The 129,940-nt window shown below is 41.1% G+C and overlaps 1 protein-coding gene and 1 pseudogene across 7 annotated transcripts; both read right to left on the bottom strand.

The window, feature by feature from the left end:
* Positions 1-25,014: 25,014 nt before the first annotated feature.
* Positions 25,015-26,000, bottom strand: LOC142422511 (glyceraldehyde-3-phosphate dehydrogenase-like; annotated as a pseudogene).
* A 2,695-nt stretch (positions 26,001-28,695) lies between these two features.
* Positions 28,696-104,050, bottom strand: ZBTB44 (zinc finger and BTB domain containing 44). Of its 7 annotated transcripts, XM_075564076.1 has the most exons (7): positions 103,525-104,050; positions 65,071-66,144; positions 47,853-47,937; positions 39,288-39,451; positions 37,936-38,236; positions 35,645-35,781; positions 28,696-29,702 (listed from the first exon to the last, which is right to left on the bottom strand). In XM_075564076.1, the coding sequence occupies exons 2-7, from the start codon at positions 66,086-66,088 to the stop codon at positions 29,671-29,673; spliced, it is 1,737 nt and encodes a 578-aa protein (XP_075420191.1). In that variant the 5' UTR covers positions 66,089-66,144; positions 103,525-104,050; the 3' UTR covers positions 28,696-29,670. The 7 variants fall into 7 exon arrangements, with proteins under 7 accessions (XP_075420191.1, XP_075420188.1, XP_075420189.1 ...); XM_075564073.1 differs by having other exon boundaries at positions 28,696-35,781; XM_075564074.1 differs by having other exon boundaries at positions 28,696-35,781; positions 39,288-39,400.
* Between the last annotated feature and the right edge of the window lie 25,890 nt (positions 104,051-129,940).

Raw genomic sequence — 129,940 nt, 5'->3', positions numbered from 1 at the left:
TCTCCAAAAGTGGAAATCCCAAAGCCAAGAGTACCTATTCTCCATGTGTTCTCATTTCACATAGGACGTCACAAAGACCGTCTGCTTTGCTCCGCTGTGCTCCCTTTTCTGGCGTGCGCCTTCTAGACAAAACTTCTTTCTTCCCTCTTGAGCAGGGAAATGTGCACTGCTCCTGGGAAAATGCTTGCCTTTCAGGTACCCCTCAAACTGCCGACCAGACCAGACCTGAGCTGCTTGGCTCATCAGCATGGGGACCTGCATGTCCACTCACACTGAGGGAAGGGTAGGGGTGTGTGTGTGTGTGTGTGTGTGTGTGTGTGTGCTGGGGCTCAAGCGCCCAGCCTTGAACATGGCCAGATGAAGGCCAGCTGGAATTTGACACGTTGCTGCCCTAAGAGACCTCCTCATCCTCCAGGAGCAGCCGAGACCTGCAGACTAGTTCTAAGCCTCAGCCTTTGTGCAGAAAGCTAGTACTTGACTCTACCACACTTGAAGCCATACATGTGGCACGCCCCTGTGACCACATGTTTGGGAAAGCCAGTGGCCCCAGACATTGTGTGTGTGTGAAGCTGGAGGAAAAACTCTAGGTCCAGTGTCTCTAACGAAGAACTACTGCTCAGGGTTCTGAGTGCTGGATGTGTTATTCGGCATCACATCAACCGCCTGTTCTCTGCTTTATAAACAGGAAGCCATGGTTTCATGAGTCTGGGCAGCCTGTCCAGGGTCATTCGTTCAGAGAGGTCAGATGGGGGCCGTCCAGCTCCCGAACCAGCATCTGGGCCACTGTGCTCCTCCCTTGGGAATGCTGACAAGCCTGCTTCCAGCATGCCCTTGTTGCGGTGTGGACATCTGCACTAGGCGATAATGAATGGGTCTTCCACTTGCTTTCTCAGTCTTTGTGGGAGCAGGATGCCGATACTTTCTTGGGTTTCTGGGCCCACAGAGCCAGAGGGGGAGTGGTTTTCATTAGCTCTCAGGGGTCAGTGGCAGAATTCTCACCCACACGTGTTTTAGGGTAGCTTTCAGATTAAGATGGACTAGAAAAAAAGGTATGGCAGCTCCCCCTACACATCCCCCAAATTCAGCCAATGAAACCCCTGGGACCAAATGTGACTCTTAACCAGTTACAGGGATGGAGCAGGACTGAGTGATGTTTTGTTGCTTTCCCTTGGTCTCGGTGAGTCGGGCTGGCTGGTGACAGCTAACCCCACGATCTGACCATGCATTTCCGGAGGGGCTTGTTGTGACAGAGTGCTGTACAAGGTGAACAGTGGCGACAGGAAGGACACGTTCCTGTGAAGTCAGCCAGGGGAGGTCAAGGGGCTGCAGCTCAGGAGGCAGGAAAGAATAAGCAATGGAGATGCTGGAGAGAGGAGGAACTGAGAAGAGTGCTGTCAGATTTTGAGGAGTACAATTAACACACACACACGCAACCTAAAAACAGGCTTGTTGGGGGAGGAGTCCTGGTGGCACTGTGGTTAAAGCACTGGGTTAAATGACATGTCAGTGGTTCAAATTCATAGCTGTGCTGTAGGGGAAAAGATGTAGAAGATGTGGTAGTTTACTCCCATAAAGATTCTCAAATGATGGCAACATATGTTACAAATGTGCTTGATACAATTGATGTATGAATTGCTATAAAAGATGTAAAAGCCACCAATAAAACAATTTATTGAAAAAAAATTCTCAAACTCACCTGCCAACGCTGATTCATTAGTGACCCCCTGTGGGTTTCAAAGACTAACTGTTTTTAAAAAGTACAAAAGCCCAGTTTTCTTTCTCCCTCGGAGATGCTGCTGGTTTCAAACTACTGACCATAAGAGTTACAACCCATGAAGTACACACTGCCCCACCAGGGTTCCTAGAAAGGTGATCGCCTTGGGAAGGCTCTGGGCAGTTCCCCTCTGTCGGAGGGGGCCATTCCTGTTGGAGTCTGGCTTACAGCAGTAGATTTGGGTTTGCTGGGGAAGGAGAAGAGGAAGTGTGTTAGGTTTTAGTGTTTGCTGAGCAGGGGTGGGAATCCCAGGCTGGAATTCCCCCAGGGTGACCATCAGGAAGGGAGCTTGGGAAGCCACTAAGGGAGGATGTGGCCAAACCCTGACTAGGGTGGTGAATGCTAACCCACCTAGGATTAAGCAAAAGGTGGCTCACCCTTCTCTTAACCGAGCAGCACTGGAATTGATACCTGAGGGAAGATGAATGGACTGTGAGGAGAAATTTCTTTTGAGCCTGTGGCACAAAAGTAGGGTTCCTGCAGGACAGACCAGGCCCCCCTAGGGAGGAGCCTCTGAGCTTGTGGCCAAGGGAACATGTGGGAAACAGAAGGATTTCTCCCAAGCTGTCTCCCCCAAATATATGCCAAACTTAGCTGCTTGCGAATGACTACACACTTGGAGGTCATCAGGAGTAGATCAGGGGTCATTCTCCCTAAGAGCTATCAGCCATCTAGAGCAAACAGTCACCACTGTTTATCCCACAACAAGTAGGGCCCACTCCCTTCTGATAAGGATAGTAGTTGTCTGTTTCCTTGTAGGAGACCCCAGAGAGGTCAAGCCTGCCCCAGGATGACCTAGGCTAGGCTGCCATCCTAAATCTAGGATCCGCCCATCTTGTCACTTATATACCCCCAATCCCTCCTCTTCCTATTGAGAGTATTTCCCTAGACCAGCCCCTCTCGTTGCTCTATTACCTATAGTACAGCCCCTCCCTGTGACGTATGTCCTCACCTGTAATTAGGGGCTTGCATGTCCCCAGAGAAGATAAAAGTCTGGGCTAGCATTAAAGTCTCTCTCTCCCTCCACGTGAACCACCAAGCCGGGCTGAGGTGAGCATGCTACCATGAATCGTGTCTGACTCCATTTATTTCAATATTTCTCTTCTCTCTATAATCTTTACTTATTATTGCTGTACAGTTGTGCCTACCGGACCAATAATGATGTGTTAGGGGCTGGCTTCCCCTGACAGGAGCACACACAAGGACGTGCCCAGCAGGGGAAGCAGGATGAGCAGCTCCTGGCTTGGTTTGTGTATGGAAGCAATTGCTGTGTGCAGTGGGTAACTTCTGCTCATACTACTCCTTGCCCCTGGGTGCTGGTGAAAGAACGGCTTTGATTCTCAGATTAATGTTTAAATAAGTCGCTTAAAAATTTAGAGGGTAAGTGGGTTGGAAAGGGGGAACCGATTACAAGGATCTACAAGTGACCTCCTCCCTGGTGGGCGGACAACAGAGAAGGGCGTGAAGGGAGATGCCGGATAGGGCAAGATATGACAAAATAATAATCTATAAATTATCAAGGGCTCATGAGGGAGGGGAGAGCGGGGAGGGAGGGGGAAAAAAGACCTGATGCAACGGGCTTAAGTGGAGAGCAAATGCTTTGAAAATGATTAGGGCAAAGAATGTACAGATGTGCTTTATACAATTGATGTATGTATATGTATGAATTGTGATAAGAGTTGTATGAGCCCCTAATAAAATGTTAAAAAAAATTTTTTTGGTGGGGATGGTAAAACTACACAACAAAGTATTTGCCAATTCAATCTTTACATGTGTATTCAATGTCATTGGTCGTGTTTGTCATACTGTGCCATCATTACCACTGTCCTTTTCCAAGTTTTCCCACAAACTACCAGCATCTCACCCTGGTAACCAGTAATGAGCTTTGGTCTCTGTACTGTTGTCACTGTTATTGCTTGTGTGGTCTGATAGAGTGATGACATTGCATTAAAATATACACACACATTTTACTGGGTTTTCGGTGAAGTATTAGCCAGACGGTTAGGCATCTAGTGCTGTCCAAGTGGATAGCTTTAACACATCCATTCCTCGCAGTTTAGGAGGCAAGCTCCAAATACAGGACACCTGCTGTGGGAGCATGTTTCCCTCTCTGATGGCTCTGGGGAAGGTCCCTGTGGGCTCCAGTGCGCTTTGGAGATTTCTATATGCCTTGGCATCAATTGCTTGCCTGATCACATCAGATGACGGTATGGAGGATGATTGTATCATGACATAAAACTGCCACATCACATAGCTGCCAAACTAAGAATCAAGGCTCAGCCAAATTGACATATTTGTGAGGGATACAATTCAATCCATGACATTCTACCATTTGGTCCCTCTAATTCCATGTCCTTATCACACGCAAAACATTTTCACCCATCATATTATCCCACACATCTTAAGCCAACTTTCAGTACAAATTCCATCCTGGGACAAAATTCTTCTTCATCTGTGAATCTAGAATGCAAGTTTTCTATTTCCAAAATACAATGGTGAAGCTTCAGCTTCCCTTTCTAGGCCCATTGGGACAGTGATTCTGGGAAGGCTCATTCGCTTAGTATAATTGAGTGGTGATCCTGACTTCTTGGCTGTGGAGGCTCAGTCCTGCATTTTGGGCATGACAACTCTGCCCCCTCAGTTTGGGGCTCTGCGCTCATCTTCCTGCAACCCCTCACTCCCAAATCAAGTTGGGGAGAAGCTGACTCTCTGAAACCTATGATGCTACAACCCAACCCTTTGCCAGAGGCTGGTTTACTCTGGCCCAACCGACGGGGGTTCTACCCTTTGAGGATCCAGAGTGGCCCAACCGGCGGGGGTTCCACCCTTTGAGGATCCAGAGTGGCCCAACCGACGGGGGTTCCACCCTTTGAGGATCCAGAGTGGCCCAACCTGTGCTCCTTGTTTCTTCCGCTTCTGCTTTCTTGGCCTCTCAGTCCTTTGTCCCCTCAGGCCTTTTCGGCTGGCTCAACCTCTGCCTCGCTTGGGCAAGGCTTAAGATGTGTTCTAACTCTAGTGATACGTCCTTGGGGGAAACCTTACTCTGTCAGGTAGCTTCTGCCCTAAGGCTTCTGGTTCTGTGGGTGGACAAGCTTAGCTTCACTGACAAATGCTCAGAGGGACCCGATTCCTACAGGAAGTTCCCCAAGGGAAGGCACTTGGCTCTCTTGCTCCCATGGATTAGCGCCATCTCACATCCTTCTCCTGGTCCTGCCAGGTCTCAGCCCCTGCTTCTCAACATTGTACCTTTTTTGGTGTGATAGCTCTTCTTACTTCCTCTGGGCCCTCCTCAGAATTGCCTTTAACATTCGTATTTCCACCAATAGTCTTTTACTATTCGGCACCTCAAAACTCCCCCAGCCTCTACTCCTTACCTAATCTGAAACCATTCCACATATTAGGTATCTACTAGAGCAGCACCTTGCTCTTTAGGTATCAATTTAGAAATAACAAGTGCCATAAATGGATAGCTTTAACAAACAGACATTTATTGTACCATTTATGAGGCTAGAAATCTAAATTCAGGGTATGCTCTAGGGAAAAGCTTTCTCTGGGTCAGCTCTGGAGAAAGGTCCGTATATCCCTTCATTGTTTGTGGGCTCAGCACTCCTGAGTGGTCTCACGTGTCTTGGAATCAGTCTGCCTTTGGGTTCAGGAGGTTCTCAAGTCTGGGCCTCTGGATCCAAAGGACATGCTGTGCCCCTAGTGCTGCTCTCCTGGTGGTCATCGGTCCCTCTCTCTGCTCACCTCTCCTTTGATCTTTCAGAGAAGAGGCGATATCACACCAGCTGCACCCCAGGGGAATTTCCTTTGCATCGTGTCAGGACTATGACTTGGTAAGAGTGTTGCATCGCACCCCAATTTCCTTACAGTAAGTTGGCTGATCATCGTGTGCGGTGATTATATAACTGCCAAATGATATCAATGCACAGCTGCCAAATAATGAGAATCACGGTCCAACCAAGTGGACACACATTTGTGGGGGACACAATTCAATCCAGGATGATCCCCATTCAATAATCTCTCCATAAACGGTTCAGTGACATCAGTTAGTGTTCACACTGTGGGGACATTCTCATGGGTTTTGTTCTGCTTGTTCTAGTTCCATTAATCTCACTTCCCTACCTGCTGGCATTCTCATTTTTGTTTGAAAGTAATCAACGGCTGTTTGGTCTCAGATAGATTTTTTTTTAATTAACATGGGTAATATTCACTGATTCATTTAGGAAATTTGTTATTTAGTTTCAAGGTGACCTCAGGGGTTAGTTTTTGCTCAGGTTTTGAGGAGTCCTTTAGGGCAGTCATCTCGGGAATTCTCCATTCTCAATCAGTCCAGTAAGAGAATGTTTTAAGAATCCGAGACTCCACTTTTTCTCCCATTCTCCTAGGATACATCTATTGTGGCCTGATTAATAGAGCCAGTCGTGGCAGTCAGGCACAGTTAGTTTATGACACTGCACTTTGATAAACCTTAACTCCTGAGGTTTCAGTAATCATCACGATCCTTTCCTGCTCCCAGGTCCACCATCCGACCACCCTAAGACAGCCCGCATAGTCAGCCTTGTCTTTCTCCTACCAACAGCTTGGTTTTTCCCTAAAAGGCCCTCCCTGCCCAGTGTCATAACCACCCACTGTGGGCTTGTTCCGTGTCTCAGAGTCTCCATGAGGAACACATGTGCTTCCTTGGAATACAAATGTCAGTTTCCTTTGCCCCAGGTGGCTTGGAAATCCCTACCCATCCCCCCTTGGAGGTCATCCCTGTTTCCTGTCCACACCCCTGGGAGTAGCCGCAGCCCAGCCCAGCCCTCGGCCAGCATGTGGAACAGAATATGGTCTTGTTTAGCTCAGCAAGGGCATGCTCATCCTTGGCCTGTGTTCTTTTCCAAAGCACTCCCAGAACACAGTGTGTACGTGTGTGTGTGTGGGGGGGGCAGGCCAGTGGAGAAGGGTGGAGGCGTTGAGATGGCTCGCTTGCGGGCTTTCTCTCCTCACACACACAACTTTATCTAGAGCAATTATTGTGCCTGACACTGCTTTGAGGTCAGTGATCTAAACACCGCCTCAATATCTAAGGAAGACAGGCCAGGAAATGTGGACGGATGGAGAAAGAAACCTATATTTGGACTACCAGCTCATTTAAATAATGGAACAGAGGGGTGGGGCACAAAAAGGTTGAGAGAAGCAATCATTCGTTAATGAAACACGTTTGCCAGAGCTACTGTCTGCCAGGCTTTCGACGGGGTTGGCCGGCCCATGACAGCTCCGGAGAGGCAGAGACATTTGCAGGCTGGGACAAGGACAACTGGCATGGGACGAGGCGTTGCTGATGGCCCAGGAAACCCAGGGCCTCTTTGGAAGCAGGTTCCGAGACTGTCCAGGAGAGGCTGGAGCCCTGGGGGTTTGAGGTCCTGGGCACGATGTGAAGTGTATAGTATGGGGAAATGGCCAGACTCCGCGAAGGGCCGAGTGCTCAGCAGGGGCTCCTGTGCCCAGGGCCCGTTCCCAGCCCCAGACCTTTCAGCTCAGTGCAAAGTATTTCCTGTGATAAGTGTGCCCATCCTTTCAGAACTGGAATAATACCACCATTCAACCTCATAGTTGGATAAAACCTTAAATTTAAATTCACAGGTAATCCCTGGAGCCTTGGTGGTGTAGTGGTTATGCCATGGGCTGTGATCTGCATGGTCAGCGGTTTGAAACCACCACCCTCCTTGGGAAACAGACTTTCTATTATGTAAACAGTATCTCAGAAACCCACAGAGTAGCCACTATGAGTCAGTGTGTTAGTCTGGGTTGACTAGAGAAACAAATCCAGGGATACACAGTGTGTAAAGAGAGCTTTCTATCACAGAGTAATTGTATATTAAGAAAACATCCCAGCCCAGTCCAGAGCAAGTTCCTAGGTCCGATATTAGCCCATATGTCTGATAACAGTCTATAAATTCCTCTTCAGACTCACACACACATGCAACGATACCGAATGCAGGAAGATCACAGGCCAGTGGGTGGAAAGTCTTGTGGATCCAGTGATGGCGGAAGCATCTCAGTCTTGGCATGAATCTCCATGTGGATCCTCCAGCTCCAGGGATCTGGCTCCATCAGCATAACTCCATGTGGCTTGTCTACAGGAATGTCTCCCAGGAAGAGGGTGTGTCCCGCCTCCAGGGAGGAAGACAGGAGTTCCCAGAATCCTCTAGAGAAGGCCATACCCACACAGAGGCTTCGTTAGCTTTAACCCGATTGATAGGCTAGGCTCCACCCCTTCACTCAAGTTGACAGGCATGTATGTAATTACCACAGTCGGCATTGACTCAATAGCAGTGATTTTTTGTTTGTTTGTAGGCAACGTCCAGCACAGTGGTTTGGTTCCCCATGATGTTGTTAAAGTAGGGACGGGCTTCTGGCAGCCAGGTCCTGCTGCACCTCCCTCTTGAGCCAGCTCTGCTCAAAGCTGCCCCTGCAGGTTGCTTAAGATACCATACACCTGGACAAATATTAAAATTACTTCCTCCTGACTGTAGGGCCGACAACAGCTCTAGACACGATGTCCCCTTGCTGGAGCATATGGAAACAGAGGACAATACTGGGGACACATGGCAGGGAGTGTGTCCAGTCTGATCACTCCCACGGTGGGGTGAACCAACAGGGAAAATAACAGACCAGCAATGGGAGCAAAGCCACACCACAAAATCCCTGAGGAGCCCCAACATAGATTTCAGTAGGGGCAGTTCCCGGAACCCCCCAGGACCACTAGGGAGATAGACATAAAGGTCAGCGGATAGACCTGCAATTGTGTATGCTTTTTTGCACTTTTTGTGCTAGCCCCTCCCCTTTTTAATTTTATCTTTTTATTCAATCTTGTGTTTTCTTTTTGTTTTGTGTCTCTTACGGTTGTTTTGCCTATCAATGTAAGATAGGCATGGGAATCAAGCCCAAGGAGAAAGCAATGTTTCCAGAGGGACCTAAGGGGAGAAGGCAGCAGAGCAAAGGAGCCATAGACAGGGGAACAACTAGGGAATTAACAATGAGGAGGATGTGGAGATCCTGGGTGGTGCTGGAGCAACAGCAGTCTAGCTGAGAGGAATTACTAAGAGACAGAAGAAGGGTGAGCATGATGGTGGGGCAGGAGGAAGGTAAAAGGAAACAGGAAACATCTAGGAAGAAAAGCTATGGATAGAGGTATAAACATGTGTGCATTTATTTAAATATATTAATACATAAAAATAGAGGTATTGGCCTATGTACATATATTTATAGGGCAATACATTGAAGAAGTAGACAGACTTTGGGCCTCTGCTCAAGCACTCCTCAACGCAAGAACACTTTGTTCTAACAACCTGATATTCAGTGATGCTCACCCTTCAGACATGATTGCTAAAGTCAAAATGGATGCATGAGAAAATGTGATGAAGAAAGCTGATGGTGCATGGCTATCAAAAGATAGTGTCTGGGATCTTAAAGGCTTGAAGTTAAACAAGCAGCCATCTAGCAGGGAAGCAAATAAGGCGACATGGAAGAAGCACACCAGCCTGTGTGATCATGAGGTATCAATGTGATCAGATAACAGGCATCAGAAGACCCCAAATAAAACAAAACACTGTTGAGAATGAGGGGGGTCAGAGCAGAGAACTTAAATCTATATGGAGGTACCCCCTCACAGAAGGGTCACTAAGAAGGGATGAGTCAACCAGGGCACAGTATAGCACTGATGGAACACACAATATTCCTCTGGTTCCTTGAGGCTTCCTCACCCCGCACTGTCATGACCCCAGTTTTGCCATTTAGTTCTGGCTAGACTGGAGCATGTGCACAAGTACAGATAAGAGTTAATGACACACAGAATCCAGGTCAGAAAAACAACAAATAGGAAGAGTGACACCAGGAGGGTAGGAGGAAGGTAGGGGTCGGGGGTCGGGAAGGAAGGGGGCAATGATTGCAATGATCTACGCATAATCCCTACCCCTAGGGGGATGAACAACAGAAATGTGGGTGAAGGAAGATAGTAGTCAGTGTAAAATATGAAAACAATAATAATATATCATTTATCAAGGGGTCATGAGGATGGGAGTGGGTGGGGATGGAGGGGAAAAAAGGAGCTGATACCAAGAGCTCAAATAAAAAGTAAATGTTTAGAAAATGATGATGGCAACATATGTACAAATATGCTTGATACAACTGCTGTATGGATTGTTGTAAGAGCTGTAAGAGTCTCGACTTCCTCTTGCTTACAGGTCTCTAGCCCCGCCCGCACTTCATTCCTCCTCCAGGGACTGTTTCCACATCCCGTAGGTTTCAGGCAGAAATCTTGTCTGCACCTCTTGTCCAGGGCTTAGCCTCTGAAGAAAGGAAGTCATGGCGTCTTGCAGACTCTTGCTTTCTAAAACCTCACACCCATCTGAACACAACGAGCACCGAGTGGTGCCTACCTTACATCTGGGAGGGAAAGGGATAGGGGGTAAGAAGACAGAAATTATAGGTAGCCACCTGAAGAATCATTTTGAAGATTCTATATATGTAACTGCCAGAAACGCAAGCTTGGGTCAACAGAGGATGTGAAAGGAGGACCTCTATCCCTGCTCAGGTCAGATGGGCTTTGGCTGAAAGCAGAGGATCCCAGAAAAATGCTTCCTGTGTCTTTTTGGACTGTGTAAAGGCACTCGACTGCATGTATTCTAATAAATTACAAACAACATTGCCAAGAATGGGGCTCCCAGAACACTTCAACTGTGCTGACGAGGAACGTGTGCGAAGATCAGGAGGCAGTCGTTTGAACAGCATGAGGGGCTACGAAATCAGGAAAGACGTGTGTCCATGTGGTATCCCTTCACTGGACTTAGTCAATCTGGGTGCTGAGCAAAGACGCAGGAAGCTGGCCCTCGGCCTGTCAGTCATGTGGTTGCTTGGTGTCTGCGGGCCCAGCAGCCTGCCCTGTCTCGCTGCCTCTGTGCAGTTCCTCCTCTGCCTGGTGATCTGTGTGACCCCCCACTCTGTCTTGGGCCCCAGTGCCTCTTCAGAGTCCCCTGGTAGCTCTTCTTCCACCTCGATTGTGGGATCCTGTCGGTTCTTGCTTCCGGATGGCGCTTTGATCCCCAGAGGCCCGCAAGGTGGACTGCACCCTGAGTCAGCGTCCTGGACACCTGAGGGAAGGAGCCTCATGGGAAACTTGGGCTGTGGTTCCACTGCCGCCGCTCTCCGGGAGGAAGAGAAGGCTTTCTGTTCTCATAAAGCCTGACCTCAGACACCCTCAGAGGCGGTTCTACTCCGAGGGCCACCCTGGGCCAGAGTCAACGGCAAGGCAGTGTGTTGCACGTGTGAATTTGGCCGCATGCCTCCACCCAGTCACTGAGTTATAGGACGGCGGGGGTTGACCAGGCACCCCAGCAACTCCACGTCCCCAGACCCCACTGCCTGCGCGGTGAAGCACAACATGGCCCTCCAGAGACAAGGCCTTCGCCCGGTCCTGGTAGGTGCTTTGACTCACGTGGAAAAGACTAACATGAACTTTCACCAACGGGGCTCGGAAATGGCTCCCTCGGCATTTCAAAATCCTTCCCAGTCCCAGGTCCTTGGCTCCCTCCACAGGCCTCTTCTTTGAAGCCCGCTTTGTTCTCTGATTCTGCTGCTCTGGTCAGTGTGAATTGGCAGAAGGTTTCCTTGCGCTGTCGGCCACAGGCAGCCAGATAGCACTGTCTGTCTATGAGCCAGGACTAGCCTCTGCCCCTCCTTGTCCTCTGAGCCTCCACTTCTGCTTGGGCTCGAGGGAAGAAGCTTGAAACAGACGCTCCAAGTGACAGGAGCCGGAGAAGCACGGGAGGACTAGGCTGGTCTGCTGCAGCTGCCATCCCATCTGGGGCCTGCTGAGTCCAGGGCAGCCCTGTCTTCCACCTTCCCATCCAAAGACGACGCACAGACTGAACCGGGCTCTGTGTGTGTGTGTGTGTGTGTGTGTGTGTGTGGTGTGGTGTGGTGTGGTGGTGGTTGGGCCGGAATGGAAAAAAAAAAAAACGGAAGTATGTCTGAATCACTAAGACGATGAGCAGACTGAACTGGTGTGTGTGTGTGTGTGTGTGTGTGTGTGTGTGTGTGTGTGTAGGTGGTGGGGTGGTGGTTGGGCCGGAATGGAAAAAAAACCGGAAGTATGTCTGAATCACTAAGACAGGACTTTCCACTGAGGATGCACCAAGAATCAGAATGGAAGACAAGCTGGTTTCCTTGTAGCTCAAGAGCTTTTGAAAAAATCACAAGTGCTTAGCAGTTTGAACGGTTTCATTCTGTCTTTATTATAAACAAAAGCCTTTTTATTTTGAAAATATATACAACAAAATATATGCCAGTTCAACAATTTCTAACTTCTTTGACTTAGTGACTTGATTATATTCTTCAGGTTATGTAATTATTCTTGCTATCTTTTCCAAATTATTTCCCACGATTAACGTAAACTCAATGATTCCTAAGCCAAAATGTCCTCCCCCATCTCTCTAGTAACCACTAATCATCTTTGGCTTTAATTTTTTAAGAACTTATTTTACATAAGTATGATCACACAGTATTTTTTAAAAATCATTTTATTGGGGGCTCTTACAGCTTTTATAACAATCCACACATCAACCGCAACAATCACATTTATATATACGTTGCCATCATCATTTTCAAAACTCATAAAGTATTTGTCTGACTCTATGATTTCATTTATATGAAGTTGCAACTGACATTGCCCTCAGCCCGATGTTTTCCATTTCATTCATACGTGGCCTGAATCAGGACTTCATCTCTCTTTAGCTGAGTAATAGTCCAGGGTATGTGTATACCACGTTTATTCATCCACCTGCTGATGGCCTCTGGGTTATTGTGGAAAGGCTGTCGTAACCATTGTGCTGAGCAGTGGAATCGAGCAGAGCACAGGCTCTGGCTGCTTAACTGGATGCTGAAGCAGCTAGGATTTGTAGAAGCAGCAGAGGGTGGGTTGATCTGTCTGCTGGGAAGTTGGAGTTCCTCTTAACTATAGGGACCAACATTCTTAGTAAAAAAAGTAGCAAATAGAATCCAGCTAGATCTATAGAATTAAGCATGATGGCAAAGTTCTGTGTATTACAGGGAAACAAGACTGTCTCCATATTTGAAAATCATTCTAACTCAACTAGGCAGCGAAGTTTGCTGTTGTTGCTTTTAGGTGCCCCAGAGTCCGTCCTCACTCAGCGACTCTATGTACCTACCACGGAATAAAGCACTGCCTGGTCCCATGCCACCCCCACAATTGTTCTTCAGATTGAGGCCACTGTCCCAGGCACTGGGGACCTTCTTGTTGGGGACTTTCCTCTTTTTTTGCTGCCCATCCACTTTACCAAGCACCATGTCCTTCTGCAGGGACTGATTTCTCCTGATGACATGTCCAAAGTAAATGAGGCAAAGCCTCACCATGCTTGCTTTAAGAAACATTCTAGCACACAGGAGCAAATGAAGGGGGAGGAAGAGAGTGGAGCACAACCTGGCCCACCAGCCCCTGAGGATGATATTCCTGCTCAGAGCAGACAATGCATAGAGAGGACCATAGGGCCGGCCCCACCAAGACACACAACATCCCTCACTGACCCATAGCACTACAGGGGACAATACTGGAGACACAGTGTGGGAACTGTGCCCGATCTGACTCCACCACACTGAATGAGGCGAAACATTAAGGGTGTGCAATAGGACAGCAAGGGGAGCAGAGCAACAAAGTCCCCAGGGAATACCAAAAATAGACTTTGGGGTCAGGGCATGGCTTCCCATCAAACTTGACCAGACAGCACTCCTAAAGGTCAACAAACAAACCTTGAACTATTTACAGAACAACGGGACCAATGGTCCCAGAGGACATGGGCGAGGGAGAGGCAGGGGAAAGGAAGTGGGTGTTAACAAACCCAGGGACAAGGGAACAACAAGTGATCTAAAATCGATGGTGAGGAGGGTGAAGGAGGCCTGGTAGGGCGTGAACAAGGGTAATGTAATTGAGGGGAATTACTGAAACCCAAATGAAGACTGAGCATGATAGTGGGACAAAAGGAAAGTAAAAGGAAAAGAGGAAAGAACTAGGAGGCAAAGGGCATTTATAGAGGTCCAAATACAAGCATGTACATCTGTAAATATATTTATGACAATGGGGAAATAGATCTATGTACATATATTTATCGGTTTAGTATTAAGGCAGCAGATGTACATTGAGCCTCTACTCAACTACTCCCTCAATGCAAGAACACTCTTTTCTATTAACCTAGAATTCCATTATACTCACCTTCCCAACACAATCACTGAAGACAAAGCAGGTGCATAAGCAAATGTGAAGAAAACTGATGGTGCCCGGCTATTAAAAGATAGTGTCTGCGGTCTTAAAGGCTTAAAGATAAATGAGCAGCCATGTAGCTGAGAAACAACCTAACCCACATGGAAGAAGCACACCAGCCTGCGTGATCACAAGGTGTCACCTGTGTGATCACGAGGTGTCGATAGGATCAGGTTTCAGGCATCAAAGACCTAGAACAAAAAAATCATTGCGAATGAGGGAGAAAATCATTGCGAATGAGGGAGAGTGTGGAGTGGAGACCCAAAGCCCATCTGTAGGCAAGTGGACATCCCCTTACAGAAGGTTCTTGGGTAGGAGAAAGGCCAGTCGGGGTGCAGTATAGCACTGGTGAAACATACAACTTCCCTCTAGTTCTTTAATGCTTCCTCCCCTCCCCACTATCACGATCCCAATTCTACCTTACAAATCTGGCTAGACCAGAGTATGCACACTTGTACAGATAAGAGCTGGAAACACAGGGAATCCAGGACAGAAAGACCCCTCAGGAACAATATTGAGAGTAGTCATACCAGGAGGGTAAGGGTGAGGTGGGGGGAGAGGAGGGGAACTGACCTCAATGATCTACCTTTAACCCCTTCCCAGGGGGATGGACAACAGAAAAGTGGGTGAAGGGGAGACATCGGTCTGTGTAAGACATGAAAAAATAGTAATTTATAAATTATCAAGGGTTCATGAAGGAGGAAGGGTACTTCTAGGACAGATTTCTTTGTTCTTTTGGCAGTGCACGGTACTTGCAGTATTGTTCACCAGCACCACAATTCAAACTCACTGATTCATAGTCTTCAAGGTTGCCTCCTTGTTTTCCAGCACTTGAAAGAGGCTGTGCGCAGCAGATTCAGTCAACGTAATGCACCCTTTGATCTCTTGACCGCGGCTTCCATGAGCACTGATTGTGGATCCAAGCAAGACATCGAGAACATCATTCATGAAGCAAAAGGTCATTAAAAAGGCAGATAAATTTTCATCTTGTTAAAACCCTCATGCGCAACACAAACTTTTGTTTTAGACGCGTCTTTCTACTTTATTCTCTTTCGATATTGTTTGAGCTACTCTGGCTTCTTTGCCTTTCTGCCTACGTTTTAGAATAGTTTTCGTATGTACAAAACGATCCTGCTAGGATTTTTACAGGAGATGCCTGAAATCGGTAAATCAGTTTGGCAGAACGTTTGGATATATTCGCTACGCCGAGTCTTGCGGTCACGAGCCCAGTACACAGCATTGCTACTAGGGCCCCGGTCCTCTAGGAGCAGGCTTCTGCCAACAAAACGCGCTTCTCTGATCAGTCCGCAGACACGAGCTCGCCTCGCGGGCAAAAGGCAAGGCCCAACGCGAACAGTGGCTCTGCTGGAGGGGCTCTGCTGGACCAGTGGAATTGGAGACAGAGGGCGGTTCAGGAGCTTATGGTGGTGGGTTCCTGGGATTAAAAGGGGGAGTCTGTAAGATGCTTTTGAAGAACGTGGGATGATTGAGGGGCTTGATGGGAAGGAGTTTTTAGAACACTGAAAACGGCCCTGGGGAGGAAAACCAAGAAAGTCGCCCCAGGAACTTTTCCCCATCACACTGGCTCCTTCTTCGCTCTGTTGGGAACCCCGAGCCTGCCCAGCGGCAGCCGTGACCTTCTGCCTCCTCAGACCTCATTTTGTTCCTAAACCGCAGCAAACACTTAAAAGGCACACGATTTGAGCGACGTGGTGTTGGGCAGAGCAGTGAGAATTCCTGGGAATGGAACATGGCTCTCCGAATTCTAGAGATGCTGGAAAACAAAAGCTTCACATTTGGCGAGCTTTCCTTTAGGGAAGATGGCTAGCAGTCTGTGGCAATAGTTTTTGACGTGCCCTCACGTCTCTTCATGTAAATTTGGGTCTTCTTTGATTTTTCATCAGCATTCTTGTGGGTTTCAGCATACCAACTCTGCAATATTTTGTTAGATTTACACCTGAATTGCTCATATTTTTATTTAAATGGCATAAATAAATGGCATTCGATTTTCAATTGCAGTTTTCACATGTTAATTGCTAGAAATCCAATTGAGTTTTGTGTATCATGTATCCTGTGGCCTTGCTGAATTTATACACACTATTTCTTGAATAATCCTTGGGATTGTCTATGTAGAAAACCTTGGCATCTGCAAATAAAAGCCGTGTTCTTTCTTCATTTCCAGTGTGTATGCTTTAATGTCCTTCTCTTGCCTTGTTGTATGGACCAGTTTCAGTGCAATACCGAGGAAGCGTGGCTCACAGAAAAACATTCAGACTTTTGCCGGCAAGTACGATAGGAGCTATAGACTTCTCACACATGTAGTTTATCAAGTTGAGGAAGTGCTTTATTCTAAGATGTCGAGTAGTTTTTATCACGAATGTGTGTCGACTCTGGTGAATGTTTTCCTGCATCAATTGATAATACGGTCTATTAGCTTTCGTGAAACCAGCCTACTGTCCCGCTTAGTCTGCAGTATAGTCAATTTAGCTATATTTAACACATTCCTTTAAATTAGTGTTTTATCTTTTAAAAAACATTTTATTAGGGACTCATACAACTCTTATCACAATCCATACATATACATTAGCGTTTTATCTTGAGTTTATCTTGAGGATGGTTTAGGCGCGTCGCACCCTTGCCGGGGTTCACTCTAAGCGAGGGCGGCAGGGGGCGCCCACCCTCTACATTTCAGCATGAGGGCCAGGGCAGCGGCGCGGGCAGGTCCGGGAGGAAGTTGGGGGCACTTCCCCCCACAACCCTCGGTGGCTAGTCCTGCCCAAGCACAGCAGAAAGGCCCGGTGGGAGCCCCGTTGCGCAGGTTTCGCCGGGCCGTGCTGCCCCCTCCCCCCGGCCGCCCACCCTGGCGTGTGAACGATGGCCGAAGGCAAAGGCACGCACGCTGGTGCACCTGCGGGGAGAACGAAGGCCAAAGGCAAAGGCACGCACGCTGGCGTACCTGCGGGGAGTCCTGTCTGCGCTCCAGAGGTTCAAGGGCACTGTTTCCATTCTGCGCCCACTTCCTGCGACGGCCTGCTGGTGACTGCGGAGAGCGCCCAGGGGCGGGGTCTCACGGAGCCTGCCAATTGTGGCCTGGAGCAGTTTTATGGAAGGACAAAGGGCATTGGGAGTGCATGTGGTCCCTACTATGAGGAACCAAACCTCCTTCCATAGGGGTGCAGAAGCTCCGCCTCTTGAAGCTGCCTTCTCCAGGGCTTGGGGGTCACCCTATTTAATGTATCAGGAAACTGTTCCTCTCAAAGGCTCCAAACCCGCAAACCAAACTCACTACTCTGGAGCCAATGCAGACTCATGGCACCCCCCTGTGGGTTTCCAGTCTTTCTCTGGAGGAGCTGCTGGTGGTTTCGACCCTAAGGGTCGCAGCCTAGTGCATAACCAATGCACCACCAGGTTGAAAGAGTGCCAATGGGCTCTCTCTTCTGATGCGAATGGTCATACTCACATGCAAGACCATGTGAGCTGACTGATGGGATGAAGCTCTTGGTCACTGGTCCTGGCTCCAGAGCACTAGAGAGCTTGACTTTACACGAATGGCAGCCAATTAGGTGCTGTTTCATTATTGAGAGTGAAAATTAGAGTGGTAGGAGGTGGGTTGAGTTGAGGCTCATAATGTGTATTTTATAACCAACTAATGAGTACATTTCATTATTCTGGATCCATTTCTAGCAGTTTATATTCTTGATTCTTTCATCCAAAGGATACTTACTTATTAAGGACTTGGCTTTGTTCTAGGCACAGAAGAAAAGTGAGATCCTCAAAAATGATTCCAGGAGGTAATGGAGGATCTGGGAAATCATGTCTCCTGACTCCAAATCAGTGTTGTGTGCCCTGTACAGAGGCATGGAGCAGAAGTGAATTTACATGAAAACTATCAATGTGAGGGAGGGGGAAGCGGGGAGAGAGGGGAAAAATGAAGAACTAATACCAAGGGCTCAAGCAGAAAGCAAATGCTTTGAGGATGATGGCAACAAATGTACAAATGTGCTTGACACAATGGATGGGTGTATGGATTGTGATAAGAGTTGTATGAGCCCCCAATAAAATGATTTAAAAAAAGAAAACTATCAATGTATCCCTTCAACAAATGGTGCTAGCAAAATTGGACTTTGTTTTACAAAAGAAAGAAACAGGACCGACTGCTCCCTTCACAGACAAAAATGAAGTCAAGATGGATTAGAGATCTAAATGTAAATCCTAAAACTATAAGGATTATCAATGAAAAAATTGGGACAAGTTTAGGGGCCGAATACATGGTATAAACGGACAAGCATAATAAAAAAATACACACCGAGCAGAAGACAAAATACAGAGGACTGGGACCTTGAAGAATTAAGAATCTTAGGGGCATCAACTAAGTCCACATGGAAGAAGAAGCACACCAACCTGCGTGTTGTTACAAGGATTGGAAATAATAAAACCCAAATCCAAAGGAGAGAATTGTAGCAGAGCTTAAATTGTGGACACCTGGTTTGCAGAAGGTCATAGACAACAGTGGGAAAAGCAAACTCAGCATATCTTAAGTGCAAGAACTCAAGACAAACAAACAAACAAAAACCAAGCAAGCCTCAAGTTGCAATACTGAAAGATTCTATGGACAAAATACTGAACAATACAAGTGGCATCAGAAGAAGATGGAAAGACTATACATAGTCACTGAACCAAAAAGAACTCATCAACACTCCACCAGTTCAGGCTGTAGAATATGAGCAAGCACCAATGGTGCTGAGAGAGGAAATTCAAGCTGCACGGAAGGCACTGGCCAAGAATAAGGCTCCAGGAATTGATGGAACCCCAGCTGAAATGTTTCAACCCAACCATGATGCATTGGAAGGACTCACTCATCTATGCAAGAAAATTTGGAAGACAGCGACTTGGCCAACTGACTGGAAGAGATCCATATTTGTGCCCATTCCAAAGAAGGTGGACACAACAGAAGGCTCAAACTATAGAACGGTATCACTGCTAGCTTATGTCGGTACATTTGGCTGAAGGCCATCCAATTGCAGCAGTACATCGACAGACGTGCAGGCTGAATTCAGAAGAGGATGTGGAACAAGGGACATCGTTGCTGACGTCAGATAGATCTCGACTCAAAGCAGAGAATACTAGAAAGATGTTCATTATGTTTCACAGACAATGCCATGGCATTCGACTCGTGCGTCATAACCTACTACGGATACGTTTGAGAAGAATGGGCATTCCAGAACACCTTGTTGTGCTCATGTGGAACTTGTGCATGGATCAAGAGGCAGCCGTTCACACAGAACACGGGAAAACTGCACGGTTTAAAATCAGGAAAGGTGTGCTTCAGGGCTGTACCCTCTCTCCGTATTTATTCAATCTGTGTGCCGAGCAGAGGAGCTCACTTATATGAAGGATGTGGCATCAGCACTGGAGGAAGGCTTATTAACCACCTTGTGAGGTGCAGATGGCACAACCTTGCTTGCTGAGAGTGAGGAGGAACTGAAGCACTTGCTGACGACGATTCTAGCCTGAGTGGATGACAACTCACTGTAAGGAAGAGCAGAAACCTCACAACTGGACTAATAGGTAACATGACGGTAAACGGAGAAATGGTAGAACCGGTCATGGATTTGGTCTTACTTGGATCCACAATCAATCCTCGTGGATGCAGCAGCCAAGAGGCAAGCCAGCGATTTGTTGTATTAGGTATAGCTGCTGCACAAGACCTCTTTAGAGTAGTGAAAAGCAAAGCTTTTACTTTAAGGACTAAGGTACATCTGACCCAAGCCATGGAAACCCCTCCATTGCCTCATATGTGTGAGAGTTGGACAATGAATAAAGATCAAAGAAGAATCGATGCCTTTGAATTATGGAGCTGGTGAAGAATATTGACAGTATCATGGACTGTCAAAAGAATAAACAAATCTGTCTTGGAAGAGTACAGCCAGAGTGCTCCTTAGAGGCAAGGATGGTGAGACTTCTTCTTTTGACCCATTTAAAAGTTGTTTTAAATGAAGGGAAAATGAAGGCAAAAAAAAAAAAAGATTTCTCCCACAGAGTGAAAAGAAAACCCACAGACTGGGAACAAATATGTGGCAATGACATCTCAGACTAGGGACCAATCTCTAAATCTCTACATAATTCCAACACCTTAACAAGAAAAAGAGGAATAACCTATTTCAAAAATAGGTAGAGGACATAAACAGATGACCAAAGGAGACATTCAGGCTGCTAACAAATACAAAATGCTCCCGGTCATTCGCCTTTCAAATGCAAATCAGAATCACGAAATACTTCACCCCAGAATTGATGCTACGTTCAAAAAGTAACACCTTCTGGAGGTGGTCTGAGACTGGTACCCTCGAGCACTGCTGGGGTGTGGGGTGTGGGGGGAGACTGTAAAACCGTACACCCATGGATAATGGTGTGACACTTCCTCAAACAACTGGGAATAGAAACACTCTATGACCCAGCAACAGCCTACTTGGTAGAGAACCTATACTCAACAGAAATCAGGGACATAGCAAAAGCTATGTATAGATGTACAAATGTACTCTCCTGCTCACCATAGCACTATTCATAACAGCAAAAAGATGGAAAAAGCTGAAGTGTCCATCTGTGGGAGAATGGAATCAACGTTGGCGGGTACACACAGTGGGCTGCTGCTGTGGTTAGGCGCTGTCTACTGGGCTCTGATTCACGACATCACAAGAGACCCTATGCACCAGAGGGAAGCACTTTGCGGTCCCACACCAGCTTCACAATTGTTCTTAAGTTTGAGCCCATTGTTGCAGCCACTGTGTCAATGCATCACATTGAGGGCCTTCTTCTTTGGGCTGCCCCTCTACTTTACCAAGCAGGATGCCCTTCTCCAGGGACTGGCTTCTCCTGATCACATGTTCCAAGTGATCCTTCTAAGGAGCATTCTGGCTGTACTTCTTCCAAACAGATGTCTTCATCCATCTCAAAGTCCATGGTATTTTCAATATTCTTCACCAGCTCCATCATTCAAACGCATCGATTCTTCTTCAGTCTTCGGTATTCAACGTTCAATTTTCATGTGCATATGAAAATATGGTGTTGGTCAGGCACACCTCGGTCCTCAATGTATCTTTGCTTTTCAAAACGAGAAGAAAAACCTTCAAAATGGTCGCGTCCAGTACACTTGCACCTCTTTAAATATGACAGAGTACTGCACATGGCTAGAGAACAGAGGTGAGACGGAAACACCTCACGGCATTCATGGAATTGGAGGACATTATGCTGAGTGAAGTCAGTCAGTATAACGGATGATATTGTATAAGGCCACTTGATAAAGAAAAAACATCAAGGAAAGGTCTTCATACCAAAAGAAACAGATGACTGCAGGGGTGAGATGTAATAGACAAGAGGGCAGATAAGTGATAACTTGGGTGAACAGCAAGACAATAACCTACACAAGGGAAATGGGGAGGTTTGATATTTGTTGAATTTGATGTTATTTGTTGCAAAAATGACATGATAAGCACACCTAATTCACATTAAAAAGTTAAAACAGACCAAGTTTTAGATTGAGTCTAAATTGCATTGCCTTGTCCTCTCCAGATACCTTCCATTGCCGTGGATTTGTGGTCTCTTACGTTGTGTCTCGATTTTCTTTTTTTTTTTGTGTGTGTCTCGATTTTCATAGGGCTTCACTAGCTAGATGACTTTTGGGAAGCAGAGTCCAAACTTCCATGTCTACACTAAAAACGACTGTACAACTATTATGGTGGCCTCTTGGGACATGTAGGAACCAGGGGGAATAAACCCAGGTGTTAGGTGTTGTGCTACATTGACTGTCCAGATTAAGCATCTGGTTCCCAGTGGAGACTCAAGAATTCCTGAGCTCGGTTTTTCCTTTGTTGTTGGCATGGCTCACTCTACCCATATTTCCAGCTACATTTTATGGCAGAGGAGAAACTGGAAAACCCACGGATAGACATATGAGTTGCAACAAACCAGTAAGTGAGCATGGAAGAATCCAGGTGGAAAGAGAAGCAGCAAATTCCGGAGAGGCTGGGAAGGGAATGGAATTAACTTCTTGCACAGCTGATGCCTGTAAAAACGGCAATGAGAGAACGTGGTTGGTCCTACAGTGGTTGTGGATGCTCCTAGCAAGGAGGAATGGCAGCTTGTTGGTAGAACACTAATGCTACTGAACGTGCTACAGGCGTCCCTTCTGGGTGAGAGGACACTCGGGCTTTTGGTCCCATGTTTCAGGAGTGAAGGCTGTGGGCCTGAAGGTATCACTAGCGTCTGTTGGCAGCCTGGGGGATGAGAACCTGGAAGGGGGTAACTAATGGTGACAGTACTAGTCTAATCACATGGGGAAGACTGTGGCTCTTCTGGTTACAGACATTAGGCCACATTGGTTTTCCTGCACTCCATGGAAGTATGCAATTTTGGGACACTCAGTTTGCAAGACGAATCCGGACTCTTCTCCAAGCTGATGTACAAGCTTTTTTTTTGGAAAAGGAAATCTCTGCCACGTCTGACAGTCTATACTTATGTAGACTGACTTCTCCTAGGTGTCAGATACACAAAGGGGCTTCAAAAGTTGTGGTGAAATCCCATTCTCTATTAAAAATTTCCACAAACTGTTGGAAGCCCCCTTATGTACGTAAGTGGCTATGAGACACCAATTCTAAATATAAATTATACTGGCAAGTGCTAAAGGTCAAGGATTGCAGACTTCAGTCTGGATTACAAATGAATGTAAAGAAAATCAAACTCCTCACAGCTGGACCAATAGGTAACAGCATGGGATAAAAATTGAAGTTATCAAGGATTTAATTTTGCTTGGATCCACAATAAATCCTCATGGAAGCAACAGTCGAGATCTCAAAGGACACATTGCATTCGGTAAATCTGCTGCACAAGACCTCTTCAGTGTTGAAAAACAAGGAAGTTACTCTGAGACCTAAGGTGTACCTGGACCAAACGATGGTGTTTTTAATTGCTTCATACGGATGTGAAAGCTGGACATTGTATAAGGAAGACTGAGGAACAATGGATGCATATGAATATGGTGTTGGCAAACACTGAAAGTACCATGGACTGCCCATGAAAGAAACATGCGTCCTGGAAGAACACCCACAATGTTCCTTTGAGGCAAGGATGGTTTCCCTGGCCCCTTGTTTTCCTCTTTGCTTCTGATTAATAGTGGACCCTTTTGGGCTCAAACTGGCTTTTAAGTAGGGCACTGGTCTGGTAATAGCTTTTATTTTTTGAGCTACTCTCCTAGTTTGCTAAATCGCGCCCTCAGAGCACAGACAGTCTTGGGAGAGCCCTTTGTTCACTGTTTTTGTTAAGAACTTTGAGTTCTGCTCTTGATTGGTCTCCCATATTATCCAGTGCTAACTACTGTGACTCAGGTTGCGTCAGTGGTGGCAGCCAGCCATCATCGTTATTTTGAGTACATAAGGTTGTGGCTTAAATAGGCTTGGTTTCCTCCTGAGATTCAGTTACCTTCTGTTTTGCTCCTAGACAGAGACCCTCAATGCGTCTTGGATGACGAGAATGCTTTTTAGACCCCAGACTCTATTGACTTCAGGATGCAGATCATGATTTTTGTGACCTATGTGGTCCCATGAGATTATGGTCCTAAGTCATCAAACTCAGACCAATTATGTTGGAAGGTGTTTGGATATCTAAGGAGTATCCACATTGTGCCATTTTGGCCAGGCTAAGGAACAGGCCAAGGCCCTTTGTAATAGTATTTTAAAGTTTTATTAAAGCCAAACACTTGGATGTATATAATACACAGCTGTTAAAAAAAAAAGATGAGCGAATGATGAAAACTTACGACGAACTGGCAGTGCTCTTGGTTTCTAACGCCGAGCAACTTGCTCCTTGGCTGATGTGGGCAAAGAAGTTTCCTCAGAATTTGTCCAGAGCAAGAGAGTCCACCTGGAAACACCCATTTCTGTCCGTTTACTTTTCAGTATCTTTGGCATCGCTTCTTCACACAAAGACCTCCGAACAAACCACAGTGGAGTGGGTCCTGGCCTCCTTTCTGGAATAGGCCAGGGCTCTTGTCTTCACCGTCCCCTTTACCTGAGCACTCTTACCTCGTGGCTTTCCTCCTCCCCGCCTTCATACTCTGGTTGACTGTTGGCCAGCCCGCCCACCTCACAGCATGAATGTTTTCCTGTGTCCACTGCAGTAGTCTCGGTGCTTACAAGGGTCAGACAGCGCTGAGAATCTTCTCTCATTTACCTGTTAGTGATTAAAAGCTAGGTCCTGCTCAAGTCAACAGACACCTGAGATTGGCTGAACACTTTGCGAACTTGAGTGTGCTTGCTCAGTTAACAGTTGCTGCTGGCTGTTGCCTGGACGCCTGCTAATGTGTAACATCTCTAGGTGACTCCCAAAAGGCAAATTCTAAAGCCAAATTATATATTCCATGTCTTCTAATTTCAAACAGGACATTACAGTCTGTTTTGCACTGCTGTGGCCTGTGGGCATACCTTCCAAACAAAAACTTCTTTCACCCTGACTTGCATGGGTAACTGGGCTATACCGGCCCAGGGCTGACACTCACTTCAGGTGGCACTACCATCTACCACTTAAATTCTTGCAGCCTTCCCCTGATTGGGCCACATTCTGATACAAATCTCCAGCCACACCCCTCTTCCTATCCCAGTGGCCAGCAAACACTCAGCAGTGTGACTGCTTTAATTACCTGAATGCTCGACCTTCATCTCTGTGGTTTCTTTTTTTGGCTGGGTACAGTGTACTTTATTGACGGCACATGACAAGTTCAGGCTCTCTAAGGCCCTCTCCTTCCCTCAGGGGATCTGGATGGGATATTCTCAAGTGTGTTGGGAGATTGAATTAGGGGCAAAGGCTCCCCAGAAGCTGAGGGCCTCCTCTTCCTCCAGTGCTGTTGCTGGTGCTCTGGGGGGGGGGGGGGCTCTTACTCCTTGGAGGCCATGTGGACCATGATGTCCACCACCCTGTTGCTGAAGCCAAAGTCATTATCATACCAGGAAATGAGCTTGACAAAGTGGTCGTTGAGGGCAATGCCAGCCCAGCATCAAACGTGGAAGAGTGGGGGTCACTGTTAAAGTCACAGGAGACAACCTGGTCCTCAGTGTAGCCCATGATGCCCTTTAGGGGAACAACGGCCAACTGCTTCACCACTTTCTTGATGTCATTGTACCTTGCAGCTTTCTTCAGATGGGAGGTGAGATCTACAATGGACACATTGGGGGTGGGGACATGGAAGGACATGTCAATTTCCCATTCAGCTCCGGGATAACCTTGCCCATAGCCTTGGCAGTGCCAGTAGATATGGGGATGATGTTCTGGGCATCCCACAGGCCACTACGCCAGTTTCCCAGAGGGGCCATCCACCGTCTTCTGGGTGGTAGTGAAGGCATGGACTGTGGTCTTGAGTCCTTCCCCGATGCCAAAATTGTCCTGGATGACCTTGGCCAGGGGGGCTAAGCACTTGGTGATGCAGGAGGCACTGCTGACAATCTTGAGGGAGTTGTCATACTTCTCGTGGTTCATGCCCATCACAAACATGGGTGCATTGGCAGAAGGGGCAGATTTGATCACCCTGTTGGTATCGCCCTTCAAGTGAGGCCCAGCCTCCTCTGGGGTTGTGAACATACCAGTGAACTCCACGACATACTCAGTACCGGCCTGACCCCACTTGATGTTGGTCAGATCTCATTCCTGGAAGATGGAGATGGCCTTCCCATTGACGATAAGCTTCCCACCCTCAGCCTTGACGGTGCCGTTGGACTTGCCGTGGGTGGAATCATACTGGAACATGTAGACCAGATCTATGAAGGGGACACTGATGGCAACAACACCCACGTTGCCAGACAGGAAAGCAGCCCTGGGGACCAGGCGCCCAATGTGGCCAGATCCCTTTACTCCAACCTCCACCATCGTGTCTCTGGGATGGGGCTGGGACTGCAAGAGAATGGGAGGTGGCTGCTTGTCCCACGAGGAGGAGCAGAGAGCCTCTGTGGTTTCCTGAATAAGTCTCCTTTTACGGCTTCTACCGGAATACATCCTATGCCTTTGATAAAGGACTATCTAGATCAGATGCGGGGAGCCCTGCTGTAGTTGTGCTGCTAACCCTCCACTCCAAGGGAGAAAGATGGGGCTTTCTATTCCCTTAAAGACTTACAGCCTTGGAACGGTACAGGGGTAAATCTACCCTGTCACACAGGGTCACTAAGAGTTGGAATTGATTCGATGGCAGATGTCAGCTCAGATGTGATTTCCTCCATGTTGCCTGCCTCAAACCTCCAGCCAGATCTCTAGCCTTTAAATCCCAAAGCACTCTTTGGCGATCCCCTTAGGGCAATCAGTTAGTTCTCTACCAGTTTTGCTCCTGTATTTATTTTAGAGACTGTGATGGTGAAGTTTCGGTCAACCTGGCTGGGCCATGATTCTTAACTGTTTGGCAGCTGTAAATGTACTCCATTCCCCATGAGTAGTCAGTCAATGGAAAGGGAGTTTCCTTGGGAATGTGACCTGCTTCCAGTATTTTTAGAAATTTTTATCTGGCAAAGCTCTGGTTTTATGCTGAATTTGGATCCTGAACCTACTCATTATCATCTAACCTGAACTTGAGCAAGCACTGTTAATCCTCAGAGTTGTTAGCCTCTGCAGCCTGAGTCAGAAGCTTGTCATCTTACCTGCCGACACTGGACCCATTTACTTCCATAGCTAGACTGTCATCTAACTTGCCAATTGTGGATTGGTTATCACCTGTATCTATGAGAGTTAGAAGCCTAACATCTTGTGGATTGGTTATCACCTGTATCTATGAGAGTTAGAAGCCTAACATCTGACAGACTTAAAGGAGTGACTCATTTCTTTGGGACAATCTCTTTATATACACACACACACGTTTCACTGGTTTCGTTCTCTTGGCAAAGTTTAACTGTAGGTTTTGGTACCATATGGGGTCATGTAAGTGTGTGTATGTGTGTGATGTCAGAAACAAACAAACAAACCGGCAATTGTAAAAGGTTTCTGAATACACGCCACCAAAAATTAATTCAAAACCAAACGTAATGAACGGAAGTGTTTCTGGCACTGCTTGCTTATCAGGTGAAATGTTTAAGACTAGGTTCTAGTGAACCCAGCCAGAGAGACACACCACCATTAATTTCTTGAGGTCGGAACTTTCAGTAAAGCAACCCCGAGCCTGTGGCATTTGGTACCTGGTACAATGATAAATATGGCCTGTGTGCTGTTGGAAGGTTTAGATGGTGAGGTCTGAATGTCAGATAATCAATCAAGTATCTTACATGAGCACACTGGGCAATCTCAACCCAGTGCAAGAACCTTTAACTATGGTCTTGATGGGGAAGGAGATCCCAGGAAGACAAAAGTGGCAATGTTGTCCACAAAATTGTTGTCCTGGCTCACAGCAGTTGTTTCGAGATTCAATTTAGGTAGTTAGTTCCAGTCAGGAGATACACGCCCACAGATACAGACTACTAATTCAAGATTTCTCACATTCCTGCCCTGATAGAGATTTTAGAGCACATCTCAATGTCTCAATACAATGAGTATAAAGGACACAAAATGTGGGGATCAGACATTTGTTATTACTTTTCGGTTTACTAACAGGATTTTTATTAAACACCAAATTATTAAAAGCATTAGCATTTTATAAATATTAAAAAATGTAAAGGAGCTTTTGCTAATCTTAGAAGTAGAGTCACTTGCATTCAGTACAGAGTTCTGTTCATGTTATCTATCATGTATGTTATACCCCATATCATGTTACCCCCCCCCCTCACCCCATATCGCTGCTACAAGACTGTCAACGTCTGTTCTTCTGCCTTAGGCCCCACTTACAATGGACTGCAGGAATTTAATTTTCTGGGGTTATGTCCTCATGCAACTTTCCCAACAGAGGATTGTGTGAGGAAGTCCTGCAACGTTAGTCCGATACTAACTCTGCCCCACAGAAGCTCAATGACATGTTTGTTCTATGGGCGGCTTTAACAACGAAAAGAGGGGAAGGAAAAAATGCAAGCAAGAGTTTATGAAAACAAAATAAGACAGCTTTCTCTGCTTCCAAGGCTGTTGTAATTCTAAATCAGTTTGCTGGAGAATAATTTCTTTTAAGATTGAGTATGTTTTACCTGAGTCAGTTTTTCCATCTGTACAAGATTACTCATACAAAAAAAGTAATTACATTAAAGTATGAGATTTGTTTTTCATAAGCAAATCTCCCTCCTTAAGCTGTTAGTATGTCATGCCGATCCTATTTTGTTAACTTCTTTACTACTTAGGACAAATTTATTCCTGGTTAAAATAAGTCCCAAATGATTCATCTAAACTTACCCCGGAAGCTATATCATATTGATTCTATTTTGCTAACTTCTTTAGTACTTAGGACATATTTATTCCTGGTTAATAAAAAGTCCCAATTATTTATCTATAAACTTGCCCCAGAAGCTGACCAATGTTTTAAAACTTTATAATTTGTAAAATCCCAATGAAAGTTTAAATAATAAATCACCTTATGGTTTTTCTCATCCACTTGACTTTAACCAACACCACCAATCTTCCTTCCAGCCAATGATAAATAACAACAGCAGGACATTTTACTGCATAAAGCATTAAGACATTTTAATGAGAAAACAAACAAAAACACCCCAAACCCTTCGTCTCATTTTTCTATTTAAAGACACTCAAAACTAGTTTTCTCCCCTGCCCATTCCCCTATCTGCAACTTTATTTTTGACCATGTAATAAGGGCCAATTTTAAGATTTTTTTGGAAAAAAATTTTAAACCGTTTTAAAAAAGATTAAACAACCAAGCTAGCAAAAAGGTACTCAATACATACTTTCCGTATATCAAACAGGCTAATATTTCAGTACAATAACTATACAGAATATATACAATACACATATGTTCACAAAGCAAACACTATAGGCTCAGAACAGATTTCAAAAACATGATATTCACATTGATTACAATAACTCTAAAAATGATTGTAACGTTGAAACGGCACTTAGTTTACAAAAAAGTCACAAAAATATATATATATATATTTATATATATGTAAGCCACCAAGAACTATGGTTCCTGTAAAATACGATACTAGTATATAAAATGCTAAGTTCTGACATTGTATATGTTTTTAAGAAACAAAACAAAACAAAACCCAAAACCATTTTTTTATTGTTGAAAGTCAAACATGCCAAATAACTTAGCTATGGACACCGTCGCCAAGGAAAGAGGTGACAACTGGATACAGAGCTGCTGAGGTGGGGGCTGGCACGATTAAGGGAACTGTATTTGTTCTACAAGAGGCGGAGAAGACAAGAAACACCCATCTACAGAATTCACTTCACATTCCCCACGGGCAGGGCCCTTCTTCAAGGGTTTCACAAAATGCCAGTGCCCAAAGTTTCGTGATGCTGTAACTGGCAGGGTAAACAAGTCCCTTCCAAACTTCCATGATGCCCGACTACAGACAAAATATTAAAGCATGCATCAGCAGAACAAAGCAATCAGTCACCCGTCTGGAAGACTGTGGCGTGGTTTCCCTTTAGGCTGGTTGCACTAGAAAGTACTTCAGTTTTAAAATGGAACCAAATTCATCCACGTTAGCCCTGTAAAATATTCAGCTACTTACTATTAGCAGCAAATATGAAATCGCAGAAATAAAATGCACAATTAAAAAATTAATTTCTGTCATATCAAAACAATTTTTTCCTTCACATCTATCTTCTTTAACCAAACATGAATTTCTTCTATCACTGAATTATGATCTGTTAACTCAATCTGACTTTCTCATTATGCCGCTTTGGGAAAAGACAACTAATAATCTTGGAAAGCTTAAATTTATCTTAAAAATGGGAATACGGAAATTTTAACATAAAAAAAGCCTTTCTATAAGTATCTGTCACAAATATATATATTTAAATATTAAAATAGGCTACCTAGGAGTTTTATAAAATGGCTTTTGAAAAGACAGTAGAGGCACAAATCGCCAAATACTATCCTCCAAGCTGGATATAAGGTGCCACAGGGGTGCCCTACACAGAGGGAGGCAATCTCTATCTGATGCAGGAGGAAGCACCAGGAAAAACAGAGAGATTAAATATAGTACTGGGAAGTTGGATGAAAACCAGATTTTACTCTAACAGAGACTGTTAGATTTTTAAAAAAATACCTTGGAATATAAGCATTAGAATTTTCACAAGGAAGAAAATGAGTAGTTTATGATCTTACACCTTCCAAATCCCTGGTAAGGTTTACCACCAGGCACCTGAACGGTGTGAAGCAGTGCAACTTTCAAAACCTCACTGACTCTCAGTATGAGAGGCTTACATATGTAGGTCAGGCTGAGAATGAAACTGATCGCTAAATGCAACACATCACTAAAGAAAACACTTACAATTAGAGAAAATGCTTTTTCTAGAAAAGAAAGGTTCCTAGAAACTGCACAAAAGGCTTCCCCGTCTTGAAATGAGCACAGCGCCCGCCAACACTGAGGGAAGCAGTAAGCATTAGGAGGAGTGCTGGCGTTTCTCTTGAAGCAGGACAGCGGATCCTTCCTTTCTTAGCTGAAGTCCATGTACTTTGGTAAACTGAATATTTTCTCACAGGATAATTTTTAACTTACTGGGGACTAAAATGATTTTAAGTGAATAATTCAATCTGGATATGGCTAGAGTGGCAATTGGGAAAACAAGGACAATTTAATAGTTGTGATACCATAGCCTCCCAAACCATCAAAAGCAAGTATTTTATTAATAGATAATCAAAACCGTGTCCATAGCTTTGAGATTAACCAGCAAAAGAAGTCAATTTAAAATAGAAAGGTAAAGATGAAAGGATTTGATTTTATAAACCAGGCACTTCAAACTGAAATAAAAATCCCAAAAGTTAAAAAAAAAATTGTTCTCAATCAGTGATCTGAACTTTGTAAACTATTATGGACCCAGGAACCTTGATATTAACTCGAACTGGCCTGGACCCTACGTACATAAAGGAAGTTGACTTAAGTAACATGTAAGCTTTCAAGGCAGTCTCATTTGTTAAGACACTGCTAAGCGGACATTCCAATAACATCACCTGGCACCTCTGGTGTGTTACTATTTGTAAAAACTATTTTTCAATCATAAAAATATAATCACTATGATGCAGTAAAATGATTAAAAAAAGAGACAATGATGGCCCAAGTTTCAAGGGTCTTCCTCTATTCTCTGATACAGGTTAAATTCTACATGTTATAGCTCCACAAATTTAAAATATGAAATCAAACAGCTACAGAGTAAGTGTTTAGTTGAACCTGGAAACTGGGCCAATTCCAATTAATTTAAATTGTTTTTGGCAATTCATTTGCTGAGGGCATTCCATAAAAAAATATCCTCTGAAACCACATTATATCAAGCAAAAATGATACTGAAAGAGAAAAATGTATATAGGCAAAATAATGTGACATTTGATGATTTCTGCTTAAAGCCTTATGTGTGCTTAGCTATAAATATTCCTCATAGATGTTTTTAAGTTTCTTTTCTACTCTGCTCCACTGCTTCAGAAAAAACAACTAAAAAAACCCCCCACATAATTAGTTCCTATACACTTTTCCCTTAATAGCTTTCAAAATTAATATATATTACTAAGCATATTTTGTCAATAATTTACAGTAAAAACATTTACTATTACTATCACCTTTTTAGCAACTTTAGATCTGTTTCTTCCATATACTAAATTTTCTAGGCTATTCAAGGCAATATTACATCTGGAAAATTATTTATTCTTCCTCACTTGGGTGTATATTTCAGAGTTAGAACTTCACATTTTTCAAATGAGCAAAAGAGAGGTGAGGGTGACAGAATAAATGTTTTTGTTTTGCTAACAAATAATAAAAACAGCTGCCAGAAAAAAAAAAAAGGCTTTAAGTATCTTGTTCATGAAATCAGTTCCAATGTTACCCAGTTTGGATTGGTCACGCCTGCAGCAGCAGTCGTCAGAATAGTCTATGTGGCACAGGAGGAGAGAGTGGCCATCAGCTAATACATCATGTATTTTCATCTACAACCCACTCAAATCACTTTGAGAATCTTCAAAATGAGATCCAAAAATAGATAACCAGTCACTTTTTAGATTAAGGGGAGATTATAAACTGAGAGGAAATAAAGGACTAGAACATTTGTGAGAGCTTCAAAAGCTCCCGCTCTGGCGTCCAGGGAATCTGCTTCAGTGGCTGGAAGCAACTTTTCACACTTGCTAATATTTGGTAAACTGATTTTTTAAAATACAAGGTTTATTTTTGTTGCTTTTTGTTAATTCCAAAGGGCACGTGTCAATACATGGAACCAAATTACAAATTACTGTAAATAAGCCAGAATGGTTGACTCAGTGACATTACTTAAACATTTTAGTACACTTTATCTCACTGTAATTGAGAACTTTTAAAGTAAGCAATATGTAACTAATTACATGAAATAAAAAAATTAAGAAAATTACTTGGAACTCAAATGAAGAAAAATCCATTTGAATATATTTGTGGGGAATGACTTCCATCTGTATGATTTATAGAAACCTCAAAATGCAAAAGAAATAGTCGCCTATTTGTTCCCAGGCTAGAAGGATGGCAGGGCCACATGCTGCAGCCAGCATCGTGAAGATCTCTGCTCAATTTCTAATGTGCACCATTACTTATGTGACACATAAACAGGTAACAATAAAATCTTTTCTTATAAAATGTTTAGTTTTAAAAAGGCAATTTAACCTGCATCCTAAAATTTAAGCCCTTTAAATATCACAAAGTTACCTTCTTAGGCCTTAAGAAAGACAACTACGTAGGTTTGTTTGAAAATTATTAAAGTAAAATATTTTTATGCTTTGTTATATTGGCAATTTGATGGTTGGGGTATTGTAACTGGCTTTTGGCTCTGCAACATTTCCATATTTTCTGGTAAAAATAACACATCCGGCTCTTTCCCTTAGTTGAATTCTAAACAAATTTAATAAAAATACTACAAGTTCCCCTTACAGCTTAGTTTCCTAAACAGATTCATCAACGTGAAGCGCTTCACTGAAAAAGAAACAAAGCTTTTGTTTGTATCATTTGGTTAAGTATTGATTCATTTCCTATATTGATAAGATCAGGCAGCTCACAAACAATGCAGTTTCACAGTATAGTCAAATTTCCCATACAACTTGGAAAACTGTGCAACAAGAAATTTACATTTTCCATTTTGGAAAAAATAGCCAGTCATGGTGACCCTTCATTCTGAGAACAGGCAGGCAGCCTAGGAACTGCCACACCGGTGCAGGACTCTCTAAAGGCACAGTTCTCGGGATAAGGGATGTACACAACCCCAAAAGATTCCTACACACTGACTTCTGTTTTCCTCAGCCCATTTTCTCCCTTCCTTGATTTTTTAAGTAACTCTTAGAACTGAGAACAATGATTCCTGGTCATAATTTTACGTATTCTTTGTGTTGACTATGAAGGTTTAAAGAATTAACTTTGAGACGGATCTACTGATAGGTGTAACAATTTTCAAAGAATACATATGACATTAAAATAGTAATTCCTGCCTTTTCCAGTGGAGACACTGTGCTAGGGTAAATCAGTGACACAGTCTGCTGCAGATTTCAACTCTGTTAGTAAAGAAATAAAAATGTTGAGAGCTCATTACAGCTTATAGACAAGCCCATCAAAATCTTGTTTCGCTTCATAACTCATACGTAATAGTAGACCTATGTCTGGGTGCAAAGGGGCAAACAGGTTCATGAGTATGGTAGAGAGTTAGAAACAAGTCATTAAGTACAGCAGAATATGGGAAGAGAATCTTAGCCCAAGTAAATCATAATGAGTTTACATTCCCTTTCCTTTACATTTGTGGGAAAATATATTACATATACAATTAGCCAATTTAAAATGAATCACTTAAAAATTTAAATTACAATGTAAACATAATTAAAAAAATTTTAATTACTAAAGTCCAGTCCCTAAGCAAAATTTTGATCTTGTGTTTTGGCTAGGGGATTGCATTTACTTCTTTTATTCCGAATCCAATATGGTATTTTCTTAATTATTTAACTTTGGGTTTAGATACAGGAAGAGAGTTAGTCACACGTTCTTAATTCATGGACCCAAGAGTGTTTAGGATCAAGATTAGTTGTGCTTTAATGGTATCAAATAAAAAATATATACCTTAGTCAAGAGCATCGTAAGTTTCAACTACAAATATTAAGTTGCACTCTTAGCAGCAAAAATGTTATTTGTTGTTTTTAGCTTTTAATTTTCATAATTCTCATTTTCCCCCAAATAAATTTATGAACCATTGATAATAGCATTTCTTTTACATTATTGCTTACTTGTATGAATAACTATAGTAACTGTTTTTAATAAACTTGGCAATATCTGAAAATATTTTGGAACAAGGATAATATATCACTGTCATATGGAATTTCTGTAAACCTTAGTTGGTTTAAGAATGTAGCCTTAAAGAATTTTTTGTTTTGTCCAAAAGAGCACAATAAAACATCCCCAATGAAAAAAAAAAAAAAAAAACATCCCCAATGATACATAAACCTATATATAAAATAGACTATTTCCAATATTTTTCCTTTACATAGTAGCCCATTAAAATACACAAGAGAAAGTATGGTGATGGGAGAAGAGGAAAACTGACTTTAGCAATGAACTAATTAGCCAGGCATTACAAGTCAAAACCCAGGTTAACATGACTGTCACAAAACCAGTATTAAAAAGAGTTCTTACAACATACTTCCTACTGGATTATCTTCATCCAGGCCTGGTCATTTCGTGTACAGTTGATTATTCTCAATCAATAGGTACTTGAAATGCTTATTCCAATTTTTGACCATAAAAAAAGAATACTAGAGATGGACAAAGCTTAGAGATTAAGTTGGGTTTCAGAAATATTTGCCCTAATAATTTTAAAGAAAACTAGACCATAAATACTTCCAAAAACAATAGGCTTTACAAAAGACTCCATGACTTTCTTTAGTATAAGAGTAAAGCTTTACTTAATCGTTTGTCAACCTCTGTTTAGTAATGTATTTGTGGTTACTCTTCCATCTCAAGAAAGTCAATAATAATCTAATTTCTTCTTTATCTAATGCTGCTGTTAGCTTTGTTTTTACAATGGAAGAAGAAACTCATCTATATTTTAAATTTACTGATTTTTCTTAAGTCTTCAATTTTCTGTTACACTTCAATATTATACTATATTATGTAATTCAAGAAGCAGTATCTCATCATGAGGAATAAAACATCAGTTGCAGGGCTTCCAAACTATAAAAAAAAATTCTTTCCCAAATTCTTTTTTGTTGTTGTTTAAAAAGTTAAATTAAATATAAATGTATAAGACCAAGCACAGGCACTTTCTAAAAATAAAAAATGAAGCCAAACCACAAAATCACTCAATAGTTATAGAAGACAGCTCTGATTTTGGGAGGTCCTCTCTGGTTGCCTCTGCACAGGCACTGCTCTTTGGCTGCTCTGGCATTTCGTCCTCCTTTTCCGCCAGCCCACCAAGAGACCCCAAGGGAAAAGCGCTCTCACAATTCTGGGTGGAGGAGACCTGGGAAATGACAGGCATTTGAACAGAGGAGCTGCTTTCAAAGGAGTGCTCTCCAAGATCATACTGAACAAGGGTCTCTTCTTGCTCCTGGTTTAAGTAGTCCGGTACTAGGAAATCACTAGATAAAAGGCAAAGGTTAAAACACAGAGTTAATTTCCAAAATCTCAATAGATAAGATACAGCAAAAAGACATGATTTGTAAAACATGATAATTCAAGGATTAGTGAAATGAAAATTAAGTTTTTTAAAAAATGAAAGTCAAATAACTTTCAACTTGTAAATTTCCCTAAATATGAACTAAAACCATCCCTAAGAACAGAGTAATTAACTCTCCTTACCAACAAAAAGGAGCCCTGGTGGTTAACAGGTGGGATGCGACTAGCAAGGTCAGAAGTTTGAAACCACCAGCAGCGTTGGGAGAAAGATGAGGTTTTCTACTCCTGTTAAGAGTTACAGTCTTGGAAACTCACAGGGGCAGTTTTTAGCCTGTCCTATAGGGTCGCTATGTGTCAGCACTGTCTGGACCGCAGTGAATATCACCAACAGGTTTAAGGTTAGTTACCATTTTTAATTACTGTGAACTCCAGTTTTAAAATTCTATGTATAGGAGGATCTATATAAAACAAAGTCAATTAACATGCTCACTAATGCAAAGATCATTTGCAGAATTTATTCTTATTTTTCTTGAATTATTCACTGGATAAACCTTGCTTTTATATTATTTACTAGATATCAATTAGTTAAGAAAGTCCTTGCGCATAAATTAAATAGTGAAATTTAAAAATCAATTACATGTATCTTGCTATTAGATTTGTTATATAAAAATGAATCACTATTAAGAATTTGGAAATGAATGCCACAATAATGATTATATTTAGTCCTCCAAAAGGAGTTATTTAACAATAGGGTAAAGAAGTGTGATCAGCAATGTTTTAAATTTCTTCATATTTTCCTGAACTTTCTACAGTAAGCATTTTAAAAGTCAAACAGAAATATTTAAAAAATAAGTCTTTGTAGGCTTAGATGCTTTATATTTTATTTCTGTTTATTATCCTAGGAACATCACAAACTAGTAAAATTCAGGTTGTTTTATAATTGCTTAGCATTAATAAAAAAAATTAAAACTTTCCTTTTAAAGCATCCTGTTACATATTTTTTAAAGTTTCCCACATGTTAGACAAGAGATAACCTTATCTAGTTGGTTAAAATGGCCACCTGGAACATTATGTTAGACCTAAATAAATGATAGACATAATCTTTATTTTATGATAGAATAATCAGATTTCAGAATTATTAAAGGTTTCCTACAGGAGTCCTGGTGGTGCCACAGGTAAGTGAGTGGCTGCTTGATAGCACTTATTGGGCTCCGTGAGACAAAGGCTTGGAGAGGTGCTCTGAGAAAGATTACATGCTAGGAAACTCTATGGGGCAATCCTGTCACATCCTGTCATCATGAGTAAAAATCAGCTCTAATGTTCCCAACAACAGCAAGAATTCCTACAGATGTTCAATACTGATATGCATTTTTTAAACAACATAATAACAACTTCTGTCTAGAGAAGACCTTAGGAACACTCTTATTTAATTTAAAAGTTCTATTTCATTTTTGGTAGGTTTCGAGCTGCCTCCTCCTTAAAGTGATATGCTCAGTAGTGAGTTTTAGTGGCGCAGCTCAGACTAAAGTTCAGGTCACTACAATACAAGAAAAAAGTGACTCTTAGGAACTATGCACATTAAAGGAATTCTAGACTGAAAGAAAAACTTTTAAAATTTGATCTATCAATTACAGCTGCTGAAATTTCAGTCACACTCTTATTGAGACAAATGCCGTTTCCTTTATAAACAATTCTGAAAAAATGAAAACTGCCTAAAAAATTTTAACCCAAATACAGGCTTTTGCCCTTAAAAAAAAAATTAACCCAGAGTCTCAGAAGTCATCAGGTTCACTATCACTTGACAACATTTCCAGTAAAATGTATTTAAGATCCACTACAGAATTACTTTAATATAAAAACCCAACAAAACAAAAACCCAGAGGTTTGAGTTGTTTAGTTCTATAGAAAAGAATTTTAATATCAACTACAAAAATATTTATAAGTTCATATACTCAGAAGATTCAGCAAAATTTTATCAGAATAGGAGATCAGCATACGGACAGTGGGAATTTGAAATGGTAACCTGACAGAAAACACAGGAGGCTGCTCTACCCAAAAGCAGGAAGAGAGAGTTTAGAAAGCAGTTTTCCTGGTTAGGTTTTTGTTGTGCACCTCACCTGCTCTGGAAGTAGTTTGCTAGCTCTGACGCTTCATGGTTCAGACTCCTCAGGTGCACGATTAAATTTCCAGAGTTGGTGAACATGGCGCCACATGTTTTGCACTCGTAAATCCGAGGCTTGCGGATAATGTGCCGGGAAACCCTCATGTGGTGCTTATATTCCCCGAAGGAAGTGAAAGTGGCACTACATATCTGGCACCGGAAACAGCGTTTACCTTCATGCTTTAGGCGATGCATCTTTAGCGAGTAAGCCCTGGTGAACTTTTTCCCACAGCGGTCACACTGAAATGGTTTAATTCCTAAAAAAACCCCAAAGAACCCATATATTACATTACAGCAAAATATAATGTCACATTTTTAAAGTTTCAGAATATGTTTTACAACACATTTTGTAGCAATAGATAATTTGAGAAGACAAAAATTACCAGCAAAAAAGGAATTTTAATCTGTTATTTCAGAAAAGATGCTAGAAATCAATGAGTAGTTTTTAAGCAGAAATAAACAACAAAAAGGGACTGGAAAAGGTGCACAAATTGGGTAATGTAATATTCAAACTGAGTTTTTTCAATACTTTTCTAAATTATCTATTTTAGACTTCAGAACAAATTTATACAGAACTGAACTCTCCATGCAACAATACTTATTATTTCAACAGGGAGGTTTATACTGAGAAGATGTAAGTTGATCAGTATTTCTCGCTGGCCCCTATCTCAGATTAAAATGAAAAAAAAAAAAGGGAGGGAAGAAGGGATAATTGTCACGATAGACTCAACGTGAAGAATCGGCATTCTGACACAATACTGAATAATACTGACAGGGAAGACATGTAGATATTAGTAAGTGAAACATAGCTTACCAAAAAACCCCGTCAATTTGACTTAAACAAAACCACATGGAAACAGTGGCAGAACAAGGATTATTAAGCTTATCTCCAGAAGAGTAAATCACAGCTTTAATTTTACCCATAAAAATTTTGTTGCCTTTTATATGATCATTGAACTGAAATTTCAAATCTATTTTATGTCATTTATCTAAACTTTTATACTAAAAAATCCCACAATAATCAGAGCAGAGAAATTTAGGATCGCAGAATTCACCCACTAGAGATAGTTTAAAAAACTTATTTGGAAATAATTTCAAAATTACATAAAACCCACAAGACAAACAGCACAAAGTACATCCATTTATGTATATACCCTTCTAAATCACATGCTTTATATACCTACTCAGGTTCTGACTCCCAGAAAGTTCTTAAAAATTAAAAGTATCCATTTTCTATTTTTAACTGTATTCCAAAATAAAATGTTTCAAAGAGCTTAATTGATACATGACCAGGAAAAATGGCATTACCTGAGTGGATGAGCATGTGCTGTTTTAGGTTCTGAATGCGGGTGAATCGCACCCCACAAGTTGGGCACTGAAAAGGTCTGTCTGGACCATTTGGACTTGGCCGCTCTGTGCTGCTGGTAGAAGGAGCAATGTAGAGTTGGTAGGGATACTGAACATTTTCCAATCTAAAAAAAACAAAAACAACACAACAACAACAACAAAAAACAAAGAAGGCAACTAGGCTCTGATTTTAATGCTGAACAAACATGTCTGTGATCTAACTTAAAGACTTCCTGAGAAAAGGAAAAGTCTCAGGGCTTAAATTACGAACACTCAATTTATAAGGTCAGGGAGGATAGTGGAAATCCAAAATTTCATCTGCAGAGCTGCTTTCTGGTCAGAAAAAGCTTTGATTCCTTATCAAAGGGATCAAAGTCACAGGTGAGGGACTCAAACAGCTTTAGTATCAGATAGAGATTATTGTCAACTTAATTATGATGGATCTAACCATAATAGTTGACCCCTCTCTTGACCCAATAGGAATTGCTCAATGCTCACATATCTTTAGATTGTTCCATGACAGAAATTTCTTCTCTGGCTTTTAAAATATTGCGGGTGGTCTTTTATTTCTCATTTCTTTTATATTTATATTCTTTTTGTTGTTGTTGTTCCTGTTCTTCCCGTTAGATCTCCCAGTTTAAGAAGCAAAGAAGGAATGCAGAGAAACTATAACTGACGCAATGGGGTACCAGGAATGTGTGTGTGTGTGTGTGTGTGTGTGTGTGAGAATGGAATTGGGGAGCAATCAATGAATGTGGGAGAGAAGAGTGGAACTGATTGTGATGATGTATATACAACTCTTTTTCAAAACAATTTAACTATGAGAGTGTATGATATGTAAATATTATATCACGAAAACTACTAAAAAAACACAAAGAAACCAAACTTGATCTATGGTTACCATGATTGAAGGAGGAAGAGATTGTGCTTAGGGGTCGCTGAGTTCATTTTAATAGTGATGTAATAATTTGGAGAGGGATATCAATAATGGTTGTATAACACAGAGAATAATCAATGATGCTGAATTATATACATGTAAAAGTGGTTGAACTGGAGAATGCTTTGGTGGGTGTGTTTTTGCTAAAATTGAGAAAAAAAATTTTTTTCAGTAGTAACCCTGAGTACAAAGAAGAAAATATTCTAAAATTGATTGTGGTAGATTGTTTAGCTTCTTGATATGACTGAACTACTGAATTGTATGGTATGTACATGAAGTGGCAATAAAACTGTTGAATAAAACAGACTTCTTGAAATCCTTTACAGTAATGGTTAATACTGGTGGCAGTCAGGCAAGAAACAAACTTCTAAATACAAGGTCAACAGGTCAAACCCACCAGCAACTCCAAGGGAGAAGGATGAGGTTTTCTGCTCCCATAAAGATTTATACAGCTGCCCGTGTGATCATGAAGTGTCCATGGGATCAGGTATCGGGCATCAGAGACCCAGAACAAAAAATCAGATCAATGTGAATGAGAGGGAGTGCAGAGTGGAGACCCAAAGCCCATCTGTAGACAATTGGACATCCCCTTACAGAAGGGTCACAAGGAAGAGACCAGCCAGTCAGTGTGCAGTATCAAACATGTAACTTTCCTCTAGTTCTTTAATACTTCTCCCCCCCGCCCCCACTGTCATGACCCCAATTCTACCTTATAAAGCTGGCTAGACCAGAGCATGTACACTGGTATAGATGAGAGCTGGAAACACAGGGAATCCAGGACAGATAAACCCCTCAGGACCAATAAGGAGAGAAGCGATACCAGGAGGTTAAGGTAAGGGGAAAGTAGGGGGAGAAAAGTGGGAACTGATCCCAATGATTGACATATAACTCTCTCCCAGGGGGATGGACAACTGAAAAATGGGTGAAGGGATATATCGGTCAGTATAAGACATGAAAAAATAATGGTTTATAAATTATCAAGGGTTCCTGAGGGAGGGAGGGGAAAAATGAGGGCTCAAGTAGAAAGAAAATGTTTTGAAAATGATGCTGGCAACAAATGTACAAATGTGCTTGACACAATGGATGGATTGCAATAAGACCTAAAAGAACCCCCAATAAAATGATTGGGGAAAAAAAAGATTTATAAAGCTACAGAAACCCTATATAGGATTGCTACTAGAATCGGAATAGACTCAATGGCAATGTCTTGTTTCGTATTGTGGGGTGGTGGTGCACAGGTGACATGCAAAGCAATGTTATTGTCCAGGAGCTCCAACATCTTAGGTTAAACTTGGACATAAGAACACAAAATAGCTTTCATCTCTCTGGTCCTTAATAACTCCTGCTCTAGTACCCCAACCCACTAGTATCCTCCTCATGGTAACACAAAGCTCTTGAACTAAATCATATGGTGGCTTATAACCTTACTATAGGTCACTTATCTTCAGAGTAAAGTTAAAAACCTCTTTGCTCACCCCCACCACCATGACCCCAGTGATGCCTCTCACTTTGGATTAGCTGGAGCATGTACACAGCTGTAGATAAGAGATAAAAGCTCAGGACATACACAACCCAGGAGCAGGAATGGGCCAGATGGAAAGGGTGAAAGGGAGGGCAGGTAGGAAGGAAAGAAGGGGGAAATGATCAACTCACAACCACACTCATCCCTCCAGGGGAGAGAACAATGGAAACCATGCGGGGAGGGAGACGATGGTTGGTGAGAGACATGAAAATAATAATTTATAATCTACCAAGGGGTCATGGGGGAGGAGGGGTTAAAAAAGAGGAGCTGATATCAAGGGCTCATTAGAAAGTAGCTGTCTAGAAAATAATGGCAACATATGTATAACTATGCCTGATACAAGTGATGCATGGACTGTAATAAGCATTGCAAGAGCTCTCAATAAAATTATTTTAAAAAATCAAAATAAAAACCAAAACAAAACTTCTTTGTAGCACAAAGAGACCTTATTCCAAGTAATTCCCCAAATATGTCATAATCTGTCAGCACTGCGCTTTTGCACATTTGACTTCCTCTATTTGCCTACTTTTGTTTCTAGCTAATACCTACTCAGATTTCAAAATGCAATCTCACCTCCAGCAGGAAGTGGATTAGTTAGGTACTTTTCTATACAGAATAGAAGCCTCTTCACTTCACTGTTTACATGTCTATTTTCAATCTCTTCTTTTCCAAAATAGACTGAACTCCTAGAGGGCAAGGGATTCAAGAACAATGAACTTTGTTTTGACTCCTTTGAATCCTTCAAAGCTTTCAAAAACTACATTTCTAGATCGGTCTTGAATTCTCGGCGTTGTTCAATCATTCACTGGAGTGCGCATTAAACATTGGGAGAGATATAATTATCAGAGAATTGCAATGGGTGATAGAATAATAGTAAAGGGCTAGTGGTCAGGACTAGAGGTTAGGCAAGGTTTTTCTGAGAAATCAACACTTAAGATAGTCGTTTGAAAGCCCAGAAGTAGTCAATAAAGTAAAAATTGGAAGGAAAGCATTTGAGGGAATGGCCCTAAAGCAGAGGGGACGTCTAAAAACCAGGAACAAATCGGAAACATCTCACAACTAGATTAATGTAGCTAGAATGCAGTATGCGAGAGTGGGAATGATCTGGAGGGAGTTAAGCAGGAGTCTTATCAAGCAGGACATTGTGAGAGAAAGATGAGGCTTCTCTTAAAGATTTATAAAATCTTGGATACCCAATATTGGGTTGATATGAATAAAAAGTTACTTGTTGTTAGAAGGCTTATTGGCTTACTGCTTTACAAATCAATATCCTCCCGACTTTGTTAGAAATATCATGTTGCCTGCTGTGCAGGGAATGGACCTGGAGCAGGGAGGGATGAAATGAAGTTAGTTTGTAGACGTTGGCAATAATCAAGACAAAAACCAAAAAGGTAGTGATCTGCATTTGAGCAGCTGTAATACAGAAGGGGTAAAAATAGACAGATTAAGTATGTTTGGGAGGAAGAATGGGCAGTATTTGCTGAAGAATTAAACATGGGGGAGAATGGGAAGTGCTGCGGGAAAGGATGATCAAGAATAATTTCCAGAGGCTTTGGTTGGATTAAATTGGTGGCACAAATTGGAATGGATAACAATTCTGTTGACTGAAATGAAATGGAAAAGATGGAGGAGCAGGATTTGGAGGGGGGGGGGGGGTTTAGAAATCAAAAATTCTGTTTTTACTATATCTAAAAGGTCCCTTGTATATGTATGTAGAAATATCAAATATTAAGTTGGCAGCGCCAATGTGGAGATAACAACTTGGATTCCCAAGTATGAAGGAGTATATAGATCAGGGTTTAGCAAAGATTTCTTGTTGCAGGTCAGACAAATATTTTTGGTCTTGTGTGTCATACTCGGTTGCAATTATTGAATGCTGCCAACTTAGTGCAAAAGGGCCCACAGAATATACAAACAAATGAGCAGGGTTATCTTCTAATAAAACTATTTACAAATATACTTCCAGAAAAAACACAGCCATACGAAGGGCATTTATACCTTAACAGTGGTCTGAGGGGCTTAAAGAAAAAAGGAGGAAAGTGATACTGATGTGGACTTGGAGTCTTGTGACTAACAAGTTCACTTCAAACAATAACACACACACACACAATACTACATACGATCTACATTAAAGGGATATTTGGACGCCTGAAAATAAAAATACATACTACTGATATACAGCAAAAAAACACACAACAACAACAACAACAAAAAAAAGGGCATTTATAGAGGTCTAAATAAAGGCATGTACATATATTTATATATGAGGATGGGGAGATAGATCTATGTGCAGATATTTATAGGTTTAGTATTAAGGCAGCAGATGGACATTGGGCCTCCACTCAAGTACTCCCTCAATGCAAGAATACTTTGTTCTATTAAACTGGCATTCCATGATGCTCACCTTCCCGGCATAATCGCTGAAGACAAAGTGGGTGCATAAGCAAATGTGGTGAAGAAAGCTGATGGTGTCCGGGCTATCAAAAAATATAGCATCTGGGGTCTTAAAGGTTTGACGGTAAAAAAGCAGCCATCTAGCTCAGAAGCAACAAAGCCCACATGGAAGAAGCACACCAGCCTGTGTGATCACGAGGTGCCGAATGAGGGGGGAGTGCAGAGTAGGGACCTAAAGCCCATATCTGTAGGCAACTGGACATCCCCTTACGGAAAGGTTGAGGGGACGAGCCAGTCAGGGTGCAGTGTAGCAACGATGAAACCTACAACTTTCCTCTACTTCCTAAATGCTTCCCCACCAACCCCAATCATGATCCCAATTCTACCTTACGAATTCGGCTAGAACAGATAAGAACTGGAAACACAGGGAATACAGGACGGATGATTCCTTCAGGACCAGTGCTGAGAGAGGCAATACTGGGAGGGTGGGGTAGAAAGGGGAAAGAGAATACAGGGATCTACATATAACCTCCTTCCTGGGGGGTGGACAACAGAAAAGTGGGTGAAGGGAGGCATCAGACAGTATGATATGATAAAATAGTAATTTATATATTATCAAGGGTTCATGAGGGAGGGGGTTAAAATGAGGAGCTGATGCCAGGGGCTTAAGTGGAGAGCAAATGTTTGGAGAATGATGAGGATACCGAATGTAAAAATGTGCTCTGCACAATTGATGTTGTATGGATTGTGATGAGTTGTATGAGCCCCTAATAAAATGATAAAAAATACAAAAAAAACCCAAATGAGTATAAAGTACAATATACAAAAATCTTTAGGACAATGAGTGAAGCAAAAGCAGCATGCAGAAGGCCATTCATAGAAATAAGTGCATACATAAAAATAAGAAATAAAAGGAACCCAAATCAACATCTTAATCTGATATCTACAAGTAGAATAAGAGCAGCAAAATAAATCCTTGGACACTTGATAGAAACAAACAGTAAAGAACAGAAATAAATATATGTAAAAAAAACAATGGGAAAAAAACCAGTAAGAAAAGAAGTTGTTACTTTAAAAGAATTAAGAAAACAGACAACTCTCTGGCAAATTTAACAAGAGGTAAATATTATGAATAATAAATGAAATGGGTGTCATAACAACAGAACTAACCACAATAAACAAAGGTAATCACAACATTATGAAGGACTACAGTAAATTTTAAAATGGAGGAGAAATGGACAAATTTCTAGAAGCACATTACCTATACAGTACAAATTTACCACAGATTGATAAAAATCATTTTTTAAAATTATATCATGATCAAATGGATTTGTTAGGTATGTAGGGATGTTTTTCAATATTAGTAAAATAATCTAGGCAATCTACCATATAAATAAATCCAAAGAAAAGTACTCTTTGATTATATTAATTGATGCAGAAAGGGCATTTGACAAAAATCCAACATCCTTTTTGATAAAAGCATTCCATAACAGAAGGGAAATTCCTCAATGTACTAAATGGCATATACACGAAACCAATGGCAAGAAACTAAAAGCCTTCTCCCTCTGAATGGGTAACAGACAGGGATGCCCTTTTATCACCACTTTTATTCAATATAGTCTGGAAATCCTAGTCAAACTATTAGACATCACAAAGAAATAAAAGGCATCCAGATCACAAAGAAGTAATAAAATTGTTTGCAAATGACATGATTTTATATATAGTAGATTTGATAGGAAATTTGCTGGAACTGATTGAAAAATTTGGCAATGTAGCAGGGTATAAGATAAACATACAAAAATTAATAGGATCCCTGTATATTAAGGAAGAAAACTCTGAAAAGGAAATTTGAAAAAAGTAACATTTATAATAGCCACCCAACAATGAAATACTTAGAAATAAATTACAAAACACTACGACAAGAAGCCAAGGGAGGCAAACCTGAAACAATCTATAAATATAATGCAATTCTGATGCAAATCCTAGCCCTATTGTTCAAAGAAACAGAAAAACTAAAACTTCCTATATTGCTACAGTAGTTATAACATGGTATCAGTGCAACAAGATATGCAGCATCGCTGAATCAGAATTTTCCTATCAAGAATAGAGAACCTAGAAACAAGACCAAGCACCTAGAAACACCTGATTTTTGATAAAGGACTGAAATGCATAAAATGGGGAAGAAATAGTCCTTTTAATAAGTGGTGTTGAAAAAAGTCAGACATCCATCTGCAAAATGAAACAGGATCCATACCTACCATCACAGAAAAAAGCAAAAAAGATGATTTAAAGACTTAATGTAAACTAAAGAATTATAACACTTATAAACGGGACTTAAGAGCTTTAATATAAGCTATAAATACAGTATCAACACAATAAAAAAACACCCATTACTACAGAAGACAAAATAGAGGTCTAAAAATAGGACCCGTATGTACATTAAAGAGTAAAAGGAGAATCTATATACTATGGAATAATTTTTGGCAATGATTTAACAGATAAAGGGCTAATATCTAAAATTTATAGAAAAGTACATCATCATCAATAAGAAAAATATGAATGATCCAATTAAAAGACATGAACAGACAATTCATCAAAAATGATTGTCAGGGAAGGCAACAAACACGAAGGCTTACAATCACTTGCTATTAAGAGAAATGCAAATTGAAACTATGATGAGGTACCATCTCACACATCCACTGATAGCAAATTAAAAAAAATATATCAAAAACAGAAAATAACAAACATTGGACATGATGTTGAGTGATTGGAACCCTCATTCTGAAAATTCTCTGGTGGGCTGCTGAAGTGTGCAGCCACTATGAAAAGTGGATCTTTAAACAAATGTGCATGAAGCACAGGACGACTCAGCAAACTTTACTTAGCACTTACCCCCCAAAGAAAACACAAACAGAAATATGTACGCTCGGGTGCAGCAACAGCAGAAAGATGCAAACAGCCAGAACGCAGGTGTGTGGAGTGACAGGCAGACACGAGTGAGCACCTGCAATGGAGCACTATGCACCCCTAGAGTTCAGTGTGCTAGCTGTCAGACAGCTCACAGCGTGGGCTAATTTGGAAATGTTATCCTCAGCAAAGTTAGCGACTCTCATGAAGACAAATATACCATGAGATCAGTATGGTAAAAGAAAAATCAGACATAGTGCTTTTCACAGTAAAAGAAGCAGACTTTTATGGTTAGAAGGAGGCCAGAGAGAAGGGAGTGGGCAATAAATAAATCAAAAAGAGACAAAAGGACACTTAAAGGTTGCATACATTACTTTTGAGCTTTAGCTCAGTCAAATGACCACCCAGGTGATAAAGAAAGTCCCAAACAAATGACAGCCCCAGGTATCCCTTCAGCTCCCACTCTACAGATGCATCGCAGGATTCTCCTCAGCCCCCATCCCACAGTAAAATGAATAAATTAAAAATGTACAAAGATAGGTAATGGGCTGGAATTGTCCCGTGTTTCAGTTTACTGACCTGATACACTATTTAATATATCTAATTTATAATGCTACTACTTAAATACACCAGAAAGTGTACAATAGCTCAGTTCCATAAAAAAAATTCTCCTATAAATCCCAGAAATCCCTAAATTCAAAATGTTCTAATTTAGAGTTATAAGCATGACCCTTACAAGATAAGTACATACGATGTTAGTACTAACCGGTCATCATCATCTGCATGGACATTAGTGCTAGAAGTGCTCTGAAGTGTTGGTAACCCCTCGGTGACACCTTCATCTACTGAGCCTGTAAATAAAAATGGACACTGTCAGTGCTTTGTGTAAATAAAGACCAGAAATTAATCACCAGATTCATCTCCAAGCCACAAACACATCCTAATGTAGGGCATCAAAAGTTTGAAGGGGAAAAAACCCCACTATCTTTCAATTCCACATCCCCCCCCCAAAAAAAAACATTTAGAAGCCCCCTTGTATATCTTGAATTATTTGCCAGACGTGATGTTATATAGTGTTTTAGAGTGTTACCTTCTGGGATCTTAAAAGAAATCACATATAAGACAAGAGCCTTACATTACTTCTTATATTCTTTTAGAAATATTTGATACATTTCAGAAAACAAGCAGAACAAGACCACTCTAAACTACAAAGATCAATTAGAAATAAGTCTCACAACTTACAGGAAAGACAATTTTAAAAACTTGCTTTATTGTGAAATATACCCTTTGTGATGTAATTTAAGAAATTGAGAGCTATCAAGCAAAAAAAGAGAAAATTGTCACTATCCTAGAAGTCATTTATTCTTTTCTCATCATAACCCCTCCACTCCCCTAATATGTAGCATCATCCCTTTTATGACAATCATCCTCCTTTAAAAAAATTAGCTTTATTTCACATATATGTGCCCACAAACTAAGGGACGGTTTTCATTAGAACATAGCCAAGCACAGCCTAGAGCTGCTTTCAACTACAGTTGCAGAATTGAGTAGCTGTGGTCACAAGAGAAACCATACAAAGACTAAAATATTTCTAACTGACCCTGTAAGGTAAAGTTTGCTGACCCTGGCCTAAACAGCTTACGTCTGAGTCAGAAGAAACTTCACTGAATTTAACTTATTTAAATGGATTTATATTGTATGCATTCTTAGTCTTGCTTCAATGTTGTAGATTCATCCAAGTATCTCACAGGTAGGGGAAGCTTGATCATATCACTGTTGTGTATGAGTAATAATTTATCCATTTTACTTAAAAAATCATTTTACTGGGGGCTCCTACAACTCTTATCACAATCCATACATACATCCACTGTGTCAAGCACATTTGTACACTTGTTGCCATTGTCATTCTCAAAAGATTTTCTTTCTACTTGAGTATCACCTCATCTTCCCCCTCCCTCCCTCACCCTCTCTCCCTCATGAACCCTTGATAATTTATAAATTATTACTTTTTCATGTCTTACATTGACCGTTGTCTCCTTTCACCTACTTTTCTGTTGTCCGTCCCCCAGGGAGGGGGTTATATGTAGATCATTGTGATCAGTTCCGCCTTTCTACCCCACCTTCCCCTCTGGTTATGCTACTCTCATTATTGGTCCTGAGGGGTTTATCTGTTCTGGATTCCCTGTGTTTCCAGCTCTTCTCTGTACCAGTGTACATGTACTGGTCTAGCCAGATTTGTAAGGTAGAATTGGGATCATGCTAGTGGAGGGTAGGAAGCATTAACTAGAGGGAAGTTGTATGTTTCATCAGTGCTGTACTGCACCCATTTTACTCTTAATGAATATTTGAGTCTTAGGTTGTTATGATCAGTACTGTTATATTTTTGCAAAAGTAACTGAATGCTCACATACACACTTTTGTGCTACAATATACACTTAGGAGTGAAATTGCTAGTCTTAAAATATGCGATTCTTCAACTTTACCAGAAAATTCTGAACAGTTTTCCAAAGTGATTGTACTACACTTAAAATATTACCAGGCTTGTACAAGTTATTTTTTCTTTACATCCTCACAAACACGACAATATCATTTTTTAATGCCAATCTGGTGGGTATGTAATATTTCACTGTGGTTTGTATTTACTTTGCTTTGTTATTGAAGTTGAGTAACTTTACATGTATTTATTGAACCTTCTGCTTTGAAATGTCTGTTTATATATTACTATTAATTGTCTGCTTTTTCATTTTAAGAACTCTTTACATAGCCATGTTATACATGTATCTTCCACCTCTTATGGTTTCTTTCCTGGTTGTTGATAATCGCACATTTAAAAATAGGACGGATGGGTAAAGGGAGATGTCGGATGGTGTAAGATATGACAAAATAATAATTTATAAATTATCAAGGGTTCATGGGGGAGGGTGGAGTGTAAAATGAGGAGCTGATGACACCAAGGGCTCAAGTAGAAAGCAAATGTTTTGAGAATGATGATGGCAACATATGTATAAATGTGCTTGACACAATGGATGTATGTATGCATTGTGATAAGAGTTGTAGGAGCCCCCAATAAAATGACTTTAAAAAGGGGGGTGCTGAATTGTCCCTCTCAGAAGGACCACATGGTACGGATGATAAATCCAGGGTGCAGTATAGCATTGATGAAGTACATATCTAGTCTCTAGTTCTTTAATATTTCTTCCCTTTACTTTTATAGTTTTGTTTTCCTTCATTAATCATGTTAGATTTGTGTATGTTCATTTGTATAATTAAGATCATTTGATACATGAAAGCTAAGAGAGATAATGCTTCAGAAATAGTAACAGGAGTAATGGTTCCCTGATGGAACGGGAAGTGAGGGGAGAGGGGAAGGGAGAAGGAGCAGCTGATAGCATTGATGACTGTATAATTCCACTTGAGGGGAGCAAACAACAGAACTGTTCATAAATGTATATATTTGACAGTGTGGGATGCGGCAAAAAAAAGGTTTGGGGGTGGGGGTGGTGAAAGGGATAGAGAGGAGCTAATATCAAGGAGATCAAGAGGAAATAAAATGATTTGAAATGTAATGTAGTAACACTTGTACAATATCAGTTGATGTGATTTAACTATAGAGTGTTATGTTACCAAGAGCTCCCAATAAAATGATAAAAAGTAAAAATGGTACAGAATTGATGAATTTTTTTCTACCATAGTTTCTAATTTTTATTCATTTTTTTAAAATCTCACATCTCAAATTAACTTAAGAAAGATCAATGGTTTTTTTCCATTCAGATTTTCTTTCAAATTGATCTGGAATTAAAAAAATCATTTTATTGGGGGCTTGTACAACTCTTATCACAATCCATACATACAGCCATTTTGTCAAACACATTTGTACATATGCTGCCATCATCATTCTCAAAATACTTGCTCTCTACTTGAGCCCTTGGTATCAGCTCATTTTTCTCCCTCCCTTCCCACTCCCTCATGAACCCTTGATAATTTAGAAATTATTATTTTGTCCTATCTTACACCATCCGCTGTCTCCCTTCAGCCACTTTTCTGTTGTCTGTCACGATCTGGAATTGATTTTATGATTCATTATATCCAACATGCTTATTGAAGTCTGTTTTACCCTTCACGTGCCACATATCAAGTGAAAGTTAAGTGTATAGACCTGTTTCCAGGAGATTAATCCTATCGACTGGGACTTACTTACATTAATGTCAATTTTTAGCTACAATTATATAAGGAATCCTTATATCAAGGTAAAGCAAGTCCCTTTATCTTCATTTGCTTAATGAGAATCTTGGTTATTCTTGGTCCTTTCCATTTCTGTACACATTTCTGAATCAACTTGTTGACGGTATAAGCGATAACAATTATTACAACTTTCCTATTAACTTTTGATGGTTAGTCACATTAGAAATTATAGCACGTCATCAAAGTCTAATTAAAACCTTTACTTCCTCCTGGATAACAAAAAGATATTAGAATATTTAAACTTCATTTCCCACCTACTCCCAACAAACGTACAACTTAGAAATAATCTGATACTTTACTTTGATTAAGCTCCACTAGACTTTTTCTAAAAAGTAATATTCATTCACTTCTTTCCTTCTTGTATTAGACCTTCCTCCTAGGCTGACTTCTTCCTGAAGTTCACCTTAAAGAGTTTTCTTTAGCAATTATTTGCTGATGTGAATTTTCTATCTTGAAAATAACTATTACCATATACACTCGAGTATAAAAGCCAACCTGAATATCAGCCGAGGCACCTAATTTTACCACAAAACTGCATTAAAAATGTGCTGAAAAACTTGACTTATACACGGTACCTTCTTTAAGACACTCACTGTATGTAGAAATCTATATTGACAGTTATTTTTAAAATATCAAGGATATCATTCCAATTATTAAGTTCTTTTGAAGATAACTGCCATTTTCTGTTTTCGTTTATTTTATATGTTTTCTATATATTTAGATTTGTATTTCTTGGCTAGTCTCTAATCTATGAACTGGTACCTTTCATGAACTTAGGAAAACCCTCATTCTTTTCTTCTCCACAACGTCTGCTGTACTGTGGTGGTTGATGTGCTGCAGTGAAGCTGGAAGCGTTGTCACTGGGATTCCACATGCCAGCAGGGTCATCCAGAAGAAAGAGGTTTCAGTGGAGCTTCCAGACAATGAACAAACTATGAAGAAACCAGGTCACTTTGGAGAAATTTGCCACTGAAAACCTTACGCACAGCATGAAAACAATGTCAGACACTAAAGGCCCAATGAAAAGAAAGAGGAGTGCCAGAAGACGAGCCCTTTAGGTCAGAAGACACTCAAAATATGATTGAGGAAGAGCTGCCTTCTCAGTGTAAAGTCAATCATAATGACATGAAGGGAGTAAAGGCTATGGGAGGAAAGCCTTTGGGACCTTCATTTGCTGATGGGGAATGGCTCAAAATGAGACAAACAGCTGCAAAAATATACTAATAATTAGAACTTGGATTCTATGAAGTATGAATCTAGGAAATTTGGAAGTTGTCAAAAATGAAATAGAATACATATAGATATCCTAGATACTACTGAGATGAAATGGAATAGTATTAACCATTTTGAATCAGAAAATCATATGATTACTATGCTGGCAGTGACACAATCAAGGAGTCTCTCTGAATGAACATTTCAAGGTCTATCTTGAAGTACAATGCTGCCTGTGACAGGATTATATCTATCTGCCTTCAAGGAAATCCAATCACTAAGATTATTCAAATTTATGTACCAAAAGCTAGTGATGCAGAAATGGAAGATTTCCACCAATATCTTCAGTCCAAAATTGAGCAAACATGCAATCAAGATGCACTGACAACTATTGGTTAATGCAATGCAAACACTGGAGACAAAGAACAGTAGTTAGAAAACATGGTTTTAGCGATAGAAACAAAGCTGGAGCTCATATGATAGAATTTTGCAAGACCAGTGACATTCATAACAAATACCTTTTTCCAATTAGACACATGAACTTCTTCAGATGAAAAAAACAAACAAAAAAATGGACTACATCTTTGAGAAGAGATGAAGGAGTAGCTCAATATCAGCAGTTACAAAATGAGCCCAGGCATCCCGTGATGGTTAGCTTCCCAACATGATCACCGAAAACAAAATGGGAGCATAAGGAAATGTGGTGAAGAAAGCTGATGATGCTCGGCTATCAAAAGATATAGCATCTTGGGGTCTTAAAGGCTTGAAGATGAGCAAGCTGAGAAGCAACAAAGTCCACATGGAAGAAGCACACCAGTCTATGTGATCATGAGGTGTTTATGGGATCAGGTATCAGGCATCAAAGACCCAAAACAAAAAATCAGATCAATGTGAATGAGGGGGAGTGTGGAGTGGACCCCAAAGTCTATCTGTAAAAAATTGAACATCCCCTTACAGAAGGGTCACAGGAAGAGACAGTCAGGGTGCAGTAGAGCACAGATGAAACATACAACTTTCCTCTAGTTCTTTAATGCTTCCTTCCCCCACCCCCCATCATGACTCCAATTCTACCTTACAAATCTGGCTAGACCAGATTTACACGGTATAGATAAGAGCTGGAAACAAAGGAAATCCAGGAAAGATCAACCCCTCAGGACTGATAATGAGAGTAGTGATACCAGGAGGGAAAGAGGGGGAACTGATCAAGTGATCTACATAACCCCCTCCCAGGGGGACGGACAACAGAAAAATGGGTAAAGGGAGACATCGGTCAGTGTAAGACATGAAAAAATAAAGAGTAATTTATAAATTATCAAGGGTGAGAAGCAACAAAGCCCACATGGAAGAAGCACGCCAGCCTGTCTAATCATGAAGACATCAAAGACCCAGAACAAAAAAATTATATCACTGTGAATGAGGGGGAGTATGGAGTGGAGACTCAAAGCCCATCTGTAGGCAATTGGACATCCCCTTACAGAAGAGTCGTGGGGGAGATGAGCCAGTCAGGGTACAGTATAGCAGTACTGAAACACAAATTTCCTCTACTTCTTTAATGCTTCCTCCCCTCACTATTGTAACCCCAATTCTACCTTCAAATCAAGCTAGACCAGAGGATGTACACTGGTACAGATAAGAGCTGAAAACACAGGGAATCCAGGACAAATAAACCCCTTAGGACCAATAGTGAGAGTAGCAATACCAGGAGGGTAAGGGGAAAGTGGGGGAGACGGGGAGGGGGGAGGGAACAGGGGAACTGATCACAATGATGTACATATAACCCAGGGGGACGGACAACAGAAAAGTGGGTGAAGGGAAACATTGGTCAGTATAAGACATGACAAAATAATAATTTATAAATTATCAAGGATTCATGAGGGATGGAGGGTGGGGAAAAATGAGGAGATGAATCAAGGGCTCATGTAGAAAGAAAATGTTTTGAGAATGATGATGGCATCAAATGTACACGTGCTTGACACATGGATGGATGGATTGTGATAAGAGCTGTGCAAGCCCCTAATAAAGTGATTTTTTTAAAAATGAGGCCAGGAGCGGACTGTGGAACAGAACACTCATTGCTCCCATGCACGTTCAGGTTGAGGCTGAAGAATATTAATTAAGTCAATGAGAGTCAAAATATGACCTTGTGTATATCCCATATGAATCTTGGGAACATCTCAATAACAGATTTGAGCCACTGAATATTACTGATATTAAGACCTGAGGAGATAAGGAATGACATCAAGTACATTATAAATGAAGAAAGAAAAAGGTCAATAAAAAGGAGAAAGACTGGATCTCAGAGGAGACTCTGAAACTTAATCATAGAGTAGCTAAAGACAATGGAAATAATGAAGTAAAAGAGATGATCTGAGAATTTCAAGGAGCAGCTCTAGAAGACAACATAAAAAATAATGAAATGTGCATAACTAGGTTGTTAGAAAATCAAAAGGGAAGACGACCCAATATTTCTTAAACTGAGAGAACTAAAAAAAAAATTTTAAAAAAAATCAAGACTCGAGTTTCAACAGTGAAAGATTTTTTGAATAATATATCTAAGGTTGCAGAAAGCATCAAAAGATCGAGTAACTATTCAGTCACTGTACCAAAAAGAACTAGTCAACATTCCACCATTTCAGGTGGCAGCACATGAACAAGAACCAATGGTGCTGAAGGAAGAAGTTCAAGCTGCGCAGAGGGGCACTGGCCAAGAACAAGGGTCCAAGAATTGGACGATCAACTGAAATGTCCCAATGAGCTGGTAAAGCACTGGGACCACTCATCTATGCAAGGAAATTGGGAAGATAGCTACTTGTCTAACTGATGGAAGAGATCTGTATTTACACCCATTCCAAAGAAAGGTGACACAATGCTCAAATTATGAAATAAATATCACATGCAAGTAAAATTCTGCAGAAGATCCTCCCCAACAAGATCATCCCAACAACCATTGTAGCAGTACACCGACAAGGAGCTGCTAGAGGTCAGGCCAATTCAGAAGAGTATGTGGACCAAGGCATATCACTGTTGTTATCAGATGGATCTTGGCAGAAAGCAAAGAATACTAAAAAGATGTTTACTTGTGTTTTACTGACTATGACAAAGCATCTGACTGTATGGATCATAAAAAACTACAAATAGCTTTGAAGAATGTTAATTCCAGAATTCACTGTTCTCATGCGGAACCTATACATGGATCAAAGAGGTAGTTGTATGAACAGAGTAAGTGAACACTGCATGGTTTAGGACCAATAAAAGGTGTGTCAGGATTGTATCCTCTCACATACTTACTCAATCTGTAAGCTGAAGAAATCATCAGACAAGTTGAATTACTTGAAGAATGTGGTAACAGGATTGGAGGATGGCTAATTAACAACCTGAGCTATGCAGTTGGCATAACCTGGCCAGCAGACAGTGAAGATTGATGTCATTTGCTGATGAAGATCAAGGATCACAGCCTTCAGTGTGGATTACAACTCAATGTAAAGAAAACCAATATCCTCACAACTAAACCAAGAGGTAACATCATGATGAGAAAAGACTGAAGTTGCCAAGGCTTTTGTCTTGCTTGGATGTACAATCAATACTCATGGGGGCAGCAATCAAAAGAGCAAAGAATGCATCACATTGGGTAAATCTGTTGCTCAAGATCCCTTTAAAGGGTTGAAAAGCAGGAAGTTATTACATAGAGGAGTCAGACTCAAGCCATGATATTTTTAACTATCTCATATCCTTGTGAAAGTTGGACACTGAATAAGGAAGGCTGAAGGATCAATGCGTTCAATTATGCGGCAGGTGAAGAACACTGAGAGTACCATGGACTGTCAAAAGAACAAATCTGTCAATGAAGAAGTATTGCCAGAATGCGACTGAGAGGCAGGGATGGTGAGACAAGTCTCACATACTTTGGGTATGTTGTCCAGAAACCAGGCCCTGCAGAAGGCTATCATGCTGGGTTGAGGGGCAGTGAAAAAGAGGAAGACCCTCAACATGATGGAATGACACAGTGACTACAATAATGGGCTCCAATGAATAATTGTGAGGATGACACAGGACGGACCAGGGGTGTTCATTGTGCTGTACTTGATGGCACCTAAGAACAGCTATTCTCCTTTTATGACTGGTATAAAATTTCTATGCTATATTTTTTCACTGTTTCTTCCACAACTCTTATCCTCTTCTGCACTATAATCTCAGGTAGTATCTTCTGACTCATCAGTTCTTCCTTTAGTCCAATACAATGCTAAAACATTAAGTGTTTAAAACTTTTGCTACCTATGAGACTTTCTAGCTGAGTCATGGTGGTGTAGTGATTACGAGTTGGGCTGCTAAATGCAAGGTCAGCAGTTGGAAACCACCTGCTAGTCCTCTGGAGAAAGATGGGGCTTTCTACTCCCATGAGAGTAAAGTCTTGAAAACTCAAGACAGGTCTCCCTGTTCTATCGGGTTACACTGAGTTGGCATTGACTCCATGACACTAGCCCTGAACTTGGACAAGAGTTTGCAATTTCTCTTCTCTACAAGTTCTCTTCAATTTTCTTCCTTCTTTAAACATAGTCAGCACTTTTTGTTTCTGTCTGAAAACTCTTGCCAACTGGTTTCTGCTACCTGTTCTGATTTTTGTTTTTACCTTGCTACGTTTTCACTTGTCTTTGTTTCTTTGGTTATTTTTGACAGTGGTTATTGTCCTTAAACATTATTTTTCAAGGATATGCTGAGGTTAGAAATCAACATATACTATTCCCAAGCTCTAGATGTGCTTTTGCTAGATTCCTGGAGGAGCACAATCCGACAGGGACCACGCCAAAACAAATTTATTGTATGAGATTCCTTGGCCTATTCACACTAAGTAAAAACAAGAGGTTACTCTATAGCAGGTCTTACCTACAGTCATGGCCTCACAAGGCATTCTTTTGGTCTGTCTACTGCCAAAGGGAATTAGGAGTGTAGCATCTTTATCTGGTGGGATAGCCTTCTAGATAATATGTGGAGCTATTTAAGACTTTAAAAATTTTGACATGTCTTGGGACCTTTGATTTTATTTCCCACTCTGAGATGATGAATCAAAGTCTATGCTGTTTAAGCAAATGTCCTAAAGGCAAAGCTTAGGGTTCAGGTTATCTTCCTAAATTTAACTTGCTATTTCCCACCTTCATTTCAGCCGTTGAAACTTTTTTTTACAGATTGTTTTTAAACACCTAGACCTTTAGTTGGTCTTAATGGGAAGACAGAGACAAACCACCTACCTTGTTTACTCATTGGGTAACTGAATTCTGCCGATTTCTTCATGTACACAATTAAGTTGAGTTGCACCAAATAAACAACCTGCGCTCCTAAAGTCTTTTCCATTTAACACAATACATCCACACAAATACACCCATTCTTCACTTATTGACTATCTTGTAAGATGCCATGTTGTATTTACAACACTAACTATCCTACTATCCAACATTAATGAAGTATGTGTAGTAGTAACAAACCCCAAAGAGGTGAGATAAGAGTCAAGATAGTTGTAATGGCTAAAGTTACGTGTCAACTTGGCTGGATTATGATTCTCATTGATTTGGCAGTTTTGTAATGATATAATTTGGTAGCTACATAATGATGTGGTACATCATCTAGCTTTTGTGATCCAAAGTAGGTACCCTTCATTTTCATATAGCACCAAATTCTGCATAATAACCCAGTCTTTAGAACCTAACCATGTCAACAGGTGAAGAATGGATGTAAATTTCAATGAGTGTTAAAACATACTAACTATAGCTGGATAAGAGCTTATCCACCAGCACTACAATATATTTAGTAAATGTCAGTCATTGATAGACATGATAAAATTTCCTCCGATGTGATTGTATAGAATACTTGATTTTTTTCCTCAGGAACATTTAAATTAGCTAACATTAGGAAAAAATTTCCACATGAGAGTTCCATAGTTTAATCTAATCTCTTCTAAGGCATCCAAACATATTTTATAATATGTGCTTAAAATTTTATGAAAGGGTTCCATGTTGCATTGCCTTGTGAAATAAAAATACCACCCAACTCACAGCATCCCAGGAAGAGAGTGAAACTGTCCACTGGGTTTCCAAAACTGCTATCTTTCCAGTCAGCCTGCCACACCCTTCGGAGGAGCAGTGGCAGGTTGGAACCTCCGGCTTTTTGAGTAGTAGCCAAGTGTTTTAACCACAGTGCCACCAGGACTCCTAAATAAATACAATTTATTTTTTGTTTCTTGGTGAATCACAGTATTAAAAAAAATCATCAAAAACCAATTACACAATATTCTACTATCCTGATGATTCACTCGCTTTTCAAAGGAGAACTCTGTATACTTCTAATCTGAAACCACATTCCCTTTTCTTACTTGTGCTGCTCCCAGCACTTATTACTGGTGTATGATTAGCATCTCTCTGTGCCTTTGTTTGTTTTGCTTACAATCAAATGACACTTATGTTTTCCCTATCAACCTATCCCACCTGATTTATCCTTGTAAATCCAGATGTGGGTGAGAACCAGATAATGTTGTATTTTGTTTAATAACGGCTCAATTGTCAATATCTTTCCATTCTTACTTTTTTTTCTTTCAAAAAGAGAATAAACACTAATATTTTAATCTGTCCTGGTACAAAACTGGAAAAATCTTAATTTCTAAACTTGGTCACCTAAGGAAATAAAATTCCATTTTCTACTGGTTCTAAATTGGAGTGCACACATTAAAACGCATAGGAAAGGCCTTGCAAAAGAGGTCTGGAAGTGTGATTAGGACAGGCCAAGAAGATTTACCGAATAGGTATCTGCTTCTCACTATCAGGCTGGTTATCCTAGTCCTAGGAGGTGATGGAATCTTGGTGTGGTGGGAAAAAATAAAACATAACACCATGCTATCTTGGATTCAATCTAGAATCATCAAGGGTTTGCTGAAAAACAGGATAAAAATGAAATGAAGTCCTGACACATACATGGACACATGGATAACCCTAATAACATTATGCCAAGTGAAACCAGTCACAAAGGAGCAAATGTTACATAGCCCCACTGGCGTGAAATACCTCCAATGGGAAAAGGTATAGAGACCTAAGTTCACCAGGAGCATGAGGAGAGTGAGAATCACTGCTTAGGGGGCACTAAGGTTCTTTGAATTATTATATAAACATTAAGAAATGGATGGAGGAGATTACTGCCTAACATGATAAAAAATGACATGGCAAATTTTGTGTTATAGTTTTGTCATGCCCCCACCCCCAAGATAATTTAAAAGAACTACACTAGAGTACAAGATAATATAACATAGCCAATTTTCTCTTATAATTATCCATTTATATACAAAAATGTTCATTAAACCTTGACTTTGAGTTTCCAAAGTTGATAAAGGTTGAAAAAATAAGATACCTCACCCCTCCCCTCACCAAATCCATGGCTATTATTAAAAGCTAAAAATTAAAACAACTCCATGCTAACTGAAGCAACTGTTTAAGATTTATCCATATGCCTACAACCTATCAACAAAAAGGCTTAGATTAAAAACCCACTTTAAAAACTGGCACATAATGTGAATAGCTACTTATAAAAAATAAAAGATATACTAATGGTCAATAAATCCTAAGAAAAAAATGGGTGTAAGTCAAATTATTACTACAAATCATGGAAACATTTATTAAAAATAACAAAATGTGAAACTATTGTTTCTTGACATTTTACCTCGGTCTATAACTGGCGAAGACAGCGTTTCCATCTCTGTAACACTTCCCCCAAAGAATTCTGTGTTCTTCAATTTATACCATGTCAAAACCCAGCAGTTCGAGCATTCTCAAGGAACTCAAATTGTGTCCCTTTGAAAAGTGCTGAGTTTTGAGAATAGAGAAGTCTGATGGGGCAAGATAAAGGCTACGGCGTGGATGAGGTAAGGCTTTCCAACAAAACTCTTGCAGAATGAACAAGTGCATTGTAATGATAGGGAGGAAAATTCCGTAGTGCAACTTTCCTGGCCTTTATCACACCAATGCAGCTTTCAATTTTCTTAAAACCTCTTCATAATAAGCTCCTGTGACCATTCTGTGTCTTCTGAGATAGATTACTTCTTCAGAATTCCCCAAAAGCCAGTCACGCTAACTTTCATAGCTGAACTGCCTTGCAATGATTGGCACTAGATCACTTCTGAGGCCATCGCTTTGGCTTTTTCTTTGAAGGCACCCTAAGACACATGCATCAGTGACAAAAAAAAAAAGTACATATGGAGGTGTGTGATAGTGAAAGGTCTGGATATTACTAGTGTACAAGCTATTGTCCTGGTTTAAAAAAAAATGGAATTGCCATGGCCTGCCAAAAGGAAAAAACAAATGTTTTGGAAAAAGTACAGCCAGAATGCTCCTTAGAAAGAAGGATGGAAAGATGAGATAGTTTATTGGCCTAACGTACTTTAGACTTGTTGCCAGCAGAGCGCAGTCCCTGGAGGAGGACATAATGCTTGGTAGAGAGGGCAGGGAAAAAGAGGAAGGTCCATCAATAAGATGGATGGACACAGTGGCTCCAACAATGGGCTCAAACATAAGAACAATTGTGAGGATGGTGCAGCGTCTCATTCTACTGCTCATAAGGCGACTAGGAGTCACAACTGACTTGTGGCACCTAACAGTTGTGGTCCCTGAGTTAAAGTGCTTAATTACTTGCTGAAAGGTTGGTGGTCCGCAGAATAAGGATGTGGCAATCTATTCCTGTAAAGATTCCGTCTTTTGGAACTCTATGATGCTCACTCTCCCGACACAACGGCTGGAGTCAAAGTGGGTGAACAAGTAAATGTGGTGAAGAAAGCTGATGGTGCCCGGCTATCAAAAGAGATAGTGTCTGGGGTCTTAAAGGTTTGAAGGTGAACAAGCGGCCATCTAGCTCAGAAGCAAAAAAGCCCACATGGAAGAAGCACACCGGCCAGTGCAATCACGAGGTGCCAAGGGACCAGGTATAAGGCATCATGCAAAAAAAAAACAAACACGATATAAGTGTGTGTATGTATGTGTATATATGTGTATATGTATATATATACCATATTAAATGAAGGGGGAAGTGCAGAGTGGAGACCCAAGGCCCAAGTGTCGGCCAATGGAGATCCCCTCATAGAGGGGTTTAGGAGAGGAGATGGGTTAATTAGGGTGCGAGGTAGTACCGATGAAGAACACAGCTTTCCCCCAGATCCTGGATGCTTCCTCCCCCCAACTACCATGATCCGAATTCTACCTTGCAGGCCTGGATAGGACAGAGGCTGTACACTGGTACATATGAGGGTTGGAGGTACAGGGAATCCAGGGTGGATGATACCTTCAGGACCAAGGGTGTGAGGGACGATGCTGGGAGAGTGGAGGGTGAGTGGGTTGGAAAGGGGGAACTGATTACAAGGATCCACATGTGACCTCTTCCCTGGGAGAGGGACAGCAGAGAGGGGGGAAGGGAGACTCCGGATAGGGCAAGATATGACAAAATAACGATGTATAAATTACCAAGGGCACATGAGGGAGGGGGGAAAGGGGAGGGAGGGGGAAAAAAAAAGAGGACCTGATGCAAGGGGCTTAAGTGGAGAGCAAATGCCTTGAGAATGATTGGGGCAGGGAATGTATGGATGTGCTTTATACAATTGATGTATGTAAGTATGGATAGTGATAAGAGTTGTATGAGTCCCTAATAAAATGTAAAAAAAGAAAAGAGGAGAAAAAAATGATTAGGGCAAAGACTGTACAGATGTGCTTTATACAATTGATGTATGTATATGTATGAACTGTGATAAGAATTGTATGAGCCCCAATAAATTTTTAAAAAGAAAAAAGATTCCGTCTTGCATACCTTATGGGTACCCTATAAAATCATCATGAATTGGGATGTACTCTATGGCAGTGGGTTTGGTTTGGACGGTCATTTAAATTCTTCAAAAGTATCTCAGCCCGTATTCACAGCTATGACTTTTAGTGGTTAATTTAGGGTCAAAACACAAGAAATTAACAAAAGTAATATGGCCCTCCTGGTTTTCCAATCTTTCCATCTTTTAGAGAAATTCTCCCTATTATTCTTAGTTTGAGTTTCTCTTCTCACTTCCTAACACTGAGTACAGCTATTTCTCAAACATCAGTCTTTTGGTTTTGGCATACAAGTATGTTGTATAGTTGAGTTGATTCCAACTCATAGTAGCCCTTAGGACAGAACAGAGCTGTCTTCTAGGGTTTCCTGGCTTGCAATCTTTATGTGAGCAGATTGCCAGATCTTTTCTCCCCTAGCACTGCAGGTGGGTTTCAACTGACTACTGGGTGAGCAACTGAGCGCTAAACGGTTGTGCCATCAGAGCTCCTGGTAGAAATATATTTTCCCCTATTGACAGCTAATCTGCTACTGCTTAACCAAAAACACAAAACAAAAAACCAAACCAAGTCTCACATTGTTAATTTTTTTGTTCTAATCTTCCCATTCCGGCCTTTCAACTGCTTTGTGGTACATTACTTAATCCAAGGATAATTCAGATAGAATTAGTCTTTTTGATATGTTAAAACTGAGTTACCATCTCCTTTTACTGACTTTCATATTGCAGTTATTGTATTTAATAGACTGTAAAATACTACCTATAATTTTTCATTATTTTTTGTATCACGAATAAAGAAGAGGGAGTCCCCCCCTCTCTGGGTGATGCAAATAGTTAAAGTGCTCAGCTGTAAACTTCAAGGTTGGAAGTATGTATTCATTCACCTAGTACCTCAGAAGAAAGGCCCAGCAATTCCCTAGTGAAAAAGCAGCCACTGAAAGCTGTATGGAACACACATTTACATAGACAAATGGATCGTCATGAGATAGAGCCAACTTCACAGCAACATTATTTTCTTAAAGAAAGAAAAAAAATAATGGTAAGATATACTTGGATTTCAGGGGCAATAAAATCTGAAAAAATCATCTTGGATTCAGTTAATATAGTAAACCACTACATTTTCCTAGTAATCCAGAGTACTTTTGGTCTTTCTATTCCCTCAATCCATAAATTCAATCTCATCAGGTAAAGTCTCTTTATCTTTCCTTTTACTCTATCTTCATTCAAACTAAGACACCTAAACTGTAAATCTATTCTAAGCCTCTTGTTTCTGACCAGTCAAGCTCCCTACATTATCAATACCATGTTAATTATCTTAAAATATTTTACTGTAAATGTTCCATTTTTTTATTCACTTTAAAGTATTTAAAACAACTAAGATAAAAACCAAGTCTACTTGGGCCTTGCAGATAGTGTACTTGTTATGCACTCATAAATATGTATGAGGGGGTACCCCCCAAAAACCTGAATTTGCACTGGGTGGATGAGAGTACACATTTTTCCTGCTAGGTGAGTTGTGCACCCAGTGGTGTTGCCTGGGAAGGTTCTCTCTGGTCACAGTGAATTTTTTCACTGTGATGCACTGCCATCAAATTGATTTGGCTAACAGCAACCCTGGAGAACAGAGTAGAACTGCACCTTTTGGTATCTGAGAATTTAATTCTTTACAGAAACAGATAGCCTCATCTCCAACCCCCTTTCCCTCACCTCCTGCCCAAGGAGTGGCTAATGGGTTTGAACTTGCATGTTCGCTGACCTTGTGGTCAGTAAGTAGTTCAATACATAACTCACTAGGGCTCCTTAGGCCAAGGATGGTAGGTTATAAATATACAAGAAGCCTGGAATACTGGTTATATTAGAGTCCTGGATTTATTTTTGGAGATTTAAGTAATGAAAATGATAGCCTGCTTATAGCCATTATAGAATGAATTCTGGGGAGGAAAAAAGAATGAATTCTGTTATATACTCTTAGATGCAATTTTAACTGAAACTAGTGTCTAAGCTCTTCACAACTCACTCTCAGGTTAGTTTTTAAAATTTTTATCTTATTTCCCTTGACACTTTTCAGGTATCCGTGCTGTATTAAATCATTTTAGACTGAATTCGCTACTTATCAAACAAACAACGTTCCTCTGCACTTCTGTGCTGTTGTTTAAAATCTTCACAGAAATGTCATTTGTTCATAGACAAACTCTTATTGAGTCAGACCAGCTCAAATATAGTTAACAACTTGCTCCATTACCTTGTAAGCAGGCTCCAGCACTTCTAATGTCTCATTGTAATTATTTACCTATAAATCTGTTTCCTTAATCAAGTTGCTAACTTTTCAGTGGCAGAGACTATGTGCTTTCAATTTATGTCCTCAATGTTAAGCATGTAAATTTTCAAGAAATACTCTGATAAAGAATACGGGATCAAGCAGATTTAAAATAAAAACAACTTATTTTTGTGCTGCAAGTAATAAAAGCTTTATGCAGCCTGCCTTTGCCCCATTAGACACTGCTCAGCAATGTATTTCATAAATTAGGAATGATCATTTTTATTATAACGCACAACTTAAAAAATAACTGTAGTTATCATGTTCATTCTTCTTTGTAATCCCTAAAGGACCCAACACAAACACTGTATCTAAAAGGCATTTTTAAATGTTTGCTGAATATACTTTATAGCATCACAAACAACACAGAAGAACTTATACCTATCGAGGAAGACTGTGGACTAATCAGAAGGTCTTCTTGGACTTGTTCACTGCCTGGCACTGTTTGCTGATCACTCAGGGAACTCTGAGATGCACTGACAGGTTGAGACACTTCCTCATGAACCTCTTCGTCACTTAACCTTTCTACTTTGACCCGGACATCTTCTTCAGCACCTAGAGGCAAGGTAGCTTTTGTGCTCTCACATGTCACATAATCAGCCACTCTTCTGTCTGTCTCAGCTGGGCCAGGTAATTCTGAAGTTCGAGTATTTTCTGCCTGCTTAACCTTCTCAGGCTGAATCCTTCGATCAATTCCAAATGGAAAAGTCCAGGGAAAAGCTAAAGAAGAGTCAACTGCTTGGTTTCTGTTTTCTGAATAGGAAGCTGAAGAGCTCAATACCTGCGGAGAACTTGTCTGTGCGCTACCCTTTACAGGGCTCTCCGGCGACATAACTATGTAGCTTTTACGTTTTCTCCGAGATTCTCGGCAAACAGGAATGGTTCTTTCCACAACACTGCACTCTGAAGACACTGGAGAAATGCTTCCATCTCGAGAAGTAAAATTGCAGTTATTATTATTTTCTTGCCCAGCATCTAGACCTTTTTCTGGTTGGCTGTTGGGTGTATTCCACAAAATGCTTGATTTCATGAACTCTGAGCAGGTGCTAGCAACACTAAACATTTGCATATAGCTGGCTGCAGCCAGAACATCAATAATATTTTCTGTATTAATTGACAGAGTGGCTGTGTAAGCATATTCCAAAAGGGGAATAAAGCCAGTCACTGTAACATGATGTAAATCCAACACATTATTGTTCTCATCCTCTGCTTGGCCCACAAGTTTAGTGCGAAAGAAATCACTGCAAGCTGCTAGTACCACCTTGTGTGCCCGGAAGATTTTGTCCTGGACACGTATAGTGATATCACAGAAATGTCCATCATTTCGCAGCATATTGAGCTTTCCAAGCATTTCCTGGCTGTGGGAAGAGGAGCTATGAGTAAATGTTTTCACACCCATCTTTTCCTTTCTCTTCCACAGATGCTCTTCAAGGATGCAAATGAATCAGAAATGTCCTAAAAAATACATAAAATAAAGCATTAATTGGTGTTTAGTAGTTGAAAGCGGAAGTGATTTAGATTGTTTTCATGTGCTACTGTGCTAATAAAAAAGTTATATTAAATGCATTCTCTCTACCTGCCCCCAAGCTATCTAATGAACTAAGCCTGTGTGTTAATGATTTTATTAAGTTACATAGTTTTGAATAACAAGGTTCTAAACGCTTCACACCTGTTAATGTGCTTGATCATCATGAGCTTCTGACTCACAGAGACCCTATAGAGGATATCTGAATCTACAATCTTTATGGGAGCAGATAGCCTCAGCTTTTTGCTAGTGGTCTGACTACTGATCTTGTGATTAGCAGTTCAACATTTATCGAACAGCACTACCGAATGGCTTCTTCCCAAATTACTCATCACTATCGTCAATTTCAACTCACAGAGACCCTACAGGACAAGATAGAGCTGCCCCTCTGGGTTTCGGAGAATAAATGTTTACCAGAGTAAGCATCTTTCTCCCATGTAGCAGTAGTGATTTCAAACTGTTGACCTTACAGTTAGCAGCCTAATAGCCACTGTGCCACGAGGTCTCCCCAGAGGCTGGCTCCAGAAACATACTCAACTTCACCACCATACTGCCTCGTTCAGAGGTTAAAAGCTCAAGTTTTAGTGGTTGAATAGCCTGGATTCTTTGCATGCCTAAGTTTCCTTAAGAACTTCGCATTGAATACCTCCATCTGCTCATTCTTTTACCTTCAGCATATAGTAAGCGCTACAAATATTTCTTGAATGATTTCATTGATGGTATTTTGAGCTGTGTTGGACAAGTTTTCGATAAATGACTGGCAAGTGATTATTAACTGGTTTACTTAGAACCAATGAGTCACTCTGGCATATGAGAAAGAATACCAGCTTTGGACTCTAATCAGCAATGGTACCTGAGTCATGTCACTTACACCCTATGACTCTGTTTCCTTGTCTGAAGGGGGGGAATAAAAACGTGTCATGTAATGGGCAAGGGTGATAGTTGAACAAACATAAGAAGCATAATTAATGTCACCAACCTGTATATGTGAAGATTACTGAAATGTAAAATGTTTTGATACATATATAGGGTAAATTTAAAACAGACGGAAAAAATTTTAGAAGGATCCATAAAAAAAAAGAACTTCCTACTGTTATAATGATTGTGTTGTAAATAGTAAAATTTTAAAATGAAATAAATGCTTAGCATAGTTCCTAGCACTTTGTAAATGCTCAGTTGTATTCTAAACTCTTAAATCACAATCCCTAAGCTAATGCAAAAGGTGCACTGGTGGTCCAGGGGATTAAGTGTTGGTCTGTTTAATAGAGAGGTCAGCAGTTTAAAACTTACCAGTTGTCCTATTGGAAAAATATGAGGCAGACTGCGTCCATAAGAATTTACAGCCTCAGAAACCCTATTCACCAATTCTACTCTGCTCTGTGAATTCACGGAGGTGGAATCTACTATAGTGAGTAATGATTTTAATCTAAGCTAAACAATTTTTTCTTTTTTATAGTCACTACTAAAATAAAAGCAAAGGGCTCAAGTAGAAAGAAAATGTTTTGATAATAATGATGGCGACAAATGAGTGTATGTATGGATTGTGAAGAGTTGTATGAGCCTCCAATAAAATGATTTTAAAATAAAATAAAAGCAAAACAGACTGCTCTCTTCATTAAAGTTGGAGAAAATATTTTTGTTAAGTCATTAATTTTTAAAATTAAAAATACAACCACTAATTAAGAAAGTATATCGATGAGTATTTGAGTATTTATTAATACTGGAACATCTTCAGTTCTGAGTATGGCATGAGTGTATAATTAAACTGTCATAAAATAAAAACATCAATAATGGTAGCTATTATTACACATTTAATGAAAAAATATAAAACTACATATTAATAATGATTCCATTTTTATAAATATATACATATAGGTCAAAGACTAAGTGATTATACATGTTAACCAGATTTTCATGGATTTTCTAAGGAATCCAGGAAACCTTTAAAATGTATAACATCATGATAGTCAAGGGAATTAATACTCAACAAAATATTCTGAACCTTTGATACAGATAAGTTTTTGGAGATTTCACTTATCCTCTGAGGAGGGTAGAGAAGTTCAAGCTTATTCTATCTATCCTTTTTTTTTGCTAGTTAAAAACAAATACCACACTGCTGCATTCTGCTGGTGCTTCAGGTACTTTATGTCAAGCTCTTAAAACTAATAAAGAATAGGTCAACTTTCTCTTTTCCCTTGAAAGTTTTTTTCAAAAATCTAACGACAGCTATGGCACTCACTTTTCTGTCTTTAAATAGTCTTACTCCCCTTAAAAAAACCCTGCTGGCATTTACACATTGGGCTGCTAATCTCAAGGTCAGCAGTTTGAAACCACCAACTGTTCCAAGGGAGAAAAATGAGGCTTTCTAGTTTCATAAAGAGTTACAGTCATGAAAACCCACAGGGTCAATTCTACTCTGTTCTATAAGTTCACTGTGTGTTGGAATCTGCTGGGTAGCTTGAGAGTTGAGTGAGTCCCTTTAATTGCTCCTCAACTTTAACGAGTACCTTTGCTATTCAGAGCATGTTCTGCTTAGTACAATTTCCACTGCTCAATATTCCCTCACTCCTTTAAGATGATATGGTTTTGCTATTATTACAGTTGAGTATGTCTTCATTATTTACCTCACTTGTTCTGGACACAAAAATTGGTTGACTAATTTTGGTATTCTGACATTGGTATCATGTTAATTTTGTTCACATTAGCCTAAATTCAACATTCATTTGTGAGGAACTCTCAGCAGACGGGGAATTAAGGTGAACTTTCGTAAGTCAATAAGGAGACTTTACAAAAAAATTTTCAATTAATGAAGATTTTATTGATGAAATACTGGAAGCTTTCCCCAAAGCTCTAAATAGTGCAGAAAGACAAAAAAATAAAAGGCTTAAAGCCTGGAAAAAACACTACCACTCTATTTCCCTTACTTGTAGACATGATTGCCTATATAGAAAAATCCAGGGAATTTAAAAATATCTCAAATAGCTAATAAATGACAGGATACAAAATCAATACAGTCTGTTGTTATCACTACTATGTCAATCCATTTTGTGAAGGTGTTTCTTTTTTTTCACTGACACTTTACCAAGTATGATTGTCTTTTTCAAAGATCGATCCCTCTTGGTCACAGGCTCAAAGTATGTGAGATCAAGTGTGATTATTTGTGCTTCTAAGGATGATTGAATATAAATAAAGATGCCAAATGTCTTCCAAATGATCCCAATTAATATTCTCAGTTTTTTTTAATAATACTGATTCTAAAATTCAAACAGAAAGAAAAAAGAACAGACAACATATTGAAAAAGAATAAAGTTCAATAAATCACATTAATTGAATTAAAGCTTACTAAGAATTAAAGTTGATGGCAACATATGTACAAATATGCTTGATACAATTGATGTATGGATTGTTATAAGAGATATAAGAGCCCCCAATAAAATGATTATGTCTTATCTATCTATCTATCTATCTATCTATCTATCTATCTATCTATCTATCTATCTATCTATCTATCTAAAGCTGTACTAAGAAGTACAACCAGAATGCTCCTTAGAGGCAAGGTTGGCAAGACTTTTCCTCATGGTCCTTGGATGTTGTCAGTAGAGACCAAGAGAAGGAAATCATGCTTGGTGAAGTACAAAAGAGGAAGGCCCTTGATAAGAGAGATAGATGCGGTGGCTACAACAATGGGCTCAAACAACAATTCTGAGGATGATGTAGGACTGGACAGTGCTTCACCTGTTGCTCACAGAGTGTCTATAGGTCGGAACTGACCATGTCTATCACCTAACAACAACAAAAAGCTGTAACGGAGGTAAAAATGAGAAGCTGATACCACGGGTTCAAGTAAAAGAAATATTTTGAAAATGATGATGGCAACAAATGTACAAATGTGCTTGACACGATGGATGGATGGATAGATGGTGATAAGAGCTCTTATGAGCCCCCAATAAAATGATTAAAAACAAAACAAAAAGCTGTAACAATCTAGCCAAAGTGATACTGACATAACCGATCTGGAGATCAATGTAATGGACAGCCAAAAATTATACCCCTATAAACACATCCAACTGATTTTTGACAATGTTACAAAAGGATATGTAACCTCTGGATACTGTTGTGAAAAAATACAAACCTCAACTGAGATTTCACATCTACTGACAATGAACTCAAAATGGGTCAAGAAACGAAAAGCACAAGCAGTAACAGAAAAAAACAAACAAACTAGACTTGTAATAAAGTTTTTCTATGAAAATCACTGTATTAAAGGAATGAAAAGACAAGCTATAACCTAGGGCAAAATAGGCTTATATCTAGACTCAGGAAACTTATAGACTTATATTTTTTGAGTTACAGAGCGGACCATCAATTTTATATTCAATAATTCATCCACATTTTGTTTCAACCCATCCATTGCAATCCCCTCAATGTGCCATCACTTAACCTGCTTTCTCCTGGTGTTTTCTGTTTCCATTTTTCCTCCTTCCTAACCCTCTGAACGTTTTGTTGTTGGGGAAATGCGGCCCTTAATGATTGCTTATTTTGCTACAGGGCTGAGCTCAGTCCCAGACCTGAAAAGTGACTAAGGGCCATAGTCTCAAGAGTCATTGCCTATCTGACCAGTAATTTTATAATTTTGAGTTTTGTTCCACATTTTTCTCCCACTCTAAGACTTTCCAATGTGATCCTTTCAGAGTTGTTGACAGTGATAGCTAAGCACCAACTCATTCTTCTGGTCTCAGGGTCCTGGAGGTTGTATTTATGAGTTCATGGGACCAACTGCTTCTCTATGTTTTTCAATTTTCATCATTCTTCTTTCCTTTGGATGGGGAGAGACCAAAGGTTGCATCTAAATGGCTGTTCATGAACTTTTAAGATGCCATTGCTATTCACTCCAAGCAGGATTTTGAACACTGGCTTTTCGGAATATGTCATGCCAATAGACTGTGATGTCCCCAAAGACTATGGTCTTGATAATCTTCACAGTCTAGTGACTCATTCCCTTGAGGAGTTTGGTTATGTCTAAGAAGCAGTCATAAGCTTTCCACCTTATGATGAACAATGTTCATGGCTATATTGGCAGCAAAGGTAAACAGACACATATAAACAAACATCCTCTGTCAAACCAATCTTCGTGGCTACACTCCACAATCTCTCCCATGCCTGTTTGGCTTGTATGTCTGACTAAGCATCTTCATGTAGACCAACGCCATCACAGGATTGTGTGCTGAACAGAATTTCTCTGTTGCCTTTAACTCTAGCAAACCTTCCAATGTCTTCTCCTGCCCTCCATCATTTTGCTACTATCCTCCCTCTGGTTGTATACTGCCTTCATCTTCACTCAAATCAACACTTATGACTGGTCCTCCCTCCCTTTTTTCCCGTCCCTGGTGTGTACGCTTAGTTTTCTAGAGAAACAAACCCAAGGCACTCGATATCAGTGGTTTTCAACCTGTGGCTCGTGACCCCTTTGGGGATTGATGACCCTTTCGCAGGGGTCGGCCTAAGGCCAACTAAAACACATATTTCTGATGGTCTTAGGAACCGTGACACCGCTCCTGTCTCCAGGAAGGTCTGCTCACATGCAGATACGCCCACATACGAGTACCGGGTGAAGATTTACCTATGCTTCAAGATAAAAATGTCATTTATTTGTAATCAGGAATAAAATATTTCACAATCTATAATTACATATTGTTTTTGTGTTAATCACTATACTTTATGTTCAATTTGTAGCAATGAAAATGCATCCTGCATATCAGATATTTACATTACAATTCATAACAGTAGCGAAATTAGTTATGAAGTAGCAACAAAAATAATTTTATGGTTGGGGGTCACTACAACATGAGGAACTGTATTAAAGGGTTGTGACATTAAGAAGGTTGAGAACCACTGCACCCTTGCACGTGCTCTCTCTCTCTCTCTCTCTCTCTCTCTCTCTATATATATATATATATATATATATGTACTTTCTGTTAAGAAAATTTATATCAACGAAGTGGCCCAGCCCAGTCTGACTCCAGTCCTTGGGTCAGTTGGAAACCCCTCCAGACTCATGTGGCTTCTGGCTAATGAAGCAGGAAGGTAAAGTCGGAAGTGGTGAGATCACATGTTGGTTGGTGCAGTTGTGTGGAACCAAAGGTGGCAGAAACACAGCAGAGCACCAACAGTTCCCAGGGTCTGAACCAAACACAGACAAGCAAGCAAGCAGGAAGGCAAAGGGGTTAAGAGAGAAGTATTATACAGCATCTTGTCCACAACCCCAAGGAAACATCATTAGGCTATGTCCTAATTGAAAGCTTGGACTCCCCTCATACCTTCACACAGGTGTACCACACTAAAGTAAAATCTAGTCATTACACCAGGTAACCATCAAAGTATATTTCTTTTCATGTTAAGCCTTTTCTTGACTTTTTATAATAGTAGTCTCATACAATATTTGTCCTTTTGTGATTAATTTCAGTCAGCATAATGTCCTTCAGGGTCATTCATGCAATATGGGGTTTTGCAGATTCATCATTATTCTTTAAGTTTGCATAGTATTACATTGTACATAATATCAAAGTTTATTTATTCTTCCACTAATGGGCATTGAGGTTGCCATTGTTTTGCTATTGCGAATAGTGCTGAGATGAGAACGGGGGCACCTATGTCTACTCAGACAGCTATTCTTATAGAGGGATTAATGGGCCACACAATATTTCTATTCCCAACTTCTTGAGGAAGCTCATACCACATTGGCTGTACGTTTACAGAGTTCTAGCAGCAGTGTATGAGGGCTTTAGTCACTGTACACCCTCATCAGCATTTGGTAATTTGTTTTTCAAACTTTGCTATTAATGCTGGCATAAGTGTGTTAATCTGGTTTGACTAAGAAACAAATTCATAGACACATGCAATGATGCTCAGTGCAGGAAGATCACAGGCCCGTGGGTGTAAAGTCTTGTGGATCCAGTGGCAGTGGAAGCATCTTAGTGCTAGCAAGGGTCTCCACATGGTTCCTCCAGCCCCAAGACACAGGCTGTATCAGTGTAGTTCCATCTGGCTTGTCTCGCAGGGAATGTCTCGCCGGGAGACCAGGAAAGAGTGTGTGTCTCTGGCCTCCAGTGAGTTTTTTTATCTCTGTAGCACTTCCAAATGAGGTCACAGCTGCGACCTGATTGACAGGCTAAACTCCACCCCTTCACTCTTGAACAGGCTCAAGTTGACACCAGATTATTTAACTACCACACCTGAGGTTATATCTCATTTTGATTTTCATCTCTCAATGGCTAATGATTGCAAGCATTTCTTCAAGTGTTTGTTGACCAACTGAATGTCTTCTTCCCTGCCCACTATTTAACTGGATCAGTTATCTTTTTATTGTTGAAGTGTTTAAGTTTTTCTGGTTTAGTCCCTTGTCAGATATGTCAGTACTAAAAATTTTTTCTCAGTTTGTGAGTTCTCTTAACAACTTAGGTAAACATTTTTAATGCATCTATGTGTCTAACTTCTAGGAAGTGCCAATTATTTATTTTTGTTGTGTGTGCTTTTCAATATGTTTGGTAGTTTATTGATGCCTTGTATTAAGATCACTAAATTTGTCCTTATTTTTTCATTGATGATATTAATATATTTAAGTCTTTGATCCACCTTGTTTGTTTTTGTATCTGGAGTAAGGTATGGGTCTAGTTTCATTTTTCTGCAAATAGAAATCCAATTTTTCCAGCATCATTTGTTAAAGAGAGCACTCTCTTCCCCATTTAACATTTGTCAGTCCTTTGTTAAAGATCAGCTGTGTTAGATAGATGGATTTACTTCTGGGTTCTCAATTCTATTCCATTTGTGTATGTATCTATTGTATTAGTACCAGGTTATTTTGACTACTTTGGCTCAGTTTTAAGTTTCGAGATAGGAAAATAAGGGCCTTCATTTTGTTCTTTAGTAGTACTTTGCTGGTTTTTCATACTTTCCTTTCCAAATAAAGTGTATTAGTTTTTTCCATCTTTAAAGTAGAATGTTAGACTGCGGATCAGGACTGCATTGTATGTATAGTTTTCTTTTGGTAATGAGTTTGCACAATTTTAAAAATTTCTATCCATGAGACTAGTATATTCTTCCATTTATATAGCTCTCTTGGTTTCTTATAATAGTGTTTTCTAGTTTTCTTTGTAAAGATTTTTTGTCTCTCTGGGTAGATTCATTCCTAAGTATTTCATTTTTTTTTTGGTGGCTATTATAAATGGTATTGTTTTCCTAATTTGCCTTTCAGAGTTTGCTTTGTTAGTATAAAGAAATGTGAATGGCCTTGTATGTTGATCTTGTACCCTGACACATTGCTTAATTTATATAAAGAACTTAAAATTTTCTAGAGTAAGAAAGCAAACAACATAACTTTAAAAAGGTAAAATAGACTTCTGGTTAAGGACCCAGATGGAAAATATAGCTGGCATTTCCATCTCTGACCAGCAGTACAAAGTGAATCCTGACCTTCTTCTAAACAATGTAGTCTAGTAGTTCCTCAAGATTCAACATAGTTATCATGCCCATTGCTACAGAGGTGACTCTACAGGACAGAGTAAAACTTCCCTATAGGGTTGAAATACTATAATCCTTATGGAAGCAGATTGACACATCTTTCTCTGAGCATCTGGTGGGTTTGAGTAGCCAACTTCTCTGTTAGCAGGAAGCACTTAATCTTAGAGCAATTAGATGACCCAGGAATTTTACTTCTGAGTGTCTACCAAGAGAATTGAAAACAAACATTCCCAGACAAAAACATGCACATGTACATTCACCAGAGCATTATTTATAAATACAATGAACACAATGCAAATGCCTATTAACTAGTGAACAGATAAATGTGATACATAGATGAAATGGATTAGTCATTAACAAGAGCTACTAATATTTACAGAACATAAAAATGAAACTTAAAAACATGCAAAATTAAGAAAGCCACTCACAAAGAACTACATATTGTATGACAATATTTACCCAAGAGAACATCAAAAAGTTTGTGGAATAACAAGATGGCAGTCAAGGTCACTGAAACAAGACATAGATTTGTGGTTAAATAGGTCAGGATGGTGGGGGAAGACTAAGTAGCACTGGTAACTGTGCAGGGCAGTGAATTCTTTAATGCAGCTCTTCTAGGCAAAGTCTCGAAGCGCCACCAAATGACTTTTTCCTACATGGGTCTAGTAAGGTGGAGGAAGATATTGGTATGGTTAACCTGTGAGTAATTATGAACAGGATTCCCTGGAGTGCCACACAAATGCACACAAAATGAGTGCTCTTGAGATGCAAGGAGAGGAGTGGAAACACCCAGGAGTGGAAAGCACCCTCCAGACTTGTGAAACCTCTTGGATCCAGAAGACAGCTATAACATCAGATGAACTGAAGTGCCATAGCAAGACAGAGTGATGGACTTCCCAATCCAAAGGGCAAGCAGAGCTGAGTGCTGGCTTGTGGAGTAGAGTGCCTTTGAGCACTTAATTGGGGCAGGGCTTGCTGGAATGAGGTGCCTCTGGGTACTTAATGCAGGGAGTAGGCTGGGTTTGCTGACCCACCCACCATGAACTGGATGCCTTCAGGCTGAGGCTTACAGCAGAGTAGTAGGGCGCTTTGGGTAGTTATTAGCAGATCTGAAAGAACTTTGTAACATATCCTGATAACTCAAATCTGAGCATTTCTCACTAGCACTACAACTTGTTAACTTCCTTAATAAACTCTTTATCATGAATTTTGTCTGAGTTTAGTGTAGCCATTGCAATGGATATTAGAACCCACAGAAATAAAAGAGAACATTAAGATAGCACAAAGGGGTATGGAACTTCTTTTTGAGGTAATGAAACTGCTCTAAAACTTACTGTTTGGAGTTGGAGAACAACTCTTTGAACGTACTAAATATCTTTGATTATGTGATTGCATGGTACATGAATTAAAAAAATCAAAACAATAAAAACTCAACATATAAGACTCCTAGTTTCCTTTCTACAAATAACTAAGTCTTCAAGCCCATCTTCAACACAAGACAACAAAACAAACTCAAAGACAAGAATTTTGGAGGGAACAACCTGAGAATGGTGGTCCCTGGGAAAACAGATGCCATAATAAAATGGAGAGATGAAATGAGGAGCTCATACCAAGAGCTTAAGTAGAAAGCAAATGTCTTGAGAATGATGAGGGCAACCAATGTACAAATGCGCTTGACACAATGGCTGTATGTATGGATTGTGATAAGAATTGTATGAACCCTCAATGATTTTTTTTTTAATTGAGAGATGGATAAACAGAAAATCAAAGCTTATTGGCAGCCTAAGACATAGGCAAGGTATTTAAAAAAAATTATTTTGTTAGGGGCTCATACAACTCTTATCACAATCCATACATAAATTGTGAAAAGCACATTTGTACATTCATTGCCCTCACCACTCACAAAACATTTACTCTCCACTTAAGCCCCTGGCATCAGGTCCTTATTTTTTTCTCCCTCCCTCCCAGTTCCCCACTCCCTCATGAACCCTTGATAATTTATAAATTATTATTTTGTCATATCTTGCCCTGTCCGACATCTCCCTTCACCCACTTTCTGTTGTCCGTCCTCCAGGGAGGAGGTCACATGTAGATCCTTATAATCGGTTCCCCCTTTCCAACTCACTATCCCTCTACCCTACCAGTATCACCACTCACACCACTGGTTCTGAAGGGATCATCCACCCTGGATTCCCTGTGTTTCTGGTTCCTATCTGTAACTCGGTACATTCTCTGGTCTAGCCAGACGTGCAAGGTAGAAATGGGATGATAGCGGGGCTGGGTGGGTGGTGGGGAGCATTTAGGAAGTAGAGGAAAGTTGTAATTTTCATCATTGCTACATTGCACCCTGTCTGTCTCATTTCCTTCCTGAGACCCCTCTGCAAGGGGATCTCCAGTGGCCTACAAATGGGTTTTGGGTCTCTAATTCGCACTCTCTTCCTCATTCACTATGGTACGACTTTTTGTTCTGATGATGCCTGATAACTGATCACTTCAACACCTCGTGATTGCATGGGCGGGTGTGCTCTTCCATGTTGGCTTTGTTGCTTTTGAGCCAGATGGCTGCTTGTTTATCTTCAAGCCTTTAAGACACCAGATGCTATATCTTTTGATAGCCAGGCACCATCAGCTTTCTTCACCACATTTGCTTAAGCACCCATTTGTCTTCAGCGATCCTATCATGGAGGTGAGCACACAATTATATGATTTTTTGTTCTTTGATGCCTGATAACTGATCCCTTTGGCACCACGTGATTGCACAGGCGGGTGTGCGTCTTCCATGTTGGCTTTGTTGCTTCTGAGCTAGATGGCCGATTGTTTACCTTCAAACCTTTAAGAGCCCAGATGCTGTATCTTTTGATAGCTGGGCACCATCAGATTTCTTCACCACATTTGCTTATGCATCCGCTTTGTCTTCAGCAGTTGTGTTGGGAAGGTGAGCATCACAGAATGCCAATTTCATAGAAGAAAGTATTCTTGCATTGAAGGAGTACTTGAGTGGAGGACAAGCCAGGTGTTTCTAAGTGGGAAAAAAAAAACCCACCACCACCTATAATGGACAAACTGCCTGAGTGTGGATGAGCATGACAGCAAATTCCTGGGATTAGGGCATGCCCCCACACTATTATAAACCTTGATGCCATCCAGGATGCCTACCAGGCCCTAACTGTGTCTGTGGGGATGGGTTGGGGGTGGTGGTGGAGAAGGACGACGGGACACTTGTGCACAGCTTCAACAAAACCAAAAAACCCTGCTTAGAGCAAGGAGAAGAGAAAAATTATTATTTTAAAATAGGTCTAGAGTGTTCTGTTCTCTGCCTACCCTCAAGGGAAATTACCACAGTCTAACTGATGTGAGAGAAAGGAAAAATTGAATTCCACCACCTGTTCCCCCATTTCCTTTCTTTCTCACCTAAAGTGGGTAAAAGTAATTGTGAAGGTGAATTTGGGGGTACACTTCCATTACAAGATTGAGACCTAAATAGAGGGCCATGGAAAGCTTTCAGTCCTCCTAAACTTTATCATAATATCGTAACATATAAACAAGGCTATTATAAAATATCAGAAAATACAGTTAAAAGAACTAGGAAGGAGTTTCTAGGGAAAAACCTAAACAGGGGAGCCCCCCAAAAGTCAGTACAAGACGTAGAAGCCACGGACACCAAAATCGACAACAGTCAACATAGCATACCTTTAGCCAGAGAAACATACACCCTCACACTAAAGGCCTATTTATCCCAGTTCCTATTGCTCTAACCATCACTTCTGCATTGAAGAAAAAAAAAATTACATAGTGTGCTAAAAGGCAAGAGAAAACAGTCTAGTGAAAGAAAGCAAATAAGAGAGTCATACTCAATTCCTACATCTCTTCCATATATATCAGAATAGGAATTAAAAATAACCACTCTTACCATCTAACCACCTCTCATGTGTCAGACTGTGATACTGTGTGTGAACTAAGTATTTCTGTGATGCGGGAAGCTATGACACCAATATTTCAAGTATATCGCAAATACTTTCTTTCAACAATACAAATGCCAAGGAGAATCATCACTATCATTTGCCAAAATATGGCTAGGGGTTAAATGTGGAATAGATCATCAATTGCTCATATGCAAGTTCAGGCTGAAGCTGGAGAAAAATTTTTGTAAGTTCACAAGAGCCAAAATGCAACACTGGTTTTATTCTCCTACATAAACCTAGAGACTATCTCAAGAACAGATTTGATGCACTGAACCGTAATGAGAGATGAGTTGTGGGATGACATTAAGAAGCCTATACATGAGAAAATCATAAAGACATAAAAAAGACAGGCAAGTAAAAAAAGACCAAAGTGCCTATCCAAAGAGACGTTGAAACTTGCTCTTGAATGTAGAGTAGTTCAAATGTATCAAAGAAATACAAAGAAATAATGATTCTAAAGAGGTCTGGTGAAAAGGAGGAAGATTCTCAACAAGATTTGGATTAACACTATACCACAACGCAGAGTTACACAAAGAAAGGAAGAATGCCTGAAAAGAAAAAGGGTAGGTAAAATGTTTCACTTTGGGTTTTAGCAACCTAACACAACACATAAAAATAATAACTACTATGATTTAGAATTGACTTGATGGTAACAAATAATTTGATTTCCTCTTACATATTTTGGACATGTTGTCAAAAGAGACCAGTCCCTGGGGAAGGAGTTCATGTTTAGTAAATTACAGCCCTCAAGGAGGTGGATTTACACTGTAGCTGCAGCATAGGGACAATAATGAAGAAAGCGCAGGAATGGATAGTGTTTTGTTTTGTTGTGTAAGGTTGCTATGGGTCTGAACTAACTCAATGGCATCGAACAGTTTATGGATAAATGAAATGTCTGAATGAAACTAGAAATCAGTAACAGAAGGAAGGCTGGGCAAAACATAAAGATTAAACAATACATTTCTAACACATGTATCTCAAGGTAATTTAAAATGCACCCACCTTAGGAAACTTAATAAAGAGAAAATTAAGTCCAAATTAAGCAGAAGAAATATTAAGGATAATAGAAACTAATGAAGTGGATAATAGAAAAGGAATAGAGAAAAATCTATGAAACCAAAAGCTAATATTTTTAGATTAAAATGTTAAACACCTAGCAAGCCAACAAAAGAGGTATGTGTTACAACTTACTAATATCAGATATTAAGGAGGAGCCATCACTATTAATCCCATAAACATTAAAAATGGTAATAGGATATTTTGAACAACTCTATGGACACAATCTGCTAATTCAGATGAAATGGACAAATTGCTTGAAAGACCCAATCCACCAAGAAGGAGTGGGATAATCTCAGCAAACTTCTATCTGTTACAGAAAGTAAACTGATAATAACTACCTTTCAAAACAGAAAGCATCAGGCCCAGATGGTTTCACTGGTGAATGCTACCAAACATTAAGAAAGAGCTGACACGACACTCTACAATCATTTCTAGAAAATAGAAGCAGAGGAATACTTGCTAAATTATTCTATGAAGTCATCAGTACCCTAATATTAATTAGACAATATTAATCTCTGAGAAAATAGACTTCAAGGCAAAAACATCATGAGAGATAAAAAAGAACACTCCATAATTAGAAGAATAGAAAAGACAATCATATTAAACATATACACTACCAATAAAAGGCCTTCAAAATACATTAATCAGACTCTTAAAGGGCTGAAGAGAGAAATACACAGGTCAGCAATAAAGCAGACTTCAGTACACCACTCTCAAGGAAAGACAGATCATAACAAAAGAAACTCAATAAAAAAGCCCAACTTACTGCCAGCTAGATGATTAAAATGATAAAACTGATTAAAGCAATCAAAGATCAAGATCTAAATAACTGAAGCAATATGGCATGTTCATGGACAGGAACACTCAATATTGCTGAGATGTCAGTTCTCCCCATGTGCTTGATAATTAAATTCCGCCCCAATCTCAGAAAATACTTTGTGAATATTGACAAACTGATCGTAAAGTTTGTTATGGAAAGGCACAAAAACCCCAAATAGCTAACACATAGTGAATATGTTGGAAGAATGAGACTACCTACCTGAAGATTAACTATAAACTATAATAAGCAAAAGTGTCCATCCCAGTGTCTGCTATTTTGTCACACTGTGGTGATCTATCTGTAGGTTGCTGTGATGCTGGAAGCTATTTCACTGGTATTTCAAATGCCAGCAGGGTCACCCAAAGTGAATGAGGTTCAGTGAAACTTCCAGACTAAGAACAAATTATGAAGAAGGATTTGCCTGCCCACTTTGGAGAACGCTGCTGCAGCAAACTTTATAGGATGAAAGTCTTGAAGGCCTAATGAACGGAAGCAGAACATTGTCAGAGATAGTGCCGGAAGACACCCAAAATGTGGCTGACAAGAGCTGCTTCCTTGGAGTGGCACTGACCATGACAAATGGATGAAGAAAGGCCCATGGGTGTGAAGCTTTCTGGGTACAATTCAAAGTGAGAAGAAACAGCTGCAAACATCTACTAGTGATCATTATTTGGAATGTCCAAAGTATGAATCTAAGAAAACTGTAAGTCATCAAAAATGTAATGTAACACATACAAAGCAACATCCTAGGTGTTAGTGAGCTTAAATGACTGGTTTGAGCCATTCTGAATCAGAAAACCATATGATTTCCTAGTTCAGGAATGACTCAATCAGGAGGAATGTATTACATTCATTGTTAAAAAGAATATTTCAAGATCTATCTTTAAGTACAGTGCTTTCTGTGACAGGATTACATCCAATAAATACAACTATTATTCAAATGTATGCATCAACCACCAAAGCTAGTGATGCAGAAATGGAAGAATTCTATCAATTTCTTTAGTCTGAATTTGATCAAACATACAAATAAGATGTATTGATAATTACTGTGATTAGAATAAAAAGTTGGACACAAAGAACAGTGTTTAGAAAATATGGCCTTAGTGATAAAAAAACCTGAAGATCACATGAGAGAATTTTGCAAGACCAGTGACTTGTTCATAGTAAATACCTTTCTTCAACAACACAAAAGGCAACTATACACATGGAGTTCTCCAGATGGAATACAGAGAAACAAACCAAACCGACTGCATCTGTGTGAGGAAATGACAGAAAAGCTTAATATCAGCAGCTAAAATCAGGCCAGTGTCTGACTGGAACAGACAATCCAATGCTTCTATAAAAGTGCAGGTTAAAGCTGAAGAAAATTAAAACCAGTCTACAGGGACCAAAATAATGAGTCTTTCCGATCTGAACTTTGAAAATATTTCAATAATGCATTGAACACTAATGACAAATGATTTGAAGAGCTATGGAATAACATCAAGCTATGGAATGACATCAACAACATGGAGAAGGAAAAAGGTCATTAAAGAGACAGGAAAGTAAAGAACAAAGTGGATACTAGAAGAGACGTCCCTGAATTATAGAGTAGCTAAGGCAAATGGAAGAAATGATGAAGTCAAAGAATTGAACATTCTGATACTGAGTGTGGTAATGAATGTATAATTCTTCTTGACATTGAACAATTGAATTGTCTGATGTGCATTATTTCCCCCAATAAAACTGGTGGGGGAAAAAAGAGCTAACTAGAAAATTTCAAAGGGAAGCTTGAGAAAACAAAGTAAAATATTAAAATGAAGAGTTGGAAAGTCAAAAAGGAAACACATGCTTAGCATATTAGAAACTGAAAGAACTGAACAATTCAAGTCTCGAGTTGCAATACTCAGAGTCTATGGACAAACTATTGAATGATGCAGAAAGCAACAAAAGATGGAAAGAATATGTAACAGTTACTGAACCAAAAATAACTAAATGACATTCCACCATTTCAGGTGGTAGTATATGAGCAAGAAACAATAGTGCTACAAGAAGAAATTCAAGCTGCACTGAAAGTATTAGTCAAAACAAGGTCCACTAATTGATGGAATAGCATCAAAACCTGAAATATTTCAACATGCCCAAGCACTGAAGAACTCACTTGTCTATGCAGAGAAATCTGCAAAAGAATTACTGGGCCAATTGACTAGAAGAAATTCATATTTGTACCCATTCCAAAGAAAGGTGCCACAAAAGGGGGAACCTATTACAAGGTTGAATTTATAGCCCACCCCTTAGGCAGACGAATAACAGAAATGTGGGTGAAGGGAGACAGTGGATAGAGTAACAACAATAACGTATCACTGATCAAGGATTCACGAGGGTGGAAGGGTGGGGAAAAAAGAGGAGCTGAAACCAGGGGTTCAAGTAGAAAGAAAATGTTTTGGAAATGTTGATGGCAACAGATGTACAGTGTGCTTAATCCCACTGGATGATGGATTGTCGTAAGATTTGTAAGAGCCCCAATAAAATAATCAATTAAAAAAAAAGAAAGGTGAATATCACTGATCACATGCAAGTAAAATTTTGCTGAAGATCATCCAATGTTTGGAGCAGTATATTGACAGGGAGCGGTCAGAGCTTCAGACTGGATTCACAAGAGAATGTAGAACAAGGAAGATTATTACTAATGTCAGTTAGTCTTGGATGAAAGCGGAGAATACAAGAAAGATATTTACTGTGTTTCATTGATGCCAAGGCATTCGACTGCGTGAATCATAACAAACTATGAATAGCTTTGAGATGAATGTGAATTCCTGAAGACTATATTGTGCTCATGTGGAACTTCTACATGGATCCAGATGCATTGTGTGAACAGAATAAGCAAATACTACATGAATTAAAATTAGAAAGTGTTTGACAGGGTTGTATCCTCTCATGATACATATTAAAACTGTATGCTTAGCAGAGCAGAGAAGCTGGATTATAAGAAGAATGTGGCATCAGGATTGGAAAAAGGCTTATTAACAACCTGCAATATGCAGATGATACAACCTTCCTTGCTGGACGTGAGGAGGATTTGAAACACTTGCGGATGATGACCAAAGATTGCAGTCTTCATAACATATGGATTACAACTCAATACTGAACTACGAATGAAAAATGAATTCAAAGCAAAGAAATTACCTCACAGGGTTATGACAACTCCCCCCACCCCACCCCACCCCTTGCCTAAATTCTAAAGGGATCAAGGAGTCATCTTGATAGATTTTCCTTAAAGACAAGGAAAGCTGTGCTGAGGAATTTTTTTCCATCACCACAATGCACCTGCATATTCTTCAAGGGAAACAAGGACTGTGTCATGTGAATTTCACTGTGAAACCTTACCCCATCCAACCTACAGTCCTGACCTTGTTTCTACACATTTTAGTTCCTGCATCTCAAAACATTTCAAAAGAACATAATTTGAGTCCCTTCAAAAGCCAAAGTTCATTTTGATGTGGTGAAAATGGAGGCACACAGGATGCTTCAGGTGCCCCAACAGACTGGACTGGAAAACACTCCTAAAGGCCAACAAATGATCCTTGAACTAACTACAAGCTTTTCTTTCTTGATGTGTTTTGTTTTGTTCTTTGTCAGTGGTTTGTTGCTGTTGTTGTTTTGTTGTCTGGTTGTATACTGTTGCTTTGTTTTCCTCTGTCTTGTTTTCGTGCATGTTAGTGTCTCCACAGGTCTGTCTAAAGACAGGCTGGATGAACTATCTGGAGGAAAAACAACGGGATCAACAGTTCCGGGGGGACTTGGGATAGGGGGAAGTGGGGGGGTAAGGAAGTGGTGTTAAGAAACCCAGGGACAAGGGAACAACATGAGATCCAAATTGGTGGGGAGGGGGTTGTGGCAGGCCTGGTAGGGAATGATCAAGGGTAAGGTTACGTAAAGAAGAGGTATAGCTGTAACCCAGGTGGGGACAGAGCATGAGAGTGGGGCAGGAGGAAAGTCAAGGGAAATAGAGGAAAGAGCTAGGAGGCAAAGGGTATTTATAGAGGTCTAGACAAAGATATGTACAAATATATATATGAGGATGGGGAAATAGATCTATGTGTCTACATTTATAGGTTTAGTTTTAAGGTGGCGGAAGGACCTTGGGTCTCTACTCAAGCACTCCCTCAATGCATGAATACTTTCTTCTATTAAATTGGCACTCTATGATGCTCACCCTCCCGACACAACTGCTGAAGCCAAAGCGGGTAAACAAGTAAATGTGGTGAAGAAAGCTGATGACGCCCGGCTATCAAAAGAGATAGTATCTAGGGTCTTAAAGGCTTGAAGATAAATAAGCGGCCATCTAGCTCAGAAGCAACAAAGCCCACATGGAAGAACACACCAGCCTGTGTGATCACGTGGTCCCGAAGGAATCAGTTATCAGGCATCAAAAAACAAAAAATCATAGCATTGGCTGTACACCTCCATGATACGATCGCCGAGGACAAACAGGTGTATAAGCAAATGTGGCGAAGAAAGCTGATGGTGTCCAGCTATCAAAAGATATTGCATCTGGGGTCTTAAAGGTTTGAAGGTGAATAAGCAGCCATCTAGCTCAGAAGCAACAAAGCCCACATGGAAGAAGCACACAAGCCTGTGCGATCACGAGGTGCCAAAGGGATCAGGTATAAGGCATCATCCCCCCCCCAAAAAAATACCATAGTGAATGAAGGGGGAAGTGCAGAGTGGAGACCCAAAACCCATTTGTCGGCCACAGGAGATCCCCTCACAGAGGGGTCAAGGGGAGGAGATGAGTCAGTCAGGGTGCGATGTAGCACCCATGAAGAATACAGCTTTCCCCCAGATCCTGTATGCTTTCTCCCACCCAACTACCATGATCCAAATTCTACTTTGCAAGACTGGATAGAGCAGAGGTTGTACACTGGTGCATATAGGAGCTGGAGGCACAGGGAATCCAGGATGTATGACACCTTCAGGACCAGGGGTGTGAGGGGCGATACTGGGAGAGTAGAGGGTGAGTGGGTTGGAAAGGGGGAACCGATTACAAGGATCTACATGTGACCTCCTCCCTGGGGGATGGACAACAGAGAAGGGGGTGAAGGGAGATGCTGGATAGGGCAAGATATGACAAAATAATAAATCTATAAATTATCAAGGACTCATGAGGGAGGGGGGAGCGGGGAGGGAGGGGAAAAAAAGAGAACCTGATTCAAAGGGCTTAAGTGGAGAGCAAATGCTTTGAAAATGATTTGTGCAGAGAGTGTACAGATGTGCTTTATACAATTAATGTATGTATGGACTGTGTTAAGAGTTGTATGAGCCCCTAATAAAATGTTTATAAAAAAAAGAGGTGAAACACAATGCTGACAACGAGGTGGAACAGCAGAAACTCTTGATTCATCACTGATGGGAATTCAAAGTGGTTTAAATAAAGATTAAAATGGTCTTCATCATATGACCCAAAAATCCTAGGTGCTAATCAAGAGCAGAAAAGTGACATTCAAAAATATGCTTGCACGCAAGTGTTTATGGAAGCTTTGTTCACAATTATCAGAACTTGGAAGCCACAATGAGATAGTTATCATGTTGATTGATAAGCAAAATGGTGTACTGATAAAATGGAATTGTATACAGAAATTAAAAAGTAAATACATTATTAAGCAAGGGCAAGATATGAATGGATTCTATGTGCAGAGTGGCAAATGAAAGGCTAAATATATACTGTCTAATTCCAAGTATATAACAGTCTGGAAAAGACAAAATTCAAGACAGTAAAATGAGCAGTTGTTGCTAGAAATGGTCTGAGAGATGCATACATACTGCAGTGAAATTACTCTGTATGGTAACTTAATAGTGGATCTAATATTGTGCAGCTGTCAAAACTCAAAAGAACTGGAAACAAACAAAAACCCACATAAAGTTGTGCAACAGGGCTTTTGGCAAGAAGGTTGATTAGGCAGACCCATTATATGGACCCTCTAAAACAGTGTTTCTTCAACTGGGCAAACTGCCCCTGAGGAGTATTAGAACAATCTAGGGGGGCTGTAAAAGCAGGTACCCACATTTTACCTTGGGCTAGACAGTTTCACTGCAAAGGGGGCACTGAATCATTCCCCACTCCCCACCAAAAAGAGGGCAATAAGCCCAGTAAGTTTGGGGCCTACGCACTATAACAAAGACACAGAGACCCAACAGATACGGATGATGATACAAATACTCTCTGATTCAGAGGAAAGGATGAAAAAGTGGATTGAAGAGACAAGCCAGTCAGGGTGCAGTAAAGCACTGATGAAACACAACTTTCCTCTAGTTCCTTAATGCTTCCTCCCCCCTCCACTATCATGACTCCAATTCTACCTACAAATACAGCTGGACCAGTACATGTACACTGGTACAGATAAGAGCTGGAAACACAGGGAATCCAGGACAGATAGACCCCTCAGGATGAGAGTAGCGATACCAGGATGGGAAGAGGAAGGTGGGGGTTGAAAGGGGGCACCAATCATAATTATTTATGTATAACCCCCTGGGGGTGGACAACAGAAAAGTGGGTGAAAGGAGACAGGGGTTGGTGTACCACATGAAAAAATATAAATTATCAAGGGCTCATGAGGGAGTGAGGGTTGGGAAGGAGGGGGTAGGGAATGAGCTGATACCAAGGGCTCAAGTAGAAAGAAAATGTTTTGAAAATGAGGTTGGCAACATATGCTTGATACAATTGATGTATGGATTGTGATAAGAGCTGTAAGAGCCATCCATAAAATTATTTTAAAAATAAAAATAAAGTGGATTGAATATCAAATAGGAAATGAAGCTCAACAAAAGTAGCCAAAGAGAAGACAGCAGGTGACTTGTCGGCTGGCCTGGCAGAGTCATAATTAGCTTAGCCTGCTGGGACTAGTACCCACATTAAGTACCTACACTAATGGCTGACAAGAAGAAAAGGAGTCGTCTCTTGTTTCCCCTCTCCTGGTGACAAAGGAGTGGCCAATACCTCGGTCACTCAATTGGGGCAAGTTACACTTCCTTGTATACAATGCAGATATATATATAAAGATGTTGTTCTCAAAGGGTTCAGATATTAACAGCAAGTTCCACCTATCAATTTTCATTCATCTAAGACAAACCTGGTGGTGTAGGTTACACGTTGGGCTACTAACTGCAAGGTCAGCAGTTTGAAACCATTGTTGCTCCTTGGAAGAAAGATGAGGCTTTCTACTCCCATAAAGACTTACAGTCTCAGAAGAAAAGGGTGGTAACTGGTAAAGAAGGCAGCTCAGGCAGTTTGGTGGTCCCAGTAGTACTCTGATTCTCTGTCTGCCCAGGACTTAACTGTCAGCATGTTGAGCAAAAGGGCAAAGACCAAGATCACCAAGGCGCAACCTCAGCGCAACATCCATATGTGTTTGTCATGTTTGACTAGTCAGATTCAGGAGTTCAAAGAGGCCTTCAACATGATCAATGAGAATTGAGATGGCCTCATTGACAAGGATTTGCATGAAATGCTTGCCTCCCTTGGGAAAAATCCAACTGATGAATATCTGGGTGATAATGAGGCTCCAGGTCCATCAATTTCACCATGTTCCTTATAATGTTTGGGGAGAAGCTGAACAGATCTGGAAGATGTCTTCAGAAATGCATTTGCATGCTTCGATGAAGAAGTGACTGGCACCATTTAGGAAGATTACCTGAGAGGCTGATGACTATGGGAGATGGGTTCACGGATGAAGAATGGAGGAGCTGTACAGAGAAGCACCCACTGACAAAAATGGAAACTTCAATTACATTGAGTTCATGCACATCCTCAAACATGGAGCAAAAGACAAGTACACTGAACAAAATTCAAATTCCAGCCAAACCTTCCTTGTTTACGTTCTGGGTATTTCTGAGACTTTCTCTTAGAACTTACTGCATGACCTTAGCTTTATAGCTTCTGCCTTTTTGGTGTATTTACTCTCAGCCATTTGTGGCACATGCAACTCTGTAATCAGACTGGAAATGGGACTTTCTTGTCCTATAAGGTCACTATCAGTTGGCATTGGATCAAAGGCAAGGAGTTTTGTTTTTTGGAAGACAAATTTATCAATATAAAATATCATGATGTTACAAGTCTATGATTTACTCCAGAGGTCAGCTATGAAAAATGTGTTGGTCCAAATCTCCTCGGGAGTGACAGTAATGTTTTGTGAACATGTAAGTTTAATGAAGCTCAATATTTCTTTTTTTTAACAGAGTTCCGTAAGCTTTTATTGATTGCATTTTTAAGTGGATAATTTAAACTCCCTTGGTACAATGCAAAATGCCTTTTTTAGAAATCATTTTATTGGGGGGGGGGTTATACAACTTTTATCACGATTCATTCATACATCAATTGTATAAAGCACATTTTAAGTGTTAAAATCATCATCTTTGTGAATTTATCCATTTCACCTAGACTTAAATCATTTAGATTTATTATTAGGTACATATACATTTCCTTCTTCCTTTTTATTATAGTTGATTTTTTCCAGTAATATTTTTTCTTTTGAAGAATCTGATATTAATATGTACAACCATATCAGCTTCCTTATGTCTGATATGTCATATGTACGGTAAATCCTGGTCTTTTCTTTTACTTTCAACCTTGTCTTTATATTTAAAGTGTGTCATGGGTAAACAGCATAAAGAAGTTCAACTTTCTAAAGAAGGCTGACAATCTTAAGACTTTAATTGAAGAGTTTACTACTATTTAATAATTAAATGTTTTCATTTAATTCTGGAGTGCTAATATTTTTTTATTCATCCCATATGTTTTTCATACCTGTTTCTCCCTTCCTAAGATCTTTAGGGGAATCAAGAAATTGTTCAGTATTCTATTTTAGCTTCCCTATTGATTTTCAGTTGTACCTTCCTTTTTATCTTTAAAAAAATCATTTTATTAGGGGCTCTTATCACAATCCATACATACATCAATTGTATAACGTACATTTGTTACCCTCATCATTCTCAAAACATTTGTTCTCCACTTAAGCCCCTGGCATCAGCTCATTTTTCCCTTCCTTCCCCCTACCTCATGAACCCCAGGGAAGTTATATGTAGATCCCTGTAATTGGTTCCCCCTTTCTACCATACCCTCCGACTCTACCCTTCCAGTATCACCACTCTCACCACTGGTTCTGAAGGGATCATCCCTCCTGGATTCTCTGTGTTTCCAGTTCCTATCTGTACCAGTGTAAATCCTCTGGTCTAGCCAGATTTGTAAGGTAGAATTGGGATCATGACAGTAGGGGGTGGGAGAGGGAGGAAGCATTTAGGAACTAGAGGAAAGTAGTATGTTTCTTTCTTTCTTTTTTTTTTTAAAGTAGTATGTTTCATCATTGTTACATTGTATCCTGACTGGCTCTTCTCCCCGAAACCATTCTGCAAGGGGATATCCAGTTGCCTACAGATGGGCTTTAGGTCCCTATTCCACACTTCCCCTTCATTCACAATAATATGATTTTTTGCTCTTGATGCCTGATACATCTTTTCGACACCTTGTGAACACACAGGCTGGTGTGCTTCTTCCATGTGGGCTTTGTTGGTTCTGAGATAGATGGCTGCTTGTTTACCCTCAAGCCTTTAAGACCCCAGATGCTATATCTTTTGATAGCTGGGCACCATCAGTTTTCTTCACCACATTTGCTTATGCACCCATTTGTCTTCAGTGATCTTATCAGGGAGGTGGGAACTCAATATTTCTAAGGCACATTTATAATTCGTATATTAGTTTCTAAAACTAAGAAGGTAAAGATGTCCAGTTTAGTACTTTAAAAATTTGGTGAAGCATTTCTAACATAAAGATCAAGAATGAAATATCAAAGAAAAACATGTTTTTCAGATCACAAGAGGCAACTTTCTTTTTAAAATTTTTATTACTTTATTGGGGGCTCATACAACTTTTTATCACAATCCACACATACGTCCATTGTGTCAAGCACTCCTGTACATTTGTTTCCTTCATTGTTTTTTGCTTTCCACTTGAGCCCCTGGTATCCGCTCATTTTCCCCCTCCCTCCTTGCTGCCCCCTGAACCCTTGATAATTTATAAATCATTTTTGTCATATATTACACTGTCCGACATCCCCTTTCACCCACTCTCCACTGTCCATCCCCCAGGAAGGAGGTTATATGTAGATCCTTGTAATCTGTTCCCCACTTCTCCCTCACCTTCTCTCGACCTTCCCAGTATCGCTGGTCCTGAGGGGTTCATCTGTCCTAGATTCCCTGTATTTCCAATTTCTATAGGTACCAGTGTACATCCTCTGGTCCAGCTGGATTTGTAAGGTAGAACTGGGATCATGATAGTGGCTGGGGGGTGGGGGGGCTTTAAGAACTAGAGGAAAGTTGTATGTTTCATCATTGCTACACTGCACCCTAACTGGCCCTTTTCCTCCCTCTACATTGCACCCTGACTGGCCCTTTTCCCCCTCGACCCCTCTGTAAGTGGATGTCCATTTGCCTACAGGTGGGCTTTGGGTCCCCACTCCGCACTCCCCCTCAGTCACAATGATATGATTTTTTGTTCTTTGATGCCTGATCTCTTTGACACCCTGTGATTACGCCAGCTGGTGTGCTTCTTCTATGTGGACTTTGTAGTTCCTCAGCTAGATGGCTGCTTGTTTATCTTCAAGCCTTTTAAGACCCCAGACACTTTTTTTTTTAATAGCCAGGCACCATCAGCTTTCTTCACCACATTTGCTTATGCATCCGCTTTGTCTTCAGCAATCGTGTTGGGAAGGTGAGCATCTCAGACTGCCAAATTATTAGAACAAAGTATTCTTGTGTTGGGGGAGTACTGTCCATCTGTTTCCTCAATGCTAAACTTATAAATATATGTACATAGGTCTATTTCCCCTTCACCGTATATAAACATATTTACAGATGTATATGCCTGTATTTAGATCTCTGTAAATGCCCTTTGCCTCCTAGTTCTTTCCTCCATTTCTTTTTACTTTCCTCTTGTCCCACTATCATATTCAGCTTCATTTGGGTTTCAGGAATTTCTCTTGGCTACATTGTCCTTGATCCAGCCATGCCAGACTTCCTACACCCTCCTCCCCATCTATTTTCAGTCACTTATCATTCCCATGTCCCTCGGTTTGCTAACTCCTACTTCCTTTCCCCTGCCTCCCTCTCTCGCATGTACCCCCAACCTGTCATCCCGTTGTTCTCTCTTCTGGCTTGTCTATCCCACCTATCCATTCCAGATAGCTATGGAGCATCAACTTATGCACCGACAGAAGACCAAGCACAATGAAGCAATAATAGAAAATAAAACAGTAGCTACAACAAAACCCAGACTAGCACACCAGTTTTTATCATTAACTTGATTTCTGGTTTTAACACATCTTTTCATCCATAAATCCATCTTGATTCCTGATTTTTCTCATACCTACTTTGGAACTATTAAAATGGCATTCCCTCTTGTTCCCACTCCCCTCAACCTCCAACCCATCCAGAAAACACAGGTTCCTAACAACTCCTCCAAGCCCTCTCTACGCCCAGCTGTACACAGGTTCCTCATGGCCAGTGGCCCAGAATCTAAGCTCCCAGAAGGATGGACACTAGGAGTTTGAGGACTGGTTAAAGGACACAAGGCATAGCTTGTTACAGAGAATGCAGAAATATGAGGAGGTTTCAAAAAGTTCATGGGGGAAAAATAGAATTTAAAGATACTGAGTTTTCCCTAAAGCTTCCTTATACATTTGGAGGTGACTGGCTTGTTGTAGGGCCAAAGAAGAACTACTCCAGCATGTGTACAAGACCCTGACCCCCAGCATTCTATTTTTCTCTTTTTCAAAATCAAGGTAAAATTTGCATAATAAAACTAACCATTTTAAAGTAAGCCACCCTAAAGCATTTAGTACATCTACATTACTGTTTTTGGGTTTTTAAAAGGATTTATGATAAGTAAATTTCTGAAGCAAGGATCAGGGACTCCCATTCATCTTAGGAGATATACTAAGGGTGTGCAATAGACACGAGAGAGAAGTAAATATAATTCTCTCTTCCTGCAGCCTTCAATGTTGCTACAGGACAAACATCAGCTATGTAGCTGAATCCTGGTGATAAAAAAATACATCAAATTTCATGACTTATACTTAATTTCAGAATGTAGCCAAGTAGTTATATAATAACTAAAGGCAGGCAGATCTACCCTGGGTACTTACTAGCTGTGTCACTCTATAGATATGCTGTTTAATCTTCTAGATATGTATTAATTTTCTCACTTGAGCAATAAAGTAGTAACATAAAGGGTTAATATGAGATAAATATCTTACAGACACGAAAAACATTTAGCATAGTGCTGGCATACTGAAAGGGCTGAAAGAACGTTGGCACTATCACCATTGTATAAGATCACTCAGCACACCACAACAGGCTCTATCTGCCTGGTAACTGGATATTGTTACCTATGATATTTTTTGTTTTTAATTTTATTGGGTGCTCTTATAGCTCTTATCACAATCCATACATACATCCATTGTGTCAAACACATCTGTACATATGTTAACATCATCTTTTTCAAAACATTTTCTTTCTACTTGAGCCCCAGTTATCAGCTCCTCATTTTTCACCCTCCCTTCCCCACCCTCCCTCTCCCATGTCCCCCTTGATAATTTATAAATTATTCTTTGTTTTCAGCATTTTCTTTTTTCCATGGTGTATATATGTTCTAGTAATCTTGGGCAATCTATGCTATTGAGATTAAAGACAGAATCAGGGAAAACGGGGTCAAGGCACAAGCACTCTCTATTTCTCTATTACTAAATGCAGTGGTTGTTAAAAAAGGAAACACAGGGGCCTCACCTTTTGCTGATAAGCAACTGGTAGATATGAGGTTGATTAGCAGCTTAACTGAACTCTGCCTAAGTTGGATTACCAGTGTTGTTTTGTTAGGAGCCATCAAGTCAGTTCTAACTGGGTCCATTGTTCTGGCCACTGTGTCAACCCACTTGATTGAGGGTTTTTCTCTTCTGGTTGGATACTGTTTGTACCATGTATCAAGTACAGGTAAGATGAAATCTTACCACCCTTCCTTTGAAGGAGCATTCTGACGGTACTTCTAAGATGATTATTTTTTTACTGTGTATGGCATATTCAATATTATCACCAACACCATAATTTAAAGGCACTGATTCTTGTTTTTCCTTGGTTGTTGTCCATCTTTCACATACATATATCGTGATTGAAAGCTTCTGTCAGGCAAACCCTAGTCTTCAAAGTGACATCTTTACTTTTTAACACTTTAAAAACATCATCTGTAGATATGCCTAATACATCATTTGATGTGATTGCTCCTTCCATGGCATTGATTGTAAATCCAAGAAAAACTAATTCCTTGACAACTTCAACATTTTCTAATTATGATGGGGCTTACTGTTCAGTGGTGAGAATTTTTATTTTCTTTACATTTCAAACAATCCATACCGAAGGTCACAGTCTGAGATTCATCAACAAGTGCTTCTAATCTTCTAGCTGTTTGCAAAAATGGCACCATTTCCCCCTTATCAGCTCTAGTTTTTGAGATACAGAATATAAGCCATAAACACTCTTAACGCTGCTTACCCAGAAAAAAAGATATTTTAATGTAGTGTTAACTACAGTAAAGATATACATGAAGTGCACAGTGGCTTTATTTAGTTTGTTATACTAAATGTTTAGGTCATGTTATACTTCACATGGTGTCTTTTGATCCAAAGATATATTTGAAAATCACATACACTTGGAATTTTCCCCCAAGTATGACTTCACCCTATTAGAAAATGAATAGCAGGCAGTTCCGACTAGTTATAAGAGTTATTGTATAATAAATAAGGAACCCTGATAGTGTAGTGGGGTACATGTTTGACTCCTAAACACAAAGTCAGCTACTCGAACCCACCAGCTGCGTGGCTAGAGAAAGATTGGACTTTCTGCTCCCATAAAAATTTACAGACTCAAAAACCCACAGAAGTTCCACTCTGTTCTATAGGGTCGCTATGAGTCATAATCAATCGACTGGTAATGAGTTTGGTACAATAAATAGACTTAAATGTCCTGAAACCCAAAATGGGTCTGCCAGAGCTCAAACTCTTTTATTAAAACTAAAATATTTTTTTAAACCCAAAATATTCCAATCTTATTATAAAATGGCAAAGCTATTCCACCTGTGCACAGAAACGCTTATAAAGTTAGCATTTTTCTTATAAAGAAGCTTGGCGTCAACCTCACCTCTGAAACATTTAAAATGAGTTATCCAATGACTTCTATATATTAAAATGAGTTCTGAAATATTCACTGTAAAATTTGAGGAAATCTTTAGATATTCAAAATATTTATGAAAGTGGATAAAAAGCCTTACTTTTCAATACTCTAAATTGCCCTCATACTTTCCATATATGTGTCTTTTCAATTTTTTAAACTGTTTTATTAGGGGCTCATACACCTCTTATCACAATCCATATATTCAATTGTGTAAAGCACATTTGTACATTCATTGCCTTCATCATTCTCAAAACATTTGCTCTCCACCTAAGCCCCTAGCACCACCTGCTCATTTCATCTCCTTCCTCCCTGCTCTCCCTCCCTCATGAACCCTTGATAACTTATAAATTATTATTTTGTCATATCTTTCCCTGTCTGACATCTTCCTTCACTCACTTTTCTGTTGTCCGTTGCCCAGGGAGGAGGTCACATGTAGATCCTTGGAATCGGTTCCCCCTTTCCAACAACCCTCCCTTCACTCTCCCAGTATTGCCACTCACACCACTGGTCCTGAAGGGATCATCCACCCTGGATTCACTGTGTTTCCAGTTCTTATCTGTACCAGTGTGCATCCTCTGATCTAGCCATATTTGTAAGGTAGAATTGGAATGACAGTGGGGGAGGAGAGAGCATTTAGGAACTAGAGGAAAGTTGCATGTTTCATCACTGCTGCATCACACCCTGACTGACTCGTTTCCTCACCGAGACCCTTCTGTAAGGGGACGTCCAGTGGCCTACAAATGGGCTTTGGTTCTCCATTCCGCTGTCCCCCCCCCCCCATTCAATACGATATGAGTTTTTTGTTCTGATGATGCCTGATACTTGATCCCTTTGACACTTCATGATTGTACAAGCTGGTGTGCTTCTTCCATGTGGGCTTTGTTGCTTCTGAGCTAGATGGCAACTTGTTTACCTTCAAGCCTTTAAGACCCCAGACACTGTATCTTTTGATAGCCGGGCATCATCAGCTTTCTTCACCATATTTACTTATTCACCTGCTTTGTCTTCAGCCAGTTGTGTTGGGAAGATGAGAATCATGGAATGCCAATTGAATAAAGTATTCTTGCATTGAGGGAGTATTTGAGTGAAAGCCCAATGTCCTTCTGCTACCTTAATACTAAACCTATAAATATATGCACATAGATCTATTTCCCCATTCTCATATATTTACATATGTACATGCCTTTATTTAGACCTCTATAAATGCCCTTTGCCCTCTAGCTCTTTCCTCTATTTCCTTTGACTTTCCTCCTGTCCCACTATCATGCTCAGACCCCACCTGGGTTTCAGCAATTCCTCTTGGTTACATTACCCTTGGTCATGCCCTACCAGGCCTCCCACACCCTCCTCACCACTGATTTGGATCACTTGTTCCCTTGTCCCTGGGTTTGTTAACACCACTGCCTTTCCCCCCATGCCCCCTCTCCCATGTCCCCCAGGAACTTTCGGTCCTGTTGTTTTCTCCTCTGGATTGTTCATCCAGCCTTTTCAAGTTAAAAAAAATTATTCTACTCTTCTCAAACTGTGTCTGGCGTTGCAGTATCCAATTTGTATATATTGCACAGTCTCCCAAAACAAAAAGAAAAAACCACTGACATCTAATTGGTTCTAACTCATAGTAACTCAGACTGCCCCTTTCAATTTTCAAACCTTAAGTCTTATAAAGGCTATAGTGACTGATTGGTTTGAACCACTTACTATGACTGACAGCTCAATGTGTAACAATCTAGCCACGAAGGGTCCATATACAGCTTCTCTTGGTAGTCACTTAATAACTAATTTTTTTTCAAATTACGTCTTTTTTTAATTGTCCTGAAATTTCTGGGTCTGACTTCTTCTCATATCTAAAACTACAATGTGATTAATAAGGTAATATAACATAACAGCTGAAAATATAGAACACCATATATAAGATAGACTCATGCAGTCTATCCAATGCAATTTTCCACACCAGTGTACCAAATAACCCCCCAAGAACAGACCTAAAAACCAAGACGCCTAGAGAAAATTTTTGCTTTATTGGGCTATCTTTTGGTCTTTGTATAGGTTCTGCAGGAGCACAATGGAAGATTCTGAAATTCCCACTCTTCATAATGTTATCTATAATTTGTTATGGTCCATGCATTTGAATGCCTCTGCATAATCATTAAGACAAAGGCAAAACACCTTTTTGACATTCTCTGCTTATTGCCAAGTTCCACATTCCTCATTCTCTTCTGAATCTAGGTTGACTTTCTGGTAATTCCCTGTGGATATACTGCTGCAACCAATTTTTTTTTTTTGTGCTATACTCAGCAAAAATTTTACTTGGGTGTGATATTAATGTATCTTTAGATAATTCCCATATTATCTTGCATCACCTTTCTTAAATGGGCACAAGTATAGATGGACCTTCTTTTCTAGTTGGTTGGCCAGGAAGCCATCTTCTAAATTTTTTGGCTTGACCTCTGTTACATTCATTTGTTAAAATACTTAAACTGTTATTCTGTCAATTCCTGAAGCCTTGATAAACACTTAGATCTCTTATAACCTCATATTGGATCACGTGCACACACACAATCACATCTGTAGATAGCATCTATAAGCCAGTTTTGTGTGGTATATGAATAGATGCATAAAATGCCTATCAACCAAATGTCATAATATTGAAATAAAACCTATAGTTCTAATTTTATGCACCCAATAGAATAACAAACTTGAAATCTACTTCTCAAAAGCTGATGGTGCCCGGCTATCAAAAAATACAGCATTTGTGGTCTTAAATGCTTGAAGATAAACAAGCGGTCATCTAGCTGAGAAGCAACAAAGCCCACACGGAAGAAGCACACCAGCCTGTGTGATCACGAGATGTCGATGGGATCCGGTATCAGGCATCAAAAAACAAAGAATCTTATCATTGTGAATGAGGGAGAGTGAGGAGTGGAGACCCAAAGCCCATCTGTAGGCAAATGAACATCTCCTTACAGAAGGGTTTTGGGGAGGAGATGAGCCAGTCAGGATGCAGTGTAGTAATGATGAAATATACAACTTCCTTCTAGTTCTTTAATGCTTCCTCCCCCCACTATCATGATCCCAATTCTACCTTACGAATTCGGCTAGACCAGAGGATGTATACTGGTACAGGTAAGAACTGGAAACACAGGGAATCCAAGACAGATAAACTCCTCAGGCCCAATAATGAGAGTAGCGATACCAGGAGGGTAAGAGGAAGGTGGGGTAGAAAGAGGGAACTGATCACAAGGATCTACATATAACCCCCTCCCCTGGGGGGGCAGATAATAGAAAAGTGGGTGAAGGGAGACATCAGACAGTGTAAGACATGACAAAATAATAATAACTTATAAATTATCAAGGGTTCATGAGGAAGAGGAGGGAGGGAGGGAGGGGGAAAATGAGGAACTGATACCAAGGGCTCAGGTAGAAAGAAAATGTTTTGAGACTGATGCTGGCAACAAATGTATAAATGTGCTTGACACAATGGATTGTTATAAGAGTTGGAGAAACCACCAATAAAATGATTTTAACAGGATATTAACAGGAGTATGATAAAGATAAAGAATAGTTCATCTTCCCCAGAAGTATGCGTTACGGAGGACAACACTAAAGCTATAGATTGGGGAGAGGGGCCGGCCTGCCACAGCAACACAGAAGCAAACCAAGAAGAAAAGTGAGTGAGTGCTGTTCCCCATATAGGCACACCGAGTCCCTGCATGGAACTGCTAAGGCACAGAGAGGACTGTAGGGCCAGCAACAGCTCGAGACATGATGACTCCTTGCTGGAGCACACTGCGACAGAGCACAATACTGGGGACACATGGTGGGGAAAGAGTCCAGTCTGAAGCCCCCACAACAGGGCAAACCAAGAAGGGAATATAACAGATCAGGAATAGGGGCAAAGCAAGCCATAAAACCTGGGAGAAGCCCCCAAAATAGACTTCAGGCTAGGAGGGGCAGCTCCTGGAACTCCCCCATGACCAGTGGGGAGATAGTCATAAAGGTCAGTGGACAGACCTGGCATTATCTATGCTTTTTCATTTTTTTTGGGGGGGGGCGTTATTATTTTTATTTATATACATACTTTTTCCCTTTGTTTTATTCTATTTTTTGTCTTCTTTTTCTATTGTGTACGTTATTGTTGGTTTGCCGACCAATAAGATAGGCAGGGGAAGCAAGGCCGAAGAGAAAGAACTGAAGGTTCGTGTGTGGGAGGAGGGGCATTTAGCAGGAGGAGGTGGAGGAAAGGAGCAGTAAGCAAACAATGCCATGGACAGGGGAACAACTAGGGAATTAAAATCAACAATGAGGAGGACGTAGAGATCCTGGGGCTGTTGGAACGGAAAGAATTTACTAAGAGGCAGAAGGGTGAGTGTGATGGTGGGAATAGTGAGAGGTAAAAGGAAACAGGAAAAATCTAGAAAACTATGGAGATATAAACATAGGTGTACACTTATATAAACATATCAATTTATAAAAAAGAGATATTGGCCTATGTACATATATTTATATGGCATACATTGAGGAAGTGAACGGACTTTGGGTCTCTGTTCAAGCCCTCCCTCAATGCAAGAACACTTTGTTCTACAACTTGGTATTCTGTGGTGTTCACCCACCTGGCACAATTGCTGAAGACAAAATGGGTGCACAACAAATGTGAAGAAAGTTGATGGTGCCTGGCTAACAAAAAGTATAGCGTCTGGAGTCTTAAAAGGCTTGAAGATAAGTAGCAATGTAGCAGAGAAGCAACAAGCCCACATGGAAGAAGCATACCAGCATGAGTGATCATGAGGTGTTGATCAGGTAACAGGCATCAGAAGACCCCAAACAAACAAGCAAAAAAACATTGTTGAGAAGGAGGGAGGTTCGAGCAGAGACTCAAAAGCCATCTGTACACAATGGGACATTCCCTCACAGAACGGTTACAAGGAAGGGATGAGACAACGAGGGTGAAGTATAGCACCGATGAAGCACAAAATATTCCTCTGTTCCTTGAGCTTCCTCACCTCCCACTATCATGACCCCAGTCCTGCCTTTCACTGCAGGCTAGGCCGGCACATGTACACAGGTACAGATAAGAGCACAGGACACACAGAATCCAGGTGGGAAAAACTCCTCAGGAACAGAAATTGGAGTAGCAATACCCGGAGGGTAGGGGGACAGTGGGGAGAGAAGGGGGGAAAGAAACAGTGGGGGAAAGGGAGACGGTGGTCGATGTATGATTTGAAAATAATAATATATAATTTATCAAGGGACCATGAGGGTGGGAGGGCAGGTAGAAAGAAGAGCTGATACCAAGGGCTCAAAAAGAATGTACATTTTTAGAAAACAATGATGGCAATATATATAAATATGTGCTTGATACAATTGATGTATGGGTTGTTCTAAGAGCTATAAGAGCCCCCAATAAAATGATCTTAAATATATATATATACAGACATATATCGATATATATCCTGAGTAGAAGGATGAAATGTTCTAAAATTGAGTGTTGTAAATGATTGTACAACTCTTCCTGATATAAGTGAAGCGCTGAATTATATGATATGTGGATGAAGTGCCAATAAAACTATTTTAAAGAAGCAAAAACAGAACAAAACAAAAAGAATACTTCATCTTAAAAAACTAATTTGAGTCCTGGTGATGTAGTAGTTACATGCTGGGCTGCAATCCACATGGTTGGTAGTTTGAAACCACCACAGCACCAAGGGACAAAGACTGGGCTTTGCACTCCCACAAACAGTTCCAGTCTCAGAAACCCACAGGGGATCGCAATTATCAGTATTGACCCGATGGCAGGGAGTTAGTCATTGAGCATTCTTTTAAAACATTATGTTGACTTTTGAACTACATATAAGAATACAGGAAAATTTAAAATAATTGATGCCTTTGAATTATGGTGTTAGCAAAGAATATAAAATACATCATGAACTGTCAGAAAAATCAACCACAAAAAATCCTAGAATATCTATAGCTAGAATGCTCGTTAGGAGCAAGGATGGTGAGACTTTCCCCCATTTACTTTAGACAGGAAATCAGGAATAACAGTCCTAGAAAACGGCATCATGCTTGGTGGCTCAGTGAGAAAGAGCCTCAAATAACCAGAATCTTTGGATAAAGAACCTACTCCATATCCAGGATAAAGAAAATACAACGCAAGTATGGGATATGCTACACCTTAGAAGACAAGCATAGAAGCCTACTTGATTTGTGCCCTCATAAAGATATATATGTATATTAATTATAGCACTGAAGATATGTATGCTATATGCTATAGCAAAGTGTGAAGAAGCAGCACACTAGTCAGTGTAATCCAAGGATTGTAAATAATCAAATCCAAAACCAGAGAAGGGAATGGTAATAGAGTTGAAATTCTGAGCACCTGATTTATAGAAAGCTATGGATAACGGTAAAAGCCTAAAATCTAAATGCAGGGTCTCCATGTGGATTGAGCCCCCCAGTGAATCCCCTGACCGTGAACCAGGGATGAGAATAGTCTACTATCAGACAAAGTGCATTGGAAAGGGAGGTAAAAATTTAACAACTTATCTCACCTGCTTTCCATTTTGACCCATTGTAAATTTTAGTTTTGGGTATTTTCTGCTTGAAGATTGAAGCTTTTCTCAGTTTCATATATTTTCTTCACATGAAACCCAAGATAGACAAATCTATAGAGGTAGTAACTGGATTAATAGTTTCTTAGGGTTATAGCAACAGAGGCTATGGGGAAATGGGAGCTAACAATGAAAATGTCTAAAATTGATTGTGATGATGATTCCACAACTCTTTTTATTGTGATTAAACCATTGAATTATATTATGTGAATGATGTGTCAATAAAATGGTTTTTAACTTATTGTTGGATTGATGACTCAGAGACTCAATAAGACAGCATAGGTCTGACCCTGTTGATTTCCTGCCTGTATCTCTTTATCAGAGTAGAAAGCCTCATCTTTCTATCGAGAGCAGCTGGTGGTTTCAAACTGCTAATATTGCAGGTAGCAGCCCAACACATCATCCACTTTGCCACCACAGCCCATTAGCACTTCTCCATGGAGAGTAAGAATTCTACTAGTAAACTGCCTTCTGAAGTACACAGTCCACCAAGAAAGTATTCTTGCTAAAAAGTTTTACTTCAAGCTAATCAAACCTTTCTTTTAGACTTAGCTTCCAGTTAACAGCAAAGTCTGAGGGACAGACTAAGTTAAACGACACAATAAGTAAACAGACAAGTCCTGAATGTGGATGTAATCAAGAAGACAAATTATTTCGTCTTTAAGTGAGCAGATTGCCAGGTCTTTCTTCTGCAGAGCAACCAGGCGAGTTCAAGCTCTCATGCTTTCAGTTAGCTGGTTGCTGATAGTACACTACCTGGGCGCTGATGGAATTATACTGGGTTTAGGTCCCATCTCTACTACTTAGTAGCTGTGGCATAGGGAGGTTACTTAACAAAACCTACGTTATGTCTCATCTAAAAAGTGCATGTAATAATACCTGTATTAGGTTGCTCTGAGAATTAAAATTACATACAGAAAACGCATAGCAGCGTTGTACATGATAAGTAAATCTGTTTTTTCAAAATGTATAGATGTAATCAATGTATAACATACAACTGTGGGAAAACATTCCTTTCATCATCTTGATATTCTAAGATGAAGAAAATATGTAAAATCGAGGGAGGGGGAAAAAAAGAGGACCTGATGCTTAAGTGGAGAGCAAATGCATTGAAATTAGGGCAAAGAATGTACGGATGTGCTTTATACAATTGATGTATGTATATGTAAGGATTGTGGTAAGAGTTGTATGAGCCCCTAATAAAATGTAAAAAATAAATAAATAAATACAAATATGTAAAATTAAATATTAATCAACTGGAAGTCAAAGTCAAGTAATGGGTGTTAGTTTATTATTTAAACATTTTAATTAAAATGCTCCAAATGACCAAAGGGAAAAGGAAATAACACTCTCACCTCCCTAAACGATTTGCTTTCTGAATTAGCCTATACCCAAAGAAAACACAAGAAAATAAGTTGACATTAAATAGACTTTTCTTCTGATTCAGATACTTACAAGTATGCTGGAGAAAAATAAAATTTTTGTCTTCATTTCTGTAAGTACGTATGCAATTGTGGGGCTTTACGTTAAATTCGTTATGTTCAGAGAAGTCATGGGTGCAGTTTCCTTCCATCAGCCCTAACGTACTAGTTATTTCTCTGGCAGGTAGCCCCCTTTCCTGGCTAAGCCGTAAAATGACTAGATGCAAAGTGAGCCTCAGGTAGTGAACAGAAGGGGCCGTTTGTCTTTTTAAAAATAAGTGCCATCCTCTTGTGTTCCCCAAATCAGAGGGAAAAGGGTGGGTGGGGTGGGGGTATCAGGTCTCAGGCTCCCAGGTTCGACCAGGAAATCCTACCAGGTAACAGGTAACACCCCTGCTTTCTTTGGGTGAGGGGGTTGGGCAAATGGGGGCCCATAGCACTGGGAGGAACCTGGAATATGGGGGAATTTCTCCTCCCTTGAGGATTAAATGCCATTCAGGGGACCCCGTGAGGTGTCTCCGGTAGCAAATGAGGTGATAGACAAGGCTTCGCCTTCCCTCCAGCCACCCAGATAGGGGCCCCGTGGTGTCAATCCCTCCGAGGGCACACCCCGAGGGCACGCGCGGGGCTGCGAGCCCCGTGGCTCCCCGCCCCCCGGCCCGGTCCCCATTACCTGCGGGTGGTAGTGCTGGGGCCCCGCGGCCTGGGGCTGCTCCTCTTCCCCGCCAGGCTGAGGCGGCGAGGTGGCGGCGACAGAGGCGACAGCCCGGGGGGAGGGGCGGAGCGCGCGGCTCGCTCCCTTCTCTCCTCCCCCGGGAGCCCAGGGACCCTATCTCGGGCCGCTGCGCCTAGGCCTGTGGGCAGCCTGTGGCTGCAGCATGGCGGTAAAGGCGAGCGGCGTGTCTTCGGAGCAAGAGTGAGAAGTGGGTGGGTAGGGGAGCACCCTCCAGGCGGTTGGAGGGACCTGAGGGGAGGAGCGAGCGGGGACTCGGGAGCCGCGCGCCGGCGGCCGCTGGGGGCGGTTGGCCGAGGGACCCGAACGACTTGGCGGCTCGCGTCCGCCCGGCGGGCAGGGTGGGGAAAGGGAAGGGGGCGAAGGGGAAGGGAGGGGGAGGCTGGGGAGGGGAGCCGCCGCCGCGCGTGCGGGCCGGCGCCGCCGCTGTGGCTGATCCGTTCCCTCTCGCCTGTTTGGGGGCACTTTGTTTGTGTCCCACAATGCCTTGCGCAGGCGACCCGGAGGGGAGGGGAAGTGGGCGGGGCGGAGCGCTCTCGGCTAGGGGCGGGCTGAGGGCCCGGGGAGAAAAAAAAAAAAACCAACTGCTTTTGGCGCAAGCGCAGAAAGGGCCAGTCGTACTTGAACGGTGGGCGGGCTCGGTCGGGTACTGGAGTGTATTTGCACCCTGGTGCCTGCGTTTTTGCCTAGGTGCGCACATGCAGACTTTTATTCGTCGGCTGTCTAAGCGCAGTCCAGTTGGTCTTTCCTTTAACTAGCCTCATCCGATTTCCTACTTTATGGAGGGCATTTCTCGTCGTGGTTCATTCTAATCGCAATTTTGTTTTTTAACTCAGAACGATGGAACCTATTTTCGGTAGCGGGCTGCAACCGAAGCGTCACGCCTGTCTGCTGGTGAGGCGGGCAGGCTGAGTCTGGGGATGTTTCACTCTCGGAAGCAGGCCTGCCCGGAGAAGGCCCCTGATGCCGGTGGGAGCGCAGCGCTGGACTGGAGGCCCGTGCCCTAGTCCGTGCAGACCTGAGGCCCGGGCCCGATTGCCCCCATTCCCTTCCACTGGTTGCCCTAAAAACCCGCACCAAGCTCACTGCACTCGAGTCGATTCTGATTTACAGCCATCGTAGAGCTTTCTCAGCTCGCCAGAAGGCTGTTCTAGCCCTCCGGTCTCATCTAGCCGGGCTGCAAAGTTCTGGAAAGACTGGAGAAACCGAATTGTGAGTCCCTTTCGGTTTCCCAACACCGAGGCCCCCAGAGCGGCCCTAAAGGCGCTTAGCTCTTCCTATCGGGAAACCATCACTTGGCTCCGCTCGGCCCACCAGCGGAGGGCGGGTCACCGCGAAGCCACGGGACTGCTTAGGGGACTTTCCAGATCCAGCCAGCGGCAAATCTTTTAAAACTCCCACTTCTCCAATGTTAGCTTCCCCAAGCCTTGTCAGGCTAGCGCTCCTCCGGCAGCTAGGCGCTTAGGAGCAGTGCCCTAATCCACGGACAATAGTGACTAGGTGGAGTGGAAGGAGGCGGTGGGAGGGTGGAAACTCTGCAGGCCAACCGGCCCCAGACACTCTCGGTTAGTACTTTTTATTCAAAGGCCTTGGGAAAACAACGACTTTGCACAAAGGTCTTTAGGGTGAATTGGGCTGAAGTCCCGGGGGACTTTTTCTGATAACCTCTCACATCAACCCCTTTCCTGAAAGATAAGCAGCTAAGCACTCAGTTCTAAACATTACCTTGAGAAATGATAGACATCTCTATGTAATGTGTTTTGCAGTGGCCTATACATTTTCAAGCATATATAACGTAGTTGTAATTTAATCCTAAAACGACTCTTACATTGCTAGTTGCTCACGGCGCACTCCACAGGTTTTTTGTGGCTGTAGCCTTTCACAGTTCACTGGGCCTGTCTTTTCAGGCATCACGCTAAACAAATAAATAAAATAAGCAAAAAAAAAGAAGCAAAACCACCAAGCTCATTGCCATCGAGTCAATTCGGACTCATATTGACCCTGTCCTGAGTCGAGCTGCCCCTGTGGATATCGGGGCTGTAAACATTTCTGAGAACTGACGATGTCTGTCATCTTTTTCCCTACGTGGTGGTGTGTTTGAACTGCTGATCTTGTAAGCAGCACGACACATTACCTACTAAACCACGAGGGCTCTCAAAAAAACGAACGTCTCACTGCCATCTAGTTGATGCTGATTCAAAGCAACCCGACAGGAGAGGGTAGAACTGCCCCTGTGAATTTCCAAGGGGGAGTATAAGGCCCCATCGTTCTCACTCCGAATGACGTCGGACTGTGGACCCCACTTGGCCACCAGCGCTCCCAACTAAGTTGGTCCAAAGCCAACCTTTAGCAATTAGTCGAGCACTTCACCTTTGTGCCGCCCAGGGACTCCAATACATAGGTTTTATTCTTATTCCTTTTTAACATTCCCGTTCAGAGGTGAAGAAACTCATAAAGCTCTAAATGAAGGAAGCCCAGAACGTTCGGGGCCGACTTTAGAAGGAAGGGACTTGATAGAAGGTTGAAGGCTTACCTCTGGGAGAGGTTAGGCCTTCTGTCCACACAGTGGGTGCGGGGGCTGGGCTGCTGCTCTGCGGGGGCGGGGCGGAGATGCCTCCAGAAATCCCATGAGGCAGTTCTTCTCCTGGCTGGTAGGGCAGTGGTTCTCAACCTCCCTAAGGCCATGACACTTTAATACACTTCCTTGTGTTGTGACCCCCAACCATAAAATTATATTAAAAAATCATTTTACTGGGGGCTCACACAACTCATCACAATCCATACATACATCAGTTGTATAAAGCACATTTGTACACTTGTTACCCTCAGCATTCTCCAAACATTTAAGGCCCTGCCATCAGCTCATGTTTTCTACCTGCCCCCGTGCTCCTCCCTCCCTCATGAACCCTTGATGATTTATAAATTATTATTTTGTCATACCTTACACTGTCTGACATCTCCCTTCACCCACCATAAAATTATTTTGGTTGCTGCTTCATAACTATAATTATGCTACTATTATGAATTGTAATGTAAATATCTGATATTCAGGATGTATTTTCATTGTTACAAATTGAACATAATTAAAGCATAGTGATAAAGCACAAAAACAAGATTTAATTATATATTGTGAAATATTTATTTCTAGTGACAAATAAATGAAATTTGGTTTTTGAAGCATGGTATAGCATGGGTAACAGTCTTCACCAGGGTATTCATATGTGGGCATATCTGCATGTGGGTGGACCCGCCTGGAGATGGATAAAGGAGCAGTGTCTCAGTTCCTAAGACCATCAGAAATATGTTTTCTGATGGTTTTAGGTGACCCCTGTGAAAGGGTCCTTCGACCCCTAAAGGGGTCGCGACCCACAGGTTGAGAACCTATGTTTTAGAGTCATTAAGAGTCGGAATCATAAAGAGAGCAGAGAGATGGCAGCTGAGGGTGCAAGTGCCCAGGAAAGGGTAGAAATTTGAGACTCTCGTAGGCTGTGTGTGTGAGGAATGAACCAGATAAACAGCTGGAGAAGAAACTGAGACTAAAGTAGTCAAATACACCTTTAGTCTACTCTTTCTAGGATATTTGATAAGAGAACCAATTTAAAAATATTTAGCAGTTATTTTCTATGTTTCTCAAAGGACTGAGGTGGCGGCTGTCTCACTACAAGATTGGCAGTTCTCTCTCACACACATACACACACACGCTTTTCTTAGACTGCTCTATTTCCTTAATCTTTCCCTCTTGCACTTTTCTCTTTTTGATTTTACACCTAAAGATTTTATTATCTTTTCAGCTCATCCCCATTCCAGATCTGCAGAATCTGTAAACCATATGTTGGGCCCTAAATGACATAGTTCTAAAGAGTTGGAGGTAGGAGAAAAACTACAGAGTTTGACTATTGTAAGGCCTTTCTCTGTTTGGGCTTTGGGCATGGCTTCTGCAGCCCCCAGCTTTTTTTCCCCCTGCCTGAGAGACTTGCTTTTGCACTACTGAAATACATACACCTTTATTTGACACCATGCTCAATAATACTACAGGGCGGTTATTTTGAAACCAGAATCCTAAAAAAAAAAAAAAAAGAAACCAGAATCCTGCACATAGGTGATATAAACAAAATGTAGACAGCCTGATAACACAAAACCAAACCACACAAAAGCATCCCAAACCCACTGCCTCCTTTTAGTTGGTTCCCACTCACAGTGACCCTATAGGTCAGAGGAGAACTGGCCTCCAGGGTTTCCAAGGCTGTCGGTCTTTACAGAAGCAGGCTGCCACCTCTCTCTTCTGATTCAAATAGCTGACTTTTCAGTTAGCAGTTGCGCATGTAATCATTTTCCTGCTTAGACAGAAGAAGGAATCTTTAATTATTAACCCAGTGTAGATGATTCTGAGGAATTCAAATTCCAGACAGATTGGGGGATCAATTTCTGGCAAAAGTGACACTTTTCTTGCAGTAAACCATCAGCACTGAATGGAAACTGAACTCAAAACTTACTATACAGCAAGAATTCCTGCTTTGCATCAGAAAAATCTCTAAGTTGAAAAGTTCTAATAGTGGGGAGCTCACCATACAAATCAGCCTTGCCTTGTTCGATCATTTCAACTATGTTCAAAACCCAACACTCCGTTCCCACCCCCAAATATCTTGCAACATTCCCATTTCAACATTCATCCAGTTAAGTCAACTCCATTGCTTCACAATTCTGCTTCAAGTCTTGTTGAATCCGCTCATTCACTGCCACCATCTTAATGCCGGTAGTTTACCTGAACAATTGTAATGGCATTGGTTTCCAAAATAAACTTTCCTGCCTTTTCATGCTTGGCATGGTTTGCTTTTGTTGGGTGCCCTGTAGTTGGTTCTGATTCATAGTAACACTACAGAACTCCTGGACCTGGGTCATCCTCACACTTAAAATAAATAAAAGAAAGTTTAAAAAATTGTAAATTAGGTGTGGGGGAGTTTACCTTTCAGATAATCAGTTTTATCTTCAACCGTTTAGACTACTTATCAAATTCCCCAATAGCTTACCTTACTCCCTGCCCATCCTTTGATTTCTTCATCTAGCTTATTACTTCCCCTTCCCTCCCTCCTCCTCCCCCTTGCCTTGGTAACCTCTCAAGCCTACTCCCTTTGGTATGAAAGTCTTTTGTCTTATTCTTTCTTAACACCCGCCCACATTTATAACAATGATCTCATACAATATCTTTCCTTTTGTGATTGTCTTATTTCATTCAGGCGTAATATTTTCCAGGTTGTTCCATGCTATGGGGTGCTTCATGGTTTCATCATTTTTATTTTATTTTTTAAGCAATGCCTAGTATTCCATTGTATGTATGTACCAAAGTTTCTGTATCTATTCTACTGAAGGACAGTTAGGTTGTTTCCATCATCTTGCCAAGGTGAACAGTGCAGCAATGAACATGATTGTGCACACGTTTGTTCATGCTTTCTTTTTTAGGGTATATATTCCAGTAAAGGTCTTTGTGGCTGTTATATAGTCCACTGTCAACTTGAGCGAAGGGATAGCGGTGTCCAGCCTGCCAATCATATCATAGCCAATGAACCCTCTGTGTGGACATGGCCTTTGCCTGAGGAATATGAGAAGTCCTGTCTTCCATCCAGGAGGCTGGACACATACTCTTCCTGCAAGCCATTAGACATGCTGATGGAGCCAGAGTCCTGGAGCCGGAGGAGCCATGTGGAAACCCACACCAACGCTGAATGTTTCCACCACCACTGGATCCATAAGACTTTCCACCACTGGCCTACTGTAATCTTCCTGCATTCAGTGTCATTGCATGGGTTGCGTGAGTCAGTAGAGGAATTTATAGATTGGTATTGGACATATGGGCTAATATCAGACTTATGAACTTGATCTGGACTGTGCTGGGATGTTTTCTTAATATATAATTTTTCTTTATATAAAGCACTTTCTTATACACAATTGATTGTCTATGAACTTGTTTCTTTAATCAACCTAGACTAACACAGTATTGCTACACTGTATGGAATATCTATTCCCAGTTGATTGAGGTAGGCTATATTGCTTTCCACAGTGACTGTACATACTTCTAAATCATCAAGGACTTTCCCAACTTGGGCATTTCATTAGAAAGCCTTTTCCAGGAGATATCTGATCAGAGCTCACGGGAGCAGATGAAAGGGGAGATGGAGAGAGTGGAGCACATCCTGGCCCACCAGGTCTTGAGGAGGATGTTCCCAATTAGAGCAGCCAGTCCACAGACAGGATAACATGGCTGGCCTCACTATGAGACATGACACCCCTCGCTGACCCATAGCCCTACAGGGGACAACACCAGAGACACAGTGTGGGAATTGCACCCAACCTGAGCCTACCACACCAAGGCAAAACACTAAGTGGGTGCAACAGAACAGCAAGGGAATGGAGCGGCAAGGTTCCCAGAGAATGCTGAAGGTGGACTTTGGGGCCAGGGCATGGTGTCCCAACAAACTGGACTGGAAAACACTCCGAAAGGCCAATAAAAAAAAATCCTCAAACTAACTACAAGCTTTTCTTTCTTGTGTTTTGTTTTGCTTTTTTGTCATTGGTTTGTTGTTGTTATTGTTTTGTTGTATATTGTTGCTTTATTTTGCTCTGTCTTGTTTTTGTGCATGTTATTATATCCGCAGGCCTATCTAAATAAGAGGCTGATGAACAATCTGGGATCGGCAGTTTCGGGGGGACATGGGAGAGGGGGAGGTGGGGGAAAGGTAATGGTGTTAACAAACCCACAGACAAGGGAACAATAAGTGACCCACATTGGTGGTGAAGGGTGTGGGAGGCCTGATAGGACATGATCAAGGGTAATGTAACAAAAAGGATTGCTAGCACCCTGGTGGGGACTGAGCATGACAGTGGGACAGGAGGAAAGTCCAGGGAAATAGAGGAAAGAGCTGGGAGGCAAACGGCATTTATAGAGGTCTAGATAAAGACATGTACATATGCAAATATATTTATATATGAGGGTGGGGAAATTGATCTATGTGCGTATATTTATAGGTTTAGTATTAAGGTAGCAGAAGGACATTGGGCTTCCATTCAAGTACTCCCTCAATGCAAGATTACGTTCTTCTATTAAATTAACATTCTATGATGCTCACCTTCCCGACACAACCGTTGAAGACAAATGGATGCATAAGCAAATGTGAAGAAAGCAGATGGTGCCCGGCTCTCAAAATATATAGAGTCTGGGGTCTAAAGGCTTGAAGGTAAACAAGCAGCCATCTAGCTCAGAAGCAACAAAGCCCACATGGAAGAAGCGCACTAACCTGGGCGATCATGAGGTGTCGAAGGGATCAGATATCAGGCATCATCAGAACAAAAAATCTTACCATAGGGAATGAGAGGGGAGTGTCGAGTGGAGACCCAAAGCCCATTTGTAGGCCACTGGACATCCCCTTAAAGAAAGGTCTCAGGGAGGAGACGAGCCAGTCAGGGTGTGAGGTAGCAACGATGAAAAATACAATTTTCCTCTAGTTCCTAAATGCTTCCTCCCCGCCCACTCTCATGATCCCAATTCTACCTTGCAAGTCTGGCTAGACCAGAGGATGCACACTGGTACAGATAGGAACTAGAAACACAGGGAATCCAGGGAGGATGATCCCTTCAGGACCAGTGGTGTGAGTGGTGATACTGGGAGAGTCGAGGGAGAGTGGGCTGGAAAGGGTAAACCAATTATAAGGATCTACATGTGACCTCCTCCCTGGGGGACGTACAACAGAAAAGTAGGTGAAGGGAGACATCGGACAGGGCAAGATATGACAAAACAACAATTTATAAATTATCAAGAGTTCATGAGGGTGGGGGTAGCAGGGAGGGAGGGGGAAAAAGAGGGGCCAATGCCAGCTGCTTAAGTGGAGAGCAAATGTTTTGAGAATGATGAGGGCAATGAATGTACAAATGTATGGATTATGATGAGTCGTATGAGCCCCTAATAAAAGATTTTTTTAAAAAAAGCCTTCTTCAACGCCCTTCCACCTCCCAATGGACTCTCATCTTTTAAATAGTGCTTTCTTAGGGAAGAGTAGGCTAGTGGTCCAATTATGACCTCTCATACTACCTCTACTTTTCCTTCAAAGCTCTTTAAAAAAAAAAGCATTTCTTCTACAGTAAAACCAGTGCAAGCCAGAGCCTGTGCAAGGCAGAAACGCATCAGAAGGAAAACTGAACTATTTCCCACTACAACTAGCAATAGAAAAGCAGTAAGGCTGTAACCTGTCAAAGATGGAAAACTTACGGCAGGCCAGTAGCGTTCAGTTCTCACAGGTTTCACTCAATATGATGAGCAAATAATAACAAGCAGTTGGACTAGATGAAGCAGAATGCAGCATCAGGATCAGAGGAAGGCTTATTAACAACCTATAATTCCCATGACACAGCCCTGTTTGAAGAAAGTGGCGGCGGGGGGGGGGGGGGGGGGGACTTGAAGTACTTGCTGGTGAAAATTCAGACTGAGGCCTTTTATATGAATTGCAACTCAAAGTAAAGAAAACCAAAATCGTCACATTAGGATTTTGACAAATAGACAAAACTCATGATAGATGGAGATAAGGTTGAAATTGTCAAAGCTTTCGTTTTACTTGGATCAATAATGAATACTCATGGAAGTATCAGTCAAGAATCTAAATGATATATTATATTAGGCAAATTTGCTGTATAAGATCTCATTAAGAGGCTGGGAAGTGGGGCGCCGCCCGGCCGGCCCCCGCAGGCCTCATTCCAGGGCTCATGGCCTGCACCCCAGCTGCCTGGAGCGCGGAGCTGCTATGGGTGCCTGCTCCAGCTACAGAGGGCAGCAACCCCCGCCCCCACCAAGGCGGTGAGAGATGCTTCTGCCAGCTTCCTGTACTAGAATGCGAGCTCCTTAAGGCCAGGACCAAGAACTTTACTCATTTTTACATCTCCATAGCATAACTTTCGGTACATAAAGAGTTAATCAATATCTGCTGAATAAATTGCTTTTAAAGCTAAAAAAAAAACCAACTCCTTAAAGTTCGAGGAGCAAGTACATCACTTTAAGGACTAAAGTGTGTGTGACCCAAGGCATGGTATTGTCAATGGCCTCATATGCATTGGAAAGCGGTGTAATTAAGGACGATCAGAGAATTAATGCATGTGAATTAGGACGTTGGTGAAGAATCTTGAAAGCGCCATGGATTGCCAGAACAAACAAATCTGTCTTGAAAGAAATACAAACAGAAAGCTCCTTTGAAGCGAGGATGGTGAGACTTCATCTCTTGAACTTTGGACATGCTATCCGGAGAGACCGATCAGTGGTAGGGACATATGCTTGGAAAAATTGAAGGCCTTGAATGAGATGTCCCAAATAGAGCCGTAATTGGGAGGCTTGTGCAAGGTACAATGGGCCCAAATAGAGCCGTAATTGGGAGGCTTGTGCAAGGCAGGGTAGTGTTTTGTTCTATTGTACCTGAGTTTTCTGAGTCAGAAGCAACTCAGCAGGACCTAACAACAACAGAAGAACAATCAGAAAAAAACAACTAAAGAAAATCTAAGAATTTTGTGGGATATCAAGAGGAATCATTTAGGTGTTTCTGGAAAGATGAGGAACTTAGACGAGCCACACAGACCCTAGACAACAAAGACACAAAAGGCCAAATGAAACAGATATGGATGATAATCCTGGAACTTCCACCAAACTGATCAAAAGTCGCCAGAGAGGAAACAAACGGGTGGATTGTCAGACAGACTGTAAGCAGCTTCACTTGCTCAGGACCAGCACAAGCTCCACATCAGTGTCTATCTATGAGAAAGTGAGATCCTACCCTATTTGCCACGTTCTTCTAGTGACCAGAGGAATGGCCCGCTCCCCCTCTCACCTACCCCGCACCGGGTTACACCCGACCCCTTCACCCTTACCCTCCACCCCCCACAACTCGTGCTCTGTCTGAGGTCAGAACCTCACGCTTGTATATTGGCTCCTGCAGCACCAACGCCATGTCTGGAAGTGCCGGAGCTCTGTCTCATCAGAAGAGAAGACTGCAAAGTGCATGGCAAGTGGTCTGTTGCTGGCTGCCTTGCGGCGGCCAAAATGTCTTCCACACCCACGCATCTTGCCTCAGCTGCCCTCTGGGCCCCAAAGAATTCCTTTCAAGGAACAAGCTTCCTGACCTCAGCCATCATCTACACCTGCAAGCTGATTTCTAGATCAGGGCCCTGACGCCCGATAGTAGCTGAGATGATAGAAATTCACCTGAGACCTTCCCTTAGCCCCATCACTGCGAGCTCCTTAGGCAACTCATGCTGAGCTGCCCACACCTCTACAGTCTTCTTCTCTCTGGGAGCTCCCTTTTTATCTTTTCTTGTTTTTATTTCTTCCTTTCCCTTGCCCTTCCTTCTTTTGCCTAGTTTTGTCCTTTAATATTCTTTTAGTTTTTTGCTTTTCTGTTTTCCTGCCCTTGTTTTGCTTGTTATTTTCCCCCTTTTTTCTTTAACTCTGTTTTTCCTCCATAACATTACAGAAGCTTCTATTAAACAAACAATAATATTAAAATAACAATATATTCTCCATCTATGTATAGTCACTTATTTTATTTTTTAACTTTTTATTGTGAGGTATGTGGGGGTTTGCATTTCCGATCATCATTAAAAAAAATCATTTTATTGGTTGCTCTTACAGCTTTTATAACAATCCATACATCCATTGTGTCAAGCACATTTGTACATATGTTGCCATCAGCCTTTTCAAAATATTTCTTTTTACTTGAGCCCTCGGTATCAGCTCATATTTTTCCTCCCTCATCCACCCTCCCACCCTCATGAACACTTAACAAATTAAACATTATTATTTTCCTATCTTACACCATCTGCTGTCTCCCTTCACCCTAGTTTCTGTGTTCGCCACCCTGGGTGGGAGGGGGTTATACATCGATCATTGCTCTTGGTTCCCCCATTTCTCCCCCACCTTCCCTCTACCCTCATGGTATCAATAACTCCTATTATTATTCCTGAGAGGTTTATCTGACCTGGGTTCCGTGTGTCGAGAGCTCTTATCTATACCAGTGTACATCCTCTGGTCTAGCCGGATTTGTAAGGTAGAACTGGGGTCATGATAGTGGGGGGAGGAAGCATCAAAGAGCTAGAGAAATGTCGTGTGCTTCATGGGTGCTGTACTTCACGTTGGCTGGCTCGGTCCTTCCTTGTAACCTTTCTGTGAACGGATGTCCAATTGTCCACAGATGGATGGGCTTTGGGTCTCCACTCCAACCCCCCTCATTTACATTGGTATGGTTATTTTGGGTCTCCTGATGCCTGATACCTGATCCCGTTGACACCTGTGATCACACAGGCAAAGCAATGAAGTCCCTGAGGAATCCTGAAAATAGACTTCAGGGTTGGAGGGCAGGGGTTGGCACCTCATCAGACACGATCCGAATACACTCATAAGGGTCAGCAGACAGACCTGGAACTATTTATAGGCCCCTTTTTCTTCTTCCTTTTCCCCCAGGCCTATCTATTTAAGATAGACAAGACAAACTGCAAATGCACAGCGAGTGGACATCTTCGTCCATTCGGGTAGTTGCAGGACATCCAGAATGAGGTTTGGCATCAATCGACATTTTGCTTTTTGGGAAAGGAGAAAACCACTCGTACACTTGAGTTTTTCTCACAGCATTGTCCTTGTAAGCTGTGTTGAACATTATAACAGTTTCTGGGCATTTTTCCCGAGCAGGAAACAAAATTTGAGAGCCGCACGCTGTTCTCTTAAATCGTCCATCACAAAAACTGAGGTTCAAGAGAAACTGCTTTTTATGAAAGCAATTCACTGTAACCAGAGAGAACCTCCCCAGGAGATACTACTGAGTACACTTATAAAATCTCTGCTCTGCTCAGTGCAATTCTAGTTTTGGGGGGGTACCCCCTTGTACATATAGCATATCATTGCATAGTTCGATCACATCAAGCAGTTTTGTACAATTGTTACCACAATCAGTTTCAAAATACTATTTTCCTTACCTTTCTCGACTCCTTGACATTGGCTCCCCTTCCCCCACTCCCTGGTGTGGGGGGAGGTCAGATGGTTACAGACATCTTCCCTGAAGGCAGTCACTGCCAGACTGCTGTCTCAACCTACCACAGGGGTGGGCCTGCTCCCTGCTGCTGGGGACAATGGATAACTTCTCCCTGAAGCTTGCAACCATTAGCTTGGTTCCTGTAGGTGGGGTTTACACCCTACTGCTAATGGTTCTTATGGAGAGCCAGCTGCCATCCTGACTCTAGGATCCGCCCATCTTGTCACATGTGAACCCCCAATCCCTCCTTTTCCTATTGTGTGGCTACCCCTAGATCACTCCCTCTCACTGCTGTGTAACATAGTGCAACCCCTTCCTGTGAAATATGTCTTCACCTGTGATTAGGGGGTTTGCATGTCCCCAGGGAACATAAAAGCCTTGGTCAGCATTAAAAATTCCCTCTCTGCCTCCACGTGGGCCACCAAGCGGGACTGAGATGGCATGCTACCATGAATTGTATCTGACTCCATTTATTTCAATATTTTTCTTCTATCTCTCATGCTCTCTATAACTTTACTATGATCTTTACTTATTATCGTTGTACAATTGCGCCTACTGGACCTGTAATGATGTGTTAGGGGCTGACTTCTCCTGACACCCCGGCATGGTACACCCCATGAAACCCTAATTTTACTTGCTGTCCCCATAGGTTTATCGATCCCGAGTGTGCATGCCTTCTTTGTTGAACTGTCAGTTCGTGTCCTCTGACCACTGTTTTTATGATTGTCTTTTTCTTATTGAGGTATGTGCAGTTCTTTATAGAGTTTAGAGATTAGTTCCTTCTTCGATGTGTCTTTACCTCCAATTTTTCTTTTGGCAGGTTCTCTTTTTAGTCTTTGATGAAGCCTTTTGACACTCACGTGTTTTATTGTTAGGAAGTTCCAGTCATCTATTTTGTCTTTTGCTGTGTGTGTGTGTGTGTGTGTGTGTGTGTGTGTTTCATGTTTGGTAACTTGTTTATGTCCTATACAAGGGCACTTAACTTCATATGCATATGATGAAACTGAAAATCCCATGGCTTGGGCCAGGACACACTTTATTCCTCAAAGTAACATCCTTGTATTTCAATATTCGAAAGAGGTCATGTGCAGCAGATTTGCTTAAAGCAACTCATCTTTTGATTTCTTGAACTGCTGTGTCCATGAGCATTGATTGTGGATCCAAGCAAAATGAAATTCTTGAGAACTTCAACTTTGTCTCCATTTATCATGGTGTTACCCATTGGTCCAGTTGTGAGGATTTTGGTTTTCCTTAACATTGAGCTGTAATTCATGCTGAAGGGTTACTATTTGGGGGCTAGAGGTGGGTAGTTATCTCTCAACATTTTTCTCCATCTTTTGAAAATACTTTAACATCATTATTTTTAATGAATTCCAACTCCTTTTATTCCCCAGGACAGTATTTTGGCTCTGTATTTTCAAACTCAAACTCACTGCCATTGAGTCAATTCCAACTCAGAGTGACCCTGTAACGGAAAAACTCATTGCCATTGAGTCAATTCTGACTCGTGGCGACTCTGTATGACAGGGTATAAGTGGCCCTGTGAGTTTCCTAGATAAACTCTTTACCAGAGTAGAAAACCCCATCTTTCTCCAAAGGAGCACCTGGTGGCTTTGAACTGGGGACATTGTGGATCAAAGTCTAATGCTCAACCCCTACACTACCAGGACTCCAATCATGACTCTATAGGACAGGGTAAAATTGCCTCTGAGGGTTTCTGAGACGGTAACTCTTTACAGGAGTAAAAAGCCTGACCTTTCTCTTGTGAAAGTGGCCACTTGTTTTTATCAGCTGGTCTTGCTTCTTCATGTGACCTGAGATTGTTTTCTCTGACACATCATGATGCAAACTGTTGGAGGTGTGAGGGTGCTTGGGTCATTTAGAACACTGGTTGTCAAGTGGTGTGAAAAAGGAATAACAAAAGCCACAAAACTAAAATCAAGCAATCACCTGGCAGTAACACAAATGAAAAAGAAAAAAACAGGATAAACCTGCAGCCAAACACAGGAATGTGAGCCCTGGACCTACCGTCTTAGCACACCCAGGGCCAGCAGCTGCTTTCTCTTTCCCAGTCACCATCCTGTGCTCATCAAAGCCTCGCCTGTATTCATCGGTCTGTGCAGGTGGAATACGGCCTCTTTTTCAGATTAAAAAAGCCAGTGGTGTTTTATCAAAACCTGCGGATATAACCACATCAAATACACAGTTGAAGACTGGCTCCTGGTTTTGCTGAAGACCCCTTTCTCACAGTTGCTTTCTGTGACCATCAGAGAGTAGGAACACTATGCCATGTTTTTCCTGTTAGGGCTGGCAGTTTATTAATACAAAAGAAACGACACATAAAAAAGAAAACCAAAGAACCCCAACCACATGCTTGCTTTTTAACACAGGACAATCCTGGGTGCCGCAACCTTCACCAAAACCTTGTGCTGGAGCATGTGGGGGTCCCAGTTTCTGCCATCTGGAAAGCATAATGGTTTGGGTCACAGGGAGCCAGCTGTGGAGAACCTGGCATGGCTCAATCCTCCTTTGTTAGTTTTGAGGAGCCCTGGCCGTGTAGTGGTTATGCGTTGGGCTACTAACCTTAAGGTCAGTAGTTTGAAACCACCAGCTGCTCTGCATGAAAGTGCTGCTAGGCTTTCTACTTCTGTAAAGAGGTACCGGTCTTGGAAATCCACAGAGGCAGTTCTCCCTGATCTTTAGGGTTGCTATGAATTGGAATCAACTTGATAGAAGTGAGTTGTCTTTTGGTTTCGGTAGGTTTGCTGTACTGTGTGATGTTTCTGACTGGCCTGAGCCTTTGTCAGACTGCCCTTGCTGCCGCCATAGGTATGTAGAAGACGGGACACAACTAGCTGCCCTGTACATCAGGTCTGGCCCAGTAGCTGCCATTCACATGGTGGGCGTGAGGATCTGGGGGAGTTGGGTGAGGGGGGGTGAGGGTGGGCGTGCCTTCTCTCTTTCTTAAGCTTGTGATAAAACAGGAGATGTTATGCTACTAGTTGGGCTGAAGTTAGTCTCAGTTGTCCTCTCTGGTTATCAAAGGGGAGCTTGCCTAGGGCTACAGGTGGAGTGGATTGAGTCTAGAAAGTGGAGATTTCACTGATGACTGGTAGGTGTGTATGGCTCTCTCAGCTAACCTTTCCTTGGAAGCCAAGGGCTTCACGTTTCTCTACCTGCCCTCTCTGTTTTCTATCTATGTCTATGTCTGTCTGCTGTGTTTACTGGAAGACATATTTTGTTTTACTTTTCTTTTTAATTATTGAATTATTTGTTGTTATTGTTGTTGCTATTGTTTGCCAGTTTGCCTCTGTTTGTTTTATTTTGAAGGCTGTTTTGTTCTGTTTCCTTTTGTTGTCACATTTAACTGGAGACAGCCACTCCAGCCCACATCTACTAGGCTGGGGCCCTTATTTACTCCTTTACCATCTGACTATAAATAGATAGCCACAAATCAACCAAATCATCCCTCAACTGTACCAGATGAACACCAGACAGAACGCGGTACAACTTCCACTTGGTTACAACCCCGAAGAGATAGGTGGTGGGTCTTTAACATCTCACCAATGCATAATCAGCAATGCACAACCACAACAATGTCTCAGAGACACCTTCAGTTCACATGAAGAACCAAAGCTACCCAAACAGTGCCTCAACCGAGTTTCCAATCGTGAGCCAATATGGCCCTTCTAGCTCTAGTTCTTCAGGGGGGGTTGATAAACTCTAGCCCCTACATCTGTGATTGTAATCCCATTTTGGAGTTGTCTGCTGTGTCAAATAGAAAGAGATTTTGAGTTCCTGCCTTACCACACTCATTTCCTTGGGAATATTCTCTACAGAAGGTAAAACTAGAACTCTATCAAAGCCACTCGGGTGATCTCCCTTCATGACTGATTAGAAACTCTGGTAGTGTAGGGGTTATCCATTGGGCTGTGATCTGCATGGTTGGCAGTTTGCAGACACTAGCAGCACCACAAGACGTGGGGTAAATCAGTGGAAACGTCTGATGGTCCCACAGTGTTAAGGAGGACTAAACAAGGGCATTCTATTCACCCCAGCCAGAAGGAGTTTAATGATGGGAATTCCCACCTGGGACTATTTGAAGCAGAAGCCTAGCTAACTGATCAAGATAAGGACTCACAAGGGGGCCAGGGTCTTTTAATCCAAATCCCAGTAGGAGACTTGAAGTCATATGCACATGCGTAGATAAAATGGTCCAGGGTGGGGTAGAGACCTTCTTGGGGCTCCTAGACACAGCCCAATGTACTGTAATTTCCAAACTTGTCAATAAATATTGAAGGGGGTCTAAGATTAGACTCTCAAGACATAGGGAAGCAATGCTTGATGGTACTAATAGCTTGGATGAGAATTGGATATTTAAATAGATCTTGTATGAAGTAGCTGTATCTCCTTTACTTGGATGTGTTATTGGTATGGCCATTATGTCTAACTGGGAGTACTCATTCTATCTCAGCAGTTCTCAACCTGTGGGTCGTGACCACTTTGGGGGTCAAATGACCCTTTCACAGGGGTCGCCCAATTCAGAACAGTAACAAAATTACAGTAATGAAGTAGCATCGAGAATAATTTTATGGCTGGGGGTCACCACAACACGAGGAACTATATTAAAGGGTCTCAGCATTAGGAAGGTTGAGAACCCCTGCTCTATCTGACATAGTAAAGTCAAAGTCATTGACGTTTTCTCTTAGTCCAATATTGACTATACATGCTAAAGGGAAGCCATTGGAATTGCCTGACTCCTCGCAGATTGCTAATTTGAAGTGGTGTAGCTTACTTGGTGGACAAAAAAAGGTTATGCATTTAGTAAGGACATTGTAAAGGCTGTAGTGTTGATGCCAACAAGTTCTTGGTAGGACAGTCCTATCTGGCCCGTGAAAAAGGCACACGGTTCATGGAGATCGACAGTAGTCTATTGAGGCCTACATAAAATAGTGCCACTTGTGACTTCAGCTGTTCTCGACATGATATCAATGGTGCAGAAAATACATCCAGCTAAAGGAGACCGGCACTTAGTGACTGATTCTGCAAATGACGTTTCTCTGTCTCCAACTCAGCAGATGAACTTTGCTTTCATGGGTTTCTTCAGGGCTATTTGAGTTTTGCAGCCTACTACCAGAGCATGGTTAGAAGAAACTTAAACTTGGGTGCAGATTTCAAGTGTAGTGATAAATGACATAGACATACTAATATCAAACAAGGAAGAACAGGCTACTAGGACAGATTGGCAAACAACAGTGACCCACATTACTAAGAGAGACTGATTTTTACTCCAGCAAAAAGCCAGGGCCCTGCCCAAACGGTGAAATTCTTGAAAATACCCTGGACAGGGACACACTAATGACATTTCACAGGCAATTAAAAACAAGTTGTTGTTGCTACCTTCCCCTAAGACTGAGCAGGATGCCCAATGCTTGGTGGGCTCATTTGGATTTTGGAAGATTCATATTCCAGATCTGGGAACGTTGTTAGCTCCCATCCATAAAACCACTTAGAAGAAAACTGCCTAAGCGAGGGCCTGAGCAGCAGCAGGCTATGTCTGAGTTCCAGAAAGCTGTCTCACTCGCCTTGTCTTTAGGTTTTTTATGATTCATATTCAGATATTATTTTTGGAAGTGTCTGACACTGTGCTTATGCAAACGGGAGCCTATGACAAAAACCCGAGAACACTGTCCGATGTTGGCCATTGCAATTCTGGACCAGAAAATGCCCATATGCTGCCCATGTGCGCTCTCCTTCCAGATGAGGAGGACAGGGGCAGGGTCACCACTGGATGAATTTCTGCTGGTCAAGGGAGCAGAGCCTGGAGAAGAGGGAATGGAGCAGGACAATTCTTCCCCTTAGCTCCTGGAATTGTTCTTCTCCTGCCGAATACTGTGCTTCCAGGACCAGGAGTCCTGCTGCAAGTGTCAGAAGCAGGGCGACCCCTCACTAAGAGACTGTAACTAAATCCCTGCATTCCTACGTCAGAGTTGCAAAGGGCCTGATGGGATGGATCGCACCTTTCCCCCATCCAGCAAACAGGCTTTACGGTGAATAGTGCCGTACTGCCTAGGGGTCCCCAGAACCTACTGATCTTGCAGCTCTGCCACCCTCTTTCTCCAGACACCCACCAGGCTCTCGAATTAAGTGTCCACAGTGGCACAGATGGGCTATGCGTGGGCTCAGCAACATGGACTGTCACTTCTCAAGGCCAATTTGGCTACTGCCACTGCTAAGTACCCAATCTGCCAGCAGCAGAGACCAACACTGAGTCAGAAATGTGGGACCATCCCTTGGGGGAGAGAGAGCAACCAGTAGCCCAGTGGCAGGTTGAATACATAAATCCCCTTCTAGTGTGGAAAAGGCACTGTTTTGTTCTCGTCAGAATAGACACTCAGCAGACATATTTGCCTTCTCTACACACCATGCATCTGCCCAAGCTACCATTTGACTTAACAGTATGCCTTACCTACCCACATGGTACCCCACACAGCCACACCTCAGATCAGGAGAATTACTTCATAGCAAATAAGGTGTGCCAGTGGGCCCATGATCATGGAATACACTGGTCTTACCACATCCCCATCATCTTGAAGCAGTTGGCTTGGTAGAATAATCAAATGTCCTTCTAAAGACACAGTTATGGTGCCAGCTAGGTTGCTGTATTAAAACGTTGTGGCAATGTTCTCTAGGAGGCTCTTAACCGTAATGCAATCTATGATTCTGTGTCTCCAATATCTAGCATTCATGAGTCCAGAAGCCACGAGGCAGTAATGGAAGTGGCATCATTCACTATTGTCCCACTCACAACATGTTGGTCTCCTGTCCCTTTGGCCCTATGCCCTTCTGGTAAGGAGGTCTCAGTTCCAAAGAGAGGAATATTTCCACCTGGAGACACAGCACTGATTCTATTGAAATGGTAGTTAAGGGTGTTTCCATGCCACTCTCCTCGTGCCTCTGAAGCACACAATGGGATAAAGAAGAATGTGATATTTGGGTTTTGTGTCAACTTACTGAGCCAGAATTCCCAGTGCTTTGACACTTGAGACCTAGTTATCACCCAGCATGTCACCTAGCACAGTGTAATCATTTCCATAATGGGATCTAATCTGACCAGCCCCAAAGTAATAAGAATATTCTGATAAAGAGTACAACCTGATTCAATTGAAGGAAGTTACCTTGTATATGTGGTTTACTCCTATATGTGCAGATGCCATGTGAAAGTTTGCCTGATATGTTGTTGGGTCTGTATCCTGATCTGGTTCACTGACCTCTGGTTTTTGGACTTGAGCCAATGGCCTGTCATATTGCTTACCAGTCCTAGGAACTATCAGTGGCCTGCCATCTGACCTGTCTTCTGTCTCTGCAGTCTTCAGCCTGTGGTCCTCCTGCCAATCTTGGATCTATCAACTCCCAAAGCTACAGAACTCAGGAGAAGCCTCCAGCTTAACACCTGACCTGTGGACTTGGGGGTCTATCTGGACTTTGACTGGACTTTCTTTCTTCTACAATTGTGGGAGCCATTTTCTAGATTTAAGTTTCTCTATATGTACATATAGGAGCCCTGGTCGGATAGTAGTTTATGTATTGGGCTGATAACACAATTTGTAACCACCAGTTGCTCCATGGGGGAAGATGAGGCATTCTGCCCCCACAAAGAGTTACGATCTTGGAAACTCACATGGGAATTTCTACCATGTCCTACGGTCTTGCTGAGTCTGAATTAATTTGATGGTAGTGAGTTTGGCTTGAATACACACACACACACACACACACATAGCTGGTTGTATTTCTTAAAGAGCTTAACCTAACATAAAGAATATGCCTGGAATTTAGGAGATTCCTTAGGATATCTCAATTCTATTCATGCTCTGTGACTAAACCCTAAAACAGTGGTTCGCAACCTTCCTAATGGCATGACCCTTTAATACAGTTCCTCATGTTGTGGTGACCCCCCTACCATAAAATTTTCATTGCTATTTCATAAAAATTTCATTGCTATTTCATAACTGTAATTTTGCTACTGTTCTGAATTAGGCAACCCCTGTGAAAGGGTCATTCGACCCCCCCAAAGGGGTCGTGACCCACAGGTTGAGAACCACTGCCCTAAAGCAACCTAATTCTGACTTGACTACTACTAACCTAAATCTTTCAAGATTGAAGTTTTGGGTCACTCCACCAGGCAAGAATTACAACTAACTGAGGGACTTGTTGAGGGCAAAGAGAATATAGAACTGGTAGTGGAAGAAGGTAGTTTTAAATATCAGCTAAGGTCACATGATCAGTTGCAGAAATGAGGACTGTAATTGTTAAGAGTATTTCTTATTTATGTGTACGCATCAAATATTTTGGTGTAGTTCACTCAGAACATATAAGCTGTCAATGGGGATAGTATATTTTCAGTTGTGTGTGTGTGTTGTATCACGTTAGGCACAAGTATGACATCTTTATCTTTATTTAGATTTTATGTATAGTTTAAGAAGATGTGTACAGGTATCAAGCTGACAATGGGTGGACTGTGATGGGTTTGTGTCAACTTGGTTGGGCCAGGATTTTCAGTGTTTTGGCAGTTAAGATTTAGTAAACCTTGACGAATCTGAATTAATTTGATTTGATGTTAGTGAGTTTGGTTTGAATTCACACACACACACACACACACACACACACACACACACACCTTCTGGTTTTGTTTCTTTAAAGAATCCACCCTAACATAAAGAATATGTCTGGAATTTAGGAAATTCCTAAGCAAATATAATCAACTCCATAATGGGATCTATTATGATCAGCCAGTCAATTGTATGAAGATTATGATGGGATGCAATCACTTACTCAGGTCATCGCCCCGATGCAATTGAAAGGAAATTTCGTCTGCCTACCTCCAACATAAGTGGATGTTGTGGGAAATCTTGCTTTGTCTTTTACTGGGTCTAGATCCTGGCTCACTGCATCATGAGCATCTGGCTTATTGACCTCTGGTACTTTGGGCTTGAGCCAATGGCCTGACAATGCTGGGTGTTGTCAATGACCTGCCACCTGACCTTCTGACCTTGGATTCAGTTGCTCTTTCAGTCACAAGCCTGACCTGCAGAGTGTGGATTCATCTGCCTCTGTATCCACTAACCTTTAGTCTTCCTGCTGGTTTGGTTTATGAATTTCCATAGTTTAGGAGAAGCCTCAAGCTTAATATTTTACCCACAGACTCAGAACCTGCCTAGACTTGGACTTTACTACTTCTAAAACGATGTGAGCCATCTCTGTCTCTGTATGTATGTATGTATGGGTACCCCTCCAAAAAACCAGAAAAAAATTCAAAGCTATGTATTTAAATTTTTTTTACCAAAAAGCCTTCTCACCTGCAAAGCACTCTCCATTCCATTTAATACATTTGTTGTGTTAGTCTGGATAGACTAGAGATAGAAGTCCAGAGACAATCATTTATGTAAGAGAGAACTTCATATCAAAGAGAAATTATACATTTAAAAATCCCAGCCCAGATCAAGTTCATAAGTCCAATATTACCCCATATGTCAATACTAGTCCATAAGTTCCTCTTTTTTTTTCTTTTAACAATTTATTGGGGCTCATACAATTCTTTTCACAGTTCATACATATACATACATCAATTGTATAAAGCACATCTGTACAGTCTTTGCCCTAATCATTTTTTTCTCTTTTCTTCTTTTACATTTTATTAGGGACTCATACAACTCTTACCACAATCCATACATATACATACATCAATTGTATAAAGCACATCCATACATTCCCTGCCCCAATCATTCTCAAGGCATTTGCTCTCCACTTAAGCCCCTTGCATCAGGTCCTCTTTTTTTTCCCCCCCTCCCTCCCCATTTCCCCCTCCCTCATATGCCCTTGGTAATTTATACATCGTTATTTTGTCATATCTTGCCCTATCCGGAGTCTCCCTTCCCCCCTTCTCTGCTGTCCCTCTCCCAGGGAAGAGGTCACATGTGGATCCTTGTAATCAGTTCCCCCTTTCCAACCCACTCACCCTCCACTCTCCCAGCATCGTCCCTCACACCCTTGGTCCTGAAGGTATCATCCACCCTGGATTCCCTGCATAAGTTCCTCTTTAGACGCATGCAGCCTTGCAATGATGCTGAATTCAGGAAGATCACAGGCCAATGGGTAGAAAGTTTTGTGGATTCAGTGGTGGTGGAAGCATCTCAGTACTGGCATGGGTCTCCACGTGGCTTCTCCAGCTCCAGGACTCTGGCTCTATCAGTGTAGCTCCACATAGCTTATAAACAGGAATGTCCCACAGGGAGTAAGTGTATCTGGCCTCCAGTGAGCTATTTATTCCTGCGTACCTCCAAATAAGGCCATCAAACTGTGAACTGATTGACAGGCTAGACTCCACCCCTTCACAAGTTGACAGGAGATTATGTAACTACCATATTTGTCAACTCTGCGAATCCATTCTTGGAAATATTTTTCAAACTTATCTGTTTGAATGGCTGATAGCACCTCCCTCATTTTTCTTCACCTTTTCTAGTTCGTCAAATTGCTGTCTTTCATGTTCCTCTGCATTCGTGGAAACAAAAAGAAATCACACAGAGTGGAGTCAGGTGAGTAAGGTGCGTGGAACAAGAGAAGCACACAGTTTTTTTTGCCCCAAACTGACGCACTGAGATGGTTGCACAAGCAGGTGCATTATAATGGTTGCAAAACCAGTCCCCCGTCTGCCACAAATCAGGCCTTTTTTGTTGCACACTGTTATTCAATCTTTTCAGAACCTCTAAATAGAAAGCTTGATTAACAGTCTGACCTGGTAGAACAAACACCCAAAGAACTACAAGTTGACATTTTCGCTGTTTGTGAAGTTGATGGACATCCAGCCGAGGTCATTATCAATTGACATTTCACGTTTTTTGAAATGAGAAAACTGCTCGTATACTTGGGTTTTTTCCTATAGTGCTGTCCTTGTAAGCAGTGTTCAACATCACAACAATTTCTGTGGCATTTTTCCTGAGTAGTAAATAAAATTTCACAGCCGCATGCTGTTCTCTTTAATTGGCTATCACACAAAAAAAATGAGGTTCCAGTGAAACTGCTTTTATGAAAAACGTCACTGTGACCAGAGAGAACCTTCCCAGATGACGCCACTGGTTACACTGCATCAGAGCGAATTGCTTGATGCTCTCCTAGCTGGGAAAATGCATACGACTACAGCTCTGTTCTGCCCAGCACAATTCCAGTTTTTGTGGGTATTCCCTCATATGCATATTTGTAGGTATATGTGGGTGTGTATGTTGATAGATAGATAGGCCTCATTGGTTTTGCATCTCTAGAGAAGTCGGCCCTATACACATAAAAATATAAAATTTGAACAACTTAGAAATAAGAAAAATAATCCAATCCTAAAATGGCCGAAGGAAGGGAATAGACATTTCACCAAGAGGACATTCAAATGCTCAACAAACATGAGAAAGTGCTTAGGGTCATAAGCCACCAGACAGATGCAAATCAAAGCCACAATGAGAAGTCATTTCATGCCCACCGGGATAAATAAGATAAACAACACAAAGCAAACAGAAAATAACAAATGCTGATAGATGTGAAGAAAGTGGAACCTTTATCCATTACTGATGGGAATTCAAAATAGAATAACCATTCTGGAAAACAGTGTAGTGGTTCCTCATGAAACTCAAAATAGGACTCCCAGATGACCCAGCAATTCCAGTTCTACAAATTTACCCACCAAGTCTTGAAAACAGAATTTCATAGAGATTTGTAAACCAATGTCCGTTCACTGCAATTGACAGTAGATGAAAAATGAAACAACCTAAAAACCCAACAACATATAAATGGATGAAAAAAATGTCATATGTGCATTTAGCGGCTAGTTGAAGATATGAAGTCTTTATGCCTTCATGTCTGCAGTGTGGATGGCACTTGAAGAGATTATGTTGAGTAAAATAAGTTCATCACAATAGGAAAATATCGCGTGACTTCACTTAATATAAAAATAGAAGAAAATATTTATAGAGATCAAGTTTATTAGTGGTTACTAGGGCAAGGAGGGAGGAGAAAGGAGACTTAACAGTGATAGAAGTATTATATTGATTAAGTGTAGTGTTATGCAACTCATTATAATAATTAATTGTTTACAAGTTATACACCAACATATTGAATTGGAAAAAGTTGGGTAATAGCTATATTTACAACAATGACAAAAAGAAAAAAATCATAGCTGCTGAGGATGGTTTTCTGTATCCAAACTTCTCATAGGATTTAGATGATTGGTTAGGAAGTTTGATATCGTGGCTTTATGGGAAATCTGAGTTTATTGGCTGAATAATATATTATGCCTTCTAGTTTGTGCCTGAGTTCTTGTAAGCTGTCACCCACCCAAGGCATAGCAGTTGGTCTGTATTTTCCTGGGACAATAGGAGAAGGAGAGCCAGGAATAGGAAGAGGTTATGGAACATGTGGTTAATCACTTCCATGAACACTGACCTTCTTTGCCGTAAGAACAGAAAAACTGGCTAGTGCTCAACTAACATTACTGAACTATTGATCTAAAAGTTCTATAGAATAATCCTAATCAAAAGGGAGAAGATGCAAAGAAAAAAAAGAGATAGAGAGAATAAAAGAGAGAAAATGCCAAAGAGAATGTAAAATTCTTTGCAATATCAGAATTCAAAGGCAAGGGGGCTAGATGAGAACTGAAACTATTGTCCTAAGATAATCTTTAAAGTTTGAGAATGACAACAATTTAAAAAATTAGGTAGGAACCTTAGAAGGTAGTCAGTTTATGTTAATGGAGGAAGAACAACTCAGAAAACGTGAGAATGATTGTACATAAAGAAACAATGAAGTTGGTGTGTGTTTCCCTATGTATATTCTCAACCACAAGGTGATTTTTTTAAAAAGAGAAGAGGTGGTATATTTTTTCTCTTTTGAAAAATAAAGTAAAATAGATGTTTGGATTTGATTTATGGAAAGAAAACCAGTAAGGATAAATAAGAAAGTTATAAAAATGGTTACCAGGTTTGCTGTGCCTGACATGAGAACTGGATGGGTAGGAAATGGGGCACGACCAAGACTTTTATCTTGAATCTTTTTCATTAAAAAATACATTGAAATATGATAGCATGCTACCTTTTATAAAATAAAATGAAAAAAGAGATTTATTAATCTTTTTTCATTTTTAAAAAGTGTTATTTAGTTTTCTTAAAGGAAACATATTATATATAATTACATAGACCATCTCAAACAATGAAATCAGTAATAATATTCTGTTAACCCCCCCCCCAATAAATGTGGTTTTCTTCCCTTTTCCTCCCTCCCTCTTTAAAAAAAATCATTTTATTGGGGGTTCTTACAGCTCTTATCACAATCTATACCTATACCCACTGTGTCAAACACATTAGTATAATAGTTGCTATCATCATTTTCAAAACATTTTCTTTCTAATTGCGCCCTTGGTATCAGCTCCTCTTTGTTAAAATTTCCCCTCCCTCCCCTAACCTCTCTCCCTCATAAACTCTTGATAATTTATAAATTATTGTGGGTTTTTTGTTTTCTCTTTTATGTTTTATGCCAACCGCTGTCTCCCTTCACCCACTTTTCTGTTGTCTGTCCCCCTGGGAGGGGGTTATATGTCAATCATTGTGATCAGTTCCCCCTTACTCCCCCCCCCCTCGCTGCACCCTGCTTCCCTTACACTTACCCTCCTAGTATGGCTGCTCTCATTATTAGACCTTAGGGGTTTATCAGTTCTGGATTCCCTATGTTTCCAGCTCTTATCTGTACCAGTGTACATGCTCTGGTCTAGATGGATTTGTAAGGTAGAATTGAGGTCAAGATAGTTGGGGGAAAACTTGTGGAATTAAAGAACTTGAGGAAAGTTGTGTTTTTTTGTCAGTGCTATGCTGCACTTTGAATGGTTTGACTCTTCTTTGTGAACTTTCTGAAAGGGGATGTCCAATTGACTACATATGGGCATTAGCACTCTAATCTGCCCTGCCCCTCATTCACATCAATATGATTTGATTGTTTTGTTTTGGGTCTTTGACGCCTGATACCTGATCCCATCAACATCTCATGATCACACAGGCTGGTATGCTTCTTCCAAATGGGCTTTGTGCTTCTCAGCTAGATGGCCTCTTGTTTATCTTCAAGCCTTTACGACCCCAGATGCTATATCTTTGGTAGCCGGGCACCATCAGCTTTCTTCACCACATTTACTTATGCACCTGCTTTGTCTTCAGCAATTGTGTCAGAGAAGGTGAGCATCACAGAGTGCTAGGTTATTAGAACAAAGTGTTCTTGCATCA

This window comes from Tenrec ecaudatus, chromosome 12 (genome assembly GCF_050624435.1).
Source record: "Tenrec ecaudatus isolate mTenEca1 chromosome 12, mTenEca1.hap1, whole genome shotgun sequence".
Taxonomy (NCBI): Eukaryota; Metazoa; Chordata; class Mammalia; order Afrosoricida; family Tenrecidae; genus Tenrec; species Tenrec ecaudatus.
The sequence above is the reverse complement of the archived record's forward strand: the minus strand, read 5'-3'. Positions and strand labels throughout refer to the sequence as shown.

Coding starts and splice junctions, on each gene's coding strand:
- ZBTB44 (XM_075564073.1), bottom strand. CDS start 66,088: ATGGGTGTGAAAACATTTACTCATAGCTCCTCTTCCCACAGCCAGGAA. Junction 47,938..65,070: donor TCCACAGTCTTCCTCGATAG/GTATAAGTTCTT, acceptor TTTTATTTACAG/GCTCAGTAGATGAAGGTGTC. Junction 39,452..47,852: donor CATGCAGATGATGATGACCG/GTTAGTACTAAC, acceptor TGTTTTTTTTAG/ATTGGAAAATGTTCAGTATC.